The sequence below is a fragment of the Mercurialis annua genome, linkage group LG2 (assembly GCF_937616625.2).
Source record: "Mercurialis annua linkage group LG2, ddMerAnnu1.2, whole genome shotgun sequence".
NCBI lineage: Eukaryota > Viridiplantae > Streptophyta > Magnoliopsida > Malpighiales > Euphorbiaceae > Mercurialis > Mercurialis annua.
In genome coordinates this window covers 44245608-44387043 of record NC_065571.1, presented here as the reverse complement: position 1 = coordinate 44387043, position 141436 = coordinate 44245608, and the positions used below count along the sequence as shown (strand labels likewise).

At 34.5% G+C, this 141436-nt stretch overlaps 15 protein-coding genes and 2 long non-coding RNA genes across 20 annotated transcripts in view; 12 read left to right on the top strand and 5 right to left on the bottom strand.

The window, feature by feature from the left end:
• LOC126669156 (biotin carboxylase 1, chloroplastic) overlaps positions 1 to 6655 on the bottom strand; it is a 9553-nt gene extending 2898 nt beyond the window's left edge. Inside the window, exons 1-12 of the mRNA XM_050362534.2 lie at positions 6427 to 6655; positions 5799 to 6166; positions 5551 to 5692; positions 4280 to 4378; positions 4044 to 4100; positions 3321 to 3392; positions 2615 to 2704; positions 2083 to 2142; positions 890 to 1075; positions 703 to 795; positions 534 to 615; positions 29 to 135 (exon numbers count right to left, since the gene is read on the bottom strand). Of these exons, the coding sequence (XP_050218491.1) occupies positions 29 to 135; positions 534 to 615; positions 703 to 795; positions 890 to 1075; positions 2083 to 2142; positions 2615 to 2704; positions 3321 to 3392; positions 4044 to 4100; positions 4280 to 4378; positions 5551 to 5692; positions 5799 to 6166; positions 6427 to 6477 (1407 nt within the window). The 5' untranslated portion in view covers positions 6478 to 6655. The remainder of the gene's footprint in view (positions 1 to 28; positions 136 to 533; positions 616 to 702; positions 796 to 889; positions 1076 to 2082; positions 2143 to 2614; positions 2705 to 3320; positions 3393 to 4043; positions 4101 to 4279; positions 4379 to 5550; positions 5693 to 5798; positions 6167 to 6426) is intronic.
• Positions 6656 to 20982: 14327 nt separating this feature from the next.
• LOC126668569 (uncharacterized) lies at positions 20983 to 22627 on the top strand. Its single transcript, XM_050361759.1, has 2 exons — positions 20983 to 21277; positions 21954 to 22627. The coding sequence occupies exons 1-2, from the start codon at positions 20983 to 20985 to the stop codon at positions 22625 to 22627; spliced, it is 969 nt and encodes a 322-aa protein (XP_050217716.1).
• Positions 22628 to 25704: 3077 nt separating this feature from the next.
• On the top strand, positions 25705 to 27569 carry LOC126670703 (putative F-box/LRR-repeat protein 8). Its single transcript, XM_050364513.2, has one exon. The coding sequence runs from the start codon at positions 25826 to 25828 to the stop codon at positions 27374 to 27376; it is 1551 nt and encodes a 516-aa protein (XP_050220470.1). The 5' UTR covers positions 25705 to 25825; the 3' UTR covers positions 27377 to 27569.
• A 12901-nt stretch (positions 27570 to 40470) lies between these two features.
• LOC126668963 (probable protein phosphatase 2C 44) lies at positions 40471 to 46842 on the top strand. Its single transcript, XM_050362227.2, has 5 exons — positions 40471 to 40767; positions 40871 to 41119; positions 41214 to 41490; positions 41574 to 41728; positions 46307 to 46842. The coding sequence occupies exons 1-5, from the start codon at positions 40705 to 40707 to the stop codon at positions 46442 to 46444; spliced, it is 882 nt and encodes a 293-aa protein (XP_050218184.1). The 5' UTR covers positions 40471 to 40704; the 3' UTR covers positions 46445 to 46842.
• A 204-nt stretch (positions 46843 to 47046) lies between these two features.
• LOC126668568 (uncharacterized) lies at positions 47047 to 48861 on the top strand. Its single transcript, XM_050361758.1, has one exon. The coding sequence runs from the start codon at positions 47047 to 47049 to the stop codon at positions 48859 to 48861; it is 1815 nt and encodes a 604-aa protein (XP_050217715.1).
• Positions 48862 to 57666: 8805 nt separating this feature from the next.
• On the bottom strand, positions 57667 to 60184 carry LOC126667966 (leucine-rich repeat extensin-like protein 2). Its single transcript, XM_050361122.2, has one exon. It carries the CDS (start codon positions 60075 to 60077, stop codon positions 57864 to 57866), a length of 2214 nt encoding a protein of 737 aa, XP_050217079.1. The 5' UTR covers positions 60078 to 60184; the 3' UTR covers positions 57667 to 57863.
• Positions 60185 to 71889: 11705 nt separating this feature from the next.
• LOC126669043 (zinc finger CCCH domain-containing protein 16) lies at positions 71890 to 76666 on the bottom strand. Its single transcript, XM_050362345.2, has 11 exons — positions 76352 to 76666; positions 75676 to 75796; positions 75334 to 75422; positions 75127 to 75222; positions 74932 to 75025; positions 73886 to 74103; positions 73653 to 73733; positions 73327 to 73511; positions 73043 to 73247; positions 72594 to 72666; positions 71890 to 72392 (listed from the first exon to the last, which is right to left on the bottom strand). Exons 1-11 carry the CDS (start codon positions 76393 to 76395, stop codon positions 72357 to 72359), a joined length of 1242 nt encoding a protein of 413 aa, XP_050218302.1. The 5' UTR covers positions 76396 to 76666; the 3' UTR covers positions 71890 to 72356.
• A 169-nt stretch (positions 76667 to 76835) lies between these two features.
• LOC126669044 (uncharacterized) lies at positions 76836 to 80860 on the top strand. Of its 3 annotated transcripts, none has more exons than XR_008790192.1 (6): positions 76836 to 77112; positions 77244 to 77291; positions 77383 to 77483; positions 78365 to 78511; positions 78659 to 78770; positions 80474 to 80860. It is a non-coding gene; the product is annotated as an uncharacterized LOC126669044 (long non-coding RNA). The 3 variants fall into 3 exon arrangements; XR_007638411.2 differs by having other exon boundaries at positions 80460 to 80860; XR_007638410.2 differs by lacking the exon at positions 80474 to 80860 and having other exon boundaries at positions 76842 to 77112; positions 78659 to 80366.
• A 5644-nt stretch (positions 80861 to 86504) lies between these two features.
• Positions 86505 to 87136, top strand: LOC126669045 (uncharacterized). The gene is made up of 2 exons (XR_007638412.2): positions 86505 to 86921; positions 86996 to 87136. It is a non-coding gene; the product is annotated as an uncharacterized LOC126669045 (long non-coding RNA).
• Positions 87137 to 92094: 4958 nt separating this feature from the next.
• On the top strand, positions 92095 to 93507 carry LOC126668567 (protein FAR1-RELATED SEQUENCE 5-like). Its single transcript, XM_050361757.1, has 2 exons — positions 92095 to 92297; positions 92758 to 93507. Exons 1-2 carry the CDS (start codon positions 92223 to 92225, stop codon positions 93505 to 93507), a joined length of 825 nt encoding a protein of 274 aa, XP_050217714.1. The 5' UTR covers positions 92095 to 92222.
• Positions 93508 to 93516: 9 nt separating this feature from the next.
• On the top strand, positions 93517 to 95812 carry LOC126668566 (uncharacterized). Its single transcript, XM_050361756.2, has 6 exons — positions 93517 to 93608; positions 93692 to 94192; positions 94277 to 94500; positions 94581 to 94952; positions 95041 to 95315; positions 95407 to 95812. Exons 1-6 carry the CDS (start codon positions 93517 to 93519, stop codon positions 95734 to 95736), a joined length of 1794 nt encoding a protein of 597 aa, XP_050217713.1. The 3' UTR covers positions 95737 to 95812.
• Positions 95813 to 95821: 9 nt separating this feature from the next.
• On the bottom strand, positions 95822 to 98911 carry LOC126669042 (protein MAINTENANCE OF MERISTEMS-like). 2 transcript variants are annotated; one of them, XM_050362343.2, is made up of 6 exons: positions 98789 to 98911; positions 98023 to 98308; positions 97523 to 97936; positions 96720 to 97264; positions 96224 to 96634; positions 95822 to 96143 (listed from the first exon to the last, which is right to left on the bottom strand). In XM_050362343.2, the coding sequence occupies exons 1-6, from the start codon at positions 98825 to 98827 to the stop codon at positions 95970 to 95972; spliced, it is 1869 nt and encodes a 622-aa protein (XP_050218300.1). In that variant the 5' UTR covers positions 98828 to 98911; the 3' UTR covers positions 95822 to 95969. The 2 variants fall into 2 exon arrangements, with proteins under 2 accessions (XP_050218300.1, XP_050218301.1); XM_050362344.2 differs by having other exon boundaries at positions 98023 to 98303; positions 98789 to 98896.
• A 138-nt stretch (positions 98912 to 99049) lies between these two features.
• On the top strand, positions 99050 to 102006 carry LOC126669040 (protein REPRESSOR OF SILENCING 3). Its single transcript, XM_050362318.2, has 4 exons — positions 99050 to 99353; positions 99790 to 100020; positions 100147 to 100542; positions 100647 to 102006. The coding sequence occupies exons 1-4, from the start codon at positions 99117 to 99119 to the stop codon at positions 101832 to 101834; spliced, it is 2052 nt and encodes a 683-aa protein (XP_050218275.1). The 5' UTR covers positions 99050 to 99116; the 3' UTR covers positions 101835 to 102006.
• A 486-nt stretch (positions 102007 to 102492) lies between these two features.
• LOC126670387 (uncharacterized) lies at positions 102493 to 107447 on the bottom strand. The gene is made up of 6 exons (XM_050364101.2): positions 107104 to 107447; positions 106969 to 107022; positions 106815 to 106895; positions 106105 to 106174; positions 105929 to 106017; positions 102493 to 102811 (listed from the first exon to the last, which is right to left on the bottom strand). Exons 1-6 carry the CDS (start codon positions 107257 to 107259, stop codon positions 102689 to 102691), a joined length of 573 nt encoding a protein of 190 aa, XP_050220058.1. The 5' UTR covers positions 107260 to 107447; the 3' UTR covers positions 102493 to 102688.
• Positions 107448 to 110593: 3146 nt separating this feature from the next.
• Positions 110594 to 117514, top strand: LOC126670096 (uncharacterized). The gene is made up of 9 exons (XM_050363752.2): positions 110594 to 111017; positions 112122 to 112319; positions 113421 to 113523; positions 114073 to 114152; positions 114229 to 114306; positions 114892 to 114983; positions 116177 to 116288; positions 116950 to 117075; positions 117166 to 117514. Exons 1-9 carry the CDS (start codon positions 110763 to 110765, stop codon positions 117280 to 117282), a joined length of 1161 nt encoding a protein of 386 aa, XP_050219709.1. The 5' UTR covers positions 110594 to 110762; the 3' UTR covers positions 117283 to 117514.
• A 3182-nt stretch (positions 117515 to 120696) lies between these two features.
• Positions 120697 to 130228, top strand: LOC126669130 (organic cation/carnitine transporter 7-like). Its single transcript, XM_050362483.2, has 5 exons — positions 120697 to 121073; positions 121522 to 121759; positions 128603 to 129116; positions 129224 to 129426; positions 129813 to 130228. The coding sequence occupies exons 1-5, from the start codon at positions 120784 to 120786 to the stop codon at positions 130065 to 130067; spliced, it is 1500 nt and encodes a 499-aa protein (XP_050218440.1). The 5' UTR covers positions 120697 to 120783; the 3' UTR covers positions 130068 to 130228.
• A 9288-nt stretch (positions 130229 to 139516) lies between these two features.
• The window catches only part of LOC126667893 (glucan endo-1,3-beta-glucosidase 6), a 6074-nt gene continuing 4154 nt past the window's right edge, over positions 139517 to 141436 (top strand). The window contains exon 1 of the mRNA XM_050361022.2: positions 139517 to 140233. Coding sequence (XP_050216979.1) covers positions 139908 to 140233 — 326 coding nt within the window. The 5' untranslated portion in view covers positions 139517 to 139907. The remainder of the gene's footprint in view (positions 140234 to 141436) is intronic.

The window sequence follows — 141436 nt, the reverse complement described above, 5'->3', positions numbered from 1 at the left end:
ACATAAAAGAAAATGTGCTTAGACAAACCTTGGCCAAAAGGGAATCATAACTTGGAGGAACCACATAATCAGGGTAAACATGGCTATCCATTCTAACAAATGGCCCTCCAGATGGTAAGTATGCTGTTATTCTCCCTGTTAATCAGAATGTTAAAATAGTGAGTACTAGAGAAACCAAAAATATAATCCATAAAGTTTCAAATTAGGCCTTGGACTCTTTTATTTTTACTTTTAAAGAATTCCTATAGAAGTGAGGGTGATCTGAAGTTTCGTCAATATGAACATATCAACATTAACTTCTTCAGGTGTTCCCATTATATTATGCAACAATTCATTAGATTATAACCCTTGAGAACATAATGTTCATGCTCAACTTTCAAGTCCAAACTCATTTCAGTACTATAAATATTATGCAACCATCTTAGAGCTTATTAAAGTGTGCTCCACACTGAGCATAATTCCAAAAATGATACTAAAAAGATGGCAATAATTTCTAGGCACATTGAGCATAATTCCAGACAATGATAGTATACCTGGCCCAGGTCGGAACCCCTTAAAAGCATCTTCCGCATTGATACGGCATTCAATTGAATGTCCTCTAAGCACAATATCTTCCTGCAAATCATTAGAAACCCCGTGAAAATTCAAAATCACGCCTTACATGTTAGGGTTAAATTCTTTTAGGCATCCTTTTCCTGGTACCTGTTTGTATCTAAGCTTTTCTCCCATGGCTACACGGATTTGTTCTTCAATCAAGTCAACAGAGGAGATCATTTCAGTTACCGGATGTTCAACCTTATTTTTTATGAAAAGAGAAACCTTTAGCATAACTGTTGAACAAACTCTAGAACAGGTGTCCATTAACACTATAGATGCCAAACAGTCTAACCTGGATTCGAGTGTTCATTTCCATGAAGTAGAAGGAACCCCTTTCATCTAAAAGAAACTCAACTGTTCCAACACCAATATATCCTATTGATGCTGCTGCTGCAACTGCAGCATCACCCATAGCTTTCCGCAATTCAGGGGTCAACGCCGGCGAGGGTGCCTCTTCGAGCAGCTTCTGATTACGTCTCTGTGCACAAACAAAACCAAATTTGGAAGAGTTTATAACAGCAAAGGGAAAAACAAAGAAAAAACAAAAAAGAATTGAAAAAAGGCTTATTCACCCAAAAAAAAAACATTTACGGGTTTCATTTCTAAACAAAGCTTATAAAATCGTCAATTTTAGCTTATTTTCGATAAGTACAGTTCAACTATAGCCAACTATTCAATTTAAAGGCCTCTTCATCAAAAAAACAAACAAATCTTTTTGTCTTTTTTTAATTCTAACCAAACCTTTTAATATCACCAATTGTATCCTAACTTTAATAAGTACCTTTCAATTGAAATAATGTTTGGTTTTGTCGAATTAAAGTAATTCAAAAAGGTTTGGCGGCTTTGGCCTTTTTGGATGAATAGTATATTAAATTGAACAAATGGCTACAATTGAAAGCCAAGTGTGGAAAATAAGCTAAAATTGGCGACTTTAAGAGCTTTGGTTAGAAGAAACAATACGTAAAGGTTTGATCTTTTAGTGTAAGCATAGGAAAGAAATGGAGATATAGCCCTAAGTTAATGTGTATAGAAGTGATTCAAGGGGATTTAAAGGCCCTATATATATTTTTTGGAAATATAGCCCAAATTGTTTAAATCGGAAGAGAAGAATTCATATAGTAGCCCCTATTAAATTAACTTAAGATTAAAGCTACTCTGCAGCTATCTCATCCCACTTTCAGTTAAGATACCAATAAAGAAGACTCGTCATAAGCATATGGCTTAGACCCTTGTACCAGAACTCTACATTTTGCGATTTTAACACAAACCAGAAAATTCCAGAGGATGCATTAGAATGGACAAGTTAGCCTCAAGCAACATGCACAACTAAGTAGCAAGACGAATAGTTTCCTAAGTTGTGTAAGGTACTAATGTAACCTACTTAGCACACGTTCTCCCTCAATTGAATTCAAAAACCTCAAGCGCATTAAATTAACAAATTTCAATCCACTGGAGATGCAGGTAAAATTAGATGGTTTATCATACTTGGATGCTGCAGTCACGTTCACCAAAATGAACAACATTACCAAATTTATCTGCAAGAACCTGCAAGATCACAAGATAAGTGGATTAAGAGTTGATACTCATTCATTGATTTGTAATCAGGTATTAAACAAACTGTGGCATCTAGTTCAGCTATAATCTAGATACCTGTGAATTGTTTTGCATCCACGCTCATATGTAGGACACAATATATAAAGTTTTTTTACATTTTCAAGTGTCTTCTGATTATACATTAGCTTAATTCAATCTTAAATATGTGGCATGAATGTCATACATTTTGAGCCATCAAGTCACAGCAGTGAATAATGATCAATCGGCAGTTAAATCTCATGGACCATAATTGATAATTCTAGAACACAATAACCATTTTATGATAAAGAAGCTAAGAAAATTATCCCTCGTGCTTACAAAATTATGCTTTGGATCACATTCATTTTGAGAATGAAGCCAATGGACTTCAAAAACACTTTCTGAAAACCTTGGGTTCATAGTAACTTCTAGAAGTAACATATACCTGGAATTCAATGTGCCTTGGATTCTGAATGTATTTCTCCAAATAAACCCCATCATTTCCAAATGCTGCAGCAGCCTCACTCTTAGCTTGCTATAAAGCCAAAAAAGAAAAAGGAACCAAATTATCTTCACAACCGCATAGGTAGAAATGATTCAGAACTTAATTTTGCAGAAATAATTAATAAGATATAACTGATATCCAGGTGAACATGCGATTAACAAATTGTTCTAGTCAACAAAATAAAAGCAGCTATGTTATGTCTAATGGTTACATTAAATCCATTGAAAAAGTTCACTCTTTTCTTGTTCTCTAACAAAGATAATTCTACAAGCAACTCTTCTATGGATATGGAGAACTTTTGTCCTAGTTACTTTGTCAGTAGTGGAAGAGAAGGGGACTATCCCAACTCTGCTTTATACCCCAAGGGGCCTCCTAACAGACCAAAAAAAAGAGTACAAGAAAAATCAGAAAAACACCAACTTAAAGTGATGCAGCAGTAGAAAGACAATATTTGAAACCCCTTCTATGCGCAAATTAGCTTTGGGATTTTTTTTTTGAAAGAAAAGAGGCTTATGAACTCTACTCAGTTTGATACAAGACTGCTGACGTTTTCGCATATCTTGTTTTCTTTAAGTGCTGTCTTAACAACCATAAATTCAAAATGGGGGGTCAAAAACAAAAAAAAGTTAAAAAGAGGTAGTAGTACCTGTAGCAGCTTCACAAACTCATCAGGTTCATTAGCAAGACGCATTCCACGGCCTCCACCACCTGCTGTTGCCTACAAAGTGCAGAGCAGTTACAAGATCAAGAAAGCTTCAAGACATGCTGTTTTTGTAACTTTTTTGTGTTTATACTTCATTATGTTAATATTAAAATAACCAGTTAGCAACAATATTGGCTATAAGCATACATGTTCAAGAAAAACAATGAAAAAACATGTAATTATCTTCTTTTACAGTTCACTAAAAGCACCAAAGTTGGACAATAGATGTTATACAAATTGGTGGAAGCATGAGAATGGTACAACATCCTTACTGCATAAATCCTACCTACCACTGTTTTAGCCTAAAGGGTGAAATGCAATGTAATTTAATTATGCATCTCTGGAGCTGTTATAAATGAATATTAATTTCAAAACCTAACTAAACCACTGCTCCAACACCAACAACTGAAGAGCATTACTTGTAGTTAAAATATGTTCTCCGTTCGAGCTCCTATTACATATTATTAAATCCACTTATTTAGGGACTTAAAATTTCATTAATAGTTCTCCAGTATATGGAGATTGTTTTCATCTGTAGTCACATAGCCAGCTACTTTATAGAGAACAAAATACTAAGAAATTAGATTTTGTGCCCGAAACTGTTAGAGAAATGTTTGGTTTCTTAGCCCACAATAGATCCGATTACCAATTGGGGATATTGTTTACCTTGATCATCACAGGAAAACCAATCTCATGGGCAAGCTTCATTCCTTCTTCTGTGCTCTGAAATAACAATATAGTTAAATAATAACAAAACAGAACTTGTTATTGTAATCAACACAAAGAATAAAATAAATTTACCCAAAAAAAAGAAGGAACAAAAAAAGAAACTAATAGCTAAATGTGTAACATTAAGGTTTTTGCAATCTTAAAGACCCAATAGCAGCCAAATAAGATGATACCTGTAACAATCCTTCACTTCCGGGTACAGTTGGAACACCCGCATTCTTCATAGTTTCTCTTGCAGTTGACTTGTCACCCATTACTCGGATACTGTCGGGCTGCCATAAAGGAAAATCACATTTTATTGTGTGTTTGACATTCTTTATGAACTTTGAGATGAAATTACATTTGTCGTATTTTATACTGAACAAAAGAAGTTTAATTGTAAGGAAATTAGTTCCAAGAAGGATTTGAACAAAACAAAAATGTGATACAGCATTCATATTTTTGAAAGTATTCAAACCCATAAAAGTATGCAAATTAGGATTCCTAAATCTATGTGGAATGGTTATCATAGTTACATTATTTATTTTTATATGATTTTCAAAAATAGATACACACTAAATACATAAAAGATAAAACGTACTAGTTTAAAAAGCTTACAGAAATATTTCATGGTATTTTATTAGAACAAAGATGTTCAAAAGATAAGTGCCACTAATAATCATGTGCAACACATGTGAAAAATGACTGAAATAAAAAATAACCAGAAAACATGTTTATCATATCAATATTTCACAATAGAAAATCTTAGCCAAGTTGGTTATTTATTCATAGTCCACAAAACACAGTTCTGCAGTCTTTCTTGTCTCTTCATGTTTTTCTTCTATTTCGTTAAAAAATTTCTATCAGGTTTCCTTCTCAAAGTAATATATCCTCTAAATGCAAGCTGATATAAATTTTGAAGAAAAACAGTGCATGCTGATATAAAACTTCACCCACAAGATATTTAAGCCGCATGTCAAATCAGAAAAGTCACAACGTACATATAGAAGTGTTGAGAACATTTTATGTACAAACAATATACCAAGTAGAGAAGCTCCATCAAAACAGTAAACAAATATTAATCAGTGTCTAGCCATACATAATCAGCCACCCAAAATGCACCAAAGGCATTTTTACTAGTTAAAAAACTCAAGAGAATTTTGCATCATTTCAAGCCTATCTGTATACGGGTTGAAGGAAAATGATATCTGTAGCTAATACCTACAGGCCTAAGACCCCTTACAGTCGATATTAATACCCGATGACTGTGGAAGGAATGGCCACTCACAATTGGTTGATCATTTTTAACTCACTGACACCAACTTACAAAGTCCTCTTAAAAAATGGTTACTGTTTTAGACAGAACCTAATGAACTCATTTCGTTTTGTATTGTAAATGTGTCACTCAACTCAAATCTTATAACATAAAATGGGTAATGAAATTATTGGTGATATATGCACTCACATTTGGTCCAATAAAGTTAATTCCATGTTCACGACACATCTCAACAAAAACGGCATTCTCAGCAAGAAACCCATATCCAGGGTGCAACATAGTACATCCGCTGCTGATGGCGGCAGACAAAACATTGGGAATCAATAAGTACCTGATCAAACAAACAAACAAACAAACAAACAAACCATATAAAAATTCGAGCACAACAACAACAACAACAAACGATGAGAAAAATAATTAAGAACAATAATACTGACGACTGGCTGCTGGGAGCTTCACCGATGCAAACAGATTCATCAGCTAATTTAACATGAAGAGCGTCTTTATCGATGGTTGAATAAACTGCAACACACGGTATACCCAATTCATGAGCTGTTCTAATCACACGCACCGCTATTTCTCCTCTATTCGCTATCAATATTTTCTCGCCGCAGGTAACCCCAAGAGCACCATTGCCATTACCACAACCAATGGCATCTCTGTTATTAACTTGTTTACTATGGGTAATTTTAAGAGGCTGACCAAGTGTTTGTTTCAAGCAACAATTATGATTACTTTTGTTAACTTTAACAACACTGCATTGCGAGCTCCAACTCCTTCCTCTACTTCTTCCCGTAAATAAACCCTAAAAAAGTAATTAGTCAATTAAATGAGTACATGGGCAATAATTAAACAAATTTAGATGATCAATTGAAGCAAATTGAGTTGGTTACTGTATTTTTAGTTTGTTTATATAAAGATGCTAAGTTATAAGTTGTTTTACAAGCTCAACTCAAAGGCAATGGCTATTCTACTGCCATGGATGCTGTTTTCTACTCTTGAAGAAGCTGGTTATTATAAATCATTAGAATAAAACAACATTAGATTCGAAAAGTTTGAACTTACGGGAGTTTGAGCAGCGATGGATTTGGTGCAAACGGGCAATGTGGCCTCCATTGTAAGATGGGAATGCGAGAGAGAGTGTGTGTTTGTTGAGAAGTAGCAGAGGAAATGAAATGGGGGGGTTTGGTTTTCTCTTGTGCTAATGTTTGATTGTGTCGATAGAAACGAGGAGGGGGAGAGTGTGTGTGTGTGTATTGAATGGTCCGCCTGATTAATTAGTTGGCCTAGCCTAACCTTTTACCTGCTTTTTTTAGTTTTTATCTATGGATCAAGATGATATTTTTTTAAAGAACACTACATGAAGTATTTAATAGTGTAAATTATTGAAAGAAATCGAATTCTATCACAAGTATAATGGAACCGAGTCGTACATGATCTGCCCTTCTGGGTGAAGAACACTACATGAAGTATTTAATAGTGTAAATTATTGAAGGAAACCGAATTCCATCGTAAGTATAATAGAACCGAGTCGTACATGATCTGCCCTTCTGGGTAAATCTCAAGACTCATCCAAGGAAAAAGTCGAAGGGTATCAGTGTTCGAGTCCACGAGACTCGTCAAGTTTGAAAACTAAAAGATGGATTCGCCCGAATCTCCAGAAAGATCGATTCCTAGAGGATTCGGTCACATACAGAATATATGTCAAAGCACGTTGCCGGAGACCTATTTACATGGGAAAGAAATAATATCTAGAAGACCGGATATACGGAATCAATTTCCTATTCAAAGACAAACTCCTATCTAAGAAGATAAACTTATTCAAGAAGATATTCCTGAGCAAGACTTCATCCTTTGAATAAGGAATCACTTACCTATTAAATACAAAGATATTAAATAGGAATCATTTTCCTATTTAGATTCATCTAGGTATTCTCTAAACTACTACTATATAAGGAGTTTAAGGTATTGCCTAAACAGATAATAGCATTCAATATGCAAAAACGTTGTTCAAAGCATAAACCGATTTTAGTATCAGAGAGTTAATCAAACAACCACCGTCCGATTGGCTATCTATCCTGTTTTGCAGGTTTAATCAACAGGATCAGAAGGCAGACTCCATCAATAGGCGATCTCTATGGAAAAAACTTGAAAACTACAAAATCGAAAGAACTTTTCTGAACTCAAAATAAATCTCATTAAAGGAATGACGTCTTACAGATCAACCCTGAAAAATAAGCAACCCATGGAGTCCAAAGAACTTGGATCACACCCCACCCCAAGGTTTAAACACCTCCAAAACATCTAATGTCACCAGCAATGATGGGCTCAACAACACCGGAGCAAACACCAACACTAGGGTAAGTTCATACTCAAACCCATTGAACTTAACACCCCAGTATTAGACACAACAAATTAGAGGAAGCAACCCTATTGTGTTTTTAGATCTAGGTGGGACCAGCGAGCCAACTCCAAACGTGATATTCCCATAAGTCTATCACGAGATGTTAAAAAAGATGCTAGAAACATTATAGGCTGTAATACCCCAAAATATTTAATAAGCTAATTGGACCACGTGTCCAGTTTTGATTCGCTAGAGTGGTGATATCAGAAGAATTTCTGAAAAGATAAAGTAAATAAGTTTCAAGTAGGTCGGTTTTGAGAAATTAACTGTGAGAAAATTAAGGCTAAATTTCAATTCTAAAGTTAGAATTGGAATTAAAAGGAAAAATGTCAAGAAAGGTCCAAAATAAAATACAGGGACCAAAGTGGTAATTTAGCCACTTTGTGTCGAAAATGGAAATTTTGGATTTTGACTGGAAAGTATTAATATCGAGCTTCGTATTATTTATTGGATATAAATAATACGTATAAGTTATAATTTAAGAGTTTATTGATTTAGTTATGGACTAAATCGTACAAAAGAAAAGTTTAAACGATAAATGATAATGAATAAAAAGAACAAGCACCAAAGTGGTATATTTTCCAAAATATATATAGAGAGAAACATGAATCAGAAGAAGGAAATGAAGAATCGAGAGAAATTGAGAGATATAACGCCGATTACGATCGTTTCGCCGCCGTTTCTCCGTTCGACGTCCGATTCGAGCGATTCAAGCGGCGATTTCTTCAGAATTGGAAGCTCTATCATCTCCGACCATCAAATTAAGGTAAGAGGTCGGGTTTTGGCATGAAAACGATGGGTTTGTTGGCTGTTTTGATTAGAATCGAGTTTAGGTTGTAATTTGATGTTTTTGAGTTTATTATGGCGTTTTTGAAGAAACCGGGTTATGGGTATTGAGCGTGGGTATGTTTAGCACGTCGGGATTGTGGCGAAACCCCGGAAAATCTGATTTCCGGGGCTGTGCACGTGGTACACGACCGTGTACCACGGGTGCACGAACGTGTACTTGAAGTACACGAACGTGCACCTAGCAAGGTACACGAACGTGTACCTGAAGTACACGAACGTGCACTTTTCCTGGTACACGAACGTGTACTCTTGAGGTGCACGAACGTGTACTTGGTTTTACGATCGTGCACCCACCAAAACGCACACCCGTGCACCCCAACTCGCCCCCACGCGAATACAAGTTGTAATTGACCTAGGTGTTTGACGTTTAAAGTAATTGGACGCTAAAGGACAGATTTCGGACTTGGAAAGTTATTAATCTCGAGATTATCTCGACATTTTAAATGAATAATAATAATGGGAAACGTCAAGGATGTTAAGCGATTCTCATTTATGAGAAATGGTATTCGCTAAGTCGTCTATACGACTAGAGATATCGAATACGTAAATAAGTGTAAAACAAAACTAAATCTTAAAACTTAAAAGTATTATACGTATAGGAATACGAGATTCACGTCTAATCATTAAATGTTAATTATTTATCAGACGTGTCAGCGAGCAGAGAGGTCAGTAGACGTGGGATAGCGAGGGCATATCATTTCATCGACCATATTTGTGATTGGATTGCGGTCACTGTGAGTTGCACTTTACTTTCGTGTATTATATATATAAAATCATTTTATATAGATATGTATACTGGTTTTACGCATCGCATGTTAGATGATTTGATTAAATATTATATGTTTCTATCAAATGTATATACGAGAACTAGTATGCGATCCGAAGAAACTAACTACCTATTGGGTGTCAATAGGCTGTGTGATCACCAGTATCGAGTCAGTCTAGTGTGTTTGCATTTGAGAAATGACTTGATACAGCTGGGAGCTGTTGATGAATATGAAATTTACGATTGGGTTATGATTTCGATACGAGAGTGAACTCGGCTACGGTGTAGCCTGAAAGTCCCCGTATCTAGTGGCTGGGCCACCAGCGAGTTGGACTCGCAATTGATATTTACGATTGGGTTGAATGATATATGATTATTCGAGAGATGTGTCGCATGCTAGGATATTAGTTTCGTACGGATCAAATACCTGTTTATATGTTTTATATTATTGTTTTCTTAAGATGCGATGCTATGTTTTTATAATAATACCGTTAGTAAATGCAAACTCACTCAGTATTTTCTCAAATACTGACCCCTCACCTTTGATGTCTTTCAGGTACTTAGTGTGTGGACTTAGATAGAGGCCAATTTTGAAGTCCAGAAGTCAGCTGTATATGTATAGTTTCTGACTTTTGTGAATGCTGCAGTAGTAGTCCTGCGTTGACAGAGTTGTAGCCTAGACAGCAGTGTATTTTTATTGTACATATCCTTGTTGTCCTGTTTATAGGTTTTTGTAGGCTACGTGTTTTATATGTTGTGCACGGCACCAGATGCCGGTGATATGTTGGATACACTAACTGATCGATATAGTACCGCGAGGCCAGTTCGTACAAGGTACGGTAACTAGAGCCCGCGAGGTTTTTGAACAGTTAGTGTAAATGTTTGTGTATACATGTTATGTATACTTGCTTCTGTTGCTTTGTGATAATTGTTTATTATTTGAGAAAAATTAATTGTGATTTTAGGCTTGCTACGGGTTCCGGAGCTACCACTCCCGTTCCCTAGCGCCGGTTGCGGCTCAATATTTTCGGTCGTGACAATGTTGGTATCAGAGCAGTTGGTCCAGTTACCACTGCAGGGTTGTTTTGATGATTGTTTGAGAGCAGTTGGTCCAGTTACCACTGCAGGTTTGTTTTGATGATTGTTTGAGAGCAGTTGGTCCAGTTACCACTGCTAGTTTGTTTTGGATGTCTGTCTGAATTGTGAAACTCTGTCAGTAAGTAAACCTAGGAACTACTGCAGCAAGAGAGTCAAACCTTAGTTGTTTGCATTTGATTGATATGTGCATTATTAGTAAGTTCCATAACGCGCGCGAACGCAGATAGTTAAGCGAATAAAGTGATTAATATTTGCAAATGCGAACTGCTAAGGCAATTAAGTGTGTATTGCTCGTGTAAGGAATATTAGGTGATTCCATATTTATGAATTTTGTATAAACTGATTGAAAGTTTAATATTTGTGATACCTTATGAGATGATAATGAAGTTAAGCAAGGAAAAAGGGGCTTAGATGGTCGGTGACGTTACGAATTGTTTCTTTTCAGCATGTCTGGGCAAAATGGAGCTCAGCTACATGCTGCAGAGAAACAGGAGGAAGCGCCTCCTATATATCAGAATGGACTTCATAACGAAGTAGGCAGACCATCTGGAATCCACCAGAATGGATTCCACATAGATATTAGGAGATCATCTGAGATATATCAGAGTGGTTTCATATCAGTATCAGAAATTGGCAGTTCTTCTAGGGTTAGAGGTAGAACTCACTTGCTTGAAATGAAGCACAGTGAAGAAAGTGAGGAGGATCCAGAGGAGGACTTAGGAGAAGAAGAATTGTTAGATGAGTCAGACGTTGAGGAGTATTGAAGTGAACATTTCTGGTTCAATGTGCGGAGGTACCGCAATTTGAGAGAAGATAGAGGGCTAGTAAATGGCCAGGCACAAGTGGTTTTGAATCAGGTTAGGAGGCAAATGCGCTCCTTTTCTAGAGGAATACTACCAGTGGGACTGTATTCCTCTGACTTTCTTCGCATGGACGAAAGAGTTCCAGACCTTAATGAAGATAATAGGACGGTTAACTGTAGATAAATTAGGGGTTTGGGACTCGAATTTGATGAGCTATATGAGTATGTTCACGAGCACTTTGGGACGCTCACTATGATGGCCCGTAAGATCGAGGCTGACTGCGAGTGGGATGGAAATCCTGTTCGACCCTACTTTTTCAGACGTGCGTTCTATCCAGATTATACTAGTTGATCCTCTGGTATTAGGACTAACCCCCACTCCGTGCATAGAGGCGGAGTCAACTCCAGTAGAAGAGTTAAGGGTCGACACATTGAAATAGTTACTAAGAAACCTAGCGTTCCACATCAGCACCCTTAGGTATAAATGATTGATATGCTTTGAGTATTTGTGTTTATGTGTTGCATTATTGTGTATATGTTTACTGCATGCATGATAGAGCATACCGAGTAGAATGTACCTATAGGATAATACCTCAGATAGGTAGGGCCTATAGGAAGCGATATTGATAAACACGTGCTTAAGAAATGAATATAGAAACATAATTTACAAAAACAATAAAATAATAAATAATAAATAATACATTTATCGCGAACGTAATTCCTGTATTACGTTCTAGAAGTTGTGAAGAAAGAGATGGGTTACCAACAGGGAATCGATGTGAAACATCGGTACCTGCGTTTGTATAGGACATGGTATAGAGTGTTAAAGAAGTGGTTGTGGTGATTACAGCAGTAGAAAATGTTGAATTAAATTAAGTTATCGGAGATATGGAGAAAGAATTGATGTGATAGGAGAATAGTCAGGAAAATGACAGAAGGTGACAGCAATACAAAAAATTTGAAATGTACCCAATAATAATAAAGAAAGTCGTTAATAGTCGCAGAGTGTACAATCTGGAGTAAACTTATGTTTTATGAAAAGTATGAAGAATTCTTAAGATTTTTCAAAGTACGATTGTGCTCAGACATCGCATATGACATTGCATAATCACGATAGGAATACATAAGAAAATGATTTTCGAAATGTAGATCATGCATCATATCTTTACAATGATAAAGAAAAATGCAATTTTGAGCAACTCTTTGGTGATGAGAGGTGTCATCACTCTGAGCTACAATTGTACTAATGATTTCAAACGATTTATGAAAAGTGATTTAAAAGAGCTGGCCAGCCAAAAGATGTTTTGAAATCTTTTATTAGTAAGTGAACTCAGATGTGAAACTCTGCGACAGATAATAAAATGTTCTTAGTAAATAAAAAAAAAAAATTAAAAGCAAATCTCAATAACAGAATAAAGCCCTGTTAATGATAATTGCAATAATGTTAAGGGAGCTACAGTGAAATGTGAATGAGGAGTTATTGCCGGAGAGCGAACGCAGTCAAGATGCAATGCGCTGGCAATATTTAAGGATATAGTAAGTATCCCTATGATAAAATAAAGGATGAAGTGACGGAGAGTCATGTTAAACGAAAGAAACGTAACAAATACGCAAGGATGAAGAGTATAAGGATTATTCCTATGGTGAAGTAAGTAATGTAGCGAACGAAAAATATACTAGAGAAAAGAAATTGAAAGTATAAGGGACGAGAAGACGATAATATGAGTGATGAACATGAAGTGATATTTAAAGGATATAACTTTATCAATATCAGTGTTCGAAGATACAGAAGTAGAAAGAGAAAGGATACGAAATGATGAAGCAGACGATTTTGCAAGATATGAAAGTTAGAAATTTGATAGATCAAGAGAGATAATGATGCTATATGACTGATATTAAGTGAAGTCACTAATATCAACATTAAGAGCTATAGATTGCGTTAACTGAAAGGAGAAAAGTTAAGTTGTAAAATTCTAGTATAAGGAGAAAGGCACACGTATAGGCATACGTGTCAGTAAATGTAAGAATTGTGGATAATATGAAAGAAAGTATAATGAGGAAACTCATATACCCTTAAGATTTAGTAAGATGACTAGAGAAGTGGAAAGTTTTAGAGATACGTCAGAAGGATTATCAGAATAGAACAACAATAATGGAGCTATTATAAACAAAGGAAAGACGTAGCAGATACAGTAAGTAAAGGATAAGATGATACTTCATTGCTATTGGACAGATAGGAGTGAATTGTATCTAAGAAACCACGGTATCATACTAGTACAGAGAAAGTAAGTTGTTTAAAAGATAATTAGAATTTTGACATAAATGCTGATAAAGCATAAGGTGTATAGGACAACAAAGTCGGAACTATTCCCTAATTTTGGGAGTTAAAAAGTTAAGTATGATCTAAAAGCTAAGAAATGATCATGACTAGTACTAAGACGACACCTTGAAAAGTGAGAATAAAGTCGTAAAATTATTTGAAAGTAAGAAATAGAAATGTGAGACAAAAGAGAAAATTGATTATACAGTAAGAAGAATTCTTAAGAAATTTAAATATTTAAGAAACGTGTGAGATTCTTATGGGGTCATCATAAATAAGGAATCGTGACATAAAGGAAAAAAAAACAACTTTGACTGATAAGTCAATAAGAAATTTGAGTACAAAAGTATATAAAATATTAAATGTCTGTTGAATCAGTCAGAGATTAAGATGATGTAAAGGAAGAACATCGTAAGCGGAAAAGTCAATAAGAAATTCGAGGTGAACATCAAAGGAGCAACTAGAGAGTAGTGAAGATGATAAGAATACGAATAGTACTAGTAAACAAGGACAACTGTATAAGCTATATAACCGAAAGTAACGTGAAAGGAAACGTTTAAGACAATGGTAAAGAATAAAGGATCACGACCGACAGAATGACGTGAAGTTCATGATAGATTAAAGGAGCAAAGGAAAGAGAAATGGAAGATAGTGAAAAAATGTATCAAGTTTAGCTACGTTAAGAGAAAGTGAAAGTATTTAACATAGTGCAAGTTGAGAAAGATTGGTCAATGAGGAATGAAGTGACAAGAACCAGTTAAGAAAGGAAAGTGATAATTACAGACGATAGTATAGATCATAACTGCAAGCTATGATTAAGAGAGAAAATATTCATAGGAATACGCATAAAGTAAGTGCGTCATTAAGATGAAATTGGCACGTCGTGACCATTCACGTATAAAGGAAACGAGTAGCAACCATATGGCTACTAAGAATGAAATGATGAAACGAGAAAACATTAGATTATGATTTGTGTCAACTAGGTGGCAATGATGTAAGGACTATGACATCAAGAATACGTCCAAGGACCATTCTATCTCGGAAAAGATAAGAGATGAGACGAAGGTACCAGTAAGAGAATTCTCAACGACGTAACAGCAAGCAACTATTAAGAGTTGAATAGACAATCAATTAGCAATAAGTATAAAGTTATAGCTGTGTATGGAAAGCTACGAGTTATGTAAGAGAAAAAGCTGCAACTAAAACGTACTAATGAACACTGAAGTAAGTGTAAGGACAATTATAAGGTCTTAACAAGTTTTATGAAAATTCGAGGACGAATTTTTATAAGGGGGGAAGAATGTAATACCCCAAAATATTTAATAAGCTAATTGGACCACGTGTCCAGTTTTGATTCGCCAGAGTGGTGATATCAGAAGAATTTCTGAAAAGATAAAGTAAATAAGTTTCAAGTAGGTCGGTTTTGAGAAATTAACTGTGAGAAAATTAAGGCTAAATTTCAATTCTAAAGTTAGAATTGGAATTAAAAGGAAAAATGTCAAGAAAAGTCCAAAATAAAATACAGGGACCAAAGTGGTAATTTAGCCACTTTGTGTCGAAAATGGAAATTTTGGATTTTGACTGGAAAGTATTAATATCGAGCTTCGTATTATTTATTGGATATAAATAATACGTATAAGTTATAATTTAAGAGTTTATTGATTTAGTTATGGACTAAATCGTACAAAAGAAAAGTTTAAACGATAAATGATAATGAATAAAAAGAACAAGCACCAAAGTGGTATATTTTCCAAAATATATATAGAGAGAAACATGAATCAGAAGAAGGAAATGAAGAATCGAGAGAAATTGAGAGATATAACGCCGATTACGATCGTTTCGCCGCCGTTTCTCCGTTCGACGTCCGATTCGAGCGATTCAAGCGGCGATTTCTTCAGAATTGGAAGCTCTATCATCTCCGACCATCAAATTAAGGTAAGAGGTCGGGTTTTGGCATGAAAACGATGGGTTTGTTGGCTGTTTTGATTAGAATCGAGTTTAGGTTGTAATTTGATGTTTTTGAGTTTATTATGGCGTTTTTGAAGAAACCGGGTTATGGGTATTGAGCGTGGGTATGTTTAGCACGTCGGGATTGTGGCGAAACCCCGGAAAATCTGATTTCCGGGGCTGTGCACGTGGTACACGACCGTGTACCACGGGTGCACGAACGTGTACTTGAAGTACACGAACGTGCACCTAGCAAGGTACACGAACGTGTACCTGAAGTACACGAACGTGCACTTTTCCTGGTACACGAACGTGTACTCTTGAGGTGCACGAACGTGTACTTGGTTTTACGATCGTGCACCCACCAAAACGCACACCCGTGCACCCCAACTCGCCCCCACGCGAATACAAGTTGTAATTGACCTAGGTGTTTGACGTTTAAAGTAATTGGACGCTAAAGGACAGATTTCGGACTTGGAAAGTTATTAATCTCGAGATTATCTCGACATTTTAAATGAATAATAATAATGGGAAACGTCAAGGACGTTAAGCGATTCTCATTTATGAGAAATGGTATTCGTTAAGTCGTCTATACGACTAGAGATATCGAATACGTAAATAAGTGTAAAACAAAACTAAATCTTAAAACTTAAAAGTATTATACGTATAGGAATACGAGATTCACGTCTAATCATTAAATGTTAATTATTTATCAGACGTGTCAGCGAGCAGAGAGGTCAGTAGACGTGGGATAGCGAGGGCATATCATTTCATCGACCATATTTGTGATTGGATTGCGGTCACCGTGAGTTGCACTTTACTTTCGTGTATTATATATATAAAATCATTTTATATAGATATGTATACTGGTTTTACGCATCGCATGTTAGATGATTTGATTAAATATTATATGTTTCTATCAAATGTATATACGAGAACTAGTATGCGATCCGAAGAAACTAGCTACCTATTGGGTGTCAATAGGCTGTGTGATCACCAGTATCGAGTCAGTCTAGTGTGTTTGCATTTGAGAAATGACTTGATACAGCTGGGAGCTGTTGATGAATATGAAATTTACGATTGGGTTATGATTTCGATACGAGAGTGAACTCGGCTACGGTGTAGCCTGAAAGTCCCCGTATCTAGTGGCTGGGCCACCAGCGAGTTGGACTCGCAATTGATATTTACGATTGGGTTGAATGATATATGATTATTCAAGAGATGTGTCGCATGCTAGGATATTAGTTTCGTACGGATCAAATACCTGTTTATATGTTTTATATTATTGTTTTCTTAAGATGCGATGCTATGTTTTTATAATAATACCGTTAGTAAATGCAAACTCACTCAGTATTTTCCCAAATACTGACCCCTCACCTTTGATGTCTTTCAGGTACTTAGTGTGTGGACTTAGCTAGAGGCCAATTTTGAAGTCCAGAAGTCAGCTGTATATGTATAGTTTCTGACTTTTGTGAATGCTGCAGTAGTAGTCCTGCGTTGACAGAGTTGTAGCCTAGACAGCAGTGTATTTTTATTGTACATATCCTTGTTGTCCTGTTTATAGGTTTTTGTAGGCTACGTGTTTTATATGTTGTGCACGGCACCAGATGCCGGTGATATGTTGGATACACTAACTGATCGATATAGTACCGCGAGGCCAGTTCGTACAAGGTACGGTAACTAGAGCCCGCGAGGTTTTTGAACAGTTAGTGTAAATGTTTGTGTATACATGTTATGTATACTTGCTTCTGTTGCTTTGTGATAATTGTTTATTATTTGAGAAAAATTAATTGTGATTTTAGGCTTGCTACGGGTTCCGGAGCTACCACTCCCGTTCCCTAGCGCCGGTTGCGGCTCAATATTTTGGGTCGTGACATAGGCCAACATGGATAAAATGGCTAAATAAGCCTGAAATTCAACAAGTGCTCATGTCGAAAGCATGAATTTACTAAGGGACCAATTCGTTGTACCGCCCGGTTGGCATCGGCAAAAGGTGGAAGCAAAAGGAAGAAATCCCAACCACCAAGGAATCACCGCAGGAACGAATAGAGCAAAAAGAAATAATGAGGACAGACATGAGACCCTTGAAGACGAAGAAAGGAGGAACGACAAATGAGGCGAACTGAGAAAACACCGCCCGAAACGGTGAAAATCAAGATGAAGCCAAAAGCGGGCTAAACTTGAAAACAGGAGAACAAAGAGAAAGAGGAGATGCTTCTGCAAAGGGCAAAAGGCAATAAAAGGAAGCAGAAAAAATCCATCAAAAAGCACAATCAAAGAATAAAAATCAGGAGGATGAAGGTGAGTCGTCTGAATTCTCACAAAAAAAAGTAAAACCACGTACGTGGCCGAAGAAGACCGGAGGAAAAAATAGCCAAAGCGCTGAAAAAGCTAAAAGTTGAAGAACTGAATATAGACAACCTAAGACTGAAAGGCTCGCCCTTGCCAACTGAAATCATGGAGGAAATAATTCCCCATAAATATAAACCTGCCCATCTTATCGACATTCAATGGCGAAGGAGACCCGGGAGATTATACGTCCAGATTCCCGGCGACAATGGGTTTATTGAGCGTATCGGACGCAATTCTGTATCGCGTTTTCCCACCACCTTGATAGGAACGGCTCAAAGGCGGTACAACAAACTTAAGGTGAGGTAGATCAAGAACTTCGCAGCCTTGTCAAACGAATTCCTAAATAGGTATCTCAGCAACATACCAGCCAAAACAACTACTAGCATTCTGAGGTCATGCATCCAGGAAGAAGAAGAAACGTTGAGGAGCTATATTGAAAGATTCAACAAGCAAGCCATGAAAATCGATAACTTGAATGGCCACCGAAGCTCTAAGAGAGGTAACACGATTCAGGAAGTTATTGGACAAGCTGTTAGTCAACAAATAAACAACTTTCACAAACCTGATGGGAATAGCGCAAAAATACTTCGAGCTAGATGAAGGACGAAGACCCATAAGAGGAAAGGAAGCTAAAAGCAAGGAATCAAAAAGAGGGCAAGAGATAAGCCAAGATCCATAACATAGGAAAAACGCTACCAATCAAAAGAAAACAGGTGTTTCGCCCCACAGAGCAAATACGAATCCAAGAATGACCCCCCGAGATGATGAACGAAGCTACACACCGCTCAACACAAGCAGGACCAAATGATGGATCCAGATGTCAGATATAATCTAAGAGTCGGGATGTGGAGTATCGGGTTAGATGTTTATCTTTTAATGGTAGGTTCGATGTCTGGCCCCCGTGTTTGTGGAGTCGTGGCCCTTTTATAGTGTTTGCAGCGCGCCTTGTTTTCCTTACTTTCCTTGGTTATGTGGGATTTGTGGTTCCCTTCTTTTTACCTTGTTTTATTTGTTTATTCCATCAGTTTCGAAAAGTAGTAATCAAGTTGGATATGCTTTAGCTAAATGAGCTATTTATTCGGAAAAATAGTGTATTTGATGGAAATGTCCTTTTTCTGGTGTATTGAACTTGTAAACTTTGAACCATTTGAATAAAGCGATATATTTCCTCTAAAAAAATAAATAATTTATTATAATGAAGTTGATTTCTCTATTTTAAAAATATTTGATTAGATTGGATAAAAACTCTTCTTTTGGTTTCCATCTAGTTTTTATCTTTCAAATGAGGAAGTATAAAAATTAAATGTAAATGTTTGAAATTTCTGATTTTAACATAACGTTTTTACAATTTAATGCAAGGTTAGGTATTTGTGAAAAAATAACATGTATGATTGTATTTAAAATTAGGCTTAATTCCTTAAAAAACTCCCACCTTGCATTTTTTTTTCGTTTATACCCTGACCTTGTAAAAACACCATTTGTACCCAATTTTGAGTTTTTATGTTTCATCTCTACCCAAAAGTATTAAATTGTACTCTTTTCATTTGAAAAAAGTTTAAAACAATCCTTCATTTTTAACTTATATACTAATTAGATATTAATATTATTAATAATACAAAAATACCATCTTTTTCAAAAAATAAAAAAATAATAATAATTTTTTTAATTTTTTTAAAAAATATTTCGAATTTTTTTTTAAATTTTTTTAAAAATATTTCTGACAAAAAATTAAAAATAATAATTTTTTTAATTTTTTATTATTTTATCAAATTAAAAAAATTAATTAATTATTTGGATGTATTTGATTATTTTTTAAGTTTAAGGATTTATTTGTATATTTTAAAATATAAAAAAGTATGTTTTAAACTCTTTTCCAAATGAAAAAAGTACAATTTAATGATTTTGGGTAGAGATGAAACATAAAAACCCAAAATTAGGTACAAATGGTGTTTTTACAAGGTCAGGGTATAAACGAAGAAAAAATGCAAGGTGGGGGTTTTTTAAGAAATTAAGCCTTAAAATTATATATCTAATTTAGTAATTTCCGTATTGAATTAAACGTAATCGTTAGAACTGAATTTTAAAATCATACAGTACCAAAATTAATTTTCTTAATTCAACTGAACTGATTTATAGTAATATTTCCGAAAGTTCAGTTAAAAATTCTCGATTTTAGTACGTTTCAAAAAAAATTAGAAATTTAGAAATTTCCCTTAACCATACACACCTTATTTGGTGCGTAACATAGCCTAGAAAATGGGAGCTTCCTCTATAATTCCGCAAACAAACCTATAAACTCCTAATGCTTAGTTTGTCCTCTTTTTTAGTTTAAACTCCCTCCGTCCCATTTAGGAAGTCCCATTGTGGAAAAACACACATATTAAGAAAACATAATTTATACTAATTTTTCCAGTGGTGCCCTTATTAATTATGTATCATTATTCTTAATTTTATCACCCCTAATTAATAATACAACATATCTTACAGTTAATTTTTTTAAAAGTAAATTCAAATTATTTACGTGATTATCTAGATTACCTATAGTGATTTTTCATAGCAAATTCATAAAAGGAAAAGGAATAAACAAAATTCTTGTATCACACATCTTCTCATAATTTAACTATTTTTAGTAAATCTTTTTTGACTTGAATTGTGAAAACCATAAAAAATTAAGAGTGTTGAATTTGGAAAATTGAATTATTTGTAGCAACTATGTGAATTTATTCTATTATGCCTTATTTAATGACATGTTTAATGATAAAAAAACGTTTTGTATGGAAATTATACTTTAAATTTCCAGTATTTGTAAGGGTGTCAAATATGAAAATTTCTCTATATACAACAATACCAAATTTAAAAGAATCAATTTTCTCAATTTAGCTAAAATATTATGGCAAATAATGAATCTCTACAAAATCCCGCCCATCTATATAAAATTATGGAGGCAAAATTATGGAAATATAATTTGAAATTTTTTTTTACTTTTTTTTGCTATGATTTTTTTGCAAAGTTTTTGCTATGATAAAGGAGATATTTTTGGCAATAAAAATTAGCGTCATATCTATCAAATCTTTCAATCAAATATGGAAACCCAAGGAGAAGAATTTCATTCCAATTTGATATCAACAACACATATACCACCAGATAGCAATATTATTCCTTCTGAAATACCAAATCGTCTTCCAGACTTAAACATTCCCATTGAACAAATATCAAGTGAAATTGAAAGCTCTCAAATTAGCGATTCTGAAAATAATTTTAAACTACGAAGGTGTTTAACAAGTACTCAAAGAAGCATCATTTTTGAATCTCTGCTTTTACAAAGTGTTGGAACAATTGCTGTAAAACTGAATATGATGAGGCTGAGTCGCGGACTAGGTCGCTCTCTTTTAGACGTTTCGCGGCACAGCTCGGTGGTGCAAAGCTGACTATCAACCGCGGCGTCCCTATGATAAAACAGCCGGAAATACTGATCACACTGCACTGTGAAATCAGCTCTAAAACACTTTCTTTGTATTGCTCTGTGTTTCTGTGTATTCTCAAATGAAAAGTGAAGCCAATATATATAGGCTAAGAAAATATAGCTGCTGTGTAAATAATTAATACAGAAAACGTTTTCTGATTAATGAGGGAAAACAGCAACAGTCAAAAACGTGGAGAGGTAAATTCAGAGAGTCAAAACAGTTACAAAAGAATTAAATAAAAATTATTAATACTTTTGTATGCAAAAAATAAAGTGCTAGCCGAACCGAACCACCCAACCCAGACCAGGCCAGGCCGGACGGCGCGCGCGTGTGTGGTAAATCGGGTAGGATGTAACTCCTAGCCCGTTCACAAAATTGGGTACCCCTTGGGGCCCAAACCCATATGAGAAAAACCAAGTTTATAAACCCAATGTATTGAGTTCTCCTAAGCAATGTGGGAAAACCAGAAAACTCTCTATCTTCTCATTTCAAGTTACAAGGCACTTTTTCCTTTTTAATTTTTAAATTCAATAACTTTCCAACACAAAGTAATCAAGAAAAATTAAATTATGGAGCGATTAATGATTTAGCATCCCAGTTTGATATAAGCAGAAAAACTGTTAGCCGAATTTGGAAGAAAGAAAAAGAATGTATTGAAAATGAATCTACTGTTGATGTCTCCATGAAACCACGAGTACGTCGCAAACGAGTTGAAATTACGTTTGATCAAATTTCTGCAATTCCACTTCGTGATCGTACAAATATTCGGAGAATGTCTACTGTTTTAAAAATTTTAAAATCGACAACCCATAGACGGATTCAAGAAGGTGCAATAAGAGCTCGCTCAAATTCTTTGAAGCCTTTTTTAACCGAAGACAACAAAAAATTAAGACTCAAATTTTGTGTTTTTATGATTAATCAAGATACTGTTGATTCACAACCAATGTTCACTAATATGTATGATTATGTACACATTGATGAAAAGTGGTTCTATTTAATTAAGGTTTCACAAATTTTTTACCTTCATCCTCAAGAAATCAAACCTTTACGTACTTGTAAAAGTAAAAGGTTTATTACGAAGGTAATGTTTTTAGGTGCAGTTGCTCGACCAAGAATTACTGCAGCCAACGAACAATTTTCTGGAAAAATTGGTATTTTTCCTTTTGTTTTTAAGGAACCAGCAAAAAGAAGCAGTAAAAATCGACTCGCTGGAACTTTGGAAACAAAGGCCATACAAAATATTAATAAAGACGTAATTCGCTAGTGTTTAATTGAGAAGGTTTTGCCGGCAATTCGATCAAAATGGCCTGATGGTAGTTCAAAGAAGATTGACATTGAACAAGAAAATGTCATGCACTATTAACGTGGAAGGATTTTGCTAATCATGGTAAAAAAAATATGTTAATGCATTTGCTTTGGAATAACACATGGTATTAAATTTATTGTAGAATGTGTTTAAATATTAAAGATAAATAAGGATAAAAAAGGAAAAATATACTAAAAAATTATAATGAGACTTCCTAAATGAGACAAAAAAATAGACAATGGGACTTCTTAAATGGGACGGAAGGAGTATGTTTTTTATAAATATTAGTGAATATTTTAATAATGCCCGAGGAAGTGAGCTTATTCTGCCCAACCTAGTTTAATCTTTCGTGTTTTCTTTATCTTTTTTTAGGCCATCTCCAATGCATGTCACTTATTTTAAAACAAGTGACATTTCATCTCCAATGTGTCACTTGTTTTAAAACAAATAACACTAAAATCCCCTCTCTCATCAAATTAGATGATTTACTATTTGAATTCACCTATTTACTATTTATTATTTTATTATTTGAAAAAAGTATAATTCAATACCTTTAATTTGTTTTTTATTTAATTCAATACATTTATAATTAAAGACTTAAATATCTATGAATATATATATATATATATATATATATATATATATATATATATATATATAAATATTATTTATTTATAATATTATAGAATAATTTTACACATAAAAATATTTAAATATTATAATTATTTACTTTTCATAAATTATTAAAATTAACATAAAATGTTATATCAATAATCTTACGAGACAATAATTTAAAAATATTATTACATTAATAATTTAAGGAGACGAGAACACAAAAATATTACATAAATAATTCTACGATGCGGTAATATAAAAATATTACATAAATTAAAGATAAAAATGCTTAGATCGAACTTTGAAATGCCTTAATAGAGCATTTGTGGAGTCGACATTGTAGTTGTGATGATTGAATTATGTATTTGCTTATTTTAGTCTTTTAATTGTGTTAATTTGAATAAATTAATGTAATTTTTTTAAGTCATTTTAATAAAAAATAGATTTTAAATAATATAAATATTTATAATATAAATTATTTAATAATTTTTTATTTTATAAAATATAATTATTATTATATATATTATTTGAACTAATATGTAACAAAAATAAGTTTGTGGGTGTTATTGATAAAAGTGTATAAATGTTAAAATTAAAAAACGATTAAAATATTAAAAGTGAAAAGGAATATTCTTTTTAGTGTAGAAAAAAGTGATTGTGGTTGGAGTAAATTTGGTGATAAATCACCTAATTAATATCAGGTGATGGCTTGTGATTGGAGAAGCCCTTAGTAGAAAAATTATGTTTAGAATGTTTATATATAAGTGGTCCGCTTGTGATCCTTGAATCCTTCTTGAAAATTATTTTTAATATAATTATTTTTAATATAATTATTTGACACAATATTCACTAGCTAGTATACGAGCTTGAATTCTGTAATATTATTTTTATAATATTATTTATTTGTGATATCATACATTACGTACTGATCTGAACTGAACTATTATTATTAGAGTCAAAATTTTAAGCCACCCATCTTGTAACTTTTTTACATTTATACCATGATTTAGGAAATTTTTTAATTATACCCTATTTTTGATTTTTATGTTTCATCTCTACCTTAATGAGTTGAATTGACCTATTTTCTTTTGAAAAAGAGTTTAAATTAGTCCTTCATTTTTAACCTATATTCTAATAAAACGTTAATGTTAATCATTTATGTATCTTATTTTTAATATTTTCATCTTTAAATTAATTAAATAATCAAAAAATTTACTCTTGGGATACAAACGAAATATAAAAATCGAAAATAGAGTACAACTGAAATTTTTTTTATGTCGTGGTATATATGAAAAAAAACTATAAGGTGAGTAGTTTTTAAGTAATTAGACTTTAAAATTTCAAATCAAAAATCGTACCGGAAATAAAATACCTAGATCGAATTGAATCTATTTATGATACCATTTTTAAAATTTCATTTAAAAAAATTTCAATTTTTAATACAGTTGCGGAGATGTATAAATTTATGAACTCTTCCTCACCATGCACACCCCTGACTGGTGCGTAGCCTGGCCACAACTTGAAGTTGCAGACTGTGGTGGCATGAGTACTGTCGCGAGAGGCAGCTGCATGCAGCCTGGACAAGTAATGCCAAATGTCAGCAGAAATGGTTCGAATTCCCTTAAATTGTTCCATTTTTTACTCAAATAAAAGAGCATCTCTCTACTCAAACAAAGGTGAAAGCAAAAAGAAAAGACAAAGGCATACATAGATAATGAGTATGTCCCGCCCCTACTGCTACCAGACAACATTAAGGACTTGGAAGCATCTCTGCCCTACACTTTTCACCACTTTATCCCATACTCCAACATTTTGGTTTTTTAACTCCATCATTCTTCTTGGCTATTTACAGAACTTTTACTTTTTATTTTTACTCAAATTTTTATTCGTGGTATTAGATAGATAATTTAATCTTTATACTAAATTTATTCAAATGCAATTAGTGGTGAACAAATGATTGATTAAATTAATTTTAATGGTTTGTTTCAGTTAAATTTGATTATTTTAGTTATTCGATTAGTTTAATCGATTTAATTTATTTAGTAATCAAATTGTGTCTACTTATGATTAAAAATTGGACTAACCAAATTAAATGAATATTGTTTATATTTTTTAATATATTATCTTTCCATATTTAAATTGATCTAATCAAACTAATCAAACTTAACTGATTAATTAAATCAATTCTTTTTATAAATTAAAATGTTGGTTGATGTGGATAAATCAATTTCAATGAAAGTTGTTAACTCGTTCTTGTTGAAATATGAGATAAAATAATCAAACTTATCAATTTTTATTAAATTAATTTATTTTTAATCGAACTAGCCATATGCTCACACTTAAGTACTATAACCATAAATCCTCTCAAAAAAAAGTACTATAACCATAAAAAAAATATGGATAATTTGACACAATTGAAAATGTTAGTATCAAATAAAAAACAAGGGTAAAAATTTGGTATTATAAGCGCTAATAATCCTATCCCTATTCCTCTTCCTCTGGTTAGTTTTACTAGACCTCCATTTCCATGGCTAATTAAACATGGGACAAGCCTCTTCATCTTCTTGTTCAACTCCATGCTCTCAACATTGCATCACCCATCATCCTCATGAGATGTGCAACCAATCACAAGCTCACGATCTAACTTCATCTCTTCCCGACGAATGCTTAGCTTCCATATTCGACAAACTGAGCTGCCACGACAAGAACTCATCTTCTTTAGTCTGTAAAAGATGGAAATACATCGACTCCATTTCCAGACAGCGTCTGGTTCTTCTTTCACCTTCAGAAATGTCTCATTCATTGCCTGGTTTACTCACTCGTTTCACTTCTCTCTCTATACTCTCCCTCAAATGCTCCCGCAAACTCCTCAGTATTGACGATTTTTCATTCTCTCGTATCCCTATTTTTCTTCCTTCACTGTCTAAGCTCAAACTCAAAGGCTGCACCGACATTTCTGACGATGGGTTACGTGCTTTTTCTTTGAATCATCCGGTTTCTCTCTCTAAAATATCTTTTGCTTCGTGTGGGTTCGGTGCTGCCGGTCTTAATTCTCTTCTAACTAACTGTCCTTCTCTGGTTCATCTCACTCTCAAGCGTCTTCGGAAGCTGGATGCTCATAACACCCCACTCTTTGATGAGAAAAACAGGACTCAGCTCAATATTGTGAGGTTATGCATCAAAGATTTGCATAACGCTCGGATTTTTACGCCTTTGCTGTCGGCTTCTGCTCAGTCTTTGAAAACGCTTATTGTTTGCCGGAGCTCCGGTAACTGGGACAAAGTTTTCCAGTCTCTACAAGAGAAAACTTCCAGTTCGGCTTCCATTTCAGAGATCCAGATTGAAAATGTACAAATGGGTGATGCAGGACTAATCGCAATCTCCGCTCTTTGTCCTCAGCTCCAAGTTCTTCAGCTAAGCCGTACCACCGACTGCACCGACGATGGACTGTCGGCAATCGCCGCTTCTTGTAAGAGTCTCAGGAAGCTGCATATAGATGCTTGGAGCAGATTCGGCGGTCGTACTATAAGTAACGACGGCGTATTAGCTATTGGTAGCCACTGTTTAGGGCTGCAGGAATTGGTGCTTATGGGTGTTCCTGTGAGTAGTTTATCTCTAACTCTCCTGGCCTCGAATTGTCGAGTACTCGAGAGATTAGCCCTTTGTAACTCCGATTCGGTTGGTGATTCTGAAATGGGAATCATTGCAGCGAAATTCATAGCGTTAAAGAAGCTCTGCATAAAGAACTGTCCGATCACGGAGTCCGGTATTGAAGCCATAGGAAGTGGCTGTCCGAATTTGGTGAAACTGAAGGTGAAAAGATGCAGAGCGATAAGTGAAGCAAGTGTTAGGAAACTGAGAGTGCAGAGGAGTTCAGTGGTGGTTTCGGTTGATCGAGGTTCAATGGTGTTGCTTGGAGAAAGAATGTTGGTTCCACAAGACGAAGAGATTACTAGAATTAGAGCAGCGAACACCGGGAGAGCAGCAGCAGCAGCAGCAACGGATGTTATTTGCAGTAGCAGAAGTGCTTTTTTCTTGAAGTCTAGATTTGAAAATGCTCTTCAACTTGGTAGGAGAAGAAGACCCAGTTAATTTCTTTCATCGTCTTTAAAATACAAAATTTGTTTCTAATTCTTTGATTCAAGTTTGTTGTGTTGGTGTGGTTTTTTTTCTTTAAAAGTCTGGAGATGTGATTAGTGACTCAAAACTGCTGCTAGTACAAAGGTGATTTTTAATTTTTGTGATGAATCAGTATTTGCTTCACATGGATATTCCTCTATCGATATTCTCTGGTGCACTGGTCTTTTATATTTATTTCAGTCATTCTATAAATATTTTTGGTGATTTTTGACCAGATTGCTTTTTTATTATTACGTATTTTTTTATTTAAATATCATCAAATTTTGTTATGATAAACCCGAAATACTACGGAAAATTATTTTCTCTCCGCCTATTGTACTATTTAATCGCAGATCTACTCTTCTTGTTTCAATAAGTCTTTTTCTAAGGTGTTTGTTTGAATTTTATTTTAATTGAATAAATTTTTGAAATCTTTCATCTCCTCTTTGATCTTTTCAAGTTTTAGATCTATGTTCTTATAAATCTAAAAATTGAGAGATCACTTATGGATTTATATTAAAGATGGGATTCCAAGAATTAAGCAGTTTTAAGATCGTATTTTCAGTTTGAACCATATATGTTTTGGATAACCTTTTAATGGTTGAAAAAGTTTTAATCAATGATTGTATTAGCAGCTCTCATCATTATTTTAAAATAGTTTTTTAAATTTGTTGAAAAATAATTCATTTATGTAATTTTCATTCTTATCAATGAAAGTTTTAGTTTTTGTTAAAAAAAAAAATAGACATAGTGGTTAATAGATGTTATAATTTTTTTGAATTTAAAATATACCTGTTGTACATGCAAAAATAATTGCCAAAGTGGTAGTGTTTTTTTAATATTGTTGTTATTATAATAAAATTATTTATTCAAACTAAATTTAATAAATTTATTTTGACACTTGTTTATCTATTTTTATATGTGAACACCATTTTTATATATTAAAACACTTGTCATTTTAATTTATTAATTTTTTTTGTTTATATTTTAGTATTATTTTATCTAAGTGACTATATATTGCTGACACTTTTCATCTAATTTTACACTTGTCAATAATATAGTCTATTTTATTTTTATTATTTTTAAATACCATCTATTTTATTTAATTAAATATTCTTTATTAAATAAAAAATATAAATAATATTTCAAAATGTGTACTCATTTGCATTATATCTATGTGCAATGAGAACATACAAATATAATTATATTTGATTTTTGGGAAACTCTTTTTGACATGATTTTCTATCTTTCAATTTGTTACTATTAAGTTGCTCTTTGATAACTTTTTCAATTGTTTGAATCGTTTTCTATAAATTATTGCAGTCGCATTAAAATTAATGTTGTACATAAACTTAATCGTGAGCATCATTTTAAAGTAGACTACAAAATATTTTTATATTTTTTTATGTTCAAGTATATTTATAATGTTATTTGATAATGGCAATCAATGAAATAAAGTAAACAGGTGGGAACAGGCACTCTTTCGGAATTAATTCCGAAAGAGGCACTGACTTGGAAATTTGGGTGTCTCAATATCAACACTTTATTCTACAAAGAAGAAAGGTATGGCTTTTTCTATACGCACCCCTTAAGAATTTTATAGAATATTTGTAAAATGAATGATTGAGGTAATCTTTTTATATTTTTGATACTCTATTAGTTAATTGCTTTTAAGAGTTTCCTGAATAAAGAATATGTTTAACAGTCAGATTTTAAATAAATCATAACATTGCAAAAGAGATTTTTTTTTATTAAATATCAATTTTAGACACAAGATGGATTGCAATATTTGTAATTTAAAATGACGTCACTATTGGATCGCTCATAAGTCAATTTGTTTGGAGATAATCAGATTAGGACCGTGTTTTTTGATCCAAAAATTTATGTTGATTTAGGTTGTTTACATCACATGTGCGCCGATTTCAATTGGTTTTCGGACTACAACTAAGTTGATAATGGACCGTAGTTATGGACAAAGGTCAATACACGCAGAATTGTGGGTATTGATTCAATCAAGGGCAAGATGCATAATGAGATAGTTATAATATATAATATATGTTCAATATGTTTTCTAAATGCACATGTCTGGTATTTTAGTATATAAAACTACGAGTTTTTTTGGCTTATTTAACGATGAAGTGAGATTGGATTACTTCTTTTAAAGAGTTAAACACTTTGTGGTTTTTCTTCAAAGGGCATATTTACTAGAGATGTTCTCTATTTGGTGATTCTATACGACTTTTGTACTCCCTTTGATGATTAGTGGATGACCCAATTTTCTACCCATGGATGTACACTTTAATGTCGAATCACATAAATCTTTTGTGTTATTTTTGTATTTTTTTTGTATTGTTATTTGTTAATCAAATATATAATTAAATACCTACCGAATGGTTTCAATTCCACTGCGCATACTAATCCGATCATGAAGCGGTCACAACAATTGATATCAAAGATTAAACGATCGGTATCAAGGTTACACCACTCCATGAATCAGCTCCATCAGGTTTGAATCATCTAATCATGCTCCTTCAACATCATATTATTTTGTGTCTCCATCAGCGAAGTCTCTTCGCCTTCACATGTAAGTAACTCGCCCTCAATCCCCTTTTGCCCAATACTTGAACCCCATAATACTAGATTACGAAACAAAATCATAAAACCCACTTAATCCTTAACCTGCACACTACAACGACCTCATCTCTTGTGGAACCTTCCATGTACAAACAGGCCCAAAAATATGCCTCTTGGCGTCAAGCTATGAGTGATGAATTTAATGTTCTCTTAGATAAACTGGACTCTCGTCTCCCGTATCTCCATAGAATATGTTTTTGGTTGTAAGTCGGTCTATATAATTAAGAAAAATCTAGATAGTTCTGTTGCTCGGTATAAAGCTCGATTAGTAGTTAAGTAATTTCATCAAGACACAAGATTGATTTTTTTAAGACATATAGTCCTGTTGTTAAATCCACCAATGTTAAATATAACTAACCATTGGCCTCTTCGTTAACTAGATGTGAATAATGCTTTTTTACAAGGATCTACTTCTGATGAGGTGTTCATGGATCAACCTCATGGATTTGCGGATACTGCTTGTCCTGCTCATATTTGTAAACTACAAAAGGCCATTTATAGTATTCGACAAGCACCACGGGTATTGTACCATGAGCTCCACACTTTTCTCCTCTTTGAAGGTTTCATTAATTATCAATCTTACACATCGATCTTTGTTCATGCTACACGGTGCAACTTTGGTTATTCAACTCCTTTTATATGTTGATGATATCATCATTATCGGGTCCTTTACATCGGTTGTAGCTACCTTCATATTAACTCTTTCCCATTAGTTTTCACTAAAAGACCTCAGAAATCTCTCATATTTTCTTAGGGTAGAAGCTAATTTTACTACAAATGGATTATTTCTCTCTCAGAAAAAATATATACGTGACTTACTCCACCGGGTCAATATGGCTGATGCTAAACCAGTTTCTATTTCCTTAGTTGTAATTAACATCCTAAAACGCTCAAACATTTTAAAGAATTTAAATCTCTAGAGATTTAAGAAAAAAAATCAAATGTTGTATGATACTATTTTGGGTTGTTAATTATTTTTAAATTTTATTTACATAATTATAAATAAATATATATTTTAAATTGGATCAAACTATATATATTTCTGTGATAAAACATAATAGTGATGGAATATGATGGATGAAGGTGGTAGAAGGTTGATTGTATAGCTGCTAATAGAGCCGTTACCGGTCTGTGAAATAACAGTTTCGGTTCATGATTTCAGTACCGACCAGTGCAAATAATATCATTTTCATTGATTATGGTTGCATATTAGTAACTAAATTAACTATCTTAATCTATGACATTTATAAAAAGCTATGGAAATTACAATTAGAAGAGTTAATTCTCCATAGATAATAGTTGCCTAACTTTTTGTTTAAGTAACATTAAATATAAAAAATTGGCCAAATGACTAAAAAAGGCCAAATTTTTTATAAAAGTTTTATAAAAGTCCAAACTTTTAAATTTTATTCAATTTTTTCTAAAACACAATGACTTCGTTTCAGTTATGTCCAATTACACAATTTTGCTTATGTGGCGCTGATATATGGCATTGCCACATCAGGGCCATGTAGGTGCCACATGAATATGGGACGATGAAAAAAATACCTAAAATTTTAAAAATATTTACAAAAGTACCTATAAACTTTTTTTATTTACAAAAATACGACTAACTTAAAATTAATTACAAAAGTACCAAAAAATAAAAATTAATTACAAAAGTACGATTTGTATAATGTCGGTATAATTATGGTATAATTTTGGAATATTAAAACTATATATCAGATAATTTAAAAATAATATTTGATTTATTATTGGTATAATTTCAGTATATTTTCGGTATATCGATTATAAATTTATATATATATTTTCTAGTTGATAACATGTATATTTTTTTTATATGTATTTTTCACTATAGTTGGTAATTGATGGATACCGAATCCTATTTTACTTATAATGGAGCCGAGTCGCAGGAGATCTATTCTCATACGACACCAGACTCCCGCCCAAAGGGCCAAATCAAGATAAACCAGCAGCCGAATCCACCGGATCCGTCTTGACTGGAATACATCATTCGACATCATAAATACCGAATCCCTAGGGACTCGGACAAAGCACGTCGACCCCGGAATTCAGATAAGATCACCAAGATCTACGCATATCCTGTCCTATTTGGATACAAATTCCAACTTAGGAAGATAGCCTCCAACTTAGGAAGACGAGACTATTTAGGAATATCTTCCTAAATAGGACTCCTGTCTGAATAAGGAAGGACACTCCTAATCAGGGTCAAACTCTATTAAATAGGAATCACTCTCCTATTCCATATCTACAGGGTATACATTCAACTACTATAAAAGGAGTTTGATGTATGCCTAAACACACAACTTATAACAAATACAATTATTCTCCCTTAAGCCTAAACTGACTTAAGCATCGGAGAGCTAATCGGACAAACCGTCCGATTAGCCATCTACACTGTTAAGGATTAATCAGTCGAGATGCCGGAATCCATCAATTGGCGCCGTCTGTGGGAAAAGCTTAACAAACTTCAATTGGAAGGGGCTTTTCTGAACTCAAATAAATTCTTATTGAAGGATGACATCCGACGGATTTAACCAAAAATAACAGTATGCAGATCTAACAAGTCACACACATCAAGAATTATCGTCAAAAATTATCGTTAATTGATTATAATTAATTGCTCAAGAAAAAAGGAAGCGGCGAGAAGCAGGCCATATTCAGCCAAAAGAAAAAGAAAAAATAAATAGGTCGCAGTATTTGGGCCAAAATAAAAGAACAAGAAAGAAAGTTAAAGAAAAGAAATTTAATTAATAAAAAAGAGGAGGTAGGTGATTAATGGAAGAGGAAACAATTAGGTGATTATTGGTCGAAATTCAAAAAGAAAGAGATAATCAAGAATAAAGAAATTGACATGTCAGGTAATTTGAATTCATGGCCAGGAAGCATCCACGTGATAAATTAAAATTGTTGGCCAAATTATTAAGAGGAATCAGGTTATTAAGAAAAAGAGATGGCAGTTTGATTTTGCTGAAGCACGTCAAAATCGCAGGAATATTCAGTGCCTTGTTCAAGACATTTTGATAAAAAAAATTACAGAGCTGAATTTATTCAGCCTATTTATTTAGAGACATCGCAGTTTCGTTCGATACGCACAAAAATTATATTCGAAATTGACGAATCAGAGATATTATCTTATTATCAACGGGAGCTAAATCAAGATAAGTTTTCATATACTTTATCTTATATTAAATTAGGTTTAATGCTTTTTATGTTCCTTGGAATAATGCATGATGAACTTTTTCATATATCCTGAAATTTCGCATGGTATATATTAAAATTTGGTTATTTATTTTTGGTTTTAAATCAAAAAAATACATAATAAACTATTATTTTAGTTTAATCCACACTTTTATAGACTTCAAATATATTATAGAATTTAATAAATATGTTATAAAACATATATATAAAAAAAGGGAAGAGACTTAGCCTAATAAGACTCGGTCAAAAAGAAGAAATTAAAAGGAATGCCAAGAAAAATAAAAGAAAAAAATAGCGAAAACCAGATGAGCAACTCCCAAAAAGCGAAAAGCGAAGTAGCCCAAAAAGTAAAGAGAGGGATGATCCAAGAGAAAAAAAACAAAGGCAAATAAAACATATTGATGAATAGAGAGTCCCGATCAGCAGTGAACGAGGAGAAAAAATAGCAAAAATTGCAAAGTCAAGAAACCTCCGCCAAGAAAAATAAAAGAAAAAATTGACGAAATCCAGACGAACAACGTCCGAGAGGCAAAGAGTAAAGTGCCCAAGAGGTGAAGCCTAAGAGACAACTGAAGGCGAAACAAACATACAGATGAAGAGAAAATTTTGATCAGGAGCAAAAACGATCCAAAGACCGAAGGTCAAAATGTCCTAAAAAGCTGAAGGAAGCAATCGCCCTAAAGACGAAAATAAAAGTTGAAGAAACGAACTAAAGACCAAAGGACAAGATTTTCCAAGAAGCTAAAAGAAAAAAATAAACAAAATAAAAAAAACACCACTGGAAAAATAAAGAAGAAGGGTGTAATACCCTAAAAACAACAAAGCAAGCGAGGAAAACATGAGGAGACAATACCAAAAGATCACAGAGATACCATCCGAAACAATGAAAACTAAAACGAACCCATGAGCGGACCAAATTCAAGGGAAAAAAAAGCAAAAGACAGAAAAGAGCGAAAGTAAAAAGAGCCCTACAGAGTTAATCCAAAAAGAAAAATTAGGAAGACAAAGGTAAATCCTCTGAATTTGCACATCGGAGCAAAACCACATATATAGCGGAAGAAGTTATGGAAGAAAATAAAGTCAAGACACTAAAGAACATCAAAACTGATGAATTCGACCTGGAGGATGTGAAACTGAAGTACTCACCCCTATCAACGCAGTAAAAGGAAGAACGAAAACGGCCCAAAAGGCGAAAAACGAAGACATGATCTAATAAACGGGCATAAATTCCTTTGAGATCAGTGTATTTGTGGGGGAACTTGAAGGAAGAGATACAAATTCCACGAAAAATACGATCAAGAAAAGAAAAAAAGACAAACAATTAGCGGAAGCAAATAACTCAGATCTAATAATTACAAAAACAAGAAAAAATCCAAAAAAGGAAATAAAGCGAGAGATGATGGCAACAAAACTCCTATAAAAAGTAAAAGAATATAGAAAGCATAACAAAAATCAGTGGCAAGAAAAGAAAAAATAAATATAAAGTCTGAAAGAAGAGAAGAAACAAAAAATTAAATGAATGTTACCCAGAACAATAATGAAGATGGAGAAAGAAATCAATAGAAAGAACACCACTTGAGATAATGGAGAACGAAGCGATGTAAAAATGAGGAAAAGACCTTGGGCAAAACGAATGAATAACCAAACAAGCTTCGCCAAAGAAGAATCAGCGAAGGTTTAACCAAGAAGAGACTCGCCTTAATAAGGCTCGGTCAAAAGAATAAACCAAGAAAACAACAAAAAAGAAAATAAAGCTTGACAAAGATGAATCATCTAAAGAAAAATCCCAAAAGGGACAAAGAAGATAGATTCGTTTGAACCTTGAAGAAAACCCCAAGAGGGAAAGAAGAAATAGATCTGGCCGAATCCTGAAGAAAACCCCAAGAAGGAAAGAAGAGATAGATCCGATCGATTCCTGAATAAAAACCTCAAAAGGAAAAGAAGGATGAATAAGGTAGAAATCAAAAGGCCCATCATCAAGTATAGACTTTTTGTCATACCCGATGGTGCCAATCGCCCGTCGTCAAGTATATACTTTTTGTCATACCCGACGGTGCCAATCGCCCATTGTCAAGTATAGACGTTTGTCATACCCAATGGTGCGAACTATCTTTAATTCATACAACGCAGCAAAGCAGAAAGGAATCGGAATAAATAAAGGCGAAACGCCAAAAAACCAGAGTATGGATTTACTTTAAAATAAAGACAAAACGCCAAAAAAACCAGAGTATAGATTTACTCTAAAATAAAGGCGAAACGCCCAAAAATTAGAGTATAGATTTACTCTAAAAATAAAAGCAAAATGCCAAAAACAGAGTTTAGATTAACTCTAAAGGCGAAATATCAAAGATCAAAATCAACTCGAAGCAAAATAAAGCGAAAGGTGAATCAACTAAATAAAGCAAAATGAAGCGAAAGACGAACCGCCAAGAAATAAAGGAATGCGAAAGCAAGAGAAGCGCCGAAAAATAAGAGGAATGTGAAAGCAAGAGAAACGCCAATCAAAAGGAATGCGAAAAATCTCAAAACAGAAGACCGGGTCTAAAATGATTCGGGTAAAAATAAAGCCAAGAGCCCAAATAAGGCGACTCGCCCAAATTAACGAATCACAAGCAACTCGCCCAAATCAGAAGAACAAATTTAAAAAAGGAAGACAGTCCGCCCGAAAAGAATTAAAATCAAGGAAAATCGACGAAATAAATTGAATGACCTGATCTCAAAAACGGGCATAAATACTCTATGAGATCAGTGTATTTGTGGAGGAGCTTGAAGGAATCATATATGTTCAAAGAAGAAAATAAAACTCTCAAAATGAAAAAGAATTGCAAACAAGAAGAGTCACCTCGAAGAAACAATTACTCGTTAAAAGAGTAAACATCAGCTAGAATAAAAGAATTCGATTAATGAAGATAAAGACAAGCACAAAGAATATAAGAATGTTGAAATATGAAAACCAAAAAAAGGAAGAATGAAGATCAAGAATAAGGAGGAATAAACGAGAAACTTAAAATCACAACCAACGAAGATCAAACATAGCAAATGGAAAATAAGGAGTAATGCGGCAGTAAAGAAGAATCGACCGAGTACTAAACAAAAAAAGTTCAAAACCCTGAAATAAAAAGAATAAAGATTTCGCGCACAAAAGAAGGTTCTCCCAAAATAAGGGAACACCCAAATATAAGGGTTCGCCCGGTACAAGGGCTTCGTCTAACACAAGGGCTTCGCCCACTAATGAAGATTCATATAGTATAAAAGTTTCACCAAATGATGAGGAGTCGCCACATGAATTTTGCCTATAAAAACATGTAAAAGAAGACAATAAATCTCGGCAAGAGAATGAGCTTTACCATAAGGAATCGCCTAGAAGGATCTCAACAAAGAGGAAAAGAATAAACAAATAAAATTCAAACGGTCGATTGATCGAATCACAAAGTTGATTGGAAATTAGAAGACAATTGAAGAAATTTCAAGAACACAAAACAATCAAAACATGAACAGAGGAATACCTGGAGATAAGCCATGAAAATAAATCAACGAGATTCACCAAGAGTCTCGCCAAAAGAAGAAATCAAACACGAGAATTAAAGATTGAAGATGAGAATAAGGGCAAAGCTACTTTCGAACAACCAAGAGTAAAAGATGAAAAATGAAACAAATACAACAGTTTAAAGACAAAGGAAGATAGAAGAAATGCACTTCAAAAAAATAACGAATAGATGAACGGCACATGACGAAAAAGGAGAAAAACTAGAATCTTGAAGCAAAAAGGAACGTCAGAATATTAAACGACTCGCCTCAAATAGAGCTGAAATACTCCAAGACATAAAATACCATGACTTCAACTCACTTGCGGGGGGGCTAATGATGGATTCCGAATCCTATTTTACTTATAATGGAGCCGAGTCGCAGGAGATTTATTCTCAGACGACACCAGACTCCCGCCCAAAGGGCCAAATCAAGATAAACCAGCGGCCGAATCCACCGGATCCGTCTTGACTGGAATACATCATTCGACATCATAAAGACCGAATCCCTGAGGACTCGGACAAAGCACGCCGACCCCGGGATTCAGATAAGATCACCAAAATCTATGCATATCCGGAGTATCTGTCCTATTTGGATATAAATTCCAACTTAGGAAGATAGCCTCCAACTTAGGAAGACGAGACTATTTAGGAATATCTTCCTAAATATGACTCCTGTCTGAATAAGGAAGGACACTCCTAATCAGGGTCAAACTCTATTAAATAGGAATCACTCTCTTATTCCATATTTACAAGGTATACATTCAACTACTATAAAAGGAGATTGAGGTATGCCTAAACACACAACTTATAACAAAACAATTATTCTCCCTTAAGCCTAAACTGACTTAAGCATAGGAGAGCTAATCGGACAAACCGTCCGATTAGCCATCTACACTGTTTTGCAGGATTAATGCAGTCGAGATGCCGGAATCCATCAGTAATGAACTAGAGAATTTGTATATTATTGGTATAATTTTAGTATATTGTTAGGTTAATATTTAGTATGCGATGTGGTGTAATGTTGATGCAATAATAAAATTTTAGTATATTTTGACTGTTGGTATAATTTTGGTATATTATTAATTTAATTTTTAGTAAACGATTTGATGTAATTTTGGTAATTTTTTATTTAATATTAATAAAATCTCAGTATGTATAATATTGGTATAATTTTGGTATAATATTGATATAATGTTGATATAATGTTAGTTTATGACATTATACCCACATTATACATCGTATGTTTGATATTATTTTTTATTTTTTTGTACTTTTGTAAATATTATTAAGATTTTTGTAAATGAAAAAAATCAACATGTAATTTTCTAGTTTTTTTTTTTGGCATAATCACTCAAACCCCTCACCTTTAGACTTTTTTTTCAATTCCACCCCGACGTTGAAAAGTTGTCAATTTTACCCACTTTTTAATTTTCCGTTTTCAATTGTACCCCGATTTTTTAATTTTTGTTAAGTTTTTTTACTTAAATGATGAAATCATTCAATTAACTAAGTTTAAAAATGAAATTAAATTCGTTTTTATTCAAAAAAGTACAAATAAGTCCTTTATTTTTAAAAACTAACTAAAAACCATAATCAAATTAACACTTATTTAAATTCTTAATTAATTTAAATAAATTTTAAAAACATACAATTAATATATGCTAGACATAGAGAATGTTTTTAAAAAAATTCCAAATGAAAAAGACGTTAATTTATTATTTCAGGGTACAATTGAAACGCAAAAATGCAAAATAGGGTAAAATTGACAAATTTTCAACGTCAGGGTAGGATTGAAAAGGGGCTAAAAGGTCGGGGGTTTTTAAGGCATTAGGCCTTTTTTTTTTTTGGTAAATGGTGTAATTTCCTCAATAAAATTACATAGTTGGACATTATTAAAACGAAATCATGCGTTTTTAAATAAATTGGATAAAATTGAAAAATCTAAACTTTTGTAAAACTTTTATAAAAGGTTTGTAGCCAAAAAAATTACATGTTTGTTAGTAGTATAGTAAAACTTATTAAATGTGAAATGAATAATGAGTAAGATAATCCAGTTTATTGAGAAGAGATTAATAATTAGTGGGAACAATATTAGAAATTAATATATAAAAATATTATAAATTACAATAAGTAATGATACATATATGGAAAAATATATTAATAATTACTACTACTATTTATGGTTAAATAATTAAAAAAATATTATTTAAGAAATTTTGTTTGCAATCAAAAACGACAGTTATAGTTTCAAATATATTAAACCAGTCTGAAATTGCCTGTCTATCCGGTTCAGCTCTAAAAGCATCTCCAGGAAGAAACACTTAATTTTGTTCACCGTTTTTTAATTTGATAAGTTTTCACTAAATTCATTCCAATAGGAGTCATCAATTTTTTTTTAACAAAAATGTACTTTTTTATTTATACACTTTTTACCAATTACATCACAAACTTATTTAAATTCATGTTAGTCTGAATTCTACACATAGTATTATTTATATTTTAAAAAATAAAACGCTATTAATTTTTTTAATTATAAAATCTTGTATTATTTAAAATTTAATATATATTAAAATTACTTAAAATAAACATTACATTAATTTATTTATATTAACACAATAAAAAAGATAAACTAAACATTACATTAATTTATTTTTAGATTTACCGAAAACATTGATTAATCCTCATAATGACTATGGTTACTCCACAAATGCTCTATTAAAGCATTACGAAGTTCAAAATGTAAATTTTTATTTTTAATCTATCGATGTCTTGAGAGAAATTGTTGAAATCAGATATGAGCATCATCGCTATTTCAACTGAACGACCTACCGAGTTAAACAAATCAAAATTGAAAAAGAAAAAGGATGAAGAAGTTATAAAATCCCTTAACTCCATCAAAAAAGATAATAAACAACTAATGGAGATGTTGAAAAAAAATATTTTTATATTATCGTCACGTAAAATTAATGATGTAATATTTTTTAATGTAATTGTCTCATAAGATTATTTATGCAAGGATTTTATATTATTGCTTCATAAAATTATTGTCTCGTTAAATTATTTATATGATATCTTTATATTAATTTTTAATCTTTTATTATGGAAATAAATAATAAATATATTTTAATATTATTATGTGTAAAATTCGTCTATAATTATTTAATTGTTTAGTAATTAATTAAATACAACCATAAATTATAAATATCAAATTGTAAATTTATCTATTATTATATTTAAAAAGTGAAATGGTGAAGGAGAAAATCTTTTACCTTTTCTTATGAGAGAGGGTCACCTAAATGCATTTAGGTAGCTCTTTGAAAGTGAGGAAGCATCAATTCTCATTTTGATGACTCCCCGTAGAGATGGTCTAAATGTGATAATTCAAATCTGTTTTTGGCCGATTTTGACCGGGCCGGTTTTGCTCCTATTCAGGATCCAAACCGGCCGGTGGCCTGCCCTAGTTGCCTATAACAACCCATTTCCAGGCAAAAGCACGACTTAAGTGGCATCTAAACATAAATTTAGGATGTACCAATCAAAATAGTTAAAAAGCAGTCAATTTTGACTCTCCAACATAAGTTTGAGATTAAACTGACAATTCACCCAAAATTAACATCAAGAAAAATGTAAATGGAAAGGCGCGTTATAGCCATCAATTGGAGTCATAATGGAGAGATGACTAATTCCAACACTTTCCAAATACTACTACTTAACTATAGTCTATAACCACACCACACTGCAAGAAAATTCTCAAGCTTTGACTGCCGCATTGCACACCAAATTTATTTTATTTATTAAAACTATTTGGTAAACGCTGCCATTTTTTTTCTCCTTCATCACCTTCTCCGATTACCACGCAGAAATTTAGAGCAGTGATTGACTTTTAATCTCTATGTTTTGCTGATAATTATTGTAATTATGAGTAGGCACTCAGTTGCTGGTGGTGCTTCTAAACGCCCCTCTTTTTTCCAGAGGATCAAGGTTCGGTTTGATTAAATTTTCTCACTTTCTTGTACCCTTTTGCCTGATTATTACTGGGTTTTATTGATTGATTGTAATTGTTTTGATGTGTGTGAAAAATCAGAGTTTTTGCTTTAGTTCATCATCACCAGACACAGGCAAAGGGAGGAGTAAATCTTCAAGTAAAAAGATTTCTCATGGATTCCAACTTGTGGAAGGAAAATCAGGACATGATATGGAGGATTATCACTTTGCTGAGTATCGTAAAATTAAGAATCATGAACTTGGTTTGTTTGCTATCTTTGATGGTCATCTTGGGGATCGTGTTCCTAGTTATTTGAAAGATAATCTTTTCCAAAATATTCTTCAAGAGGTTTAAGTTTGGCCATGTTTTTTTTTTCTGTTGATTGTTCATTTATTTGATGTCTTATATTGCATAAACATGATTGTTGTGGTTTTGTTTTCAGCCCCACTTCTGGGAGGATCCTAAGATTGCAATTAAGAATGCCTACAAGAGCACTGATAGGTTCATATTAGAGAATTCTATGCAAATGGGACCTGGTGGCTCGACGGCTGTTACGGCTATAGTTATTGATGGTAAGGACTTGTGGGTCGCCAATATCGGTGATTCTAGAGCTGTTGTTTGTGAGAGAGGCTCTGCTAATCAGCTTACTGTCGATCATGAGCCGCATACTGAGCGTAGGAGGATTGAGAAGCAGGGCGGCTTTGTCACTACTCTTCCTGGTAATCTCTACTATCTTTGTGTTGAACACACACTGTTTAACTTCAGTTTTTGTACTCATCACAAGTTTTGTAAATTATTTCAGGAGATGTTCCTAGGGTCAATGGTCAACTTGCAGTGGCTCGAGCTTTTGGAGATCAAAGTCTTAAAGCACATTTAAGTTCAGACCCTGATGTAAGACATGTCCCTATAGACGCCACTATCGAGTTCGTGATATTAGCAAGTGATGGTTTATGGAAGGTTAGTTCTCAAGTGCCACCTTTATAAGTGGTATTGTTGTCTCGTTATAACTTTTTCTGTTCCCCATGTTATCTTTTAAGTTTGTGGACTTGGATTGATGGTTTAGAGTTTCATTCTAACTCTTACTTTGTTTGCCTTGCATATGCATATGTAGGATTTTCGAAATTTTAGTTATTAACTATTTCCTGTGGCTAATTTTATTTGGAAATGAAGATGCTTCTATATGTTAAGCTCTTACTAGTTGCCAATACTTGCTCTGGTCGTTATTAGGAGTGGCTGAATATTATGGAGATTTGACTAGTATTTGCAATTGCTTGCTGTATTTGTTGAGAGCATGGTAAGGCTTTATGTTACAGATTGTTGCTGCTATTATGGTGATAAAGCATTTTTTTCCTTTACAGCTTGTGAGCTTCTAGACATTTATTGTTATATTTTGAATCATAATATGATTTAAGAGTTTCATAAGTTACCTTTCCATTTATTCACATTACAATTGCATCAATGGTCACTACTCTTTGTTCTTGTTTTTCTTGACAAAACAAATGAGGACTTATGAGTATGTCTTGGTAGTGGTATTGGGTGGTTTGAGCTTGGTTTTACAGAAAATAGATGCTTTTACTTTCTTCATTCATTCTTGCAATTAGCCAATTACTAATTGTATTACTATATCAAAAAAAAAAAATTATATTACTATAACATTTCCTCTAGCAAATTGATACCGGAATTTTGGCGGACCTTGATTTTTAAAGCAAACATTTTGGCGGACTTTGATTTTTAAAAGCAAACATTTTGGCGGCATAAGATGTGAACTCCTTAAATTAAAAAGTTCAGGTTTAATGCTATTTTGCAATGGTATCTAGCAGCTATATGTGAAGTTCAAATTACAAACACTGTAGAATTATTTTGTGGTAGTTTTATAAGGACCATGCAGGTATGTTAATGGCCACTTTACATGATTTGGAAATTGGGAATGATTCTTGAGGCAAATTTAACTGTTACCACTATGAAAAGTTGTTAAGTAATGTTAGACAAAGAGACAAAACATGTCAAATTTCATTAATTATATTAGCGAAAAGAACTAAAGATACTATATTTGTTAAAATTTTCCGTTGTATACAATTATCAGCACTATTAGTCAATAGAATAATAACACAATGATGCTCTCTATAGTCAGTTTAACCTCTATGGTCTCTTCTCTTGCATACATCTTAAAAAGAACCAAATGCGTGTTTTGCTGCTAAAGTCATCACTCTTGTGATTGTTATGTACCGGATTTATGGGACATGACGGAGATAAATGTGGCTGTTTGGCAGCCAAGAAAAAAATGGAAAAAGGCTGAAAAAAATGGAGTTAGAAAAGAAGGAGACGAGAAGAAAGGGATTTACAGAAGAAAGAGGAGAGGGATAGGTAGATAAGGAAGAAGAAGGAGAGATTAGAGAAAGTCGAGAGAAAATAGAGATATTGTATTAATTGGTTGATTGATTTTTTCTACACAATACCAAGCATATAATAAATAACAATATTTGCATCAATTATTCTATCATTCCTTGTTCATTTACTTCCTTCTAGAATCATCTTGAACATTTTATTCCTTCTATATTCATTCTACTATCATCTTGGTACATGACTGATTTTGGTCAAGATACTTTGTAAATCATGTTCTAGTCCTATTGCAGACTGAAAGACAAGGTTCCTTGAAATTCTTTAGTATCAGTTTAAGGAGGTCATTGTTTGTGCGATGTTGCTATTTATTCCTTTTTTTTCATGTTCTTGGACCAGTGATCCGATGGCTGATTGGGTTTTTTTACTAAGCGAATCAACTTTGATTTTTTTTATCGATGGTGACATACTGACATTAAGTAGGTGATTAAGGAAATCGTACGTGCTTCAAAATTAAGTAAGACCTTTTTGATAATTGAATAAAAATGCATGAGTTTTCAAAGGTATATGGGGTGTGTATTCGGTGAAAACCAAATTGACTGACCGAATTAAATTGAATAAACTGAATCGAACATTCTGAATATAATATGGTTTGATTTCGGTTTCAGTGTGATTTTTATTTATTTAACTGAACCTATCGAAATATATTTATTTGTATAATATGTTCACACTACATCAATGTGTCTTGTTGTATTCTAGTGGTGAAAGAATCTATTTTTCTTCCAAAGGTCACAGTTTTTAATTCCACCTCTTCATTTATTCTTCTTTTTACTAAATTCTGTAACAAATTAAAAGAAAGTAGACACCGAATAATAGATATTCAGTTATGTAACAGTGATTGCCAAACCAAAGTAGAAAATTTGGTTTGGTTTGGTTTAATATATTTTTTATAACCGAACAGTTAGTGGGGTGAGAGGCAGTTTTGTGATAAAACTGACCGCTTCTCACCCCTACTCCAGTGAAGTTTTTTATTGTATGAATCTGATGCAAGCCATAACTATTAGATTATTAGTATTGGAATGGAAGATAATGCGGAGGGCACAGGTGTTGGTGTGTTTTAAGCTCTCTAAAATGAAAATATCTTATTTGTTGAGGTTGTCATGTCATTCACCGAAGTTTCTCTGATTCCGGCCTATATTGTGATTAACGTTGTAAATGAGCTGAAACAACCCGCAAGTTATTTAAAATTAAATGTTCAAAATAAACTTGAAATAATCTAGTTGAGTTTCACTGCTCGAGCTTTAAAATAGTTGACTTGATAGGCTCTTGAGCTCGAGCTATAAAATAGTGGACTTGATAGACTCTCGAGCTCAAGCTTATCCAGTTTTACTATTTTAATCCTATATATTAGTTTAATTAGAAATTTACTTTAAGTATTTAAAGTTATCATTTAAGACCCTTTTTATCTTTTTACCGAACTTGGTTCTCCTGCGGCTCCACCTTCACTTGCATCTCCACCTACTCATTGTACATTCATTTCTTTATTCCTTAACACATCAAGTTGTTAACCATTTACTGTATATCGACATACATTTAAAACTCTACTCTTTGACTTTAATTCTGATAAATTCATCATCTTCAGTTCTATCTGTTCATTTTTTTCTTATATCAAATTCATGTTTTAAAATGTGCTTTCTATTTTTAGACTATGTGCTTTGTTTAGTTTAAAAAGATTTGGCAATTAATAAAATGTTTAAACACTTTATTTTGTACTGTCTATATGCTGAAGTTGCTAGAAGTGAGTAGAAAAATACTATAGATTTCTGGTGCCACTCGTCATTATCTTTTCTGATTTTTAGTTGAATTGTAATATATTTAAAGGTTAATTTCTGGTGATTATATATGACCAAGCTCGAACTCGATTTGAACTCATTAAATACTCATCAATTTAACAAGCTCGAGATGGAGTTTGAGCAGTTTAAAGCTTGACTCAAACTTGATTAATCAAGTTCAAGCTGAGGTTTGGATACATAAAACTCAAGTCACCTTTGTTCTATTACAGCTCTAATTGTGATATTGCAAAACTAGGTCACATCATATTGACTATGATGATGTTGATGTCCCTAAAGTTGCACATTAGCAGCTAAATTAATAGCTATAGTAGTGATGCTCTAAAAATTTACTTGCCTAGTTATAGCAAACATATTACAGAAGGTGTGATGAGAATGTTTCTGACGGGCATCTTCACACCAAAGACTATAGAGTATTTATTAATGAGCATTGAGCGCCTCAAAACAGTACAATGTGGTAACTTGTCAAGGCGTGCATAGGACCTATGTTAAATATAAGTTGTGGCTTCTTTTTCCCATTTCTGTAATTGTTACTCTTTGCCTATAACTGTCCAAGGTTGATTCGTCTTTGTGAGTGGTTAGATGAATTTCTACTTGGCAAGTCAAACTAAAACAATAATAAGCTTGAAAAATGCCTATAATGTTTTATATCAGACACAAAGCACCTTGCATATGAAAGAAAATATTGTTCAGAGGGTTTTTGAATATGACACAGCTTTCTTTTCTCTATTCTCCTCTACCCTTCTATGGCTCATTTGAAGAAAAAAAAATCTGTCATGTTATTTTTCTGTTCTTTACCTTGGTGCCTCATCCATGTAGACTGACAACGTGCAGAGTATTCTCATGCCAGCTCAGTTTGTTAGTTCTCATATTAGATTAATGTAATGTCGGATTATGAGTTTTGTTTGTATGCGTGATTGTACCTTGCGCCTAGGCTCTAGATTCCCTTCGTGCCTCTCTTAGGTACTCACCACAGTTATGTAGACCAAAGATGTGAGCAAGTATTTGAAGAAATTTTGTTGCTCATATTGCACAGTAGTCTGCCTTTTACCAGTTTTGAGTTCTATTTCTGGTTGGAAATTTAAAACACTTGTGTTTTTATCTGTATTTCGATGGACAATCATCTATAACCATTTTTGCATATCTGATTGATGAAGAATGAGAGGGAATTGAAACCTGAAATCTGATTGGTAATGCAATCGAATAAAATTCAAAGAAGCATTATAGTGAAGCATGTGTAAAACGCTTGACAATGCTTCAAAACTTTGAGACTTATGCTGTGCGGATTTAGACAGCATGTTTTGTTATTACCTGGAATGTCTGTTGAATTGTGATGTACTATTTGCAGGTGATGGACAATCAAGAGGCAGTTGATTTGGTGAAACACATTAAGGATCCGCAAGCTGCTGCAAAGCGTTTAACAACGGAGGCATTGACAAGAAAGAGCAAGGATGATATATCATGCATTGTCATTCGTTTTGGATGATTCTAGTTGCAATTATCAAAGCCACTGAGCGTGTCTTATACGTCGATCCTTCAAATTATGATCCGGTTGAGTCTGTTCAAAGCTGGAATCAGGCAACATCTGCGTTTGTTTATGTGGTTGTATTTTTTTTTTTTTTCATTAGAAAGTAAAATGTTAGAGCAAAGTGAAAGTGGAAGTGGTGAATCATTTTTTAAATGACCAAAGGAAGAGATACCCTCATTAATTCAAATATGGACTGCAATTGACGAGGCTAGTTCTTTCACTGGACATATAATAGGAGTTGAAAAAAAAAGTTGTTTAGATTTTTAATTCCGTGTATAGATTGTGAACATAAATAAGCTAATGTGGTACTTGTGTGATATATGCAGTGGGGATTGTGGTTATAGTTTTCATTTTCATACCGGGCCTGCTGCAGTCTTCTTGTGTATTACTTTTTTTGAAAACCGAAACTGTGATCGTAATGGAGGAACCGCAGATTTATGATTTAATCGGCAGATCCAATAAGTTTTTGAAAAATTCTTTTATTGTTTTTCTTTATATATAAATTGACAAAAATACTAGTTGATTACTGCGAGGCAATTGCTTCACGTGCATCCAAAGAAATGTCAGAAAATTCTCTCTGTCCGGGGGAAGGACTGAATGCAGGAAATCCCTATGAACCAACCAAAAAAGTTAGGAATCGCAATGAAAATTCTGAGAGAGCAGTGGAGAAGGAGGACAACATGGTTGTTGAAACCGTGAACTTTTCCACGGACACAATATCACAAGACAATGAGAAAATCTCGTTTAAGGACACTCTTATGAACAATTTTAAAGGTGATCGGAGTAGCCAGGATGAAGATTTTGAAGCTTTCACACTGGAAGAAAAGGATATAGAATTTGGTGACTCTAAAGGAATGCCAACCATCAATTTTTCAGACAGAGTTCACAATCTTATATCACAAAACATGAAACTCTGCATAGTTGTTCGTCTTCTTGGCAAAAATATTGGGTATAGAACCCTTCTCAGTCGTATCTTGAAATTGTGGAAGCCTAAAAGTTACCCAAGTCTCGTCGATCTGGATAATAACTTCTTCCTCGTTAGATTCTACTCGATGGAGGACTATATTAACGCCTTGTCCGGAGGACCATGGGTTTTATTTGGTCATTACCTTACGGTGCAACCATGGAGTCCAGAATTCTCATCAGACAAGATTAATGCTACGTCAGTCACTGCCTGGGTCAGGTTCCCAGGTCTCCCTATCCAGTATTATCACAATAATGTTCTGAAAGCAATAGCCAAAACTCTAGGGAAGGTCATTAAAATTGATTTTAACACGGAAGCAAGAGAACGAGGTAAGTTCGCTAGATTGGCTATTAACTTGGATCTAACTAAGCCTCTTTGTTCCAGGATTTTATTAGATGGCCGTCTTCAAAAGGTGGAGTATGAGGGGCTTCCGATTATTTGTTTTAACTGTGGACGGTACGGTCATCGAGAAAACCTTTGTACTCATAAAAACCTTGTCGAGGGAGTCTCAGATAGCCCCATGACTGAGCAAGTCCCTGCCGCCTCAGACCCCGTCTCAGAACCGCCGCTGGTGGTGGAAAGTCCGCCGTTTGGGCCCTGGATGCAGGTGGTGAATCGAAGAAGGAAACCCGATATCCCTGCCAACAATCAAGGGAATAACGGTAACAAACATTCTGGATCAAGATTTGATGCTATTGCCAGTTTGGAGGAGAATTTTCAGGGTCAATTCGATACTACTAATAACAAGAATAATTTTGTTCCTTATGTGCAAAAGGAAACCATAGGCTCTCAATTAAAGAAAATTCCTGTTCCCATCTTGAGAACGACCAACCAACAAGGTAAATTCTCTGAAACAAACATTAATGCCACTAATAAAAAAATGTCCATGCAGGTCCATGCAGATACTAAAGCCCAATTTGAACAAAAAAATAAGACACAAGTCCAATCCAGCATTGGCAGCAATGACAAATCCAAGTCCATCTCTCACATGCAAAATCATGCTGATCCTAAAGATATTCAAGATCCTTCTGGCAGCATGTTTTTTCCGGTGGAAGTATCTTTAAACCAGAAGAACCATTCGGCAGTGGCACTTTTATCTCCAGTGACGGACCAAAACCATTGCCAACAGCTCAAATTATTATCTCTTCGTGATAAATTCACTCCGAAAGGTCCGGATAAACAACGCAACCATTGGAATGTCAAGATTAACCAAATTTCTAAAAACAACAGCAAAGCTAAAAAGAGAATGACTCCTAAGGCGATATCTACTAATAATATTGGTGATATTCTTATGGAGATAACTAAACCTGTTCAAACCTCGGAAGGAACTAGTTCCTCTCCTGAGATTGTGGTGTCGACTGATCAGCAACAGAACCTTGGTTCCTCCAAGGATCAGATGATGGACGTCTAAGGACGGTCAGCCTTTCGTCCCTTTCTATCTTGTTTATTTTCTTTATGTCTGACAACATTCTTGTCTGGAACTGCCAAGGGGCAGCAAAAAAAAATTTTGTTCGCTCTGTTAAGTCATTCCGTGACTTTCATAATCCTTCTATTATGATTATTGTTGAACCAAGAATTGCAGGCACTAAAGCAGATAAAGTTATCAAGAGCACAGGCTTTAATTTCTCCCATCGCGTAGAAGCTCATGGCTTTGCTGGCGGTATCTGGTTACTTTGGAGTGACAATGTCAAAGTAGATATTCTAAAGAACCATTTCCAATTTATCCATTGCTCTCTTACCTTCCCTAACACCGGTGAGACGTTCCTTTTTTCTGCTGTTTATGGTAGCCCTACCCCCAACAAACGCTATGATTTGTGGAAGGATCTTACTAATCTCGATATCGATATTAACTCTCCTTGGATTCTTGCAGGGGATTTTAATGCGATTCTTGATTCTTCGGACAGAAAAGGGGGCTCTCGCAACAGAAATTTGGGTTGTCCCCTTTTCTCTGGTTTTATAGAGTCTAACGCTTTATCTCAACTTGATTTTGTAGGCCCGAAATACACTTGGAGGAGGGGAACTCTTTTTCAGCGGCTTGACAGAGTTATTTGCAACAATATTTGGCTTCAAAGACACCCTAATGCTATTACTCATCACTTACCTCGCATTCATTCGGACCACAGACCTCTGCTTATCAAGCTGAACAGTGGTATGAATGGGGGGGCGGGGAATAGAACTTTCAAATTCCTAGCCCCTTGGCTTACTCATGAAGACTTTGTTAATGTGGTAAATGAGAGCTGGAACAGTAATGGTTCACTGAAGGATAACATTCTCTCTTTCACAGAAAAAGTTCAAAACTGGAATGTTAATGTGTTTGGGAATATTTTTAAGCAGAAAAAAATCCTTCTTGCCCGTATTAATGGAATTCAGAAATACCTTGAAAATCGACCTTGTAAATTCCTCTCAGAGTTGGAGAATACTTTGAAAGCTGAACTTGAAGAAGTCTCATTACGGGAGGAAACTTATTGGTTGCAGAAATCTAGATGCGACTGGCTAATGCTAGGGGATCGTAATACTTCTTATTTCCATGCGAAGTCTACCGCTAGGAAAAGACGTAATCGCATTTGCCTCCTTAAAGACGCTGATGGTGTTTGGTGCGATAATGAGGCGTTGTTGCGCGATTTGGCTATCTCTTTCTTTAAGAAGTTGTATACTGAGACCAATCATAGTCGTCCAGCTTATCAGATTCGGGGTTGTTTTCCTGTTTTGGCTCCGGACATGTATAGCAATCTGGGCAGAGAACTTACCAAGGAGGAAATCTATCACGCTCTTCATCAGATGTCGCCTTGGAAAGCTTCTGGTATTGATGGCATCCCTGCGGCTTTCTATCAGAAACATTGGAGTGTTGTTGGTACTTCTATATGCTCTACTGTTACAAATGCTTTTAATAACGGCCATATGGACAGTGATATGAACAGAACGCTTATTTCTCTTATTCCCAAAGTTGATAAGCCTGAGTCCATTAAAGATTTTCGTCCCATCAGCCTTTGCACGGTGATTTATAAAATTCTTACGAAAGTTATTGCGAATAGACTCAAGCCCTTAATGCCTAGTATCGTGGGTCATACCCAAGCGAGTTTTGTCGCCGGTCGTAATATTTCCGACAACATTATAATTGCTCAGGAGGTTATCCACTCTATGAGGAGGAAAAAGGGTAAAGAAAGCTGGTTCGCTATAAAAGTGGATCTTGAAAAAGCTTATGATTGCCTCAGTTGGAGTTTCATAGAAGATACGCTTATGGATGTCGGCATTCCTATTCATCTTGTTCAAGTCATTATGAACGGTATCTCTTCCTCTCGCTTGAATATTCTTTGGAATGGTTCTCCATCCGAAGAATTTCAGCCGTCAAGAGGAATTCGTCAGGGAGACCCTCTATCTCCGTATATTTTTGTTCTTTGTATGGAGCGTCTATCCCACCGTATTGGCCTCTCGGTTCAAAATGGTGAGTGGATCCCTATTAAGCTTAACAAGTTAGGTCCTAATTTATCTCATTTATTTTTTGCAGATGACTTGGTTTTGTTTGGTAGGGCTACAGAAGATCAAGGGGTTATTATCAAGTCCATTCTTGAGGATTTTTCGATTAGTTCTGGGCTCAGAGTTAGTCTATCTAAGACTAAAATTTTCTTTACTCCCAACTTGGATTTTCAGCGTGCTAGCAGTATTAGTAGCTTACTGGGTTTCCAACGCTGTCAAGATCTTGGCAAATACCTTGGAGTCCCACTGCTTCATTCTCGCATTACTAAGGAAACGTATAATTTTATTCTTGAGAGGATCCAGAAAAAATTATCTGGTTGGAATGCCAACCTTCTCTCTTTAGCCGGTCGAATTACACTTGCTAAAACGGTTCTTATGACTATCCCGAGCTATGCAATGCAAACTGCTCCTCTTCCTGTGGGCCTCTGCAACAGCATCAATAAACTCGTGCGTCAGTTTATCTGGGGTTATCAAGAAGGTTCCCGGAAACCCAATCTTTTAAAATGGGAAGAGATGTGTTCCCCTTGTTCTGCTGGGGGTAGTGGATTCAGGGACCTGAAAAAACAAAATAACGCTTTTATTATGAAAATTGGGTTTGTGATTTTGACGAAACCGGATCTTCTTTGGGTGAGTGTGCTTAGGAACAAATACGGATGGGCAAATAAGGGCAATACTTGTAAAGCGGGCAAGAACAGTTCACCTCTTTGGAAAAATGTTGCTCACTTATGGGAAACTATTCTATCCGGCTGCAGTTGGGCGATTGGAGACGGGAGCTCGGTCAGCTTTTGGAGCGACAATTGGCTAGGGGACCTTGGTCCTCTTAGGCTTCTATCTACTGTCCATATTCCCGAATCTGAACTTGAACTGAAAGTTAAAGATTTTACTATGAATGGTACCTGGAATTGGGATCAACTGGGCAGTAAACTCCCTTATTATGTCCTTCTCAATCTGGCGGCCGTGAAACCTCCAAACCAGTGCAATGAGGTTGACCACCCCTTTTGGAGCCTCACCAGTTCTGGGAACATCTCTGTTAGATCTGCTTATCAAGTTCAAGAACATGCCATCATGGAGGAAAATCAGAGAGACTGGCAAGCTGTGTGGAGTTGGCCGGGAGCCCACAGAGTCAGAATCCTTTTATGGCTGGGTTCTAGGAACAAACTCCTGACCAATCTGGAACGTAAAAGGCGTCACATGACTGAAGATTCTTCGTGTCCTGTTTGCGGAGACAGCGCTGAGGATGGAGATCACATTTTTAGAACCTGCATCTTTGCTAGGGAAGTGTGGAGTAAATTACTTGGTGTTAATACTGATATTACTTTCTTTAACCTGCCATTAATTGACTGGTTTTTCTGGAATTTGCAGGGTAAAGCCGGTCTCAAGACCGAGAAGTGGAACGTGATTTTTGGTTTAGCATGTTGGTGCCTTTGGAATCGTCGCAACAACTACATTTTCAACGGTGAAAGACAAAGCGCAGCGGAAGTGGTGCACTCTATAAGAACCATGACGAGTTATACTGATCAAGCTCAGAAGTTTATCCTGCTATCCCGTCCAGGCTTGGCACCTAAGTCTACAAAGCTCATTGGATGGGATTCCCCTCCTTTTAACTGGTTAAAAATCAACTCAGATGGTGCAGTCCGTTCCTCTACCAACACGGCTGCCTCAGGTGGTTTGGCCAGAAATTATGAAGGCGTCTGCTTGTTCAGCTATAGCAGATTTATAGGAAGATGCTCTGTGATTCAAGCCGAGTTGTGGGGAGCCCTGGATGGTCTCGACATAGCTTGGCAGCGGGGTTACAGAAATGTTATTCTGGAAATGGACAGTAAAATAGCAGTCGACACTTTACTGAAGAACGATGACAGCTTAAATGCGAACTCCAATCTTTACAATGCTATAAGGAGCTTTCTGGGTAGGAGCTGGAAAGTTTGCATCAGACATACGTTACGAGAAGGCAATCGTTGTGCTGACTGGTTGGCAAACTTTGGTTTCACTCATTATCTAGGATTGGATATTCATGATAGAGTTCATGCAGACCTTGCTAGCCTCATCATGGAGGATAATATTGGCGTGTCTCTCCCGAGAGTGTGTAGAGATTCTTAATCTCTTGGCCTTGGCCTATCTTTGTAATCAAAAAAGAAACAGCAAAAACAAGAATTAGCGAAACAACAGTTATAAACATAAAAAACAAAATCAATCTAGTATTTTAGTTAATGCCTCCAGTAGAAGATTGTCATCTTGAATATGGGAATTTCTTGCCTCAAATCAAAAAAAAAAAAGAATCAAATTAGAAGTAGCCTCTTGAGATTGAATAGAAGCACTAGTCATAGATAGTACAACCTTGTATCCTTTAAATTCTTGTTCAGTAGATTCTTTTCAACGTTTTGACATTTCTAGCTCAGCATTTGTCGTAAAATCGGATATAATCTCTTCTATTCTCTTCTTTAATCCAATCACTCTTCTATCTGCATCTCAATGACAAAAAAGAAAAAGAAATATAGCATCTGTTTGAATACCTGGAAGTAAAATATCACTCATTGCTCAAATAGAAAAACATGGACGAAACGTCGATCTTTGTCGTGCATTGTCTCTCTTTGATATAAGTTAAAGAATTTTTAGCATGTTAAACCTCCAAGAAAACCGACAATCAAAATTACATGGCAAAAGAGGATTATTTGCGTGAAGTACTTGATAAATTAAATGGACATTTTCACAATGGTACAAAAATAACTAACTTGTTAGTGATATAACACTACCACATTTAAAAAATGTTTAGTAGTTTATTCATGCCTATAGTTACACAGTACTGGAGCCCAATATCTCATGCTTCAATATCAACAAAACTATCAACTTAGTATGCATTGAGCAAAGACACATTAGATGCTACCAATAACATTAAAAGAAGATTTTATGGCAGATTCTATCTAGCAGTTTCCAATGGACATTTTAAACTATGTTTATGCATACATGAGAAGAGCAGACAGTAGGATGCAAACTGACAAATAGGCATGGCCTAACAGATGCAAACTGGGGGGAATTAATGATGGAACACCGTAAAAACTAAAAGTCATGCGGAAAAGCCTATAAAAGGGTAACAATTTCACTTCTTTACATACGTGCATTTATTACTACAAAAACCAGATATCTGTAGTTTGTTTTTTTTCTGTGTACTTTGATATGAACTACTGTTTTGTTGACATGGTTTTTGAAAGCTGTGTGGTTTTATACTATTAATGGTTTCCCGTTATTTCTTATTTGGAACTGGAACATACAGTTATGATGGTATTGCGTTTGAAACATGGTGACTTATGTTTATGAGATAAGTTATGAATGTCGTAATTTCCAGTTTTGCGATACCATTTTAAGAAATGTTTGCGAGAAATAAAAGAAAGGATTAACATAGTTTTCTAAAAAAAGACTTTATATGTTATAAAAAATTTGAAAGAGAAAAAATTATAGTGATTTTAGGCTGCTATGGGTTTCGGAGCTATCACTCCTATTTCCTAGCGCCGCTCTCGGCCCGAGATTTTGGATCGTGACACCTACCTTTCAGCAGTCAATTTGATCAACTTGACGATCATCAAGTATTTAAACCACCTATATTGTATGTTGTACAAAAATGCGTTCAGATCAAAATTGGAGGTACGGTGGAAGAATTACGAATGGGCTGTTACGTATTGAGTTTGTACATCATGTTGAGGAGTTTGAAATATTTTTTTTACAACATTCTGAATGTATTAGTGCGGAATAAATAAAGAGTCCATGCAATAAGGTCAGATGTCAAATTGAGTTTTCAAGATGTTGAAGTAGTGAAATTTCATCTTTCGAAGCATGGATTTGTGCGATGTTATTATGGCTAGATTCACCATGGTGAGAAGAGCAGGGTGACTGATGTGAAACAAATTCATAAATGTTATAGATGATAAAGATGAGGGGGGTGATTTTAGTTCTATTTACATAATGGTTATAGATGTCGCCGGTCCAAAATTACTCAAGGAAGAATCCCATGAGCCTCCAAATAAGAAGCTCAAATTTTTTATGATATAATGCGTGCGGCCGAACAAAATATATTGCTTGACAATAGAAACTTTCTCCGTTTTCTGCAGTTGTTGGAATGTTGGAAATGAAGTGTCTGCATCAAATTTCATAAGGTTTATTCGATTATATGAGTGAATTTATCCAAGAATAACTACATGAGGATAACTTGATGGCTAAGGATTTCTATAACATAAAGAAGTTGGTCAAAAGTTTGGGATTGCCGGTTGAGATAATCGATTGTTCCTTCCATAATTGTATGATTTATTGGGGGATAACTCGGGTTTAACCCAATGCGAAGTTTGCAACTATCCTAGGTGGAAAACCAACATCAGAGGTTCAGCAAAAAGAAAAGGGTAACATAATTTTCCTATAACGCTAAGACTACAGAGGCTGTACGGTTCCCGTATTACAGCTAAACATATAAGATGACACGTTGAACATAAGATGGAGGACAGTAAGATGTGTCATCCATACGACATCTTAACTTGGAAACACTTTAGTTAGTTACATCAAGATTTTGTAGAAGAAGTTCAAAATATCATATTAGGCTTATATACTAATGGGTTCCAACCATTCGGTATGATGGGATAGTAATATTCTTCATGGCCAATAATCGTGACACCATAACATTCTCTAAAAACTGTTTGAAACCCTTTTATAAACTGTATTTTAAAAATATTTATAAATTGTTTTAAAAATATGTAATTTGTTTGAAACTGCTCTTTTTGAAACTATTTGAAACCTTTGTAAACTGTTTGAAATCTTTATAAACTATTTGAAACTGTTTTTAGAGAATGTTCTAGAAACTGTTTATATTTGTTTTTAGAAATTGTTTGAAACCTTTCTAAACTATTTGAAACCTTTGTAAATTGTTTGAAATTGTTTCAAATATTTTTGTAAAGTGTTTAAAACCCTTTTATAAATTGTATTTTAAAAATCTTTATAGACAATTTTGAAAATTATGTAATTTGTTTGCAACTGTTCTTTTTCGAAACTGTTTAAAATCTTTATAAACTGTTTAATTTTTTTGTAAACTGCTTGAAACCTTTTTGTAAGCTGTTTGAAACTGTTGTATAAATTTTAAAAAAATCGGTCGCCAAATTATGTTTATAAAACCTTTTAAACTGTTTGAAACCGTTTTTTAAAAGATTTTCAATCAGAAAAAAATAAGTTAATAGTTTACAGTTTTCTTTCTTTTTGAAGAAATTTATGATCGTTAGATATGAATTCGAAGCAAAATTCGAAACAATTTAATTACGGATTAAAAATTCGAGTGGCTCGAAAATTAAATTTGAAATTTGCTATAAATTTTCAAGAAGTAATGATATAATTAAAAAAATCAGTTTTTTGAATTGTTATGTGCTAAAGATTTTAAATTAAATTGTTGGATTGTTAGTTATTTTTCTTAGAATAAATTGAAGAAGAAGAAGAAAGAGAAAAAGAAGAAGAAGAAGAAGAAAAAGGCTGTAAATAAAACATGTAAAGTATAAATGGAGTATAAAAATAAATAGAAGAGTAAAAAATAAAGATGTGACACGGTAGGATAGGTAAATCAAGTTGGAATTTTGGAGTTAACAAATGCTAATATTTTTTCTATTTAGATATTCTCCTAATTATTCCTAAAAAATATCATAAGGATCCATGCCCTTTTAGGTGTTTATGACACATGCATTATGCTCTTAGTTTCGGAATATTAAAATATAATTCTAAAAGTGAGTGTATATAGACTTTATAAAAGTTTACGTGTGTGAGTGGTCACAAGTTAAAGTTAATGGTATAAATTTACATTTGACCTATTTTATATGCGAGTACATTATGAATTCAAATATATGTAAATTAGAATGCTATGATCCATTTTTTTTACTAAATCACCAAAAAAAACCCTCACTTTTTAGCCCCTTTTCAGTTGCACCCTGACATTGTAATTTTGTCGGTTGCACCCTAATTCGCATCTTTGGGTTTCAATTACACCCTCAAAATCAAATTGGACTTTTTTTCACTCGGGAAAAATTCATAAAAACCCTTATAAAGTACTCGTTTGAACTCTTTTTCACATAAAAAGTTAAAAATGGATGATTTATTTTAACTTTTTTTCAAATGAAAAAGAGATTAATTTAGTACTTGAGGGTGGAATTGAAAATCAAAGGTGCGAATTAGGGTGCAACTGACAAAATTACAACGTTAGGGTGCATTTGAAAAGGGGCTAAAAGGTGGGGGTGTTTTTGGTGATTAAGCCTTTTTACTATTGTTATTGGAAAGGGAGATTTTTATAGCGTTTTTAGAAAAATTGAACCTACGATCAAAATAAAATGTTGCCCGGTCTTTACATTTCATTCATAAAATTGTGATGCAATTTAGAAAATGCTAGATATCGTAAATTCAATGCTACTAATAACTAATCACAATTGACTCAACAAGCAACACAATTAATTTAGACTAAATTTTTGGTTATTCTTGATCACCAATTTTGATTAAAAAAGTTCATTATATATAAATACATAAATTTCATCATAATCACTAGCTATCAACTCTCTATATTTTATTTGTCTTCAAAGTATATATCAATGAAGAGAATGCCACAATGAAATTTAAGAAAAGTTGGAACAAGAAAAAACCAAAGAGATCTAAGCAATAAATTACAGAAATTATACACAATTTTTGTGTCAATTTTTAAGGTCTAAAATAAAGATAAAAAACATAGAAGTGTAAATATACAAACATAAATACATAATAGTATATCTTAAGAATACAATTAAGTTGATGTAGTAAAAATGAAATATATAATTAATTAAATTATTGCTACATATTAAACTTCTCATCATAAAAACAAAAAAAAGCACACATGAGTATGGAATCAGTACTCCTCGTTGCATGTTACAGCACCACCAAAAGAATTATAACCGAGATTTAGTAGTATGGAATTGTTGGAGGCGGAGGAGATGCGTATGACACTCCTATAATGGGGGGAAGTGGTGTAAGATCAACGACTGGTGGTGGTGGAGATGGTGTGGGAGGTGGTGGCGGTGAGGAATATGAGTATTCTTGAGGTGGTGGTGGTGGGGGACTTTGGTGTGATGATGGTGGATAGTTCCAATGCCGTTGAGGAGGTGATGGTGAGGGGTGGTAGCTTGGTGTGGATGATGGTGGAGGAGCTGTTATACACCCGGGTGATGGCGGTGGAGGTGGGGTTTCTGTTTTTGGTGGGTAAGACTCATGAGTGGGAGGAGGTGGTGGCGGTGGAGATGCATTGTGTTGGTATGGAGGTGATCTGTATTCAACTGGCGGTGGTGGAGATGCATTATGGTAGTAAGGAGGTGACTTGTATTCGACAGGCGGTGGCGGTGGAGATGCCTGGTGTTGGTAGGGAGGAGGAGAGTTGTGCTCAGTAGGTGGTGGTGGTGGTGATGCATAGTGGTGATAGGGAGGAGAGCTGTGTTCAACAGGTGGTGGTGGTGATGCATAGTGGTAGGGAGGAGATGGGTATTTAGCAGGTGGTGGCGGCGGCGATGTATGGTGGTGATATGGAGGAGAGGGGTATTCAGCAGGTGGCGGTGGTGGTGATGCATAGTGGTGATAAGGTGGAGATTTGTACTCAACAGGTGGTGGTGGAGGAGTATCCACTTCCGGGGACGGTGGAGGTGGAGCATAACGTTTACTTGGAGACATCTTCTTAGTTGGCGGAGGAGGTGGTGATGCATGACCGTAAGTTGGTGACCCTCTTTTAGTAGGAGGCGGTGGTGGCGAATGGTAAGACTTTGTAGGGGCTGACGGCGGCGGAGGATGTGATCTATTAGAAGGTGATGATTTAGAAGTGGGCGGGGGTGGCAATGGCGGTGCAGGTTTAACAATTGGCTTTTTAGTAGGAGCAGGTGCCGGTGCCGGCGGTTTCACAACCGGCGATGGCGATGGCGGTGTAGGTTTAACAATGGGCTTTTTAGTAGGAGCAGGTGCCGGCGCCGGAGGCTTCACAACCGGCGGTGAAAAGGAGGACCCACCCCTTGTACACTCAAACTTACTACAGTCAACAGGACGCGCATCTTGAGAAGAACACTCCATAGCAGATCGTTGATCCATTTTTCCAGCAATGCAATTCTGAGTACCATTCGTAACCACTCCGCCTCTACCCGCACTACAGCTCGGAGCCTCGCCGGTGAAATAGTTAAACGAGTAACTAAAGTTCTGCAAGTTCGGCAACTGACAGATACTCGCCGGAATAACACCTGTAAACTTGTTATGCGCAACGTTAAGTTGCTCCACCTTCTTCATATTACCAATGGTAGACGGCAACGAGCCTTGAAGACTGTTAAAACTAACATCAAAAACCGTTAATTCCTTAAGCAAACCAATCTGCGGCGGCAAACAACCGGTGAGATTATCGTTCATCAGAATAATCTCATTCAGCGTCTTCCCCATATTTCCGATACTCCCCGGAATGCACCCGCCGAGATTGTTATTAGCAAGAACAAGAACTGAGACCGGAGAGTTCCCAAGATTCTTAGGAATTCCGAACTGGAACCTGTTGTCGTTCAAGAAAATAGCATCCAACGGACGATCAAACAGATTAGAAGGAACAGACCCTTCAAACTCATTAAACCGCAGATCCAAGTATTTCAAAGCAGGCAACGACAGAAGAACCGCCGGAAACTTCCCGACAAAGCGGTTGTTACTAATATCAAGCTCATGAAGCAGTTTAAGCTTACTAAAACTCGTCGGAACAACCCCGCAAAATCTATTAGAGTTGAGATGAAAAAGCGCTAGATCTGTCAAAAGACCCAACTCTTCCGGGAGATAGCCAGCAATGTCAGCATGGTTAAGATCAATGCCGGCGACAACTCTCAGTTTCTTATTCCCCGGAGACGGAGCACAAAACACACCCATGTAAGAACAGACATTCGGGCCATTCCAGTTCGAAGTGAAGTTAAACGGGTCGGAGAAAATGGATTGCTTCCATGCTTGTAGAGCAATGTAAGCACTGCGGAGTTTAGGGTTTTCGAATTTGAAAGAGGGATCTATTTTGACAGTGGCTGAAGATAGTAAGCCATGGTCCTGTGCAGAAGAGATCTGAGCTAGAAATGGAAGGAAGAGGAGAATGAAGAAGAAGAAGAGGGAAGGGGAAGACATTGATTGGCTGGGTGGAGAAGGGTGGCAGAGTCACATGAAGAAAAGAGAAGAGATTACAATATGGGCATACCCATGTTTCCACATTTTGTTTTATAAAGGGCTTTTGATAAAAGCTTGGAATTCTAGTACTTCCACTCTGTTTAATTTTGTTTACTCCAAAAGGCAGTTTTGCATTCTTTATTAGTATGGTTATTAACTGTGTTCAATTTTGTAAGAAATTTGGCATAAGTTAGTTAATACTCTTTATTACTAGTTATACTTCTAAATTATTATCGAACCGGAAATGCCTCAATTAAATTTTAAAAATAACTATTCTTAACTAATCACAATGTCGTCTTACTGATATTTTCACTCTATAAGATGATTATAGAGGGTTTTATGTAACGGTGTGCGAAAATCAACCGAAACCGAAAAAGCAAAACGAATCCAAATTTAGTTCAGTTTGACAATGTATCAAACATTCAGATGTTTAGTATTGACCATTAAAAAATTTCCATTAGGTTTTAACATAAACCGAACCAAGAATAAGCTAACCAGCGAGTTTAGTTCAGTTTCGGTTTGAAAAAAAAATACATTTTTTTAGATTTCGATTTGTTTCGATTTCAAAAAGGGAAGAATTTTAGTTCGGTTAACCTAGTTTCATGTTTGAATCATTACATTGTCATATATAAATTCTTTTATTTTGATCAGATATTAGTATAATTTAAGTTTGAGTATGCATCTTTAAAAACATTTGATAAATTTACCATCTGTATAGTTTCATTAAATTAGTCGGTACTAATTATCGAAATTCAATATAATCAATATTTAATATGATGATTGCAAATAAATGAACAAAAAATGATGATATTTCCTATTTTTGTTTTGGCTTAATACATAGTTTGACCCCTGAACTTGTACCCTTTTACCCATCTAACCCTCAAACTTAACGTCTCACCTATCGAACCCCTGAACTTGTTAAATAACCCCATTTGACCCCCGAACTTGACAAATACGTAAACATTGAACCCCTCCGTACACAATTTCTTCTAGAATGTTTCAAGTGACTGGTGGACACGAAGGGTTCAATATTTACATATTTATCAAGTTCAGGGGTCAAATCGGATTATTTAACAAGTTCAGAGGTTCGATAGATGAGACGTTAAGTTTAAAGGTTAGATGGGTAAAAGGGTACAAGTTCAGGGGTCAAACTATGTATTAAGCCTTTTTGTTTTCGTTTTCTATCAAATTAATAGTATCAAATGAAGTAAATTTAAGATATTATTTGAAAGAAGAAAAAGGAAAATGATAAGAGGAGAGCACGTCTAAATGTAATTGGAGAAGAAAGATTTGTTTGAAAGGAAAATGTGAATTTGTTAGATGTTGTAGGCATGTTGGATTTTGTTGACTAATTATTTATAGACGTGACGTCCACTGTCCTTTTCACTTACCCCAACATTCCATCTATTTTCCATCTAATTTTCACTTATTGCTTCATTTTGTGAAGCAAATTAATTTATCACTATCTAGATTAAATATAAAACATAAATCAGAATTTTAAAATTAGTTATCATCGTATTAAACTAATTTTATTTAGCAATTATTTTAGTGTTTTAAAAAAAAAGATCTAACAAATGAATGTGCAATCAAAATGAATTTAAAAGTGAAGGTAAAAAAGAATGATAAATTGAGGTTAATTTATAGGTTTAGGGTTGGTTTTGGAGGGGTGATTTTAAGATGACAGAAAGGACAAGGGTCCCAGTTGAAACACTGTCTGCACGATCTTTAAGACCTTTTCAAAATATCAGATTCTTTTGTTTAAAATTTAAATTGAATTTTGAGTTACAAAATAGAAAATAAAAAACACAAAACGCGTATTCTAAATTATTAGTAGTATAATGTATGTGTCCAGCTTAAAAGAAAATTATTATTCTGTTCTGCTAGTCCAGACACCAGATGTGTATTGTATTCATGTCTTCTGTTACATTGATTCACCTCCAACTTGGACACACAGAGAAGCCATCATTTTTTTCTTAAAACATTACAAATTTGTTCCTATATCATTTTTTAAAATTATTTAGTTACTATCCTCATTTTAGAATTGGTAACTAAAACAAATGGCAATAAATTGGAGTATTTCTTATCAATCAACTACTCACATGAGAGATTCTTAGGTATACTCAGTCTACCACGTCATCCGTGGACTAACCTATCATATTACGACACGTCATTAAAATAATGGCACTATCGTAATTTTGTTTATTACTTATTTACTCTTTTGAATGAGAATATTACGATAGTGCCATTATTTTAATGACGTGTCATAATGTGATAGGTTAGTTTACGGATGCCATGATAGACTGAGTCTATTTAAGAATTTCTCATACTCACATTATAAAAATGGATATCTAGTAATATATGTTTCCTATTCTAACTCAAACAAACCACTTATTTACACACTTACCACTAGTCATAACAACTTATGGTTCTCCTTATCAACCCACAAACTGAGTATCGATAAGGATGTAAATGAACCAAGCAGTGCCGAGTTTTGTAGTGTTCAAGTTCGGCTCAGTTAACGAATAAGGTGTTTATGTTCGGTTCATGTCCAGTCGAGTTTTGAACGGAGTGTTAATGTTCGGTTTATTTAGATTTTATAGTGTTCATGTTCAGTTCGTGTTCAGCTCGTATTCGTTCGTTTAGCTGCTAAACGAACAAGCTTGTGAACGAATTCGATAAGTACTAAACGAGCTCGTTCACGAACAAGCTCATGAACGAACTCGATAAGTATTAGACGAGCCCAATCATTTAGCGGCTAAACGAACATGGACTGAACACGAATTGAACATTAACACTATAAAATCTAAACGAACGAACATGAATACGAGCTGAATAAATTATTATTTTCTATTAAATTTAGGATTATTTGTTTTACTTCTAGAATTTTATATTTTAGTCTATCATTTTTACTTTTAAGCTTATGATATCAAAACTATACAGTTTTAATAGAATATATCAAAAATACGTGGGTTTTTTTACTCTATATAATTTTTGGATTATTTAAGATAATTATATAAATTAATTTAAATATGAGTTAGTTCACGAACACCTAATCAAGCTTATTCGCGAATTATATACGAGCTCGTTCACGAAATTTTCACGAACTCTTATTTGAACTCCTTCATGAACTATTAATCGAGCTGTCCGTGAACGTAAACGAACCGAACACTAATATGTTCGGCTCATTTATATTTACGAACAAAATATAAAGGTCGAACTCGGTTCATTTAGAATACGAACGAACATGAAACGAGCTCTTATCGAACCGAACACCAAGCTGCTCGCGAGCAGCTTAGTTCATTTACAACACTAAGTATAGATAGATTCTTAAAAAAACTGAGTATGGATCGAAACATTGGTGTGAAAATCTCGCGAGGTTTCACTCGGGCCCTACACGATTTTGGCGAAGTCCGTTTTTTAAAGTGAAAAAATTTATTTTATTTATTATAAAAATATTTATGGAATCGCCATCCAGAATTAACTAGAAATAAAATAATTAAAACATTATAATCATCTTCACCTCTTCAGAGATATAGGTTTGGAAATAATATCATATTTAATCCATTGTTTGCTTTTTGAAAACTACGAGTTAATTTTTTGACTTTTAATTCGTGTTCAGCTCGTATTCATTCGTTTAACTGCTAAAGAAACAAGCTCACAAACGAACTCGATAAGTACTAAACGAGCTCGTTCAAACAAACAAACTCGCGAACGAGTTCGATAAGTACTAAACGAGCTCGTTCACGAACAAGCTCATGAACGAACTCGATAAGTATTAGACGAGCCCGATCATTTAGCGGCTAAACGAACATGGACTGAACACGAATTGACATGAACACTATAAAATCTAAACGAACGAACATGAATACGAGCTTAATAAATTATCATTTTCTATTAGATTTAGGATTATTTGTTTTACTTCTAGAATTTTATATTTTAGTCTATCATTTTAACTTTTAAGCTTATGATATCAAAACTACGTAGTTTTAATAGAATATGTCAAAAATACGTGGTTTTGTTTACTTTGTATAATTTTTGGATTATTTAAGATAATTATATAAATTAATTTAAATATGAGTTAGTTCATGAACACCTAATCAAGCTTATTCGCGAATTATATACGAGCTCGTTCACAAACTTATTCACGAGCTCTTATTTGAACTCCTTCATGAACTATTAATCGAGCTGTCCATGAACGTAAACGAACCGAACACTACTATGTTCGGCTCATTTATATTTACGAACAAAAAATAAAGGTCGAACTCGGTTCATTTAGAATACGAACGAATACAAAACGAGATCTTATCGAACCGAACACCAAACTGCTCGCGAGTAGTTTAGTTCATTTACAACACTAAGTATGGATAGATTTTAAAAAATCTGTGTATGGATCAAAACATTGGTGTGAAAATCTCGCGAGGTTTCACTAGGGCCCTACACGATTTTGGCGAAGTCTGTTTTCCAAAGTGGAAAATTTTATTTTATTTACTCCCTCCGTCCCAAAATAATAGTCCACTTTCCTTGTAAATCACAATTTAGAGTGTTTATTTTCCATATTATCCTTATTTAAAGTGTATCTTTTATTGCTATTAACCTATAGTTATAACATTTAGTAAGGGTATGAATAGGAAAAATGAAGATAAATTTGTGAAACGTTAGAGTATTAATTGTATTTTTTAAACTGTGCGGAAAGAGGAAAGTGGACTATTATTTTGGGACGGATGGAGTATTATAAAAATATTTATGGAATCGCCATCCAGAATTAACTAGAAAAAGAAAGATAATTAAAACATTATAATCATCTTCACCTATTCAGAGATCTAGGTTCGGAAATAATATCATATTTAATCCATCGTTTGCTTTTTGAAAACTACGAGTTAATTTTTTGACTTTTAATTCTAAGGAAAAGGGTCTCAAAACCAATATACCCTCGCTGTTGACCAAAATTCGAATTTAACTTGAGTTAGTTTTGAGTGAAAACTTTCATACAGAACTTTCGATTTGTCAAATGATATTCATTTCCGTTCTAAGTTAAGAACATGTTTACATATTTAGTAACAATCCATTTGTGAGTGTGTTTAATATAGATAAAATAAAATAAATAAATCAAATAATAAATAATTAAATTATATAATATAATATAATATAATATAATATTACGACTTATTAGAATATTAGAATATTAATTTTAACATTTTTGTAAATTTTTTTAAACAGATTTGTATCTATATCTATAGATGCCTACCTATCTAGTGTGTTGGGATTAAAGTTCACGTAGTTTAAATTGAAATATTTTATACAGTAATTTAAAAATAGTAGATTTTGAAAAAACTAGATTTGAGTCTCATTCGAGACGCCTATGTATTCGTCGTGCCGGAATCGAAATCCACCAAAAAGTATTCAATTCTATGATGATGATGATACCGTCATCTGGAACTGAAAATGCCAACTCTGAAAATGAGGACGGTTAATTTCACTCTTGATTTTGGATTTTTTGATTTTGGATTCTAACCACCATAAACAGCAAAATGAAGAGCTTGATGATGAGTTTCTTCACGACTTAAGTGGCAATTTGCCCCTTCAACTTGTAAGCAATGGGTAATTAATACATAAATTAATTTTGTGGTCAAATTAGTCACGAACATGTTGATTATGGGCAATTAACTCCATTTTGACAATTTGCCCCCTCAACTTGTAAACTAATTTGTCCAAATGAGATTAATTGCCCATAAATAATAAGTTTGTGACTAATTTTCCCACAAAATTAATTTATATGTTAATTGCCCATTGTTTACAAGTTGATGAGGAAATTGCCACTTAAGTCGTTTCTTCAATATTGCTTGTACTCTAGGTTAGATTGTTGAAGAATATGATACTTCTTATCATACGGTACTTTCTATTTTTTTTTCCTTTCTAATTTTATGTTGTCGATATGTGGATATGTGGATATTGTTTTAGGATTCTATTTGACTTCACGGTTTCTGTTATAATGGAGAATAATGGTTCTTTTGGGATATTAAACTCCCTATGTCACTGATTTATTCTAATATTACAGAAAAAATAGTAAAATTCAAATCATTAAAAAACAATAACTAAGTTATCGAATTATTTCACGGGATGTCATTCGAGACAAAACGCACTAAACTTTTTGCGTGTTGTCCTACGTGGCATACCATAATTACAAAAAGGTATATGTGAGCGGAGCGGGATTCGGGGGGCTGCTCGCCCAAGGCTTATGGCTGACTTCTCGATCTGGAAATGATTTGAAAAATGGAGTCGCCACCTAGTTCAACTAGGAAATCCCTTTTAACCGACTAGATAGCCTTACTCGCCTCCGGTAAGACTATCGTGCATCGGACCAGCGACTGGGTTTTTGACGGATCTGTGCCTACGGGATTTTAAAAATTCTATTTTAGTGCCTGTATGGAAATTAATTCCACATTTGTGCCTGGGTCCACGTCATCCGCGATTTAATATTGCGGATGACGTGGTCATCCGCGTAATTAAATCGCGGATGATAGTAAGTAAGGTTAATCAAAATATTAACCTTACTTAAATGCCATCCGCGATTCAATATCGCGGATGGCATTTACAGATTCCCTGCCACTGGCAGGGAATCTGTTGACCGTTGGAAGCACAACTTCCAACGGTAAAAAAATGAATGCAATCCGCGAAATCAAATCGCGGATTGCATTCTATAAAATGGGGCTCCAACGCCTCATTTTCCTCACACCTCAAACTCTCTCAACATAAAATTTTCTCTCAAGTGGTTTTAGAGCGTTTTTAGAGCGTTTTAGAGCGGTTTTGGAGCGGATTTTATTATTATTGCGGTTCGGTTTTAGAGCGGTTTTGGAGCGAATTTTATTATTTTAGCATTATTGGAGGAGGACTACAAGTATGTTTTTTTCGATATCAGAGGCTTGGTTGAACAGTCACGGTCTCGGGGAGGGGGGCTCTTTCGAGGAGTTACAGTCCAACAGTATTCAGTTTTCGGGTCCGTCCTTCAGCCTCCTTCCGCAGTCACAGGAGGCACCCACTACTGCACCGGCTGCAGATGATCAAGAGCTATCCCTAGACGATAATCACGAGAGCGAGGGCGCGCCAGGTGACAGATCGGGTGACAGACAGTATCGCGATCTTACTGAGAGCAGTCTGCGCCGCAGACAAGATATGGGGTATGATATGAGGACTCAACTGGAGAAGAACACTAGATATCGAGATTATTTATGATTTTGTTATTTTTTGTAAACACTATCAACTTTGTAATCCTACTTTATTTTATCGACTATTCCGTATTATTATATCGTTCATCATTTCATATTATTTATGCAATTTGTAATTTTTGTATAAACTAGTAAAAACAGAAAAAATAATATACAATGCTAACTAAAAGACGGTTTTTATGTTTTATTAGAATTTTATTAAAATACGGAATTTATTTTATAAATTAAAATACGGAATTTATTTTATAAAAAAAGTGGAAACAAAATGATTGGGTAATACCCAATCATTGTCTCTCCCCAATCATTGGGGAGACAGATTACTGTCTCCCCAATGATTGGGGAGAGATGCCATCCGCGATATTAAATCGCGGATGGCATTAATTGGGGTTAATTACCCCAATTAGTGCTGTTAATGTCATCCACGATTTAATATCGTGGATGGCAAAATCATCCGCAATATTAAATCGCGGATGACGTGGGCCCAGGCACAAATTTGGGATTATTTTCCACACAGGCACTAAAATAGAATTTTCAAAAGCCCGTAGGCACAGATCTGTCAAAAACCCACCAACGACTAGGGTTCGTAGACCTCCCCGAGACTCTTGTGCTTGACTTATCTGTTACCGGCTTTATTCACTGGACATATTCGTTTTATATCTCATTTCAAAAGTATATGCAGTTCACAGGATATGAAAGCTGTATATAAACATGTATGAAAGAAGTAAACACGTTTGACGCGCATATAACTTGATCTGGACTGGCATTTGAGGCAAGTAGAAGGTACTCCTAAACATACATCTAACCTCATAGGTTTCTAGCAAATAACATAAGTCTGACTGGTCTGTATTGATTACATGCACAAAGCCTAAAATCGGATGTATAGTGTGATTGATTGCTTTTATTAGGTAAGTCCTGAAAAACCTATACAACCATTTACTACATTTTTATATTAGTCCTACGATGTCTAAGTGATGGGCTGGAATTGTATTGATGGGACAATTTTAGGTGATTAGTCATTTAACCGGTAATTATTTGATTTGGAATGCTTTTGGAAAGTAGTAAACAATACAGCTGTGCACAGATTACGCCAGCTTAGATTCCAGCAAGTAAATCAAAAGCTCGTCACCCGAACGGATTTCTCTGAAAAACATCATTGGACGCTTCAGTTCCTTATCACTTTTTACCTGTACGAAAAATAGGTTATAATTCAATATCCTTTTTTAACAAAAAGTATAATTCGGTACCCGTTTTGTAATTTGCGATAAATTTAATGACCTTCTTTTAAGATGGGGACCTCCCTGAGAAATAATTCAATAAATTAATGATTGTTTTTTAACAATTTGAATTTTAGTATACTTTCTGTAATTTTAGAATAACTCAGTAATTCATGGAGTTTAATATCCGTATTTTTTTGAACTAGATCAAGCTGCTTCATCTTCTAAGTTGATGTTGTTGAGTGATTGGTTTGGTTCTGTTCTTGAGATTTTTGATTTAATTAAAGAGGGTGTATTTGTTATTTCAATGCTAATCAATTGAATTTGAATAGTAAACAAATCATTTTCTGATTCGATGCAACATTATGTTCAATTTTTTCTTTCTACTATTGATTAGTCGATTAATATGTCTTTTGAGCCAGTTCAAGTTTTTCTGATATTTATACATTAAGATTCAGAGTTGGGTTAATTCCTAAAAAAATCACGAATTTTACAAGAAGTTTCATTTTAATCATGACCTTTAAAAGTTGCCATTTAAAGGCATGAACTTTCATTTTGCTTCAAATCTATCATTTCAGTGTATTTTTGTTGACAAAATTCTTCAATAAACCATTAATGAAAGGCCCAAATTATAAATCGACGTTAAATCTTATTATCTTTTAGTTAGAGTATATAGGATTAGGAATTTTTGGTTCGATAAAATACACCGGATTTTACTTTGGCGATAGATTTGAAACAAAATGAAAGTTCGTGCCTTTAAATGACAATTTTTAAAGTTCATGATTAAAATGAAACTTCGTGTAAAGTTCGTGATTTTTTTAGGAATTAACCCTTCAGAGTTTTGATAGTATCTTGATTACAATATTATGTAGAGACATACATTTAGTGTGAATCCATTTAGTAAATGCCTTGTGTGACATCTTTTTTTAATTAAAACACTATTTACTTGCAAAATAATAACAGGAACAATAAATTCCATTTGTAATATAACCATAAAATATCATTACATACATTTCATGTTACGACACAAAAGATTAATGTGTCTTTTGAACAAAAAATTTGCTCGGCCGAATAACACGTTATTTAGTTATTTGTATGAGGATAAATGGTAATGTCGTCTAATCTAAAAAAAATTAAAAAAATCGAAGAGTTCTTCTAAAAATAATATTAATATCAATTCACTTTATAATTTGATTGTTACCCAACTGTCCAATATGTTTCAAGATAAAAATTAGACCTTTTTAGATAAATACCAACAAAAGATAAAATATTTTCAAGATTACTACCTCAAAGTTTGTTTTTGAAAAATACAATTTGTACTTTTTTTTTGCAAAAATAACTTTTGTTATTTTCAAATTTTTTTTTTTAATCTCAGAAATACGATTTTGGTTACCCAACAGTATACTAACACCATTGGTTAACCAACAACAAAACAATTAACAATTCAAAACTCCATTTCTGTTAAACTAGTTGAAAATTCTATTACAAACCCCTCTACCTTCATCACCGCAAGAGCAACCGTCAAATAAAACCTAAATCGTCTTTTTTTTAAATCTAAAATTATTAATTAACCATGTGTTAACCATGTGTTAACCAACAGTGTACTAAAAATAAGGTCATTGGTATACCATTAGTACATTATTGGTCAAATAGCAACAAAATAAAATTCAACACCAGTTAACTAACGATTTTATTAATAATATATTCAAAATAAAATTTATTACAAAGTTAACCAACGGTTTATCTAATGTTAACCATTAGTTACCCAACATCCAAAAGATTACAATTCTCATAAGCATTTCTTCAAACACTTAGAGTGCAGGCTGTACTTACCAAAAATCGAACCACCACCACATCACCACCGTCGTTCACAAAAAAAAAACAAAAAATGAATTAACCAACACCCAAAACATTGATTTTATCTCCGATTTCGAATTATTCGGCAAAGCGGCAACTTCAAATCCAGCCCCGGCGATGTATCTCTCTTTTCAGCTGGATCTGACCAGATCTAGCAAGGTTGCAACACCATCGCCGTCTCGGCCTATTTCCTCTGCATTTTTCTGTCGGCGCCGTCGCAACGCTTCTCTTAAAAGCGCCGTCTCGGATCGGCTTCTATCTTCTACACCAGCGCCGTTTCAGATCTGCTTGTTTGTAGAGAAGAAGAAAAAGAGCGTGAGGATTGCTTAAGAGTAGGAGAAAAATGACTGCTGATTTTTTAGGGTTTGCTTAAGAGTTTGGGGATGAACGAGGTGGATCAACTTTATTGTATTGTGAAAAAATATAAGTTTAGAAATCAAAAAATAAAAGATGATATTGTATATTTCAAAAAGACAAACCTACCATCGTACTTGTGGGAATATTTTGGGTTAATGGCGTGTTTTATGTAATTAACTCTAAAAATTAAAGTTTAGCTTGTATTTAAAAATTAAATTTCATTTTGGTTAGATTTTATCGAAAAAAAAAAGAAACCAGGAGTTGTATGTGTCGAGAAAAATATGGGAAGATGTATATGTCGAGAAAAACATGGGAAGCTGTTTTCGCTTTTAAATTTTTGACAAAATGCCAAAATAACATCATTTTGACACTAATAAAAATAAACAGTTGCTCGGTTGATTTCCATCAATGAGAGGGGCCTTCGTTGGAAGAGGGGCGGAAGCGGAGCTTTGTTAAAATAGTTGAAGGAAACTTCATTTCTCGCCCTGATTTTTGACGCACTTTTCCGATTAGCTACTCCATCATTTCATACCTCGACTTTCCTAAGGCTACAAGAATATCTAGATGAGAAACAAAACATACTGTTTAATTTGCAGAATCTCTATCTTTTGCCTCCAATGAGGTATTGGGGAGGAAAGCTAATTCTAAATTCTCAACATCAATAAATTACCATCAAATTTGTTTGTATGAAATCAAGATATTCTTCAATTCATGCCTTTCCTTCTTGTTGCAAATGCAAATATGAGTGAGAAAATAACAATACTGATATCAAATTGGTCCCTATTAAGTTTTGCCAGTTGGCCATTATTACCAAGAAAATAGATCTGCTATCAAAATACTACACAGGGGGACATGGATCTCCTTGTCCTAGCTATCAAACTACACAGCCCTTATTCTAAGGGACGCCACATAAGCAATATGTTGTTATCTTTTAGATAATTTCATTCCGGTTACTTCTTTCATCCCGTTTAAAAAAATTTACTTTAAATTTCTTTTTTTATCCTATTTTCTCTTTTTAAAATAAATTACGATAATTTCAAATACAATTTATAAAAACCATCATTCATTAATACAGATAAAATGATAAGAACAATATTAATGATTGCATTCTTAATCCATGTATAAAAAGAACATCTCTTTTTAAACAAAAAGGAAGGAGTAATGTCCATACATCTGACTACTATTCAATCTATTATTAACTGTCGTCTTCGCAATTATACATAAAATTCGAATAGCTAACGGGTTTAAATTGTTCTCACTTGTCTAGCCTACACTACATTTGCATTTTTAATTTCATATTGGAGCCTAGCAATAGTGCATAATTCCTTCAACAATTTGAGCACATCCCATTTTACAAGCTCCCAATGCAATTGAAAAACTATCAGGACCTGGTGACTGTTTCCACCTCCCAACTCAAACACACCCCATTTTACTTCCGCATCAGAAAGAAGAAAAAGGAACCAAGAACAACTATGCAGACTGGAAAATATACAACTCACTTCGTCTCATAAAACCAAAATAAGAGAGTCCCCTTCTCACAACAAATAGACGGGATGCTTGCTGGCTCCTCAGATCTTAACATGCCATAATCAAATATATTCATCCGGAGGCGCCTCTTCTGGAAACTGTATACGTACAACAAGCTGGAGATGTCAGATTACTACTGACTAATGACTAAGGTCAACAAATCGATGGTTCATAAGTCTAAAAAATATGGAAATAGAACACCAAGGACAATAATAAGAATGAAGTTCTTGTTGCGTAAAAATTTCAAAGCTAAAACAGAATGAAAATTGCTACTTCTGTTCAAGAAAATGCATCATTACCTCTCCACGTGTCCACTTTTCTTTTAACCAAATACTTGCATCAACTGTAACACTCTCTCTTTGCATTTCATCTCTGTAGGCCGGAAAAAAGAAAACAGAATCAATCGTATAAGTATGGTAACACTAACTTGCAAAAGATCTGCAGGAATTTCTGGCATACTTCCCTTCGCCAGATTGAGTCATCAAAGCGATAAAAAGTCAAAATCAAAGAGAATCAGAGCAGTCGGAAATTCAAGAGAACATGACTTGATACAAAAAACTTGCCTCTTGCTGGTGCTATGAAGATTCTTAATCGTTTAATATATAATATTTGAACTAGAATTATAAGTTCTAGCTCTTTTGGCTAGAACTTATAATTCTAGTTCACTTGCAACAGAAACTTCTTCCAATTAACATAAACCAGCAGCTTCATAAATGCTTACACTGATGGAATATGTTTAGTGGCTTACCCAACTGCACTGGAAGTTGCGTTAGCTGCATCAAAAGTGACGAACGGCTGGGCAGTAGTAGTTGAATGGGTGTCTTGTGTTGACACTGCTGAAGATGAAAATGGACTACTTTGATTACTTATTACACTACTGTTGTTGAAGCCGGGAACATTTGAGGAAAAGGGATTTCTAGATCCTAGGCCAGGAAGCTTGTTGCTCATTAAACCTATCATGAGATTGGTGATCAGAAGTAAAACATTCATATGAATAATTCGAATGAGAAATGACAATCTTCATATAAATACCAGAATTTGGAGGAGTTGAATTGTTTTTCCCAAATATACTTGATGTTTGGTTTGAATTAGAAAAGCCATTTGGTTGTCCAAAGATATTTGTTGAAGATGGAGAGGGCCCAAATATGCTTGATGTTTGGCTTGAATTTGAAAAGCCATTAGGCTGTCCAAAGATATTTTGTGAAGATGCAGAGGGTCTGACATAAAAATCACTAAATAAGTTACTAATGCCAAAGCTCTAGAACATCACGCAAAATTGATGATCAGAATACAGTAAAAACTAGCATTTTAGAAAAAGATGCCCACATAAAAAATAGAATGATATAACAGATCCTTGCCTTGTTTCAACTGTACTCAAAGCTTGGCTGAAATTTGAGATATTTGGTTGCCCAGAAGTATTGTTCATCGGGGTTGAAGGCCTGAGGAAAAATTGAAAATTATCTTAAACAGGATTCAAAATAATGTGATTAATTAGGTTATGGAAGAGCCTAATGACATATCTTGGAAAAAGCGTAATGAACAGACACAAATAGAGAGAACACAAAAGTAACTCGGCTGCCAGAAATCATGCCTTGTTTCAGAAGCCAAGTTAAGTGATGCACCCAGTTGACTGAAACTGGACAACAAAGGAGGCGCATTATTTTGCCCACTAGGCAATATTGCATTTGGAGTTGCTCCAGGGAATGGAGTCTGGCTGCGAGATAATGCTGCAGGTGCTATATATGGATTACGGAGAAGGCTCTCAAACTCGATCAACTTGGAACTAAGTAAATTTCTCTCTCTTTCAACCTGGCAAAAGAATCTTTTAGGAAATAAATGAACAAAAGCAAAGCAATATCCTAACCTGCAATTATATATTTGTTCATAAACAATCATTTTCTTATCCCAAACAACAAAAATTGATAGTCGATAAGAACACACATAATCCAAGTGAACAGCCTCAATCAACCATTACCTCATATCCAAAATGTTGCAAAATGGCTTTCTTAAATTACCTTCCAATTAAACAAATCCTTTTAACCAAATATTCATTATTCTGCCTTTCTCTAGGCTGTAGAACCTTACAGTTGACTTGCATGACTCAGTTATACATAATTTTATACATTAACCATTTAAATTCCAGAATTTGTGTTTCAGTGAACTAGCTACTGCACCTATTATTAACATATTTTGTATTGAAGGGGAAAAAGTCCATTGTAGCATCCCTTGAGTTGTTATCATTCCCATACATACTTTAGCAATTCTATTAATAAAAAATTATTATCTAGGGAGCAGGGAAGTGTAATTTTTAAATCTCAGGTCAATTCTGCATTCCTCAAAGTACTAATTCTCCTTCTCAAACAATGGGATTTCTTTTTCTTTTTTTCCCCTTAAACTTTTATGCAGACTGTTTTAGTTGTAATATGTACTGCCTTCAAAAATGTAAATTTTCCTAATTCCAGTTTTCTCAACAAGACAATAACTTCTAGCATACAACGGAAAAAATAAGATGATGAGCAATAAATTGCAAGAAGATGCACTAAGCAACCAGTAGTACGAATATGATGATGTTCAACATTATTATCATGTATGACAAGAAAGATTAAATTTAGTATGCCCTTTGTGACATTTTCTTACAATTGATTGCAAGGTCAATCCGCGCTTAGCCTCATCATATGCAATAGCTCGCAATTCTTCAAAACTAACATCACCAACGATGTCACAAGGAGCACTTTGTGCGTGCAAAGAACCAAATGAAAAAGAAAGAGTCAATTCAAGGCAGCATCAAATAAAGACTAGAGGAGGCAAAGTGATGTGGGTTATTAAACATACTTTTTAGAGTGGCCATAGCAAGTAAGTTTCCAAAGTGGTTTCTCGTTCTGATAATCTTCAGCAATCTGGCGCTTGCAGGAGTCGGGATCCGTACAGCTTCACGAAAAAAAATCACGGCAAAACACATAATTCTTCAATCAAAGATAAAAATGAAAATGCTTGTTAAATAATGCATTAAAGTAATGAAGAATTGTAAAAAGTGCTGACCTATGATTGCCTGATTGTTGAGAAGGCTGATTATCAGGTTGTCTGGATGAAGGACCCGTAGCAGTGCGACTCCATTTATTTTCAAAAGGCTAGTAGTAGAAGTAGTAGCAGTAGCCGACAAGTCGTAAGTTATACAATGCTAAAACATAAGGTTCAATGCAAATTAAGCTGTTCCTATGATACATAAGAAGACTAAAATATCTGAATGGATTAAAATGAACACTCCATTGTCAGTAGTCAGGTACCTACAACAATAGATAGAACAGCACAAAATTCAAGAAAGCACATTCAACATAGAACATTATAAATGAATTTGAAAGAGAAATATCAAATCAAAAGAACCTTGAATTGGTTGTTTTGCTTTTGCTGCGAGCTATTTCCGAATCCAAAGGGATTTTGATTTTGATGCTGCTGTTGTTGTTGAGTTGCATGAACAAATTTGCATCTTTCTCCATATTGACAACTGTGAAAAACAACTTGAATGATTATAACCTAATCACAACTTATGAAGCCCCTTCCACACTGAAAGACAAAAGAGAATTAAATTAAGCAAAAAGTTCACAGGCAGTATAACAAGGACATGGATGCGATTCGTTCTTGCAAGAATTTCCATATTTGAAGCTGAAGCCAATAACGAAAAGGACACCCACCAGAAAGTAATCATAATCCATTAATCCTAATCCATTTGTTTCTTTTAACAGGCAATCGAACTGCTACCGAAATCCAAACTACTCCCCTAACAAGATAAGTCAACCAACACAATTGACTAAAACTATAGTTTTTGGCTATTAAATCCCATAATCTAACACCAAAGAATGCAATATTAATCAGTGCACAGCAAACTGAAACTACTAAGGCGAACCAGTCCTGCCTATTGTTTTGACTAATAACTTGATGTTTTCTGATAACATAATCACAAACTTATGAAGCTCAAAAGAAAATTAATTAACTAATTAACATGAAACCTAACGCAGATCAAATTTAACGAAATCAATATGAAAAACAGTGAATAAACTACCTTCCGCGCTGAAAGTTTCTGCACAAATCTTTTCTGAAAGCCATTTCTTCTTTATTAGAGTTCAAAAAGAGACGACGGGTTCTTTACATAGCACCGCTCCACCACGGCGATTTGACGCTACCCGCTCTATAGTTTCCGGGTCGGGTCGTTTTCTCCTCTTCCGAAAGAAAAAACGGTCATTTTTTAAGGTAAAACGCATTTTAAGGTCCTTCTAATATCATTTCTTATTTTACCTGATCCTCAAACAAATTTATTTTATTTTAGTAGTCCTTTTTCTTTTTATCTCGGTTTAATCCTTAACTGGTGGCCAGCTGTTTGATTAGGGGCAATAATGTCATTTACTAAACTAAAGCTTTTAAAAAGAAAATCGAAATTCAAACATTAAATATCCCCAACGGTCATATGCCTCGACAAAAAACACTGTTCTTCTTCCTTACTCCCAACGGTCATATCCCCAACGGTCATATGCCTCAACAAAAACACTGTTCTTCTTCCTTATTCCCAACGGTCATATTCAAGCCTCGTCATATAAATACTCTCAAGCCTCAACAAAAATACTGTTCTTCTTCCTGACCCCCAACGGTCATATTCAAACCTCATCGCTCTTCTCTGTCTCTCACTCTCTCTCTTCCTCACCACAACAATCAGTAACTATGAAATCAATTACAGAAAGCACTCAAAATCAATTATCAACGTCTTCAATATCCATTCTTTGAAGTTTTATTATCGGTGGTCCTGTTCTTGATTCTGATTCAAATCAGGTTAAGTGCTTACTTTTGCATATGTTGTTTTAATTTGATTCTAATTTCGCTTGCTTTAAGTCCATCTTTGTGATTCTAACTGCAACAACCTAATTTTAACTTCCTGATTGTTTTAATTTGTTGAATTACAGGAATATGTGTTCAAGCTAGGTTAATACTTCAATCTTATCAATGGAGGGGTAACTTCTCATTACTACAACAATTCTTCTTCTTTGTTTTAATTTAATTGATTACGATCTGGTTTATCATTTTCTTTGAATTTATTTTTAGACTGGAAGTGGCAAGACAATTCAAAAAGTATGTTAATGCTTAGTCATCAGGGCATTGTTCATCATCGCATTTTCAAAATGCTATTCTCGGGTATTCAAAAGGTATATTTATGCTTACTTTATTAAGTTACATTCATGTTGATAATTGATGAATAAGATTGAAGGATGACTCTAGAAATGGACTGCATGTCAGTAGCATTTAGGATCTGACTCAAATGTTAATTAAAGTGGGAACCAAACTACCACCTCACATTCTAACCATTCTTATATTTCAGGGTTTCTAATGTTTGGGATACTTACTTAGTTGAAACGATTACTATTGTGTTGAAATTTTTTTCTTTCTTAAGGATTGTTCTGCTATTCATTGCACTTATTTTCATAAATTCTTTAAAGGCCTGTGTAGAAAAATTGGAGCAACAATCATAAATTATAAGAGCTCAAGGTCCCATATTGTGTTTACTTTCATCATTGAGTCTTGATGCAAGGTATAATTATATGTTGTTGAGCAAAGGGGTTAATTTTAAATTTTTGTTTGTTGTTGCTGTCCATATTGTAGATATAGATTCTTGTATTGAATGGCTACATGTATTATGTGGATGGTGTAATGATAGTCATATATGCTATAGCATGATGTCTGATCTTAGTGAGCTATTTTGATTTTCACATAAGTCTTCGATGACGAGCTATACTTTGTTTTCTCTTAACTTGAGATAGTTAATTATGTGTGTTTTTGGTAGCTGTACTAAGACCTGCTTATGTTATTATCATGTGTGTGGTTTTGGTAGCTGTAATACAATGGCCTTAGGTCCAGTACAGCTAGAAGAAAAAAAAGACAGTAATTACAATAGGATGCAATTTTTGCTTTAAGTATGTGAAAAACCTTTAATTTTGCTTGTCTTAATCAGTTTACCATTCACTGGTTCATTTATGTTGTAAATGATCAGATAGAACTACCATATTCAGAGTTTCGTTCACTGATGCAGGCAACAGGTGTATGCTTTTGGAAATGGTGCCCATCCATGCAATTTGTAAGTTTCACGATGTATAGGATCTTGTTTAACAAATGTGCTGCAAGAATCACTTGGTGGAAATTCAAAACACACAGTTATATGAATCTTCCCCGAAAAAAGGTAGAGGAACAGATTTTGTTTGCTATTTAAGAGTTTATGGGGTGTTTATATCATTGCTTCATATTTACTCTTTTAAATCTCGTTTAAAGTTGAGTGTCAAGATAAATTATTTTCCATAATACTGAGAACGTGAATGGTTGTAAGCAGATATGATATGACGGTGAGACGCTTATGACATTCAAATTCGGGCGGGCAGAGTGAACCGGTGATATTGGAGGAGGATGTTAATGATTAAAGTGATCAGATTCGACAATTAAAGGTTATGAATTCTTTTTCCTGGTTGTTTATTTATATTTCTGCTGATATGACTTAGGATTATATTAAAGGTGTCTATCATTTAGAGGAACTTATAAGAGCGTGCAATCAGACGTCCATTATTCAGTTAGGAACAAAAATGGATGTTTTTAAAGGGCAAAATGCACGTGAAATTTTGCTCTTTGATGTTACCTCGTAGAGATCATGTGCTAACCAAGCAAGCACACCTTTAGGAGGAGACTCATGAGATTCATAACCGATTAGAGAATCGCTACTGATTGAAGCAAGATGATCTGCTTTGAAATTAGCTTCACGAACCCTCGAATCGCAGCACGAACACGAATATTGGACCTGCATCTGAATTTTTGCTAATCTTCTCAACAACTGTCAAGTTGTCAACTTCCAAAAGAATTTTCCCGAGTCCCCAGCTGAAGACCATGAAGCACTCCCCTGAACTCCGCCCCGATAACAGAATCAACTCCAATAGTCATCGAGAAGCTACCCAACCAACGGCCAAAATAATAATCTCTAACAACTCCGCCAGCTTTAGCATTCCCAGTAGTAAAAATTAGAGGCCCATCCGTATTATTTTTGCCCAAGTTGGAGATGGACATTTCCAGCTAATATAGGGGTCTTCATTACACGGTTCAAATGCAACTCATTCAATTTCATGTTAGCAGACTCAATATAAGCCACTCTATTGAAATTTCAGAACAATGGCTTCAAAAACATAAGTATTACGCCAACTCCACATCCCATAAAGTAACCCCAAAGAAACTTCCACTCAATCAGTTACATAGCTCAAAATATTACAACAATGAAGTTAATATTCCTGAGATGTGAGGGAATTCCATCAGCAACTCAATCAGTTACATAGCTCTTGCGAGGAGAAAAATCTGTCTGACTCCATAAACTCAAGTCACTTTGCTTCTGTTGATAAAAGATCTGGGAAAACACCTCAAGAGCCCACTATGGTTACTACCATCAGAACTTTCAGCAGGTCAGAACAATATGTTTCACAGTAACAACTTCAAGTTAAAAATGTTCCAATCACTTTAGCACAGTGAGAATATTCAGTCACACCGAGTTAGAGGAAGCTAACTGTCCAAAAGTTAGCTAACAATACATAAGCAAAATTGTGCTATGGCAAAAATACTTGTATTGCAAAATACTTGTATCACACCGAGTTAGAGGAAGCTAACTGTCCAAAAGTTAGCTAACAATGATCATCAAATTCTCAACTCTATACCTCTCTTGTAATATAAGATCAATGATAACTCTAATGAGGTTCAAGATAGCCAAAAGAGATGGATTTACAGCTGATGAATTTTAGCTGTTGATGAGGCAGGAAGTTTTAGCAAGCAGCTAAAGTATGCTCAGATGGGTATTACCTTTTTGTACTATCTATTTCTTGCATCATTAGTTCATTAATAAGGCACATAATCTTCGAGCTCGTAGTTTATTTACTTTTTTTCATTCTAGGCTTCTTATGGAAGCGTTAAGGAGAAAAGATTGGAGCTTGTTTTTGGTTGTGCTTCTGTAATATGCTGTCGGTTTACTCTGAAACATATAATATCATGGTTATCTGTTTTGGAGCAAATATGTTTACGAGAAAGAAGGCTTTCGAAGAATCAAATAGTCATTGATATTAGGTTTGTTCATCACATGACAGAAATGTTGATGATTTCTACAGATGTTTTTTTGCAGGAAATTGGTGCAGCTTTCGGAAATATTGAGTTTGATTTCCCACCACTTTTTCAGAGCAATCTTTTCAAGTCAGAAGAAGAAAAACTTCATCACAGGTACGTGCCGAATCTCTCTTTCCTTGTTTTAAAACTCTTTCCTTGTTTTAAAACTCTTGCACGAAATTTTGTTTAACTGCCGAACTCCTACTACTCACTTGACAAATTCGGCGACAATCGTCAACGGCCTGGGTTTGCCGAACAAATTCGGCATTAAAGTTTTTATCCTCGCACTCCCTAGATCATGGAGTTCCTCAGTCATGGGTTCAACGATTAATGCTATTTGCAATTTTGAGAGAAATTTAAAATCAAAAGTAAAAATAAAAAAATGATTATTTTTGTTTTTGACAAACTAACCCGCAACTTGCGTTTTCGTATCAAAAAGACCCGTCAGAGAGTGAGTTTCTTAATTTCATTCAATTAACTTAATTAATCATAATTAATTCTAATGTAATCTCTAATTGTACCCTAATTGAAATCTTAATGAATCAAAATCCTAATTATACCCAATACCTAATTAAATTAATAAAACACAATAACCATAACTAAATTAATAAAATACAATAACTAAATTTCCAGCACTAATTCCTACACTTGCTCGGTCTCACCAATAAAGTACTAAATTTAACTAAAATCCATCATAAACTGCAGAAATTAAAAGAAACCCATATGTCTAAACAAATCAAAAACATAAAAATCAAAGAATTAAAACAGTAATACAAGATGAGGAGAAAATGAGCAACTTTCGCCGCCGGTCTGTCCATCACAGCAAACGTTACTGGTCGTCTGCCTAAACCCAGCGATTCTTGAAGAAAACGAATCCAGATGGGACTGCAGTAACAACGACAACGACAGCTCCCCTAAGATGAAGAACGGATCTGGTGATAGTTGACAGTTTGCTATTTCTTCCTCTTCATATTGACAGATCGCAGAAGCAAAAATAAATTTGAGATTGATAAATGTGGGGCTGGAATTCAAGGGTGGTGGTGGCGACAAGGTGCAGCTGGGTTAGTTTTAAGATTTAGATTTAGGTTTTGAGTATTTTTGGATTTAGGGTACAAATTGGAAGAAGTTTTTTAAACATTTTTCTATATTGTAAGTGGAGAGTGAAATACACTCACCGGGTACAATATATTTTATTAACACTTTAACGGGAAAAATTAGACTAATAAAATTTAATTCATATATCACTAGTAAAATTCAAGTTATTTTATCATGTAAAATAAATATATCAAATATACGTATATCTGAAATAGTGTTTTTTTATGAATTTTTTAATGAATGTTAAGAATATTTTCAAAGTTATTTACTTGATTTCTTCATCCAGATTTTTTAAATTTAATTATTTAGCCAAAAATATAGCTTATATAAGTCCATCAATTAAGAAAAAGTAAAATAAAATGCAAGGTTCTAAATAAAATAACATAAGTAAATTTGATTATTATTTAAAATGTTTATTTTTAGTAGGAATTATTTATGCGTCTGCTAATATAATTTTGCTTTGAGGGAAAAAATACTTAAAATGTCTAATAATTAGAACGTGTGATTGTAATAACTTAAAACTTACTGTTTAGAATTTAAAAAAATATGCAATTGTAGTGTTTGGTTAATTAACCAGTAATTAACCACTTAATGAAAAGGAATTGAGACATGTCTGGCAGTTCAAAGGACAGCCACGTGGTGTATTGTAGGACTTTCCTGCTGCACATGCAGCAGGAAAATTTTGTTCGATCCATAAAAAACATGTCGCTCGTGATTTTTTGATATTGCCATAATGAAAAAACATAAATGCCATAAATTAAAGGCTTCCTCTTAACCCCACATTTTAAGCCTTAGTTTGCAAAACATTATCCACACCTTTTGATTCAATTACCTTAATTATCAGATTGACCTTTTTTTCCAATACTTCAAATTTTAATATATTTTTAAAAACACCATCTTCCTTAAATTTTCAAAAATAAATAATTTAAATAATTTTTTAATATAAAACAATTTTTTAAAAAACAAATTAAAAAACTCAGTCTGCCTTGAGATGGACCCGTTCCGGTGTTCTTATGCACGGAAAATGAATCACATCAAAAACTACCGACCTTTCATATTTTTTTTTCAATATCACCCTGACCTTGCAATTTCGTCAATTGCACCCTATTTCGTATTTTACGTTCTAAATTAAAAAATAGATGATTTCGTGATTATAAGGATTAAATTTTATAAAATAATTTAAGTTTCATTCTATCTTCTCTGACATCTTTTCCGCTCGACTCGTTGCCGCTTTCGAATCCGCCACCACCCACCGCCGCTTTCGGGACCAACATATCTGGAAGACCAGCTCGTCTTCTCCAAAGGATGTCTTCCATGGAAGACGCGTGCGCGTCTTCCACTGTGACGAAGCGTTTGAACGAAGATGGTGACGAAGAGCGGCGGTGTTCGAACGGATTTATTTATTTTTTGTTACTAATTTATTTATTTTTTGTTATAGAGAAGAAGAGAGTTTGTACGTATAATGTAAAACGTCATATGATATTTAGAGTTTTTTAAAAATATGAAGGATTATTTTATTTTGAACTTATCCAAATGAAAAGGAGTTTCAATTTACTTCAGGGTTGCTATTGAAACGTAAAAATACGAAATATGGTGCAATTGACAAAATTAAAAGGTCAGTGTTATCGGGAAAAAAAGGGTCGATCGTTTTTGAGGTGATTAGCCTTTTTAAATCGACATCACAAATAGGTGGCAGTGGACAGCGATTTAGGAGAGGAGAGGAGGGATTAGAGGAGAAATTGAAGAGAACCTTTGGACTTTTAGGCATCGATGACAGCGGTGTAGCGGTGGTTTTGCAGCGGAGATTTGATAAAGGTGGTGGGTGAGATTAAACATTGACTTGATGGGTTAGAGAAAAACTCAAACATATAGTTGATTCTTGCACTGTTACCGGTGTTGGTGGTGATTTTTTTATAAGTTTCTGGTTGTTGTTATTTAGGAATTGAAGTACAAACTGCTCTTCTCCGACCAGTTACGAATACCATTATTTTAATATTGTCTATGTGAATCTTAATTTTGTCTCAAAGAAATGGAATATAGGGAAGAAGATAAGTTGAAGAACAATTGGAGGAAGACGACCAAGGAAGAAGAAGATGAGCGTCCTCAACAATTATTTTTGGAACAAAGGGTCAACGCGTCCCCTAAACACACGGGGTTATCTAACCCAATTTATACTTTTTTGAGCAAATAACCCCAAAACTCTTCATTTTCGGGTCAAATAACCCCATAATTGTATTTTTAAAATGCGTAAAATACAAATCGGAGGTGAGGGATGCAAAAAAGTAATTAGATACTTTCCTAATTGTTGCGAAAAATTATCCTAAATCTGTTTTTTAAAATAAAAATATAAATTATGGGGTTATTTGACCCAAAAATGAAGAGTTTTGGGTTAGTTGCTCAAAAAAGTATAAATTGGGCTAAATGACCCCGCATAACAAGTTCAGGGGGCGCGTTGACCCTTTTGTTCATTATTTTTGAATATAGAGATGACATGACCAATTTGTACTTTTCAGAAGATTGTACATATAAAAGCATATTCACCTAAGGGGTGTGCATTCAGTTCAAATCGAACCGAACCGAACCGAATTTTTGCCTTTTTTAAAAACCGAACCTAAATTTTAGTAAAAGAAAAAATTTCAAACCGAACCGAACCGAACCAGTCGGTTCAGTCGATTATTTCGGTTCAGTTTGATTATTTCGGTTCGGTTTACATAGAAATCTGTCTGAAATTTTTTTAACTCAAAACCGAAGTGAACCGACCAACCGAAATTTCTTTGAAATTTCAAACCGAACCGAACCGAATTTGTCGGTTCGGTTCGGTTTCGGTTCGGTTTTGCACACCCCTATATTCACCTGAAACTTCTTACTTTATTTATGAACAAAAGAACATTCACCCCCTCAACTTGGCACGAAATATCAAATGAGTCATTTTGGACGTTTCTGGGTCAAACAGACCCGCAACTTGCATTTTTCGCTCAAATCAGCCTCTCTGACACAAAAACACCTCAAAAAGAGAGTGAAATTGCTAATTAAACTAATTAATTTTAATTAATCACAATTACAACTTTAATTAAATACAATTAAAATCCTAATTAGTCTAATTTTTTTACTTAAACACCTAAATCTAAACCGCTGAAAACCGCCACCAGTAACCGCCACCGGTACAAAATTTATGGTCGGAAACCGCTCCTCAGGCGAGTAGCTGCTCCTCGCCTGAGGTGCAGCAGTCTGCTCCTCCGGAGCAGATCTGTTCCTCCACTGTCCTCCACAGATCTGATCCTCGTTGGGAGCAGCAGCTGCTCCTTGTTGGGATCAGCTGCTGCTCTTCAGGCGAGGAGCTCTTAGACGAGTGGTCGAAATTGTTGAAACAGTGGTTGAAGATGTTGAGGCGCGGCGGTTTTTTTTTTTGCAGAAAGAAGAGAAATTAGGAAAGAAAGGCTCGCTAGAGATATAAATGGTTCAATTTTAGCGACAGATATCAGTCCGTCGCTAAAATTAAATTAATCGTTTCATTTATTGATAAGGTTAGCGACAGATCTGAAAATCCGTCAGTAACTTAGCGATGGAGAAACATACCCGTCGCTAAAGTATCAAGATAAAAACAGTGTGTTGCACACTTAGTAGCGAGGAATTTCAAAATCTGTCGCTAAAATTGACCAAATGGTGGAAGTGAATAAGGAATTGTCATATGACGGACTAGCGACAGATTGTCCTTCACTGATATTTATTTGCGACGAATGTGATACCGTTGCAAATTTCGTCGCAAATCAACTGAAGTAGCGACAGAGTTGGTGTCCGTCGCTAATCGACTGTTTTCTAGTAGTGAAAAGGATAAAATCGGGTAAAATCGACTAGATAAACTACCTATCAAATGCATTATAATTGACCTTAATGTTTATAGTGTATTTGATATGTAGTTATCGAGCCAATTTTACCTATTTTTATCCTTTTTACCTACCCTTATCCCCATTACAACCCATCAAAGTTCATTTAATTTTCGTTAATTACCGAGTCAAGTAGTGGAGTCTGGGACTTTGAGCAAACTTATAGTAAATGTATATGTATTCAATTGTGAGCGTAATATTTTGTCTTTGTACCTTTTTACACTTGAGTGTCGCAGTGAAAATTTGTAAGGATTTAATGCCATTTACTTGAGTTCCATGAGATTAATGCCATGAAATGCCTAAATTATGCCCCGCAAATGACAATGTTTAACTCATGCTATTTAGTATACCGTTTGAGCTATTGCGATAGCATTCTTGGTGTTATCAGATTATGTCATTTGAATTGCATTTTCCACTTGTTTACATTATTGATGGTTGTCGGTTTAGAAACTTTTATTCTTTCATTCATCATGGGTTAGATTTGGTTTCGAGAGATTTTTGATTTGTATTGCGAGATTTTCGGGTATGTTTTAGGAAGATATTTATTTCTTGCTTGAAGACAAAAAAAGTTCTAGTGTGAGGATTTTTGTTTCCTTAATGTTTTCTGATACTCAAATTAGGGTACAAATAAACTTTTTCCTAGATTATGATATAAATAAAAAAATATCAATATGGGTAGTTTTTAAGTAATTAGGCCTATTACTATTAAAATAAAATAAAATTAATGGTTAGCATGTAAAAGAAATAAAAGATTAAAATATATTAAAAATAAATCTATATATCTATATTCTAAAACTGAAGTTAAAAGTCCTGTACATTGGACAGTATTTGATGAGTTTTGTGGTATTTATAATTTGAAATATTTGTCTATTAAATTCCGTGAGAAATGCAAAGGTGTGCAATAAATTGGCCATTTGCATTTGCTGTATTATTTTGTCTACTACATAAATAGTATAGACAGTAGTAATGGGACCAATATTAAATGGCCATATGTAAGGTTTTTTTGGCATTCGGACAATTTTTTTCAACTCCCGCGTCTTATCATTGGCACACTGCATTAATGTTGTTATAAGATTGAGTCCCTATTCATTTGTCAAACATGTCTTTCCTTAAGCCACTCACTCTACAAACAAAAGTTAGCTCTGATAAATTTGCACAATTATAATAGCGTGGTAGTTGTGCATTCAATTTCCAACAGTACTAAAATTCATCAGTCATGTAGTATTAAAAGCAATTCAACAATTATAGACGCACTCTTCATCACTACGGGGCTAGACCTGCAAAAAAAAATATTGGAAGATTCAAAATATATCTTTATTCACTGTGAATCACGGACAGCCTTTCCTTTGTATTTTTTTGCATATCCTTTCTCTATCTCTTTTTTCGAGGCAAGAAAATGGAGTCCTATTTTGCAATCCAACTTGCTTTACCATTCAAATATAAATTGATTGGTGTCATATTGTGCCTCACACAACTTGCCGCACTGAGGTTAGTTTTTCTTTAGCTCTTTTAATTTCAATATGTTCGCATTTTATTTTCATTCTCACATTTGTTTGTTCCAGGTCTGTCCATCAACACACGCATATCTCATATAAGGTAATAAAATTTTAACATTGTCAAACAATACATATGTGCGTGCTTTGTGTTTGTAGAAAAATGTGAAAAATATTATTTATAAAAAATTAAATTGATTGTCTATCAAACAGCCTGAGAAGGGCCACAAGGAGTTTGCGTTGCCTACTGCCAGGGCCTTTTTTTTGAAATGGTTTCTTTTAGATATGATATGAATTCCACCACTGACATTTGGGCTAATTATCTATTATTGGTATTCTGTGTTGTTATTTAAATTTTATTAAAATTGTTTACATAAAAAACATATAAACACTTTATAATATTTGCATTACAGTAGAAATTTACGATTTTGTCGATTAATTATTTATTTGTATTTGCAAGTTACACATTAAGTTACAGAACGACTTTATTATATTTGTTTACAATTATAAAATATTTTTTGTATAATACAGTTTAATAGTTTAAAACTTTTGGTAAGACATCATATTTAACATTTGGCCTAATTATTTATTATTGGTATTCTATGTTGGTGTTTGAATTTTATCAGAAATATTTATGTAGAAGCTATGTAAACCCTACATAATACTTATATTGCAATAGAAACTTGCGTTTTTTTCAATCAATTATTTTTGTATTTGCAATTTACACATTAAGTTACGAAATAATTTTGTTATATTTGTTTACAATTATAAAATATATTTTTTGTTTAATATAATTTAATAGTTTAACTTTTGGTGTATAAATTTTCCTTTAGATGTGCGAAAATGATGTGTCTTTATGAGACATAACAGTTGAAAAACATTTTAAATTAAAACGATCATAAAAGAGAAACATAATATATATGGCATTCGAATTGGATTTTTTGTTACCTAGATGCCGCAACTTATCGTGACGCCTGACTACTTGCTTATGTTTACGCTATCTCAATTGCACTGTCCGCCATTTTTTTACAAAGTGACTAAGTGGTCCGGAACATTCTTATGGGATGCCACAATTGTTTTAACATTTACAGACTGTGTTATGGGTTTGACTAATGCTGAATTTCATGGGCAAAGTAATTTTTCCGAAGACGATGCCAAAGATCTGGCTGCCCAATGCGGATTTGAATTTTTACAAGACAAATTTGATGTTCAAATAAATTATTACCACACACATTGGCTGGAAACTTTAACTAAATCCATAGACACTATTCTCGAACATTGTGGTGGAGATAATATGTTATACATAGGGCTCATGGTTAAGTACAAGGCCACAAGGAAAAAATATGAAAGACTTAAATCATAATTATTGCAGTATAATATAAATAATACTTATATAATTATAATAGTATATATTGTAAATAAATATAGTATGGTATATTAATAATCAATTATATATATATATATATAAAATATATTTTTTTAAAAATATACAGTTTAGTATAGGAACCGACGGTTTCAGTTCCAAAACCGGCCCGAACCCGGCCTTCCGGCGGTTCCGGACCAGTTTAGACACACTTCGGAGTTTGACCAATTATGGATCGGGTTTGACTGGACCGAAGACGGTTCACTGTACAACTCGGCCCCTGACCGGCTCTATTGTAATACCCTGTAAATTTAAAGAACTAAATTATTCCATGTAAAGAATAATTTATAGGACCGGGTGTCGGCCCATAAATATTGGGTCCATAAAATAAATTGGGTTTGGTATTATTAAACTTTTAAATTTATTTAGTAATTTAAAATTAATTACTAATTAAAGTCTAATTACTACCTCATTTTGGTAAGTTAAAAATTTATACTTACCTAAAAAAATAAAGAATATTTTTTTATTAGTTAAGTAAATATAATTACAGGACTAATTAAAAGAAAATTAATTATTCTTTCCCACTTTAGAGATGTGTCCATATATACATATTTTCTACCCTTCTATAGGAGTGTCTTCATAACACAAAAAAACACAGACATAATTCTCTAGTCGCCGGAATCTGCAAACAAAACAACATAGAAGCTCTGCAATTTTTTCAAACGACTACACCAAATCAAGCCTCCATATTTGAATCTTCATACGCAGTGTTCATCACCCGTCGAGGATTCAACCAAGTGACTATATATCAAATCAAGTCTTCAAATCAAATCTTCATACGGCGTGTTCATCACTCGTCAACGGCTCAACAATATCCTTCACCAAATCAAAGGAGATTCCACAACGGATTTAAGAACAAACTTCATAAGCCCTTAATCCACAAATATTGAAGGAAAGCATCAAAGGATTTAAATTCTACACGTATAGAAATTACCCAATAGAGATTTTACTCGCTTTTTGATTAAATTCATTAAAATTGACATTTGTGCATATTTTCTTGTTTTCTAATTTTAGGACAAGAAATTCGTGTTAACACCGGGAGATCGTATAAATTTAATTTATAGTATCTACAGAAATATAAAATAGCCATAAAAGTTAAAATATAAAATTTGGATATTTATATTTTAAATAACGGGAATTAAGAAATGCTTATAAATAAAAATAAAATAATTTATAAGTCCCGTGTGAATAATTTTGAAGTCAATATTCACGGAATATTTTTAGAAAGTTATTCCTAAAATTTTATAGAATTTGGAGATAGAAATTTTATTAAATGGGTCTAATTTAGCCCTAATAAATTTTAAATAATTTATTAAAAGTAAAATATAGGTCCCGTGAGAATAAAAATTATATTTTTATTATATTTACAAATTACGGAATTCATGGTTAAAATTTCATAAAATTCGGAATTTGTTGTCCGTTTTAGTTACGGACGAGTATTTAAGAATTTGGGTTAAAGTAACGCGTAAATGCCTAGGGACTAGTTTGAATTTTAACCATATATGTATAAAATGAATTCAAAGGACCTTGAAAGTTAGGGTTTTGGTTACTAAAAAACGACAACGACGCGATCGACAGTAGGTTCGCCGATTTCGATCCGGTATCTCGTTTCTAACTCGAATTTCTTCGGTAATCCGTTATTAATCGAAGGTATAATCGTTATTTTGAAATTTGTTATATATAAAATGGATTATATTCGAATATATAATGGTTACCGTATCGAATCGAACGTATATGTATTGATTTTACGTTTCGATTGCGTAATCGAGTTGTTTTGTATGTGAATTGACGTTTTGGATTGAAAAACGACGTTGTAACTTGACGAATTAGGCTTGGGAGTAAAATCATGTGGATATGCGCACGCATAGTCATTTGTGCAATCGCACAGGGCCTTTCGCTAGCCCGCACTTCCGACGTGCTTTTGCACGTCGAGCTCCGAATCGACGAGGTTTAGACAATTTTGAACGGTACGTTCAATATGGAATCAAAAGGGATTTGAAACACGAACTAGGACGTTTAAAGAACTAAAAAGGACTTTGACAATTAAGGACGTTCGATTAATTAAAATTTAGAGACATTTTAATTAGGTCCTCTATTAATCACAGTGATTAATAGTAAGAGGATTAAGAGTTGATATCGAGGATGAGAATAGACTATATACGTCTATTAGTGTCAACAAAGTCTACACTTTAGAGTTAGAATTCTTGTTTCAATTGTGTTTAACAATTGTTTTCTCACTAGATCCGACGAGCAAGCAAACTACCAAACTAGGAGAGTAAAGGGTGATCGAAAACTGTTTTTGTGGATAACGATTTTATGAGTTCACATATTTACTTTTGAATATTAATGTCAAAACATTTATAACTCAAAAATGTGATTGAAATTGCATTGCATAGAGTCGATTTGAAACCAATATAGATCTACTGGAACGTGCTATATATTGGGCAACAACAGAACTGTGTGATCAGCGGTGTTAATAAATTAATGCATTGTATTGCATATTGGTTGGGTCTTTTGGTCAGATGCTTGTAAAGAAGCTTATACCTAATAGGTAAGGGGAGCCAGTACTATTGTATTGTGGTGTTAACAATAATTAACCAAAGGGGTTTCTCTTAGAGTTTCATTTGGATCGGTTATTCGGCTGCATAAAATGTATTTACATGTGATTTCTGCTTTTATTAATATGCTTAAGTATCTATGTGAATTCACTCATATTTGACCCCGTTGATTTCCCCTTTCACAAGTAAATGACATTTTGATGTGACAAGACTTCCAATTCTTTTTCCATAAATTGTAAATAGATAAAGGTCACTCTAGAGCTTAAGTTTTGGATCGCACAGTAATTCATTTGTAAATGTTTTAACTCTAAGTGAAACTACTGTCAAGGACAAAAGCATGTTCAATACAAAAGTGCTTTTGCCAGTTGTTTATAAAGAAACCTGATTTTGATAAAAGTTTTATGTTTGTTTGGCATGCTTTAACCGGTTTACTTGATGGTTAACTGGTTTGCACCGCTGACATTATTTTCGGATAGGGTTGTGTTAGGATACGTGCTTGTGTACATGTACTACCCCCGAGTCCAGAAATGCAATCGCACGGTTTTGATTGCACATTTATCTAAAGGTTTTCAAATAGTTACAAAAAAAATTTGAGACCTTTTATGTTTTCAAAATGCGAAATTTTTTTACTGTTTTTTAAGCTTGCTACGGTTTTAGAACAATCATTCCCATTCCCTAGCGCCGGTCTCGACACGAGTTTCAGGACGGAAATCGGATCGTGACATCTATTCCAATAAACATGAAAACTATCCCAAAATATTGGATGAAAATTTTCGAATAGAAAAACATTTTTATTTTATACAATGTCTAATGATAAATTAAATTTAACCATTTGCGAGTTGTTACAGTTTTATAATTTTTTAAAAATATTATAATAATAGCTTAATTTTATCATTTTGTTATAATTTTATTTTTTTTCAATCAATTTAATTTTTTTAATTTGTCATTTCAGTATTATATTTATTAGCTCTGATATTCTTTTCCGATCATTTTTAGTTTAAAATTTATTTTGTCTTTAATTATCAAAAAAGTTGGAGAATTTAGAATTAAATTTTAATGTTTTTTTAATTTTTTTAACATTAAAAACTAAATTTTGAAATTCTGAAAAGTGGGTTTCACTATTTATGAAATAAATTTATAAATTCAAGTAAAAATTGATATAACTAGGGTATTGCTATTCGCCGCCCCCTTTTGCTTACCACCGCACAGGCAAAAGACATTTTCTGCCCTTTTAGAAAAATTTCCAAAAAAAAAAACCAAGATTCTCTCAACTTATTCGAACACATTCGGAAAAATATGTAAAAAGCCGAGTAAAATGACGGATAACGAGTATAATTCGTCGGGAAACGAGTATCGACATTCGGAAACAAGTTTTTCCGGCTTTTCTGGGGTAATAATTAAATTTTTTAAATATTTTTTTAAATTTTTTCAAGGGGGACGATTGGATTTCACATTCCCTCCAGAGGAGGGGACGATTGGATTTCACGTTCCCTCCAGAGGAGAGGACGTGAAATTCAGCGTCCTCTCTAGAAGAGGGGACGCCCAAAATTGGCGTCTCCTCTAGAGGAGGGGACGCCCAGCTCCACGTCCCCTCTTCTAGAGGGGACGTGGAGCTGGGCGTCCCCTCCTCTAGAGGGGACGCCCAACGCCGGCGTCCTCTCCTCTGGAGAGGACGCCAGCGTCCCCTTTTCCGGCCGCGACCGAAACGTCGCGGCCGGAAATTAATTAATGCTAAAAAAAACGTTTTTAATTAACTTTTAATAATTACAGTAATTTTTTATTCCATATTATTACGACTTTTTATTACATATTATTTCGATTTGTTAAACGTAAGTATTTATGTTTTGCAGGTTGATTTAGAAGATTATGGCGGTGATGGAATTGATTACAGCGATTGGTTTAAGCTAGATCATGGGTTTGATAGTGATGTTGAAGCAATTACTTGGGCTAAGAGTACTGCTATAAAGATTGGATTTGAATTAGTCATTTCGTCACATAAGAACGAGGGGAAAAAGAAGCTTCTACGATGTGCTCGGGGTGAGCGTTACAGAGGTTCATTCACAGATTCTGATTCCTTCGTACGGAAAAATACGAAGACAAAAGCGTGTAAGTGCAAATTTAAAATTATTGTCAAATTAGGAAAGACTGCATGGTTTATACTTACAGATCCTGGTATTTCGAGTACACACAACCATGCTCTAGCTGTGTATCCTGAAGGATACCGTCAGATGAGTGGGCTGAGTGGCGAGGCGAAAGAAATTGTGCGAGATATAACTGCGGCACAAGCGAAGCCGTGTTCTATCATGGCAGCTTTAAAAGAAAAAGTACCATCTGACAACCCTAGAATAAAGCAAGTGTACAACTATAGAGAGACTTTGAGAAAGTCTAGCTTTGAGGGTAGAGATGTGGTTGGGCAATTTTATCACATGGCTCAGCAAAATGATTATGTACACTGGACTCTTGCTGAGGAGGATACAGGTGTGTTGACCCATATTTTCATGGCTCATCCTGATTCAGTGAGACTACTTCGTACGTACTACTGGATCATCGGCATGGACTCCACGTACAAGACGAACAAGTACAAGCTGCCTTTTTTTTAGATTATTGGAATGACTCCTTGCAACAAGAACTTCATAATTGCATATGCAATTATGAAGGATGAGACTGAAGGGAGCTACAGATGGGTATTGGAGAGACTGAGGTATTTAATTATAATTATGTTATTTGATATTTTAATGATATTCAAATTCAAATTACTTATTAAATCATCGGGCAATAATGCAGGTGCTTGATTGGGGAAGATATTCATCCGAGCGCTATTCTTACTGATCGAGAATTGGGGCTTATGAGACCAGTGTCAGAGGTTTTCCCACGTTCTTCTCATCTACTATGTACGTGGCACATAAATAAGGACGTAGAAGATAGAGTGTACAGAATTAGTGGGAAAAACCAAGAGTTTGCTGAAATTTTCAAGAATAGTACATGGAAGAAAATTATCAGAGCGCCAAGTTTTGATCAATATAACATAGCTGTGGAGCACTTCAGAGATCGGTTTAAAGGTTTTCCAGGGTTGATACAGTACATTGAGGGGACTTGGCTGGGACACAGAGAGAAGTTCGTATCTTGCTGGACGGACTTAGTCCTACATTTTGGAAACACCACCACATGTAGAGTCGAGAGCGCACATGCTCAGCTTAAGCAGTGGCTCAACTCTAGCACCGGTGCTCTGGACACAGTCTGGACGAAGGTCGACAAAGTTATACAGTCGCAGCTGATAGATATCCGGTAACATTCTTCTCGAGTAATATTAGTACTTATACAAACTATGTGGACATTGTTATTAACATAAATGTTTTAAAATTACTGTAGCAAAACACTTGAGGACTCCAGACGGACTATTGGCGTACATCGACGCGGTTTTCCATTTGACAAGCTCTCATGCAGAGTGTCGCATTACTGTCTGGATTTAATATCGAAAGAACTAAGGCGTATGCGAGAATTGAGTACCGATGTCTACGATCGCTGTGGTTGTGTGGTTAGATCAACACATCAGATCCCCTGTGCATGTGAGCTGCGAGCGGTGGTCGATTCAGGTATCACGCACCACTTTCATTGAATACTAATATTAAAAATATTAATATTGTTATTGAAAGCTAATATGTGTTATTTGTAGGTAACCCGATCAGCCTTGACAGTATACACCCGTTTTGGACGAAACTTGTTATTCTCGGCGATGGGTTGGACACATCAGCGCAACCCGATTTTGCTGGTTTTCAGACTGAGGAACATCAGTATTTTCACGAGGTCGCCGACGAGGTCATGACTAAGGATCCTTCAGTGTTGCGTGATATTTCTCGTATTGTTCGAGAGCGACTTCACCCCGAAGACTTAGGCTACATGGAACCAGAAGTTAAAACAAATGTCAGAGGTCGACCAAAGGGGAGCAAATCAACGAAGCGGGATCCGAGTCGTCATGAGTACAAGGACCGTGTACCTGGTCGTCCTAAATCTTCCAAAGCTCAGAAAAATCGTACATCCGCGTCAGGTAATTATCATCCACTAATATTCGTTATGTACGTCTACTGTAGTAGTATCCTTGTTATTTATAATAATATTTTTTTTATTTCCCGCAGCTGGTTTGCAAAATGCGGAGGTTATTCCAGGATTCCTTTTACCATTCGTTGACGAGCTTGTGGACGTGCGTGGAGACGGCAACTGTGGATTTCGCGTGGTGGCAGACCACATATATGGTGACGAGAAGATGTGGGGAATGACTAGAATGAACATTGCAAACGAAATCTCCGCCCACCCTTATCGATACGAAGGTATTTTCATTGATGGGTTGCAAGCGGCCATTACACGTATTAGCTGGGAAGGCGGCGAGTGTGGCCCTAGCTACTGGATGCAGGTATTTAATTGAATTATATAAATTTATCACAAAGTTATTATATTTTTTTTAAGAAATGATATTTATATTCTGACTTATTAAATGGATGCAGGTATTGGATGACTTGTTCCCTATTGCCACTATCTTCAATGCAGCTGTTATTTACATACAAGGCGGGACGCTACAACAGACGCGGTTCTCTTCGTTTACTGTTCTGCCTTTGCATTCCTCTGAGGTTCACTCACGACCATCGAAGGAGATAGTGATATTGTATATTAGTGGACGCGCACATTTTGTTAGGTTGAATTTGCAGGATAATTTTCCTGTCCCACCAATTCCCACCCTGTGGTTCCAGCACAGGGACCATACTGTTCAGTCTTGGCATACTTTATATGCTAATAGGAGAGAGCAATGGGATAGTTTGATAGGTATGGCAGATTGAGTTGATTGTAAAATGTTTATTCGGTAATTATACTGATTGTGTGTTTTATTATTATACGTGTAATATTTTTGAACTCCACAGTACGTAATATTTAAAAATGTTCATGAAATTGCATAAAAACAAACACGTACATAATATAAAAAAATTCTCTAGAAACTAACATCTAAAGAAAACAAGTCCATAATCAAAAAAAAGTACTAATATTATAAACATACAACATATACTAACAACACTCAGTCAGCAATGCGCCAAGCGGCAATGATTCTCTCCAAGTCCGTGCTGGCCTCCTCCGTCTCAGTCTCCAACTCCGGAATGCCGTCAAAGTCGCAGTGCTGTCTATGTTGGCCGGTAATCGTGCTGACTTTTTGGATGAAATGCTCGTACCTCGTGGTCACCAGTGTCATCCACTGTAATACCACAAATAGACAAGTAAATTCAATATGTTAAATATATGTAATATTCACTAAATTATAAAATGAAAACTTACATAATCGTTGTTGCTGCGGGGAGGATGTCGTCGTGGAACATCTCTGCCAGGAAGGACACGGGGGTGCGAATGGCGCTCGAACCAGTCCAGGTAAGCTGGATGGCATCCTCCAGCAATAACGTGGGCTTCCTCAAATCCCATTAACGGCAGCTTGTACATGACCGGAAAAGCGTTCCACATGTCAACCGCAATCGTCACACTCATGTCCACAGAGTACTTGATTGACTTCCAGGACCTAACAGCCCCTATTGGCCGACAAATTGGCACAGGTACAGTCTGCACATAACCCAGCTGTCGCAGCACCCTAGACGGCATGTACGGCTCGACAATGTCCCGGTACGCTATCCAGCCATAATATGCAGTGTGCTCTACGGTGGCAGCAGGCTCGCCGCCAAAAGGGAGCCATGTGATCTGTTAAAAAATTACAAAACAAAAATTAAAATATAGCGATCGTAATAAAATAAAATTTAACTAATAGATTAACAAATTTACATACCTCCTCAGCAGTCAGCGTGTCCAAACGAGCTCGCAAGGACCGAAGTCGGGTGGCTGAGCAATCAGACGCAATAGCACTCCAGCTAGAAGCTCGAGGAAGATGAGACTCGATCAACAACCGCTCTCGCTGGGGCCGGAAGCATGGAAAGTACTCATAAATCCATGTCTGCAGCAGTGTCAGACAGCCAGTCAAACCGGAGCAGTCTCCTCTCGATGAGATTCCAAGCTGCCGATAGAGATAAGCTAGTGTAGCTGATCCCCAGGAAACTGTACTCGTATCTGTGACTCCTTCCCGCACCTCCCATATGGTTGCAGGTCTAATCCGATGGCCACTCTTGTCAGTGAATAGAGTGCAACCTAACGTCAACCAGATCCAGGCTATTGCCTCCACCTCTGCAGTACGGTCACGCCTACATAAGCTGATGATCGACTCAATCAGCACACCTCCCTGGGCAAAATGCTTGCTCGTCTTACTCACAAGATCCTCTGGTGAAATACCTAAAATCTGTACGCAGTAAGCCATCAGCTGAGCCTTGTTCGGCTGACCTGAAAACATAATTTCGCAATTTAAATTAATATCACGCAATAGGTACAGTAAATTTCTAGAAAAAATTGGGCAGCACTTCCCCTAAAAATGAGCATCACCCATTTTTCAGGGAAGTCCTGCAAACAAATTACAATTGGCAAACCAAAACACAATCCACATTAAACAACTAATTTGTCTAAATATTTTATTAAATAACCTAAAACAATTAACTTATTCTAAATAACATTAAATGTAAAAAATATAACAGAATATCGCACCTGAAACCATAGCCCCAGCAACTGGAATCCGAAGAATATGCCACACGTCATGTAATGTGATGGTCATCTCCCCGAATGGCATGTGAAAAGAGTTTGTATCTGGCTGCCATCGCTCCACAAATGCAGAAAGGAGCGGGATATCCAGATGATCAAACATGATAAACGGGAGATGTGATATCTCAGTCCCGTCTATCAGCACCTTAACCTCCTCTGAGGCCGTCTCATACCACTGTCTCAGCTTCTTCAGAGCTCCATGTCTAGTCTGACACTTCAGCACGCCTCTGTCCGCCCCATCCCATAGCCGAGAAGCGACATGCCCGAGAAAACTAGGAATAACAGTGTCATCCTCGGGTCCACCAGGTACTGGACCAGTAACGGTCCACACGTCAACCTCTTCAGGTCGTCTGTTCGACCCTGAAAGTAACAGTAAACATAATTAAATTACATTTAATTTTTTAACAATATTATTAAATTAATTATAATCATTTAATTATATTTACCTGATGACGAGTCGCCAACGAACCGACCACCTGCACCCTTTTTCCGTTTAGAAATGTAAATTTTTTCACTTGGCTCGTCCTCTGGCTCGTCCTCTGGCTCGTCCTCTGAGCTCACAAAATCATCAGACTCTCTAAGATCCTCAACAGAAATGCGGACCTCATCGGGAGAAGTATGCGCTTGTTTCTTCCGTCGAGCCGAGGCAGAAACTTTACGCGTCGTAACGTGACGGGCTCCCGATCCCCCTAATTCTGGGGCCAAAAACGTCTTCCCCATACGCTTTCTGCCCTGCAATTATAATAATTTAAATTATACAAATAATATATATTAAATTAAATAAATTTGTAAAATTATTTAATTTATTTCAAATAATTATTTATTTTAAATTTATTTTTTTAAAAAAAAAAAATAAATTATATTAAATTACGGAACGGGCGTCCGGCGTCCCCTCCGGAAGAGGGGACGCCGGACGCCCACGTCTCCTCCGGAAGGGGGGACGCCGTTTCCGGCGTCCCCTCTTCCGGAGGGGACGCCGTTTTCGGCGTCCCCCCTTCCGGAGGGGACGCCGCACGTTCCCTCCGGAAGAGGGAACGTGGGAAATCCACGTTCCCTCTTCCGGAGGGAACGTGGGATTTCACGTCCCCTCCGGAAGAGGGGACGCCGGTTTCCGGCGTCCCCTCCTCCGGAGGGGACGTGAAATCCCGTTTTCTATTTTTTAAATTGTTTTTTTAAAAAAAAAAACCGAAATTAATAAAAAAAAATACTTACCGGAGGTTGTCGATTTCTATCTCGTTCCAAATCCGACATTTTCGTAAAATATGAATTTGTGAAAAGTTGAATGAGTTGAGAGGATTTAGTTTTTTTTTTATGAATTGGTTATCTATTGAAAATGTGAAAAGGGTAAAATTGTCCTTTGCCTGTGCGGTGCTAAGCAAAAGGGGGCGGCGAATAGCAATCCAGTATAACTAAATTTATTAAAATAAATAAATTAGACTATTATTACAAAAATTAAAACATTTGACTATTTTGTTATTAAGCCATTAGCAGTAGTGAAGGGGGGCGGCAGGGGACTGAGAAAAGGCAGTAGCCAAGAAAAATGGAAGTTGAAGGAGAAGGAGAAGACAACAATCTGAAAAATACAGTACCGGAAAGAGTAAGAATACATGTCGGAGGATTGGGCGACACTGTTACGGAAGATGAGCTTCACAATTTATTTTCGAAATTGGGATTAGGGTTTCAATCTGTCGAAATTATCAGAACTAAAGGCCGCAGCTTTGCCTACATTGACTTCTCACCCCAATCCGTCTCTTCTCTCACCAAGCTCTTCAGCACTGTAAGCTGCGTTTTCATTTAATTATATGCTGTGTAATTATTGTTTTTTATAGAATTTCAAGCTAAGTAGCACGGACACTTCATTCAATTAAAGTTTTCTGTTTCGAGAACACGGACACTTTGTGTTTCGGACGCAAAACTTCATTTTCAACATAAGAAATCTTAGAGGAAAACCATTTCCTCTAAGTGTCCCGTGTTCGTGCTACCTAGATTTCAAGTAAAGACGATTTGTTTGGATTTCATTGAAAATTCTAATGTGTACTAAAATTTTATAAGTGTGTATGATGTCAATGAAAATTCTATTTTTAAGCCCGCCACATTTAATTGCTTGTTGATGTTTATTATGTTTTAATTTTCGTTTGACATGTTTGCGAAACCCTTTTGTTTTTGGTGTTGAGCTGTATTATTGTGTGGGTGCTAATTTAAATTATTTGCAGTATAATGGGTGTGTTTGGAAAGGTAGGAAGCTGAGACTTGAGAAGGCTAAAGAACATTATCTTGATCGTATGAAACGAGAATGGGCTGAAGATGCTGAGCCTGCCAGTGGTGCATTTAGTGAGGACGTTGAAGATGATGTGGACAAGAAGACAGAGTTTTCGACAAAGCCGATGAAAGATCTCAGTTCGGAAAAGAAGCAACTCACGATATTCTTTCCAGGATTGCAAAAGGTGATATTTGATGAAATAGATGTCTTACCTTTATGCGTTTATTTTGTGCTTTGGTCATTGTATTTTCATAATCCAACCCCTGGATACAACAGCAATTTTCATTCTTACACTCAAAATTCTTTGCAGTTGAAATCCATACCATTCAATGGAACTGGCAAGCACAAATACAGTTTTAGAAATTTTGAAGTTCCTTCTCTTCCTAAACATTTCTGTGATTGTGAAGAGCATTCTGGTTCTCTTTCTGCTAAAGAAAATCAGATTGCTATTCTGGAAGAACAAGGTGGTGGAATGAATGAGAAAGAGGTCGGTATGATGAATTCTGTGATGAATAGGCTTTTTAAGATGCACAATGTTCCAGAAGCTGCTCATACTGAAATTGAAAGGACCGAAGAAGAAGACTATTCTAAAGAAGAAACTGCTGATCCGCAACTTGATGAAAGTGAAGGTTATTCTACTGAAGATGAAGATGGCCTTATATTAAATGTGGTGAGCCAAAGGAAGGAGAGGTCCTTCACTAATCAGGTATGCTTCAGTTCCTGATTATGAAATTCAAGTTTCAGTTGGCACCCGTTTTACATTTTTTTATTTCTGAGATCTGAATTTTGACTATGTTTGCTTTATCAAAGATTAAGGAGCCAAAGTCTATGAAAAGAAAAACTTATGAAGACAGACCAGCGCAAGAAGTCCTAAAAAAGAAGACAAGAAATACTGAAGAAAATCATACAAATCAATATGAATCTGCCATTGCTCGAGGTAATGGGAGTTTGCATGCTCATTCAAATGAGCCTGGCTCTGGAAATCAGCATATTGAATCACAACCAAGTGTGAAACAATCAGCTACTGGTGCTAAATGGTCCCAGAAGTCTTCATGGAGGGAACTTGTGGGGGATAAGAGCAATGGTGTAGTCAATATCTCTGACATATTTCCTGCCATTTCTTCCAAAAAGAAAGAGGAAACGGAACCTGATGCCACACTTCACTCCATTAAAAAGAAAAACAAGAGGAAGTTGACAAATAAAAATTGGAGAAGTCAGTTGGACAAATCAGAAGGAGAAGGGCTTGTAGAAGCTCAACCTACGCAAGGGCTTGTAGAAACTCAACCTACCCAAGGGCTTGTAGAAGCTCAACCTACGCAAGGGCTTGTAGAAGCTCAACCTGCCCAAGTGCTAGTAGAAGCTCAACCTGCCCAAGGGCTTGTAGAAGCTCAACCTACGCAAGTGCTTGTAGAAGCTCAACCTGCCCAAGTGCTTGTAGAAGCTCAACCTGCCCAAGGGCTTGTAGAAGCTCAACCTGCCCTAGGGCTTGTAGAAGCTCAACCTACCCAATTGGATTTTGGCTTAGATAAGGCAGGCAGAGGTTCTGCGTGGCTCCAGAAAGCTTCATGGACACAATTGGTACACTGTAACAGCAGTTTTAGCATCAGCCAAATCTTGCCAGGCGTTAAATTTGACAAGCAAGAGCCAATAAAAACAGGTAAAAGCGAATCTTGTACACCTGTTACAAGTTCTGGTATCGAAAGGAATGATGATGTAAAAAGTAGTCCAAAATCTGACCAGCTCATTGTTATGGGTGATAACAATGGTTCAGCTCCAGCAGAAAACAAAAAGAAGTCGGCAAATAAGCAAGAAGGTGGAGTAGTAGCGATTGATACTCCAGTTCCATCCGAGAACAAAAATAACGCACCACCAAAAAGAAAAGTTGTGACAATTGGTGAGAGTCGGCCTTTTATGAGGACCCAGGAATCAGTTAAAGAGTGGGAAAATATTAGAGCAGCGCTGAGCGGATCTCGCAAGAGATCAATCAAGGGGAAATAGTTGCATGAGACTAAGTTTGGCTAGTGTCATGCTAGGTTTTACAGAATTAGAATCGAGTAATTGACACAAGATAATTTTGTCGGGGTAATGAACTGATTTTGTGTATTGTGTAGTGACCTTCATAAACTGCATTTATCTTGATGATGATTAAGATATTTCATATGGTTTTGCAGACTGGTGTAATGCTCTACTTTATCTTACATTGCTGATTGCCCTGTTAAATTCACTTGGAGAAACTTTCAGCAGATTTTGCAGCCAAGTTGCAATTCTCAGCAGATCAACGAAATTGTAGCCATATAAGATATTTAAAAAAAAAAAGAATTACTGTCACCCATAAAATTATATTACCTTGTGTTCAGGTGTAATAGTTAACCAAATAAAATACTTAAAACTAAATTCTAATCTTTGAATAACAAAATTCTAATACCGTTTACAAATAAAATACGCCAGATAAAGAATGCGAATCGTATGTGGTGCTGTTAATTAGGCATTTTGCCTCGTTGAAACTCCAACAATAATTTTATTAACTCTAATAATAGTATTGATTCAAATCAACACTGTAGATTAGTAAATACTTGATAAGTGCAAGCATTGCAGAAGCAGAACCATACTTGGTTTGGCAAGGCTTTCATGTCTTGACAATTCACCATATACTAAATTTAATGGCAAGCAAAAAGTTCAAAATCCATTAGTATCATAGTCATGATCAAGAAAGCATTTGCATACTTGATCTTATGTTCCACTACATGTAATTGAAATAAAATCATATGCTAACAAGTAACAATGAATACTAAATAGTGTTACACAACAAATGATATCGGGAATCAAGTTCCAAAGGTTCCTGCACGACAACTCTACCGATCTTTGAGTTCCTGCTCGAACTGGAGCAACTTTTCACGAATGGGCTGCAGAAACAGCTTCAGGTCCTGGTTAATCTGCTGGGGAAGATCCTTCCCATCGCTGAGGCGAATTTCCATCTACAAAATAGCATTGATTTAAATTTAAAGACCAAATAACAAAATAGAAACTCATACCTATGCAACACGTTTAATTTTGCTTTCAAAATACGTTATAATCAATTAAACAGTGCATCTTGTTGACGGAAAAAAAAAACACAATAGGCGCATGACTTAGGAAGAGACTGGCAAATAACACTGAAATTAACATGGTGTTTATTTTAACATTCTAAAATTCATTTTATTTTTATTTAGTGAAATATTACATGCCTTTGTGTCTAGACGAGTGCCTCGTGAGCCTTCAACTACGATGCTCTGCCATTATACAGACCCCTATCGCATTTCTTCACTTCACCCACCATTGCTTTAATTTCTTATTGTTGACATCCTGTCCTACCCCTTTGATAAATAGAACCTAGAACATATGGCTAACTACTGTATCTAAAAGGTTTGTTATTTGACTTTTGCACCATCTAAACTTGCTGATTCTCCTTCTTTCATTCAGGAAAGTCAAAAATATTAACTTTTGGTTAAATTCAACTTTACTTGAAATCCTTAAAACTCTACAATTCTACTTTATAACTCTTAACTTCCTGTAACACCAAGTTCGACTTTGGTTTACTAGACTCTGTTATTTGCAATCATTGACCACAACATGTCCTGTGGATGTGCTGTATCAACTTATCCATTAAAAGAGCAAGAAAAATGATGAAGACCATTACTGATTCTCCTCATGAACCAAATGCCAAATGAAAATCTTTCATATAATAGATGTCAGTCATAGCAAGAACTTTTTCCAGCAATAGCCAAACGCAGTGGAGGAAGGTTATCATTGAAAAAAGACATGGAATTTTGTTTTGGTTTTACATGTGACCAAATACACGAGGACTCATTTCAAAGTGGGCGAAAATCATTCAGGAAAATTAAAGATCGAAAAGAAACAATCATGCTTTCTAGTAGCGAAAGCTGGCTATATTAATATTTTGCTCCTGACCAGTTCAGATATCTAAATTGAAAACCAAATCAACATAGCCCCCAACCTAAATGATAAAGCATATGGTGAATCATGGTTCAATTTAAATCAAAAGCCGACAGACGGATACAGAGGCATGGATTATCATTGCCATTGAAAGTAAGGCTCTCCTTATGTTTGCACATGCACGCACAATAAAATTATCAGCAAATCTTATGTTTAATGTAAATTACAAAGATATGGTCACTAAAATATTGGAGAATTTCACCTAGTGTTAGCAAACCGAACATGTAGAAAACATTTAACGAATCATAACTTTCAAAACACTTCCTTTGTGCATTAAGTAACAATTATTTTCCTACTTTTCAATACCTCATGATTCCCTCATTTGAATTTTTTAAGGTAAATTGCCTAAATTTCAGTGAGAAGATTAATAGAGAGAGAGTTGAGGTGATATGTTACAGGTTTCCTGAAATCATCGAAAATTATGTTATTATTACTTGAATAGAGATTTTTTTTGTTAAATTATTAACTTAATCCTTTATCAATCCAAACTTATTTCTACAAGTGCTTTAATTGGTGCATCTAAATAAAACTGTAGAATCTATTTAGCAAGTTTAAAGTGTGAAAAAAATATAAAGTTTTTGGGATATTCATCAACATGACAAAAAAGTAGCAAGGATTCAGTAGACAATCCTTTCAGAATTTATGTACACATCTGACTTTCGAATCTAGGTATAGGGGAATTAAAGAATCATTTAAAAAAGGGATTCTTCAAGGAATTATATTTCTGGATTTTTCTTCATCTACATATTATGAAATACAAAATTAGAGCTCGTTTGACAGATTTTTAGGTTTAAGGATCTCAAACTTTTATTTCTGAAATTTCCATAAATTTTCATCAGTAGCCATTAATTTATTGTAGAAACTACCCAATACAAATAACGACCCCACTCATAAATTAAATTATAAATACCCAATACAGATAACTAACACTAAAGCTCATCACATGTAAACAAAGCACATAATAGTACAATAAGCTATGGGAGATACATACTTTATTCTAAATTCTTTTCTTCTCTTGAACAAGAGCCAATTCTCATAACAGCCTAAAGATGGCTTTTTGCGTACCTATGATCATGGTGTTGGCATCATAATATTTTACTAAAGACAATTGGTTGGGACACTAAATAGATTATTTTGACAAGTTCTTCAATAGCAGACAGGTACAGCTATATGGAAATGTATAAGCATGAAATTCGGAAGAATTAAACTAGTAAATATTTTCATTCTCAACATGCTCAAAACTATATGTGCCGAAGTTTTTAATTGGAACGTCTAGGAGAAAATGTCTTCCTGGTGCATAGGTAAATACCCTGTTGACAGCTCATTAAAGAGCGAGAAGCAATAAAAGAAAATATCATGCATAATCCTCATTTGAGACTCTTCAATCGACTTGCTTTGAATATGTTATTAAACCACAGGCCCTATATCTAAATGAGGACATCTACTTTTGCTTAGTTATTGTTCAATTTACACTATAGATTTGCATAATTAGAAGGGTTTCTTTCTTTATTGAAACATATAGAATAAAAATATGTGCACCCTCAACACCAAAGTCATTAGCGAAAGATAATTCTCACTTTTAATGTCCATTTAACATGTATTAATTTCTAAAGATAAAATTAACCATAAATTTTAACTAATTAAGTCAGATCACCAAGTCTCCGATCTTAAGTGAACCCGTCTAAAATAAATCAAGTGATGAAATTTAATTAGTCTACTAAAGTTTCGATCTGTTTAGAGTAACTCTTTTGTTGATAAAATCATATTGGATTTTGTAAACATGACATGGAGTCATGGACCATTGAATTGATAAGAATTTAACTAATTTTCTATGCTTCTCCTATAATATGACAAAGTTGCTCAAATGTTTAAGTTTCTAAATAACACATCCCAATAGCAATAAACCAAATGATTTCTTGGTTAAAAAATGAAATACAATTGCAAAATGCTATTTTTTTTGTCCCTTAAGAATAGACTTCAATTCCTAAAAGTTCTAAATGCGAAGCATGAACAAATAAAATTGAAATCTAGTCTTTTAGAGCCTCCCAAACACATTGCTAAACATGCAATTGAAGAAAAAATAACAAAAAAGAACACACCTGTAAATCATCTAGCTCTCCAAAGGAGAACTCTGGGATATCAATATGAGCCTTGACTGTCTTTTGCTCCTCTTTGACAGTCCACTCTCCTATTCCAGTTAAAAATAACCATACAATCAATAAACATTAGATTGAAGAAAACAAAAGAGAAATAATGTTAAAGTGCGGTAGGTAACCTTTTATTTTCAATGTCAACTCATAAGTATAACCAACCCGTTTCTTGTTTCTCACAGTCACCAAGAAGGCCTGCTCATTCGCAGTACAAATAACCATCAATAACCACCAAGATTGATACATAGTCCAATGTCACATAAGGAACTAAATTATAATATCCAAAGGCAGAATCCTATCACGAACCTATAAAGGAAGCTAGCATGGTTCTCAAACTGAAGTAATCTTATTCAGGTACCAGAAATTCAGAGACTTTCCATCATCTGGGACGGACTAACTAAAGAAAAAATGTCTTTGACTTTTACATATTCAATTTTAGCACTTTTGTTATTCCAATTAAGACTCAGACTGTCCTGTATCTTCAAAAGGAATAATCAACAAAATAATTTGAAAATCAACTTTCACTTCGAATAATGGTTTGGTTTAGATTGTTTATCATCCCATTTTAAAGACAAATTGGAATGAGACAACAAAAGAAACTAATTATTAAATAATGTGCAAGAGAAGAGAATAATGAGTCCAATCTACTAAAAATATAAAAATTTACAGCTCATATCACAAAAGTTTATATACATGAGATGAGATGGGTTGCAACTTGCAAGGATGCCAATACAGTAGCATTGCTTACATATATATAAAGATGATAACTTTCAGAGAAAACAAGAAGACCTAAAAGTAAAAAAAAATAAAGAAAATGAATGAGAAAAGAACTCACATCACCATAACATTTAGAGACCTCAGAAATCTCTGCCTTGCCAGCAGAGAACTCCAGGGACCCAATTGCCACAAGAAGCTCCTGCAATGACACTATTAATAAAAAAGACAAACAAATTGCTACAAAGCAAAGCAGCCAATGAAGAGTAAGATACCTTAATCCTATCAGAAGCCCATTTATTGAGGTTTTTCTCTTCCCAAGTACCAGCCTGCAGAGCCACAGAATTAGAGCATATAAACATCAAGAATGGATGAAATGCAACTAAAAAAAAAAGAAAATGGTAGCTTACCTTATTCCAAACAGAGCCGAGAGTAGGAAGATTGGGATTATGATCAGTGTGATTGGGAGAAAGTTTCTTAGGAAGAGGAAGAGGAGCTGCATCTGCTTTTGTTTCCCTCACCCAGTACCTGTAATTTGATGCTGTTTCCTTCTCTTCCTCTCCCATTTTTATTATTTTCTCTCTACCCAAACAATTTACTTTTCTTTTTTCTTCTCCTTATGATTTTTAAAAATTAACTAGATAAAATATAATTTGGGATTGAGTTTGGGTTTGTGTTTATGATAATTTCAGATTCCTCAGTCTCTGGAACTTTCTTGGCTCATAAAGCCGCCACCCTCCTCTTTCGCCAATACCCATAAACACACACATGGCTCCTTTTTTTAATAGAAAAAAGGTGCAAAGATGACCCTGATATTTTTTCCGTGTCTCACCTGGAGCCCTAATGTGTTTTTATCTAAAAAAATGACCCTAGCGTTTTTAAAATGGAACAAGTAAACATCCCGTTTAACGGTAGCGTGTGATATCATTAACGTTACTTATGTGACGTTAAAAGAGTCGTTGCCATTAATCTATGCGGCATTAACTCTTACCTCCCACCCATCCCCAAACAATTTATCCATTTAAAATCTTAATTACCTATCCCAAAATAAATTCTCCGTTTCAAACCCTAATTTACAATCAGAAACTAATTTGTCAATCAATTGAAAGAGAGAAATGTCTAATTTCTTGTTCTCCTCATCCAGAGTCGACGAAAAGCTGTAAAATGAACACGTTCTTCAATTTAATTATAAAGGTCGACGAAGAACTGCAAAATGAACAAGTTCTTCAATTTATTATAAAGGTCCACTAAGATTCTGTCTACAAAGTTAAGAAAATGCGGTTGAAATTAGGGGTGTGCATTCGGTTAAACCGAACCGACCGAACCGAAATTTTTGGTTTTTTAAGAAACCGAACCGAACCGAAATTCTGAAAAAATTTAATTTTTCAAACCGAACCGAACCGAACCTGTCGGTTCGGTCGGTTATTTCGGTTCGGTTCGGTTTTTCGGTTCGGTTTACGTGTAAAAGTGACTGAAATTTTTTTACTTTAAAAACCGAACCGAACCGACCAACCGAAAATATTCTACTTTTTCAAACCGAACCGAACCGAATTTGTCGGTTCGGTTCGGTTATTCGGTTTCGGTCGGTTTTTGCACACCCCTAGTTGAAATCTCCACTAAGAACTGCATGGATTGTTGAAGATATGGGGAAAAGTTCTTTAACTATTGTTTCTCAAATGTAAATTAGCTTTTGATCTCTGTTTATTATTATTGTTCAATTAATTTTTATTTCATATAATAAGACTCGTTAACTGAATTCAAGCAATGCAGAGAAATCCATTGAATTCAAGCAAGTGCAATTTCTTCCAGTGCTGTGATGAACCCATAAGGAATAGGGTTGCAGTGGTAATTAATGAACTTAAAGAAGATAAGTTGGTTTTGAAGAGAGAAATTGGATTCTTGAAAATGCAATGGAGGCAGGCTGGAGGAGAAAATCATAATCAATTTGAAGTTGATGTTGGTGTTATTCGAATAAAGATGAGGAGATTGAAAAGGAAGCAATTAAAGGTCAATAAAGAAATTAGGATTACAGTAAGAAAGAAGAATGTAGCATATGTTTTTTCTTTCATGTCATGGATTGTATTATTGTATGTTGTATTGGCAATAGGGTTGTATTAAAAGTAAATGTATGTATTTGTTTTTATGTAATCTTCTTGGAAAAAACCTTTACAATCTAATCAATGAAAATTCAGCAACTAATATCAAATTCTATATATTTATTCATAATAAAATATATTATTAATTTTAATAATATATTTTCTAAATATGTTCATATATTTTCTAATATATAAAATAACTATATTTAATAAAAAATATAATAACTATATTTATTAAATAATAAAAAACATTAATATATATTAAATTTATAAATTGTTGAATTAAGAAATACAAATCTATTTTATTTAATAGTACATATTTAAATTTTTAGTTAAATTGAACATGCTTATTTATTATATTGTAACAAAAACTACATTTTTAATAATAGAATTTACAATGAAAGTACACTATAATAGGGTATTCTATTTCATCTCTAATAATACTCTATTTTAAGGTTTACTATAATAGAGTGACCTTAAATATAAATTGAAAAATAAGGTACACCGTAATAGAGTTTGATATAGAGTAATATTGGAGAAGATCTGCAAAACCAAATTGACAATTTGATGTGCTATTGAAGATAGTCTAAGTGATTTAATGATGTATCAAATTATGAATTAATCGTGCCAACGGGGTTGAAACTCTTATAATCATTCATTAAACTATGAATTTTTATTTGGCCGGTTTGATTTTAAGCATTTCGTCGATGAGGTAATTAGGTTTGAACATGGGTGTAAATAAGCCGAGCCGAGTATGAGTTAGGCCAAGCTCGAACTCGAGCTCGAGTGTGTTTTACAGGCGCGAGCTCAAGTTTGAACGGGTTTAAAGTCTTAAGCTCCAGCTCGAACAATATTCGAACTACTCGACCTCGAACTCGACTTGAATTTAATAAAATTTAAAATAATCATATTTGATACATTTTAATTATTTTTCATTATATGTTATGCACTTTAACCCATTTATCTATTCTATATATAAAAGCACGGATGGGGAGGGGGAGGGACAGACAAATTAACTGAATAATCATTTTCAGTTTATTACTAAATGAAAGCTTTATAGTCATTAACTAATTAGTTATTTAATTAATCACTATTGTAATTAAAGCCTAATTAAAATAGATATCTAAATTATCTCCAATTTAGTTTTTATTTTTAGTATGTAAAAAATAACTAAATTGTCTCCAAATTAGTAGAAATACCTATCTTTTAGTTTGATTTAACTATAAAATTAAAATACTGTATTTGGTCAATATATTATTATTTAAATTTCTATCTTATTATTTTTAAAGATATTATTAATAAAATTAAGTTAATTATTTAATTATAGTTATTATAAAAGCAAAAGAAGAATAAATTCAGTATGAAAAAAAATTTAATAACCGAATATATTATATTTACTTTTACAAAAATTATTAACTAATTTAATATTAATTATAAATAAAAAATTGATATAATTATAATAAATTTACTAATATGTATATTGACGAGTTACGTTACGAGCCACGTGCATAGCACGTAATGCGAAACTAGTATGATGAACACTTAAATTTAAAGGTATAAAAATCTAATATAATTATAATAATTTTTTTATTATTATTTAATAACAAACTCGTTCAGGCTCATTTAGACTCGCGAGACTCACGAGTTTAGTAATTGATATTCGAGCTGGACTCGAGATAAAACTCGAGTAGTTCGAGCTCGAATTCGAGCCCGGTTCAAACTTTTTCCGAACCGATATCGAGTAACTCACGAGTAGCCCAGTTAGTTTACATTCCATGGTTTGAACATCTTCAGTTGGGTTTTGTCGGAACCAAACTAATGCTCACCCCTAGCCTCGCACATACAAAGTACAAACCATTCTGAAAACCTATTTTCCTTTAATAAAATCCCTTTTCTTTGATATCAATCTTTTGTCTGTAAGATTATTTATTTATATTATTCGAATTCGACAAAAATTCGAAACCAAAATAAGAATGGATACTCTTTCAAGTTCAGTGTTCATCTCCAGATTCCCGGAAACGTTTCCATCTTCTTCTTCGTCCACTTCTTCATCCTCTGTAATCGACAATAAGCCAATTGGGTCTCTTAAATTCTCTGAAACTTGTCGTTTTCATGGGTTTCGAGCTCACTGTCTGGCACATGAGGTATCGGAAGGTGAGGGAGAAGATCAGAGACCTTTGAATAATGGGTTTGGCTTTGTTTCTGATGACACCCTCTCATTTTTTCAGGTAATTTTTATTCTTTTGTCATGTACTTGTTTTTCAATTCAATTGAATAATGGGTTTGGCTTTGTTTCTGATAATATTGTGTGTAAGTTTCAAATTTAGGGAACTCCTGAACATGTATTAGAAAATCTAGTTTTGGTGGCATATTGGCTTTAAATTTGTATACTTTAAGTTGAAACTTGTAAGAATCTGCGTGAATGTATACAACTTGAGATTCAAGAAGTTGTCTTTGAGACTTCTGTTCGGATACTAATGGGGAGTTTAATTGCTCTTGGATCATGTAAGAGAAATACAGATACTGGCGTATGAAAAAACCGAGCCTTTTTTTATGACTTGGCTGCAATATTGGTTTGTTTTTTCAATTTTTTTGTATCCGGTGGTATCCATGCCAAAATTGGGACAGAAACATTCAAATACAAAGGAACACCTGCTTAAGTATATTTTAAAGCTATAGCTAATGCTAAAAGCCGCATTCTACTCCTTGCACGCATTAAAATTCAGGATATGGACTTGTCAGAACAACTATTTTTGGTTCCTTTCCAGTTCATCTTTTCTCTTTCGATCAGCCATGTCTTAATTGATTGTTGTTATTGTGTAACAAGTCATAGTCATATTTCAAGAAATATCATCTCCTTAAAGGATCAGGCTTTGTCTCTAAATTACATACTTCTCGGTCATAATACTTTGGTCTGTTGTGTGTGTTTGTATATTGAGACCAACATCTAGGTCCCTGATCAACATGAGAGCAAGTGATGTATGCCATAGTTTCTTATGAAAGCATCTTTATCAAACTTTTGTTTCTTGGCAATTGCCTACACTATTGGACACTGTGAGAAAGCCTTTAAAATATATTTGTAGCATGTGATGCTGTTGTATGCTTTAAAGTTAGGCTCTAAGGCGGTTCGGCATGCAGAGCGACATGCAAAATAGTACATTTACCCCATGCATTTAACCAACCAAAGAGTATGATAGGGTCTATGTTTTGATTTCTGGATTTTTATATGTGCTTTCATGGTATTTGAAATACTTTTGAATGATAAAGACAATTAATGGATACATCAAATGGCTACTTCTGCTTGGAATTAATTTCCTTTCTCTACTATGAAGGATAATATAGAGAACAATAAAAGTAGCAAAAAGGACGTGGAGAAAATAGTAAAGGTGGAGACACCTCTGGTGGTCCCACATGGAAGTGGAACCAGAGCTGGTCTTTTTAGAACTCCAATTTCTGGTGGAGTTCAGAGTGCAACCTCAGCGCATGGCTTACCTCGACCAGCCTTAGCAGTACGCAATTTGATGGAGCAGGTAAAGGGTATTTTTTGGAAGGGTCATTTTTATACCCTAACGCTTTAAGTTTTGACACAATTTTTGTGTAAAAATGGGTCTTGTGGAATATTTTTTCAATAAAAAAGCTTTAGTTTCTATAATAGGTGATGCAGTTGTTAGTCAACTAATTAAAAAAACTCAAGAGATAGAAATAATAGAAAATTTAGGTCCTCGCTGTATTTTCAATCTAAATTATTCCAAAATGAATAAAAACATTAAAATTCCAAATCAATTAGCTATAATATGTTTCTTAAAAAACTAAAATTAATTTATAAATTACTTTTTTATACTGCCACGCATGGACGTTGGTCATCGTCGGCTCGTAATAATCACGTACCATATTATTGTTGGCGCGATGGTGGCAACCAACGACGGTGGCACGCGGCACCGGTAACAGAAGTATCTGAAAAATTAATTATTTTTTACAAATATTGTGTATTTATTTTTAAACAATAATAATAATTGAATAAAGTTATTATGATCTATTAGTAATTTTATGAATTTTTGAAATGAAATTTGTAAGTTAACGAGATAATTTAATTAGATGAGTATAAATATTTAGATTAATATTTATTTTTAATGGTTTTTTTAGTTTATGAATAAGTTGGTAAATAATTAGGCATCAATATTTTTAGTTCATTATAATTTTTTTAATAATTTTTTCAGTTAAATATCAATGAAAATTAAATAGTTTCATTTATATTATGCTTACGAATAATTTATATATTGAAATCTAAAAAATGTTTGTATTATAATTAGTTCATATGGAACTTCTGTATTTTTATTCATTGTTGGACTAATTTGGATTGAAAATAAGTTGAGAGAATAAACTGTACTTTATTTTATTAAATTAAGTCCTCTAACTTATTTAACTGCCACAATATATTAACTATTTTTGTTTAAAAATATTTGACAGGACCCGTTTTTACACGAAATCTCACATAACTTTTAAGTGTCAAAGAAACCAAGTGATAAAAGAATGAACTCATCCTTTCTTTTCCATGATTAATCTTCTCTTGCAATTTGTTTAATTGTTTGAGAATAATATGATTTCTAAATCCATGTTGTTATGTATTTAAGGCCAGATTTGCTCATCTATGCACTACCATGTCTCGGATGCATCATAGAAGAGAGGGATACCCATTTGGTTCCCTGGTTGACTTTGCACCAGATTCAGAGGGACGTAAGTGTGAAAATTTCTGATTACATGGCCAACATAAGTAGTTGGTCTTCGCTAGGAGAAATTTGATGGAAGAACCATGTGATTTCTAAATTGTTAGAATTGTGAAATCTTATGAATTACAGGAATCTTTCCACCTGACTTTATTCTTCATAAGCGTCAAGTTATTTATCTATTTGGTTTTATTGATTAACATTTGTATAAGACCAAACTAAGGTTTGTTTTTCTTCTGTTGTGCAATTTGGCCGGTGCTATTATATCAAAAATTGACTTAAATATTTCAATGATACATTTAATAGTTCAACTACTTATTCATGTCATGATAAGCAGCTTGTGAAGAAGAAATAATTGAGTATTAAACATCATTGATTTTTTTTTTTGGCTTAAACTTTTAACATATGTATACTACCACACTAATGTTTTTCTTCTGTTGAGCAATTTGATCTGTAGCTTCAATCAGAAAATGACGTAAAAATTCAATGATGCATTTAATGGTTCAGCTATTTATTCAGGTCCTGATTGACATTGATAGAAATTTTCCTCCATGTGCAGATCCAATATTTTCATTTTCACCCTTGGCTATCCACACACGAAATTTGTTAGCAGACCCTAGATGCACACTTGTTGTGCAGGTCAGTTATAATGGTTTATTAAATCTGAGGTAGTCATTCTCCATTTGTAGGTCATATTGACAGTTAGATTTTGTAGATACCTGGATGGAGTGGTTTGTCGAATGCCAGAGTAACAATTTTTGGTGATGTCTACCCACTCCCAGAACATCAACAGGTGATTATGTAACTTTTATTATCTTCTTGTTATGTCTGCCCATTATGTTTTTGTGTGTAATTGTACACATCACACACACATACACATACACGTTCTTCTTGCTGCATGGCCTACAAGGCTAGATCTTTATAACTTTTTCTTCATTTTGGATGCGTTTTGACATAAAGCTTAGTTGTACACACACACACATGTTCTTCTTGCTGCATGGCCTACAAGGCTAGATTTGTAATAAAATTTTCTTCATTTTGGATACGTCTTGACATAAAGCTTATAACTTCTCTTTTTTGTGGAAGTGTCTAAATGATTTCTTTGGCCTTCTCATCAACCCTTTTTGAATATGTAATGCTTTCTTCTTCTTCTTTTGCTTTTGCTTTTACGCTCATCGGCATGACCTCCTCTTCTCTTTGTTCTATAAGTTTCATCTTATTTGTTGTTCTGTGGCTCTTCCAATCTTTTGAATGTACCATAGATTTGGATTTTATTGTTATGTGGAAATGTGATATTCCAATTAATTTTGTTATTACTGTATATATGCTATAAAGAACGCAATACATTTGACATTGTATCTGGTTGTTTTGCTATCAGGAGTGGGCTCATAAACAGTATGTTGGAAAACATCAACAAGGGCCTTCACAAAAGTGGGGGAATTTCTACTACTTCAGGATGCACAATATCAGGTCTGCTCATGTTGCATTGTGGTTACATTGGTGACTTAAGGGATGACACATTCTCCACATATATTGGTCTATTCTGAGAGTCTCCTTTTATTTTATTTTTTCTGTTGGGTGGTGGAAATTGTTTATCTATGTTCTTCTATTGCTGAAGCAGTGAGAAGGTTGGGGAACATGATTGACTAGCTAGTCTAGCTTATTGTGCTTTGTTAAACGTTCACACCGACTTATGGCTTTTTTTTCCTAATCACTGAAAACAATAATGGGAGATTAAAATCATTACTCACTTTCTAAGTTATCACTTTCAATACTGTGTAATTTCACATGTATGTCCTGACAAAATGAGGCCTTTTTGAGAAAGCTATCTGTCCCTTTAGGCATCTTTACAACAATCAAATCTCTTTAATCTAAGCATTTACTGAAATTAAATTTAGGCTAAGAAAGGAAAGGAAGTTTACAGCCTAACCATATTTACAGTATGCAATCTGATTTGCTAAATCAGATCTTTCAGCCTAAAAAGGATGCTAGCCTGTCCTGTGACAGCAAGCATTGACACGTCAGAACAATACTGATGTCTTTTGCTTTTACAAAGTTAGGATAGTAGCTGATTTGTCAACTAAGTTTTCACTTTCAATAATCTCATGAACTTGGTTAATGATTATTGGCATCTTAAAAGCTTACTTCTATCTTGACTTCAGAGCCAAGAGATGGAATAGCATCACTTTTAGTTTTGTGCATGTTGAAGAAATTTCATCCTCTTACTCCCTATCCTGCCTTGGGGATTAAGCTACTTTATATCCTACCGTATTAGAAATTTAGAATCCCCACATGTTATCTCTTCTCAATGCAATTAGCAGATACTACCATTTAACAAAAAATGTATTGTCTTGCATGTCTATATCTGGTATTTATTGATTATTTTGCTCTAATTGGGACAAAACTACACCATTCTCCATGAAGTGGCAACTTTAAACATTTAAAATATGCGCTGGCTCTTTCATGACGAGAGTTATAATCTTAAATTTATCTCCCAATGTAACTTAAGCAGATTATTTCACTTGCTTGACTTTGATGAATATAGGTCTAATTAGCACCCCCATGTCTTTAACTTGTTGTATGCTTCCATGTTTCTTCAATACTCGTGCTGCCCATTTTGGGTTTTCCATACATTAACTGACGAACTTGTACAATTTTTCTAGTGACATATATTTTATTGGGGGCTTTGGCACTGTTGCTTGGGTTGATGTTCAGGAATATGAGGGCCTTCAGCCTGATAAAATAGCAGTTGATGGAGAGGAGCAAAACCTCAAGGTGATCTTTAAATCTTTTGGTAGTTTTGGTGAAGTAATATTTGTTACTGGACTTCTTCTATGAACGATATACTCTATTGGAATGTCTTTTCATTTAAATTCTTTTTTTTTTTGAAATCTTTTCATTTTAATTCTTAGAAGCTCAAAAGAAACCAAAAGTGTCATGATGTCATCCAGCTTTTGTTTTAGGAAATGAAATGGGTCAAGTTTTGTTTCAGGAAAACAAACCAATGTTTTTTTAACACCTGTACCTTAGCTTCAGCTCCCTAGATGTGAGACGCCATAGAAAGAAACTTGAGCTTATTTCAGCCTCAAGTTTGGCAAACTTTTTTGAAGATGAGAATCCCACAAATCGTAGCTGAGATTTTTTACATCTCCTCTTAACTTGGTGAACACCTATTTAGATAGAGCTGTGAAAAATCGAACCAAATCGAATAAGTGTACCAAATTAATTTAATTCGATTTGAACTGAATGTACACTCCTATATTTAGATGAAGTATTACGCAGATTGAATAAGTTCCAAAAAATGTACTGGTCCCTATATTTTGTAAAATCTACAGCTCCATATGGCGTCTCATTTTGTCCCCTCGTATAAATGATGATGATAGTTTGAGTAGATTTTATAGGTTTGTTACTGGGATTAATATTTGATATGTTGCAGGAACTCAATGCAATCTTCTCGAAGCCCCTTAAAGAACTTTTATCCACAGAAACAGAAGTAGACGATGCTGCTCTGATATCAATAGACAGCAAAGGAACCGATGTTCGGGTTCGTGAAGGTGCTCAGGTAAGACAGTTCGTTCACCCAGCTTTTTGATTCCCCGTTGGGAAAATTGTCTTTTATCTGGCAATTGTAATTTTGTTCTGTCGCATGTAGTTTAACGTGCAGAGGTTATCTTTTGAAGAAGGGCATGCTGTTGAAACACTAGAAGAAGCCAAGGCTGCTCTATGGAAAGTAATAAATAAAGGGCGACCGCACGATTTGAAGAAATAAAAATTGGTTTTATCATTTCTCTTTATTCCTCTGATAAAGCATTTCTTAAATATAAGAAATTGCGTCGTCTGAAGTTGATGATTTCTAGTTAATTAGGCGGATTGTTCAGTCTCAATCTCAGTGTCTCACACAGCAGGACAAGAGTTTGTAACTCTGAATTTTGTAGAATTTGCTAAAGCAAAGATAAGGTAGGGATTAGCTTACTATATGGAGTAGTTTGCCGACTGACAAATGATTTTCCTTTTAGCCAATGTCTTATGTTGCATGGACTCGGCCAATCCGAAGTTTCACCATTTTATTGCTATTTTTAGAAAAAAAATATACTTCAAAATTTTAAATTTATATTCTTAAAAAAAATTATCATTTTTCTTTTTTTATCTTATCATTTTTTGTTTTCATATTTTTATTTCTATCTTTTTTCCGTGCAACGTAAGTCCGAGTATAAATTTTTGTTTGAAAAAGAGGTTATAGTGTGGCTAGGGGAGTCTGGTAGCTGTTGCTGCAGATATACAATGGTTCAGCCATTTTCCATGAAATGATGATGGTTAAGTTGCTACTTGGCGCTTAGAATGAATATTCCGAATGCTATTATAGAAGGAGATGCTAAGGGCATTATTAAAGCTATTAGCAGAGGTTCGAAGATTGAGTCGGCTTGTGATGTGATTATCCAAGACTGCCGAGTGTTATGTCAAGCCTTTAATCTAGTTTCATTTAATTTTGTTAGACGTAATGTTAATTGGGTGGCTGATTCTTTAGCCAAAAAGGTCCTTAGAGATGACTTGTTTTGCTGTAATTCTCAAGCACAATTGGTGTGGCTTGAGTCGAGGCTTTTATAGCCGAGTTTTCTTAATGAATTCCCATCTTTCGACAAAAAAAAAAGTTAGCTACTTGTCCCTTGTGATGGTGGTGACCTGAATCTGGCAAGCCAATAGCGGACATCAAATATATTGATAAGTAAAAACTGCTATAAGTTTGGTGAATAAATAAATCTATTCATGATTATACCTAACAGGAAAATGGTTAGAAAAGTCCACTTACAATGAATAGTTTTTGGTAGTGGTTTCCTTTCAAATATAGGGATCGGAAATGTTACAAAAGGTATATTCTTAGAGATGACAATGGGTGGGGATTTTTTATTTTCAATGGAGATCCGCTCATTATGGAACGGGAAATTTTTATCAATTACCCCTATGACTATGAGTATGGAGATGGGGGGAAGTATTTTCCATCCCCGGGGATGGGGAGGGAATGAGAGAATATACTCCCCATCATATGGAGATTTCCATCCCCGTCCGCATGTTGAAAATGATGGCTCTATATAGTCATATAATTTTATAATGGCTAAATCCATTTTGAGGTCTCTAAATTATACAATTTTGGTTCATCAGATTCTTCAACTTATGTCTTGCTTTTTCAAGTTTCTAAATTTTTATTTTTTGGTTCATCAGGTCCTTCAACTTCTATTTGATTTTCTCAGATTCCTAAACTTTTGTTTTTTGGTTCATTAGGTACTTTAAGGGAGATCCATTTAAAGACTTAATGAAGTAAAAAAAATAAAAGTTTAAGAACCTAAGGAACCAAAAAACAAAAGTTTAGGAATCTGAGGAAGCTAAATAAAAGTTGAAGGACCCGATGAACCAAAAAATGAAAGTTTAGGGATTTGAAGAAGCCAAATAAAAATTGAGGGACCCGATGAACCAAAAAAATGAAAGTTTAAGGATTTGAGAAAGCCAAATAAAAGTTGAGGGATCTAATGAACAAAAAACGTACAGTTCAGGGATCTTAAAATAGATTTAGCCTTTTATAATCTCTTGATCTGATGTTATGGAATTTGAATAGACAACTAAAAAATACGAAATAAAACTTGCACACTATTTTGTCGCTGTGCATTTGCATACGTAGGTTGAACGCACGCTAGCTATATCTTAAAGTCGGAGTAATAAATTTATGAGCTTAATTTGTAATAAAGCAAATGAACAATTAAATCTGAATTACTTTTAAGTCGAGTCTTCTAATCCATTATTAAAGTAATAAATAAAGGCATGAATTGACACTTTATTTAAAAAAAATATGCAAGAAATAAAAAGGAAAAATTACACAAAAATTGTAAAAACGGCAAATGTTTATAAAAATATTAACTTTGCTTATTTTTTCATTAACTGCTAAGCTGGCTATTTCATTTAATAGTTAAAAACGGTAATATCTCACACAAAACACGTACTTCATCCCTGCCTTACATGTGGCACAAGATTGGAATAAAAAAATTAAGAGAATAACACGTGCTCCTTCTTGCCGATTTATCACCATTTTTGTCTCATCATTTTTTTTTCTCTTTGATAAATCTCCATTTTCAGAGCTTAAATTTTGAATTTCTTTCAACTTCTACCCATTTTCTTCGTTTGCATCAATACTCTCTTAATTGTAGGCACGATTTCTTCAGTTATTTTCCTTAAATATTTTTTTATAAATAGTACCATGGTAGTTGTTACTAGAGTAACGTTTATAGCTGAGAAAGAAAAAAAGAGAAAACCTAAAATGAAGTGCAAGTTAACTAAAAAGGGAAATATAAGTGGTGTTGCTGGTGAATAAGCATCAGATTCTGATTTTGAAACGAAGGTGAAGGCTGTTGAGACCGGTGTTTAAAAAAAAGGAAGTTAATATTTGATGCAGGTTTTGTTGGAAATATGGAGGAAAAATCAATTGTTTTTAAAGACTCTAGCCGTTTAGTGAAGGTATTTTTATTAGAAAATCTGCATGTTCTTCATTTTAGAGTTATTTTTAGAGGTTTTAAATCAAAAGATGGCCAAATCACCTCCTTTAAGGTATCGGCTACGGTTTTTTTTCAAGTTGAGTGAGTTGGGAAGAAGAGTGAGGAGGTATAAAATTGTTTGGTTGAACAAAAAATTGGAATTATGAAATTTACGTGATTCTCTCCGTGTTTTAATGAGCTGTGATCCTTCTCTTTTTTCTTACGACGTGACGTGGCAAGCATTGGTTGAATATGTTCATATTATGTCATGCTAAGTACTAAGTAGGTGCTTATGTAATATTTTAAAATTCTAAACATTTTTATTATTTTTGACCGAAAATAAAAAACGTAATCACACATGCACATAGTTCCAAAAACACGTTACCTCGTCAATTATTTTTTAAAAGAATATAATTGAAATGTCATATGCATCTTTTTTGTAATTAACTCAAAGAAAGACCATATACAATCCTCCTATAATATACATATATAATAATATATCTCCTTCAATAATTAATTGATAGCTGAAAAAGAATATCATGAACAATTATGCCACGTGCCCGCCCGCCCTTCTGTCTCTATCTGTGTCCAATTTGGGTCCTTGTCATCATCGTAAGCCAAAAATTCTCCGAAGACAGACACGTGTCTGAAATCAGGTGGATTGTCCTAACTCTTCCTTGTCTTGGCTTCCTCTTCCTCCATCTTCCTGGGCACCAATCCGAGTATTAAACATTTTTCTCATACCAAATTGAATGAAAAACAGAGTAAAAATGGGTGATTTGTCGAACCAAAAATATACACTGGATGAGGCGCTTGATGCCGTTGGATTCGGTAAATTTCAAGGACTGGTGCTGGTTTATGCAGGATTGGGTTCTTTCTCTGAAGCTATGGAGATGATGATTCTGTCTTTTGTTGGGCCTGCTGTTAATGCTCAGTGGGCGCTCTCTTCTTCCCAAGAAAGCTTACTCACCAGTGCTGTTTTTGCTGGTATGCTCCTTGGTGCTTATTCCTGGGGTCTTATTTCCGATAATTATGGAAGAAGGTATTCATTTATTTCCAATGTTCTTTTATCTTTAATTGTTCCTTTGTAAATACAATTTTGTTAAATAGAATAAGCATGGAGTAGCAGTTGGGACTAAATACTGAGTATTTTCGGTCTGTGAGGTTCTAAATTTGAAGTCTGGAATTATTCAAACTATCCCTTTATTTACAAGAACATGTTATAAATATAGAGTTTCGGGGTTTCTGAAGTATTTTTGGAAATGAAAACTAAATGGTGAACTCGAGAAGTTTTAGTGCAATATAGGAGGTTATAAGTAAAGAAAATTAATCTTTTGGATGCATATGCACGCTCATGTTCATGAAAACACTGAATATATAACATCAAGCTATGATTGCTGATAGTTTTGGCTGTTCTGTAATTATGTGTTTGCTTTCAATCTGTCAAAGTAAATTGTATTTATTTGAATGATATATACTTGTTATTGCAGGAAGGCTATCCTAGGCTCAACTATTCTAACTTGTGGAGCAGGATTGTTAAGTACCTTTTCCCCTAATTATACATCATTGATGATTTTTCGATGTTTGGTTGGTATTGGTCTTGGTGGCGGACCGGTATTCCTCTGCTGGTTTCTGGAGTTTGTTCCTGCTTCAAATAGAGGCAAGTGGATGGTTGTCCACTCAATTTTCTGGACATTGGGAACCATTTTTGAGGCTGCGCTCGCTTGGGTATGTAGATATTCTTCTTCTTTGCTTATTTTCTGAATGACTTTTGCTTGTCTTTGAAGTCTATCCCAGTAATATTTAATAAGTGAGAGAAAATCAAGTCATTCTTTTTGAAAAACTTGTTTGAACTTGTAAAAAGAAGAAAGAATAAGGCTGAATTGATGATTTTATTAATACAAGAATGCCTCCTATATATACAGGAGTGATTACAAAAGAATATCAAGATTTGCTACAAATTAGGAACTAATTACTCTCTAAATAAAGTTACAGCCAATTTACATATCAATCAACATTAATGATTGATTTATTTCCTAACACTCCCCCTCAAGTTGGAGAGTGGATGTCTTGCACTCCTAACTTGCAAATAATTGGAACAAAAATGTCTTTCCCCAATGGCTTAGTAAACACATCAGCTAGTTGACGAGCTGAGTTAACATGTCTTGTAACGACAGACCCATTTAGAATTTTGTCTCTAATATAGTGGCAATCCATTTCGATGTGTCTAGTTCTCTCATGAAACACGGGATTGGCCGCAATGTGTATAGCTGCCTTATTATCACAAAACAGTAAGGCAGGCTCATGAAAGAACAAATTCAGATCTTTAAACAAATAGCATAACCATGTCAATTCGCAACATGTCCCTGTCATAGCACGATACTCCGCTTCTGCTGAAGACAAAGAAACTGTTTTCTGACGCTTCGACTTCCAGGAAATCAATGAGGGTCCAAGAAAAATACAATAACCAGTGGTGGATCTTCTAGTTATTGGACACCCCGCCCAATCAGAATCACAATACGCTCTTAATTTCAAATCATTATCTGAGGAGAAGAATAAACCTTTTCCGGGAGCACCCTTGAGGTAACGTACAATTCTCAGTGCTGCATCCCAATGAAGCTTCCTTGGTTGATTCATAAATCTGCTCAAAACATGCACTGCATAGGTAATGTCAGGGCGAGAAACGGTTAAATAAATGAGCCTACCAATCAATCTTCTATACTTTCCTGGATCTTTGAGTAAATCACTCTCGTCAGATAGCTTTAAACCTTTTTCAATAGGAGTATCAACGGGGGCAGCTCCTAATAAACCTGTATCTTCAATAATTTCTAGAGCATACTTACGTTGACAGACATATATCCCATGTTTAGAAGAAGATACCTCAATGCCAAGAAAGTATTTCAGATTTCCAAGATCCTTAAGACGAAATTGACTATGTAAGAACTGTTTAATAGAGTCAATAGCCTTAAGATCATTCCCGGTAATCAAAATATCATCAACATAGATTAAAAGTGCAGTAAATGAATTCCCATGCTTTCTAGTGAACAATGAATAATCAGCTTTAGATTGTACATACCCGGCTGATTGAATAGCATCAGAAAATTTCTCAAACCACAGCCTTGAGGCTTGCTTCAAACCGTATAAAGACTTATGTAGTCGACAAAATAGATGCTCCTCCCCCTGTCGCCGAAGACCCGGTGGAGGGGACATATAAATTTCCTCTGATAAATTCCCATGAAGAAAGGCATTGTTCACATCCAATTGGTGCAATACCCATCGTCGAGCTGCTGCCAAAGCTAATAAACACCGTACAGTAGTGATTTTTGCAGTGGGAGAAAATGTCTCTTGATAATCTACCCCTTCCAATTGAGTGAAGCCCTTTGCAACTAACCGTGCTTTATATCTCTCAACAGAACCATCGGCTTTATGTTTCACCTTATAGACCCAACGACAACCAATCGGAATTTTGCCAGCCGGAAGAGATTGTAATGTCCAAGTGCCATTTTCTTGAAGTGCTTGTAATTCAGAATCCATTGCCGCTTTCCATTCAGGATGCGCTGCGGCTTCAGAGTACGAGCGAGGTTCTGAAACTTGTTGAAGCTGAGTCAAAAAGGCTTGATGACGTGGTGTGTACCGATTGTAGGAGAGATAATGAGCCAGAGGATACCGGGTGCCCTTAACTGGACCAGGCAACAAAGAAGACGACCAATTAGAGTTAACATGATTACATTTATAGTCGTTATAACGGATGGGAGGAACGGACTGACGACTGGAGCGACGAATAGGAGGAATTGCGGGGTCTGCGCGTTCAGGTGCGGAATCAGGTATGGTTATAACGGCACGATTAAGTTCAGGTTGGGTATCATGTTGTAGGTTGGGCTGTGATGAAGGTAGTGGATTGGGTCGAGAAGAGGTAAATGAGGGACGGCGAGAGTATGTACGGAAGGAAGGCGGTGGAGGTGTTGATGGTAAGGGAAGTAGAGATGACGTATTTGTATCTGGATGTGAAGAGGAAGTAGAAGGTGTGCTGGAAGTGGGAAACTCTAAAGATAAGTCATTAGGAGTTAGGTACGGAATTGGGCCTGATTGTTGGTCCAATACTTGGCTGGGCTGTTTCGAAGCATAAGGAAAAATATTTTCATGAAATTTGACATCTCGACTAGTAAAAATTTTCCGTGTTGATAAATTGTATAATTTGTAAGCTTTTTGTCCGGTTGGATAACCAATGAAAATGGATTGAATTGCTCGAGTATCAAATTTATGAGTAGGATTTATGTTGGTGGCATAAGCAAGGCACCCAAACACGCGAAGATGAGAAAAAGAAGGTATTTTTAAATGGAGAAGTTCAAATGGCGATTTATAAGAAAGAATTGGGGTAGGTAGGCGATTAATTAGATGAACAGCGGTAAGAACACATTCTCCCCAAAATTGAGTAGGGAGGTGGGCTTGGAATTTTAGAGCACGAGCAACTTGAAGAATATGGCGATGCTTGCGTTCCACAACCCCATTTTGTTGGGGCGTGTAAACACAAGAATGCTGAAAAATAACACCATTGTCGGAAAAAAAAGAGCGGAGTGATATGAATTCGCTTCCATTGTCGCTACGAAAAATTTTAATCCGAGATTCAAATTGGGTGAGAGCATAACTAAAAAAATGTTTTAAAATTGGTTGTGCTTCATTTTTGTGCCGCATTAAAAAAATCCATGTAAAACGGGTATAATCATCGACAATAGTAAGGAAATAGTGTGCTCCCGAAAGGGATGAGTAACGATATCGACCCCATATGTCACAATGAATAAGTTCAAAAGCTCGAGTAGAAGAAATTTTACTAGTATTGAAAGGTAATCTACTCTGTTTTGCCAAAGGACATATATGACAAGCATTATTAGGCTGAATGGAAAAGTTTAAGAAATGTTTTGCTATGAAATGTAAACAAGAAGATGATACATGACCAAGACGATTGTGCCAGAGGTCAGTGGAGCAACTAATGGTGTGATTGCAAGCAGGTTGTGTGGTGGGTGTAGAAGAGTTGGTGACAGGTCTTTTTGTTGCTAATGTCGTCAAGTAGTACAGTCCGTTCCGTTGTTTACCCAAACCAATCGTCTTCCTCGTTGCAAGATCCTGCAAGATACACCAATAAGGGAAAAAAGTCATTGAACAATTCAAACTTTTTGTCAAACGGCTCACTGATATAAGATCTACTTTAAATTTTGGTACAGACAACACATCATGTAAATAAAAATTGGAATTCAAAGGAAAAGATCCTTTAGCAACAATATCCACTTTATCTCCACTAGGCAATAATACTGGTGACAATGAATAATTTTTAGTGGAATTTAATAAAGATGATGATGATATAATATGATCTGTTGCCCCGCTATCAATGATCCAATTGCGGGAAACGATCTCGGCCAAACCTGGTTTTGTTACTGCATTTGCACTTGGACCTGCATTTTGCCCAGAGTTCTGAATTTTATCACTAAAAAGAGCCATGAACTGGTTAAACTGAGCATCAGAGAGAATGACATTAGACCCACAAGCTTCTTTCAACATCTCAGAGACTTGATTGGCAGAATGAAGATTTGCTTTGTTATGTTGGCTGCCAAAATTCATACCAGAACTTTGTTTTGCTTTGGGATGACCAGATGGGTAACCAACAATTTCATAGCAAGACTGAACCCAGTGTCCTGGTTGTCCACAGTGTGTGCACTCTGGTCTCCCCCGACCTGTACCATTACGACGTTCACCATGACGACGTTCCGGCTCAAAACGTCGAATTTCTTGTGAGCGAAAGTTACGATCAGATCATGCGGTTCTTTCTCCTCTTCCTGCGTTTGAATTAGACCTGGTGTTATGGCGCACGGCCATGGCTGCACTTGAACTTGATTCAATTGGAGAATGAGAAACACTGAGAAGCCGTTGTTTTTCTTCTTGAGAGACTGCAGAATAGGCTTGACGAATCGTTGGCAAAGGATTCATAAGAAGTATTTGCCCACGAACAGCACTGTAGGTCTCATTCAATCCCATCAAGAATTGCATGAGCTTTTGCTGTTCTAATTGTGGAGTTTCTGAAAATGAAGCCAACTCATCCCAGAAACTCTTCAGTTTGGTATAGTAGGCTGAGATTGATAGTTGCTCCTGTCGAAGACAAGCGATTTCTCGTTGGATCTCAAAAATACGTGGGGTATTGCCTTGAGAGAAACGTTCATGAAGATCTTCCCATACCTCATGAGCCGTAGAATAATAGATAATGCTATCTGCAATTTCTGGACTGACAGTGTTGACAATCCAAGAGTGCACCATATCATTACACCGCGACCAAGTCGCATAGCCTTCTGGATCTGTTTCCATCGATGGAGATTTAACTGAACCGTTGACAAAGCATAGCTTATTTTTGGAGTTTAGGGCCAAAGTCATTGCCCTCTTCCAACCAGAATAATTGTCTCCATTCAAAGGTTTGGAAACAAGAACTAGACCTTGGTGGTCTGAGTGATGAACAAAATATGGATTTGAAGAATCGGCATCTGATTTGCCGGATGATTTTTGAAATGAAGAAACACCATCTCCATCCATGGTGATGACTAAAAAGAAGTGCCAAAGAATTCAGCTCAGAGAGTCAGATATAAAACCTGCTCTGATACCATGTAAAAAGAAGAAAGAATAAGGCTGAATTGATGATTTTATTAATACAAGAATGCCTCCTATATATACAGGAGTGATTACAAAAGAATATCAAGATTTGCTACAAATTAGGAACTAATTACTCTCTAAATAAAGTTGCAGCCAATTTACATATCAATCAACATTAATGATTGATTTATTTCCTAACAGAACTCATGCCCGATCTTTCCCAGAACTAAGAGAAAATCTATGCTGAGTTCCATGATCCTGAATAGCTCAAACTACAATCCTCTTTGAATTAGAAAGGTGGAAATAATGAATACACAGTTTTGTAAATGTTGACTTTTTTAAATGTCATAATGATTACTCTCAACAGTTTGCCTCTATTTGTTTAATTGCTGATCTTCCCTGTATGGCTATACCTCCTTGACAGGATTATGATGCAACATTTTGCTGTTTTTTTGTGTCCAAGATTTGTAGTTTGTTTTTGTTGTTAGCAACATTATCCTGTAGCAAGAGGCAAGGGGGCCTGTAGGGTTGCAAGGTCATGTGATAGTTGAATTGCTACGTAAACAAGATGTTAAGGTCAACATTTGTATGCCTACTTCAGTTGCATACAAGCTCCAACTCACTTTTGAATTTTTCTTGAAGTTGAAAGCCTTGGTATACCTACTTGAAAGTCTAACTAAGATATAACTTCCCCTCCATAACATTCCCACAAGAGCAATTAAAAAGCTCTGCAGTGTCACCAAGTTTGGTGCTCCTGAGAAATTCTGAAGCCTAACATTTCTACAGTAACCATAACAAACTTCTTACTTTTAGGCTATTTGAAGATGAGAATTCTTTCTGAACTTCGAATGTTGATTGCACTCTCTATACCTTTTTTTATCAGTTGAACTTTAAACATAAATTATCTAGGTTTTTAGTCAGAAGTGAACTTGATCTGGTGGAACTCTAAACATGTACTCTTAGTGTTATTTTTGATATGGGGTCATGGACCAGGTTGATTGGATCCTTGTAGTCTTGTTGAATTTACATGTCCCTCTTTGAGTTGATCCTCTCTTGAACAGCCAGTTAACTAGGGGCCAGATTGGACTTAGATCTATATGTTTGAGTTCAAGATGGTAAAGTAATGGCATAGTCAGGTGTCAAACTTGACTCTTCAGTTTCATAATATGGAGATCAATGTCACCAAGCCACAGTTACATTGTGAATTAATCAGCACCTCATGTGATACTCTATAATCTTAACATGTCTTATTTATAACATGAATTCTTATTTTATTCATGTTTCAAGAACGCATTTATCCGTAAGTAAATTAATTCCTAGTTGAGCCTTTTTCTTCTTCAGTATGATAACTAGGCTGATTCTGAACAAACCAAATTTATTGTCAAAATCCAAAGCTAAAGAATTTTAAAACTGATCTTTTGCTCATATGTATCAGTGATGACCATTCAGAATTGCACGGAAACTTTTCGAGTTCTTCGTTTCGATATTTTGTTTCTTTCTCGTTCTCGGAAACACTTTTGAAACTCCGAAACTCTATATTTATTACTTATTCTTATATAAAAATGTCATTTGGCTTATTTTCCATTTCAACATTTCTGTTTCTGATTCCGTGCTACATAGATTATACATTTATGTTAAGATGACCCATTGACTTTAGTAGTTGATATACTCTAAATATTCATATATCAATTCAAGTATTGGTATTGGTAATGTTGAGCATGTTTAGTTTATTAAAATAGATTTACTGGACTTTTGGTTGGTGCCATTGTTGCTTCAGGGGAACTTGCACAAAGTCCACGAAAGATAGAAATTCTTTACTGATTTTTTATTAAGCTTTACTATATCATATCAATGTGGATTTTCCGTTTGTCTTAGATTTTAAAAATTAGTTTTTAGATGTTATTGTTGGGTCTTGAATGCTACATGCTATAAATATTGCAGATTGTTATGCCAAGATTAAGTTGGAGGTGGCTACTTGCAGTTTCTTCTCTGCCTTCAATGACTCTGCTTCTCTCTTATTATCTTGTTCCAGAATCTCCTAGGTATCTATGCACAAAAGGTAGATTTTCTGATGCGCATAGAATTCTGGAGAAAATGGCTGTAACAAATGAGGCAAAGCTACCGACAGGGATGCTTGTTTCTGATAATACAACTGAAGCGGATGAAGAATCCTCCTCCTCAAGCCATAAGCCTTTGCTGTCTTCGGCAACAAAAGAAGTGTTAAATTTAAAATCAACCTTCTCATCATTTTTTGTGCTTTTCTCACCAAAATTAATTAAAACAACATTTCTCTTGTGGGTGTTATTCTTTGGAAATTCATTCTTATATTATGGTATCATATTGCTCACTTCGGAGTTAAGTGGTGGACGCAGCAAATGTCGTTCAGCTACATTGCTCTTGGAAAATCATCAGGATGATAGCCTGTACATAGATGTATTTATCACTAGTTTGGCAGGTACTGCTTAACCATTCTTGTCTTTCCTGGTCATAACTTCATGAACTGTTTGCTTAATGAAGTAGTATTGGAGTAATCTTTTTCTACTCTAAATCTTTCTTTTGTAGAGCTTCCTGGGATCCTTTTGTGTGCAATTATCGTAGATAGAATGGGGCGCAAGCTTTCCTTGATATTCTTGTTGGTTGTGGCTAGTTTTTTCCTTTTTCCACTTGTTTCCCACCAGGCTGTAATTTCGACAACAACATTCTTATTTGGTGCCCGCATGTGTGCCATAGGATCGTTCACAGTTGCATGTATATATTGCCCGGAGGTAAATTCTGTTCCTTTTTTTCATCTCTTGTTCCCTTATAATACAATTTTGCTTATGTTATTGCCACTAAAGCTACAAGGTAGTTGATCTTAACTTGCGATTAATAATTGAATTAATAATATTAATGATTAATATTAATAGATTTAATTAAGAATTTTAATTAATAATTGAATTAAAGTAAGTTTACCTCAAATGCATAACTTCTTAAATTTGATTAACATGACATTTCGTTGCACGCAAAGTAAATTACTTCGATTGGTCGTTCACATGTGGAATTAAAATTATGCTTGTTTAGTTAATTGAGTTTTCTGAAATTGACATGAAAGGAACATATTTAGCCAGTTTGTTTGAAAATGAATTTGGTTTATTCATTGTTGTTATTCCAGCTATACCCTACGTCGGTGAGGACGACTGGTACCGGAGTTGCAAGCGCGGTGGGTAGGATCGGTGGGATGATTTGCCCTCTCGTAGCGGTAGGACTGGTGAGTGGGTGCCATGTTGAGGAGGCAATAATTCTGTTTGAGGCAGTAATAGCTGTTTCAATAGTTTGTGTTGTGTTCTTCCCATTTGAAACCAAGGGATGTGAATTGAGTGATAATGTTGCTGCATTTGATCCCAAGCATAATATTTTTGTCAGGTAATGAAGTTTGATTCACAAATGTATGTCCAAACATATAGTTTAATCCACAAATTCCAGTTGTATATAAAGTATTGTATTCTTATGTAAATACATTGTATAATAAATGTCCAAACAAATAGTTTAATCCAACATAATCAAAATGAGTAACAAATTTGAAATTTATTTTTTATTTTATTAGTTGTTTGTTGATTGAAAAACAATTTAAAATAGGGCTTTTTATATAAAATACTGATTTTGGTAGCCCATTTACTTTTATACTGGACAAATTAAATCTTTACTTTACCTACCTCATTTTCTTACTTTGATAACTTGTACTTCAAATTTCTTTCTTTTATACTATTTTTCTTATTTCTCTCAATCATTCTTCTTCTCCACGATTTCTTTTGAGTTGTGAAAGAAAATTTACACGATTTCTGCTCCTTCGCTTCCGCCGTTCCGCCTCCTCCGTTCCGCCTTCGCCGTTCTGCCTTCGCCGTTCCGCCTCATCCGTTCCGCCGTTCTGCCTCCGCCGTTTCGCTTCCATCGTTCCGCCTTTGTCTCCCCGCGTCATCTTTCTTTTATCTTTTTAATTTTAGATCTGAATTATTTTGTTCTTTTTTTTATTTTCAGATCTGTAATTTGCTTTTCTTTTACTGTTGATTCACCATTAAACATGTATAAAGAGTATTTTTAAAAAATCTAATACTTATTTCATGTTATGTAGAATAATTTTGTGATTTTATATAATAAAATTCTGTTATTTCTGCATTTTTTTGTGTTTTGTTGATTTCTGCGTTTTTTTTATTCTGCAGAATGATTTGTTGATGATGATTGATTGCTGAATTATTGTAATGTTACAGTGTTGTTGATTTTATGTTGACTTTATGTTGATATTATGTTGATATATACTGATTCTTTTTATTTTAACATTGACAAATAAGATAATATTGTCTGTGAAATAAACTTTCGTTAGATGAAATGAAACTGTATCATAACCGCATTTGTCGAAATTTAGTTAGGTATGAGAGGTGGAACGCAAAATAGTTATACAAGTGATTTTGAAAAAACTGTACAGCTGCAAAGAGAATCGAGGAAAAAAAATATTTTGAAATAAATTTCTTTAATTTGTGAACTGTTGTGTTGGTGTATATTTAATATATTTTTATTTTTATATGTAAGAATAATTTTATTTTTTCATTTGAATTATTGTTGTTGTTTTTTCATATTGTTTTGATTACTTACTATGCTAATATCTTTATCTGATTCATTTATTTTAAACATGTTGTACCTTTGTTGTTCTTTAGTAGAATTACTACTATCATATTAACAAATTATCAACATAATGTCAACATGATATCAACAATTAATGCTAATTTAGTTGTAAAATGAGAACATCGATTGATTTAAGCAAAAAACAATCAACATATTATCAAAAACATGTCAACATGTCATCAATACAGCAATTTAACACTAACTTTACATTTGTTTTAATGATTGAAAAATCAACATGTTATCAACAGTATATCAACAACATGTCAACATAAAATTGAAAATAAAAAAAAGTAGAAATACTTATCAACATAATGTCAACAATTAATCAACAACGAATCAACAATTAATGCTAATTTAGTCAAGATGTTTGTAAAATGAGAATATTGATTGATTTAAGTCAAAAACAATCAACATATTATTAAAAACATATCAATAGTTCATTAATACATCAATTTAAAATCAACATGTTATCAACAGTATATCAACAACATGTCAACATAAAATTGAAAATCAAAAAAAGTTGAAATACATATCAACATAATGTCAACAATAAATCAACAACGAATCAACATAAGGAATAAAATAAAACATAATTTTTTGAAAAATTGTGACAATCTATAAAATATCAACAAGAAATCAACAACATGTCAACATGATAATGCTAACATATCCTTATCTAATATCATTTAAATTTTGTTTTTTTAGTTTATTTCACGCACAAAATTATCTAATTTGCTAATGGTTTTTTTAGAATAATTTTTTTCAATGTTAAAATTAAGGAAATACCAACTGATTATCAACACAAAATCAACATAAAATCAACAACACTGTAATATTATAATATTTCAGCAATCAACCATCATCAATAAATCGAACTGCAGAATAAAAAAAACACAGAAATACAACCAAACACAAAAAATGCAGAAATAACAAAAATTTATTCCATATAACCATAAATTTATATTACATAACATGAAATTAGCATTATATTCTTAAAATATAATCTCTATACATGTTTAATGGTGAAATAACAGTAAAAAATTGTAGATCTGAAAATAAAAAAGAAGAAGAAGAAGAACAATGAATAAATTATAGATCTGAAATCAAATAGATGACGACGATGAGCAGAGGAGATGATGGCGTTAACAAAGATGACAACGGAGGCGATGATGAGAACGATGACGGAGGAGCGGAGGAACAAAGGACGTCTCAGCAGAAGACGGCGAACGGTAAAAAAAAGAGGAAGATGAACTGAGAGGAAGAGATAATTGAATGATGAGAAGAGAGAAAATAAATGAAATTATGATTTGTATGCTGTTAGGGTTTAATATATAGAGTCCGTATAAAAGTAATAAAATAGGCCGCACATGATAGTTTAGAAAAGGCAAATTTGGACCCGTATAAAAGATAAGAAATTGGCAAAATAGGTTGTTTGTGTAAAAAGCCCTTTAAAATACCAATAAGTAATAGCTCAAATGGTAGAAGTGTTAGGCATCAATTTTACTAGGTCGTGGGTTCATTTTTTTCCCACAAACCTTCCCTATCTCTCAATTATAAAAAAAGAATTTTAAAATATTTATTTAGAATGTTTTTAGAATGTAAAAATATTAATTTATAAATATTTAATCATCAAAAGATATTTTACTTTTCTTTATTTTTTTATTTATGTCTCAAACTTTCATAATTGTCAATTTTGCCTCGTTCAATTTTTAATTTCAGTTGTACCCGATTCTCTCAAAGTTTGAGTTTTTTCACTTGAAAAAAATTTAAATTCATATTTGACAGATAGCCTCGGAAACGACTATATATACTACACTCTTCTATTTATAGTGTATTTTTATCATTTGATTAATGTATGAAGAGAGTATAATTTTTTTTTGAAGTGCATTTAGTCTGTGTCCGTGCTTTTAAAATATTAAAGACGTATTTAGACTAAGTGTCAAATTGAAGGATATATTTAAATTTTTTTATAGTGGAAAAACTCAAATTTGAAAAAAAAAATGTATGGTTAAAATTGAAAATTGGAAGAATAATGTTAAAAATTGATGATTTAGAAAGTTTAAAATATAAATGAAAAGAACAAAAACAAAACAGAGTATTAATTGGCCATTTATATAAACTAATAATTTAGATACTAACTTAAAAAAAAATAGATATTAAAGTAGTAGATTTCCGAAAACAAATTGATAACCCTGGCATGAATTTTTCCAAAAAGATATTATTTTGAATAGAAATTAGATGAGTCATTAGATGACTATTAGGTGTAAGCATGGATGCTTCGTCACCTACAATCCCCTCTCACCTGACTGATTAGTTGTTTGATTTTATATATATTAATGTCACTTTATATGTTCACACAGGACTCTTAAAATAATTCGTCAATTTTAATTAATAAATATTTTTATAATTATAAATTATATTTAAATATTAAATATCAAATAATAATTGAAATAGTAATCCTTTATTAATAGTTTATCTTATTTAGTATTTCAAATGATTATTTTAATAGTTAAATTTTTAATTAATGTTTATATTTTAAAATTATATAAAATATAAATAGAAAAGAATCAAATAATAATTAATATGATAATTTATCAAAAGTAATTTAATTTAATTAGAATTTTAGATGAATAAATAATATTTTAATATTAAAATAGTCAATTTAATTAATTTTAGACAATTATTGATGGAGTCTGCTTTCTGATCCGGTGAATGAGACCTGCAAAATAGGATAGAAGCTAACCGGACAGTGGTTGTCCGATTAACTCTCCGATGCTAAAGTCAGTTTAGAGCTTTGAGCAGTATTTTGAGTATATTAATGTAACTGTATGTTTAGGCATACCTCATGCTGTTTTTATAGTAGATGATTGCATACCTAGTAGAATCATAGTAGGAAAGTGAATCCTACTTTGTAGGATTTGACCCTGATTAGGAGTAATCATCTTATTCAGACATGAGTCCTATTTAGGAACGCCTTCCTAAATATCGTCTTCCTAAGTTATAACTTATCTTACTAAGTTGGAGTTTGTATTCAAATAGGAGAGATACTTCGAGATTATGTAGTAGATCTGGTAATCTATAAAAATCACAGGGTCGACGTGCTTTGTCCGAGTTCTCAGGAATTTGGTCTTTATCTTGTTGGATGATATCGCGGTGGATCCTATGGATTCGGCCATCTGCTTTATATGTTTTGGTCCTCTTGGCAGGAATCTGATAGTCTGAGAATGGATTTCCTGCGACTCGGCTACATTATAGATAAGATAGGATTTGGTATCCATCAATTATCTTAACATAGTTATAAATAGTTTATTTTAATTATTATTTTAACTTCTTTTTTTTCTGATCATGAGGTGTTCTGAACGGATTCCAACTATGAAACGACACCTTTAAGCTTTCACATTCAGACTAATCCCACTCGAGCCGGGTAGGTCACTTGCAGGAGGCAAAGCTCTAAATAAAGTGTAGATAAAAAAAATTAATTTCAATACAAATATTAGACTGAAATAACATATTGGTTGATTATCATTAAATACACCCTAAATAATTATAAAGAAATAAATGTTTAGCGGCAATACTGCACGCCTAATGTTCCAATTAGTAATAAATTGAACAAAAGATCACTTCACCCCCTCAACTTGGCACAAAGTATCGAAAACGTCTAAATTAGCAAAATCGGATCACTTTCACCTTGAACTTGTCAAAACAGGTACATAAACACCCCTATACTGACGTGGCACCTTAATTGGAGATTGGATTTCTAATTAATCATAATTTACTCTAATAAATTATATTTAAATACTAATTAATTATAATTTAACCCTAATTAACCTAGTGTACCCCGTATTTTCAAACTTGATTTGTCAGTTCGGTTATCCGTTACAAATTGGTTGTTTTCTTGCATTCGTTGCTATTTTGCATTTCAACATTTTTCTTATTATGTTTCGAATTTGATTATGAATGGTTATATGTTAGAAGTAACACTTGTGATACCTTGGTAGTGTCTTCTTGAGTGTCTTATATATATCTCATGATCTCGTATGTGTTTGATGTTGATTCGATTTATTTTCGGGTATTTATCAAAACAGTATTCGCATGTTTTCCAAAACTGCCCTGTTTTAGTAAAACGTTGATATCTCCCAATTGAAATTTCGGATCAATACCCATCTTTTGATATGTTGTTCATAAGAGTATTTTCTCGCACGAGTACAATTTTCGCGTCGTTTGGATGCTTCTAACTCTCAAAATGATAATTAAATCGTGACTTTTATCAAAGCCCATGTAAAGCCCGCATAAGTCTATAAATATACCCTTATTTTCATGTGAGCAGCCCCCTTTTCTTTTCCACAAACCCTAAAATGAATATCTTCATAGAAAATACACATGTCCTTTGTTCTAACAAGTCCGGATGCAATTTATTACGCTAAGAACTTGATTTTTCATCATACTCGTAAGATCTACGCGATTTCTACGTTGTGTTCTTCATTGGTGGCTTGTGGATCCAATTGATTTCGGTCCAACCCTTTGAACCTTGGGTTAATACATCAATTATAATCTTGTTCATCATTCTTAGGTAATGTTTTTACTCCTAATTGATTTATGGATTCGTTGTTGTGTGATTTTGCCTAGAAATGCATAATATAGGATTTTGATGGATTGAATCGTTGTTATTGATATGCTATATTTAAGCTACTGATCCTAGAAATTTCCCAGCTGGTAATCCGAAAGCGCACTTATCCGGGTTCATCTTGAGCTTGTATTTTTTTAACTTGTTAAATACCTCTTCCAGGTCTTTTGCGTGATGCTCCACCTTTTTGGACTAGACAATGATGTCGTCGACATAAACCTCCATATTTCGACCGATCTGGTCCTTGAATATGAAATTCATCAATCGCTGGTATGTTGCCCCGACATTCTTCAAGCCAAAAGGCATCTGTTTGTAGCAGTATGTGCCACTATCAGTTACAAAACTTGTCTTTCCCTCATCATCTCTATGCATTAGTATTTGGTGGTACCCTTGGGCTGCATCTATGAATGAATAGATTTCGTAGCCGCTGGTTGAATCGACTAGCTGATCGATGTTTGGTAATGGGTAACTGTCTTTAGGGCATGCTCGCTTTAGGTCCGTGAAGTCTATGCATAGTCTCCACTTTCCATTTGGATTCCTTATGAGCACCACATTTGATAACCACTCCGGGTAGTACACTCTTTTGATGAAACCAGCTGCCAATAATTTGTCTACCTCGGCTCTGATAGCGATTTGTCTATCCACCGCAAAAGCTCTCTTCTTCTGTTTTACCGGCTTGTGTGTTGGATCTACATCTAGCTTATGTGAAATGAATGCTGGGTCTACTCCTTCTATCTCTCCTGGAGTGTTGACAAATTCTAATTCGTTTCCGATTAGCATGTCAGTTATCTCTTGATTGATATGTTTAGGAAACTCGGCGCCTATCTTGACCGACCTCGGGGTTATTCCTGCCAAGTCCGCCTTTTCTAGCTTCCCATGTGGTTTGAGTTTTCCCTCATCCGAGTCTGTTATTTTCATTGTTTCTATAGCCAGGGCCTCTGATACGCCTTTCATGGAAACTAGGTAGCACATTTTGGCTATGTCTTGCCTTCCTTTGACCGTTACCATGCCTTCTTCGGTTGAAATTTTCATTGAAAGGTATTTGATACATGTGACTGCTCCAGTGTTGTACAGCATTGGTCTACCGAGGATAACATTGTAGGCGAGTGGCATATCCACTACCATGAACAGTGATTTGAATTTTTTAGTTATGTCAACTAGGCCTCCTTCTGGTGTCTTGTTTTCTTTCCCCAGCTCGACTGTTAGCTCGGCTACTCCTTCCGCTTGTACTGGTGCTCCTCCTAGTCTGATGAGAGGGGTTCTGACCGGTTTGAGGTTTAAAACCGAGCATCCTATTCCGAGGTATGCCTCTTTTGTAATGAGGTTCATCGAGCTCCCTTCATCTACCAATTGCCTCATCACCCAGAAGTTTTCTATTAGACCCGAGATCACCAGGGGTTCCTAATGTGGAAAATCCTCGCCTTCGCCATATGCCGGACCGAAGCTGACCTCAGGTAGAGGTTGGTTTACTGTTATGTTCGTCACGATTTTTTGCCTTTTGCGCTTGCCTCGCTTGTATTCAGGATCAGCCATTCCTCCCGCTATGCTGTTGATTACTCCTAACACATTTTTCCTTTTCGGAGGTGGCCCCTCTTTCCGCTATGCTCTCCTTGGCTGTTTGCTCCCTGGTTATTTTTGTTCTGTGCTACGAAATCTTTCAGGCGGTCGACTTGCACCAATCGGTCCATCTCTTTCTTAAGGCTTCCGCATTCATCGGTGACATGCCCATTACCATCATGAAACTGGCAGTATTTCTTTCTGTCTCCTTCGAATTGTAACTTCGTAGGATAGCGCACTGGTTCGTTATTTTTTTGAATCCACATCAGGATGTGTGATCTTGGTTTGTTAAGTGGGATAAAAGCCTGGTCCTCTATTTTGACAGGTCGATGTGGCTCCATCCGAGGAGGCATGGGCTGTCGCTGCTCTCTCGGTTTGAACCGGTCTTGCCTGTTATTCTGATTGAAGGTTGGCCTTGTCATTTGAGGTTGCACAGTCGTTTGAGCGGATTTTCTCTGTTGCTCCTCATCTAGGTTTATATAACTCCATGCTCGGTCCATTAGCTGGGAGTAAGTTTGTACCGGGTTTGTAATCAGGTTGTCTCGGAATGCCATCATCGTTGTGTTATCCTTCATCGCGTCTATCACGGTGTCATAATTCAGGTTTTCCACTTCGGCAGCCTCGGCATTGAACCTTCCAATAAAACTTTGCAAACTTTTCCCGGATTTTTGGTGGCAGAGCTTGAGGTCGCTGGATTTCGTTTTGCGTTGTATGCTTGGCGCAAAATGTGTTCGGAAGGCTTTTGCTAGCTCGTCAAAACTTCAGATGGATCCTTCTTTTAAGCTATAATACCATATTGCTGCAGGTCCTTTCAAAGTCATTGGAAACAGTTTGCAAACAACTGCTTCAGATAAGCTTTATACCATCATGACTACTTGGAAACAACTCAAGTGGGTGATCAGATCCCTTGTTCCGTGGTAATCGTCCAGCTGCAGTATTTTGTAATTCAATGGAAAGGGTTCGTCTCGGATTTCTGCCGACAATGAGTTTCCAATGTTTAGGAAGCTCGTGCTTCTCGGTTCCCTTCTTTTGAACTTATCCATCTCGGTTCTCACCCTTTCTGTTATTTCCTACTCCAGATTTTTCTTCTGGCCTTACCCTGCCCCTGAGCTATGCACACTTTCTTCGATTTCTACTCGTTTTTGCGTCTGTCTTGATCCTTCGGGTGTTTTATGGCCGGTTTGGTTCACGTGTTCATCTCTTGGGATTTGATGTTCTTGCTGGTTTTTCTTCGGAGTGGCTTCCTCGGGTGTTGTTTGTCCTTAGTAGAACTCTGGTGGGTGGGGAGGTGGAGCTGGCACGTATGGTGGGATGGTGGTGTTACCTCGAGAGGTGGTAGGGGGTGGTGGCCGAGCATGGCTTTGCTAGACTTGCTGGAGGAAAGCTAACTGTCGGGCATGGAACTCGATGTACTCTTGTATATGTGTCGGGTGGGATTTTGATTTTATATGACAGGTGTTGCCAGTGGTGTGGAAGTAATTACTGAGGTGAATATAAGGTTGATGGGGCTACACCCGGTCGGAGAGAATTTTTTTGGGACGTTTGATGTGTGGATGTGAAGTACGAGGTCGGGTGGTGGTATTATTTTACATATTATGATTTTTTTACATTTTTTATACAAATCTATTATTCAAAATTTTTTGATTCCGCATAAATATGCGGGACTTGCGTGTAGTATTTATATATACCGGTTTAAAATTAAAATTTTATCTTCTAATATAAAGAACTTATCTGGCTCCATAAAAAAAATATTTGAATGTAAAACTTATCGCTGTTTCATAGGTAAAATTCATCTAGCACAACCCGTGATTATTTTTCAGAAAAGGCACGAAATAGTAGAAATTTGAAAGCAAAAAGTGGAAGGGATAAATAAAGGTTGAATATTGAGCCAAATTTACACCAAAATGCATTGCCAATGCCATGTCAGACCAGCCCGCCCATTTTTATATTCCCATCCATTTCCTTTTCATTAATTTATTAAATAATTTCTGCTTTTGTCGCCATTATTGTCTGCTGTGGGGCAAGCGCCAAGCAAGCAAAGAACACAGTTAACTTTTCGTGAGTGCGTGTGAAGTATGAAGTGTTGCGGAGTTGGATTAGATTCTTTTAATAACCTTCTTATCTCACTCTCCAGATCCTTAACTTCTTCCATTACTCATCATTTTTAATCTTTTATTTCAGCTCTCTAATATCTTTTTATTTTTATTTCACCGCTCTTTGCTAACGCCTTCAAGAAATCTCCAACTTTTTGGACCATTTCTTTTCTGGGTTTTTGCTCTTTCTTGAGCTCTCAACCTATTCTCCATCTGGGTATGCTCTTAGGATTCAAAGTTTTCATCTTTCATACTCTATATTCCATCCTCTGCACTGCTTTTAGCTAGGGTATAGCAGATTTTAAAGACAGTAAAAATGGGTAAATTTTCATTATTAGTACTGTTATTTGGAGTACTGGTGAGTTCAGTGGGTGGAATAGGAGCCAACTGGGGGACACAAGCAAGCCACCCACTGCCTCCAGATACAGTGGTGAGGCTACTGAGAGACAACGGGATCCAAAAAGTGAAGCTTTTTGATGCAGATTATGATACCCTTAGAGCTCTTGGTAAGTCTGGTATTGAGGTCATGGTGGGTATTCCAAATGATATGCTTTCAACTTTGGCTGGGAGTATGAAAGCTGCTGAGAAATGGGTTTCTAAAAATGTCTCCGCTCATATCTCCTCTAGTAATGTCAACATCAGGTCAGCCCTATTTTCTTCTTGCTCATTCATCTCCTAATATAGAAATATTTGATCTGATTGTTTTGAAAATCTAAAAGTTTGCTTCTTTTTGTTAATTTTAGCAAGTTTTGTCAATAATATTTGATTGGTTTTGTTTTAATTATAGCTAATTATGCTCAGTTGAACAGATTGAGATTGGTTTCTTTCTTGATTTAATTACATAGATTTTCCTACTAAAGTCGATCATTCAATGACTTCAATAGATTTTAATATATTTTTGGTTATTAGTGATTAAAGTAGGAAATATATGGATTTTTCAGATTACTTGCCTGTTTATATTGGTTTTATTGGCTGTTAGAGGCATAATTGCTGCCAAAATGTTATATTTGGATCATTATTAAAACTCAATTGCTACTTGGAATATCTCCTTACCATCACTTTGTGTAATTTTGTCAGCTTTTATGACATTAATTTTGAACTTATGCTGTGCATAATGTTGATATGGTCCCTCTTGATATGCTGCTGCTGAATAAAGCTAAATCATATTCTGCAAGAAGATCATTTTTCTTTTAATCCAAATTCATGCATGCTTTTAATTTGATTCTATGCTAACAACCGTGGATTCTTGCTTTCAAGTTGGGATGTTTTCGTATTATATTTGACATCCTAATCCTACTTTATTTCCTGTAAAACACTATGCTTTTTGTAAACTTTGGTTTTGAGGATTTTATAGAATCATATTTTATAACCCTCTCTCAACTTTCTTTGATTATCAATTAATTTAACTAAATTACGTGACTACCGTTAGCAATAGCATCGATAATTGTTGTTTTAAGTATTTTTACGGTAATCGGCCTAATCATTTAACTTTGTTAGAGATAATAGATATGCCATGTTCAATGAACTATAACTTATTATTCCTTTCTGTAGTGGATCATAAATTCCTTTCTATATTCCAACCTAAAAGTCCTTAGATAGGCAATCCATGTCACTAAACTTACTTTTCTCATCATGGACTTGTCAATACAATCTCTCACCTTTAGAAAATATGATGTTAGGCTCAACTGTTAACATGTCTTAAATTTCATTACATCAGTCCTTAGTTTACATAAAGTGAGTCCTCAAATTAATAGCTTCATGTTAACAACTCAGCATGGCACCATTGAGATAGTGGTAGGAAATTGTTGCATGGACTTAGAGTTGTTCAATGGACTGGGTACCTGT

Bases quoted from the DNA above. Each gene is read 5' to 3' on its own strand.
- LOC126668569 (XM_050361759.1), top strand. From the start codon at position 20,983: ATGGAAACCCAAGGAGAAGAATTTCATTCCAATTTGATATCAACAACA. The intron at 21,278-21,953 runs GTCGCTCTCTTT...TTAATGATTTAG, and splicing joins GAGGCTGAGTCGCGGACTAG to CATCCCAGTTTGATATAAGC.
- LOC126670703 (XM_050364513.2), top strand. From the start codon at position 25,826: ATGGGACAAGCCTCTTCATCTTCTTGTTCAACTCCATGCTCTCAACAT.
- LOC126668963 (XM_050362227.2), top strand. From the start codon at position 40,705: ATGAGTAGGCACTCAGTTGCTGGTGGTGCTTCTAAACGCCCCTCTTTT. The intron at 41,120-41,213 runs GTTTAAGTTTGG...TTTTGTTTTCAG, and splicing joins TCCAAAATATTCTTCAAGAG to CCCCACTTCTGGGAGGATCC. The intron at 41,729-46,306 runs GTTAGTTCTCAA...TACTATTTGCAG, and splicing joins CAAGTGATGGTTTATGGAAG to GTGATGGACAATCAAGAGGC.
- LOC126668568 (XM_050361758.1), top strand. From the start codon at position 47,047: ATGTCAGAAAATTCTCTCTGTCCGGGGGAAGGACTGAATGCAGGAAAT.
- LOC126667966 (XM_050361122.2), bottom strand. From the start codon at position 60,077: ATGTCTTCCCCTTCCCTCTTCTTCTTCTTCATTCTCCTCTTCCTTCCA.
- LOC126669043 (XM_050362345.2), bottom strand. From the start codon at position 76,395: ATGGCTTTCAGAAAAGATTTGTGCAGAAACTTTCAGCGCGGAAG. The intron at 75,797-76,351 runs GTAGTTTATTCA...TGTTTTTCACAG, and splicing joins AGAAACTTTCAGCGCGGAAG to TTGTCAATATGGAGAAAGAT. The intron at 73,512-73,652 runs GCAAGGATCTGT...TTTTTATGTCAG, and splicing joins TTGAGTACAGTTGAAACAAG to ACCCTCTGCATCTTCACAAA.
- LOC126668567 (XM_050361757.1), top strand. From the start codon at position 92,223: ATGACGGATAACGAGTATAATTCGTCGGGAAACGAGTATCGACATTCG. The intron at 92,298-92,757 runs GTAATAATTAAA...TATGTTTTGCAG, and splicing joins GTTTTTCCGGCTTTTCTGGG to GTTGATTTAGAAGATTATGG.
- LOC126668566 (XM_050361756.2), top strand. From the start codon at position 93,517: ATGACTCCTTGCAACAAGAACTTCATAATTGCATATGCAATTATGAAG. The intron at 93,609-93,691 runs GTATTTAATTAT...GCAATAATGCAG, and splicing joins TGGGTATTGGAGAGACTGAG to GTGCTTGATTGGGGAAGATA. The intron at 94,193-94,276 runs GTAACATTCTTC...AAATTACTGTAG, and splicing joins TCGCAGCTGATAGATATCCG to CAAAACACTTGAGGACTCCA.
- LOC126669042 (XM_050362343.2), bottom strand. From the start codon at position 98,827: ATGTCGGATTTGGAACGAGATAGAAATCGACAACCTCCG. The intron at 97,937-98,022 runs GTAAATATAATT...TGTTACTTTCAG, and splicing joins CGTTGGCGACTCGTCATCAG to GGTCGAACAGACGACCTGAA. The intron at 96,144-96,223 runs GTAAGTTTTCAT...GTGGTATTACAG, and splicing joins CCCGCAGCAACAACGATTAT to TGGATGACACTGGTGACCAC.
- LOC126669040 (XM_050362318.2), top strand. From the start codon at position 99,117: ATGGAAGTTGAAGGAGAAGGAGAAGACAACAATCTGAAAAATACAGTA. The intron at 99,354-99,789 runs GTAAGCTGCGTT...AATTATTTGCAG, and splicing joins TCACCAAGCTCTTCAGCACT to TATAATGGGTGTGTTTGGAA. The intron at 100,543-100,646 runs GTATGCTTCAGT...GCTTTATCAAAG, and splicing joins AGAGGTCCTTCACTAATCAG to ATTAAGGAGCCAAAGTCTAT.
- LOC126670387 (XM_050364101.2), bottom strand. From the start codon at position 107,259: ATGGGAGAGGAAGAGAAGGAAACAGCATCAAATTACAGGTACTGGGTG. The intron at 106,175-106,814 runs GTGAGTTCTTTT...GCGAATGAGCAG, and splicing joins TCTCTAAATGTTATGGTGAT to GCCTTCTTGGTGACTGTGAG. The intron at 102,812-105,928 runs GTGTGTTCTTTT...GCTATTTTGTAG, and splicing joins GAGAGCTAGATGATTTACAG to ATGGAAATTCGCCTCAGCGA.
- LOC126670096 (XM_050363752.2), top strand. From the start codon at position 110,763: ATGGATACTCTTTCAAGTTCAGTGTTCATCTCCAGATTCCCGGAAACG. The intron at 114,153-114,228 runs GTCAGTTATAAT...TAGATTTTGTAG, and splicing joins GATGCACACTTGTTGTGCAG to ATACCTGGATGGAGTGGTTT. The intron at 116,289-116,949 runs GTGATCTTTAAA...GATATGTTGCAG, and splicing joins GAGAGGAGCAAAACCTCAAG to GAACTCAATGCAATCTTCTC.
- LOC126669130 (XM_050362483.2), top strand. From the start codon at position 120,784: ATGAAAAACAGAGTAAAAATGGGTGATTTGTCGAACCAAAAATATACA. The intron at 121,074-121,521 runs GTATTCATTTAT...TTGTTATTGCAG, and splicing joins TCCGATAATTATGGAAGAAG to GAAGGCTATCCTAGGCTCAA. The intron at 121,760-128,602 runs GTATGTAGATAT...TAAATATTGCAG, and splicing joins TTGAGGCTGCGCTCGCTTGG to ATTGTTATGCCAAGATTAAG.